Source organism: Mobula hypostoma, chromosome 4 (genome assembly GCF_963921235.1).
Source record: "Mobula hypostoma chromosome 4, sMobHyp1.1, whole genome shotgun sequence".
In the NCBI taxonomy this organism is placed as follows: domain Eukaryota; kingdom Metazoa; phylum Chordata; class Chondrichthyes; order Myliobatiformes; family Myliobatidae; genus Mobula; species Mobula hypostoma.
The window spans coordinates 9,704,142-9,817,968 of record NC_086100.1 but is presented as its reverse complement, the minus strand read 5'-3'; the positions used below and the strand labels follow the sequence as shown (position 1 = coordinate 9,817,968).

The 113,827-nt window shown below is 42.8% G+C and overlaps 1 protein-coding gene across 1 annotated transcript; it reads right to left on the bottom strand.

The window, feature by feature from the left end:
• Nucleotides 1-17,860: 17,860 nt before the first annotated feature.
• LOC134345120 (AP-2 complex subunit mu) lies at nt 17,861-110,424 on the bottom strand. The gene is made up of 11 exons (XM_063045300.1): nt 110,319-110,424; nt 81,032-81,148; nt 66,461-66,726; nt 65,513-65,595; nt 59,457-59,592; nt 46,915-47,056; nt 46,313-46,432; nt 42,452-42,587; nt 24,764-24,861; nt 20,337-20,448; nt 17,861-19,120 (listed from the first exon to the last, which is right to left on the bottom strand). Exons 2-11 carry the CDS (start codon nt 81,103-81,105, stop codon nt 18,986-18,988), a joined length of 1,302 nt encoding a protein of 433 aa, XP_062901370.1. The 5' UTR covers nt 81,106-81,148; nt 110,319-110,424; the 3' UTR covers nt 17,861-18,985.
• Between the last annotated feature and the right edge of the window lie 3,403 nt (nt 110,425-113,827).

Sequence of the window (113,827 nt, the reverse complement as noted above, 5' to 3'; positions counted from 1 at the left end):
CCTGGGAAACACTGTGTACATACATCTACTGATGCTTCTGGACACATCTTCAGTGATGCTCCCTGTCTACTCTATCTATGCCTCTCATAATCTTACAAACCTCTGTCAGATCTCCCCTCAGCTTTTGACACTCCAGAGAAAACAACCCAGGTTTATCCAGCCTCTCATGATAGCACATGCCCTCTAAGCCAGGCAGCATCCCGGTAAACCTCTTCTGCACCCTCTCCAAAGCCACAACATCCTTCCTATAGTGGGACAAGCAGAACTGTATGCAATACTCCAGGTGTGGCCTAACCAGAGTTTTATAAAGTTGCAATATAACCTCCTGACTTTTGAACTCAATGCCACAACTAATAAAAAACGAGCATTCCATAAGCCTTTTTAACTACCTTATGACCTGCGTGGCCACTTTCAAGGAGCTATGAACTTCAATCCCAGGATCTCTGCTCAGCAACACTGGTAAGGATCTTGCCTTTAACACTGTACTGTCTCCTTGCATTTGCCCGACTGAGGCGCAACACCTCACATTTATCTGGATTAAACTGCACTTGCCATTTCTCTGCCATATCTGTAACTGGTTTATATCATGCTATATCATTTGCCTACTTCTACACTATCGACAACTCCACCAATCTTAGTATCATCCGCAAACTTACTAACCCACCCATCTACATTTTCATCCAGGTCATTTATATACATAAAATAATCTGCAGATGCTGTTGTCAAAGGAACACTCACAATGCGCTGGAGGAACTCAGCAGGTCAGTCAGCATCAGTTGAAAAGATTAGTCGAAGGGTTTCGGCCCTTCATAATCTTATGAACCTCTAACCTCTTTCAACTGATGCTGACTGACCTGCTGAGTTCTGCCAGCGCATTGTGAGTATTCATTTATATACATCACAAACATCAGAGGTCCCAGCACAGATGCCTGCAGAACACTGCCGCTATTAAGTCCCTTCAACCACTAGCCTTTGTCTTCTTTGCGCAAGCCAGTTCTGAATTGAAACAGCCCACTCACCAAGGACCCCATGCATCTTAATCTTCTTGGTTAGCCTCCTATGCGGAAATTAGTCAAACGCCTTTCTAAATTCCATAGTAGACAACATCCACTGCCCTACCCTCATCAATCTCTCTCGTCACCTTATCAAAAATCTCAATCGATTTGGTAAGACACGACCTGCCCTGCACAAGGCAAGGCTGGCTCGCCCTAATTAAGCCATGTGTTTCCAAATGCTCATATATTCTATGCCTAAGAATTTCCTGAAGCAATTTCCCTACAAATGACATGAGACTCATCAGTCTATAGTTCTGAGGATTTTCTCTTGTTCCCTTCATAAATAGAGGGACAACATCAACTACTCGCCAGTCCTCTGGGACCTCGCCCTGTGGCTAGAGAGGATAAGAAGATACTGGTCAGGACCCCAGCAATCTCATCTCTTGCCTCCATCAATAATTTAAGGTAAACCCATCAGGCCTTGGGGATTTATCAAACTAAACACTCAATAGGAGGCCCAACACATCTTCCTCCTTGACCTCTAAATGCCCTAATGTATTTATACACTCAGAACTGATCTCCTGGTCCTCCATATCCTTTTCCTTGGTAAATAGTGAAGCAAAGAACTCATTAACTACCTCACTCAATTTTTCTCAGTATCCGAGCAAATGTTATTATACCTCTCAACCTCGTTCTCCTGCTTTCTCCCCATAACCCTTAATGCTCTTATTAATCAAGAACCTATCAGGCTCTGCTTTAAATGACTTGGCCTTCACAGTCATCTGTAGCAATGAATTCCACAGACTCACCACCCTCTGGCTAAAGAAATTCCTCCTCATCTTGTTTGAAAGGGAACAAAAAATATGAGAGGATAAGAGAGATTACCAAAGGACATAAACTTAAGGTGATTGGAGGAACGTACAGGGGAAGATGTCAGAGGTAAGCATTTTACTCAGAGAGTGGAATGTGCTGCTGGGGGGGGGGGGTTGGTGGATAGGAGGTACATGAGGGACATTTAAATGGCATTGATAGACACATAGATGAAAGAAAAATGGAGAGCTATGAGGGAAGGGGTTAGATTGATCTTGGTATCAACATGCCACGACATGATGAGCTGTAAGGCCTCTATTGATCCATGTTTTATGAAATGCTTAACTAAACTAATCCCTTCAGCCAAGGGGTATGGCAGGGTCCACATCCCTCCATTCCCCGCACTAACATATTTCTACCTAAGAGCCTCTGAAGCACCTCGACTACCACCTGTGGTAAACTATTCCAGGTACCCTTCACCTCTTGATGATGGACCCTTTATCTCATGGTCTACCTTGTTATGACCTTGAAACTCATTATCTGACACTTCTTGCTTCTGTGCTGTACCTTTCCACGACTGTATGACTACAACCATTATAGAATCAATGAAAGACCGCACCAGCCCGGGCATTCCACCAGAGGATTGGAGCACAGCCAATATTGTTCCGCTGTTTGAAAAAAAGGGTCTAAACATAAACCAGGAAATTATAGTCTAGTGAGTCTGACATTGTTTGTGGGAAAATTATTGGAAGGTATTCTAAGGGACCTGATATATAAGTACTTGGATAGACATGAACTGATTGAGGATAGTCGGCAGGGCTTCATGCATAGTTGGTCATGTATAATCAATCTTAGGGAGTCTTTCGAGGAAGTCGCCAGGAAAGTGGATGAAGGCAAGGCAGTGGATGTTGTCATCATGGACTTCAGTAAGGCATTTGACAAGGTCCTGCATAGAAGGCTGGTGAAGAAGGTTCACTCGCTCGGCATTCAGGATGAGGTAGTAAATTGGATTAGACTTTAGCCTGACAGTGGTAGTAGAGAGTTGTCTCTTTGAATGGAGGCCTGTCACATGGTGTGTCGCATAGATCGGTGCTGGGTCCTTTGTTATTTGTCATCTGCGTCTCTGCGTCAATGATAATATGGTAAACTGGATCAGCAAATTTGCAGATGACACTAAGATTGGGGGTGTAGTGGACAGTGAGGAAGGCTATCATGGCTTGCTGAGGGATCTGCATCAGCTGGAAAAATGGGCCAAAAATTGGCAGATGGAATTTAATGCACCCAAGGGAGAGGTTTTGTACTTTAGAGTAGGTTTTACACAATGAACAGCAGGGCACTGAGGAGTGTGGTAGAACAGTGGGATCAGGAAATACAGGTCCATAATTCATTGAAAGTAGGGTCATAGGTAGATAGGGTTGTAAGCAAGCTTTTGTCACATTGGCATTCATAGATCAATGTACTGAGTATGGTAGATGGGATGTTATGTTGAAGTTGTATAAGACATTGATGAGGCCTAATTTAGAGTACAGTGTGCAGCTTTGGTCACCTGCCTACAGGAAAGAGTAAATAAGGCTGAAAGAATGCAAAGAAATATTACAAGAATGATGCCGGGTCTGGAGGAGCCGAGTTATAAGGAAAGATTGAATAGGTTAGGACTGTATTCTTAGGAACGCAGAAGATTGAGAGGAGATTTGATAGAGGCACAGTATATAAAATTACGAAGGGTGTAGATAGGGTAAATGAAAGCAGGCTTTTTCCACTGAGGTTTGGTGGGACTACAACCAGAGATCATGGCTAAGGATGAAAGGTGAAAAGTTTAAGATGAACATGAGGGGAAACTTCTTCACTCAGAGGGTGGTGAGAGTGTGGAATGAACTGCTGGTACAAGTGGTGCATGCGAGCTTGATCTCAATGTTCAAGAGAAGTTTAGATAGGTACATGGATAGTAGGGGTATGGAGGTCAGTGGGAGTAGGCAGTTTAAATTGTTTTGTCCTGGAATAGATGGACTAAAGGATTTGTTTCTATGCTGTTCTTCTCCATGACTCTATGACTCTAACCATAATAGAATCAATGAAAGACCACACCAGCCTGAGCAAAAGACAACAAACTGTGTAAATGTAAAAAGAAAGAAACAATAATAATAAATAAATAAGCAATGAATATTGAGAACATGAGATGAAGAGTCCTTGAAAGTGAGTCCATAGGCTGTAGGAACATTTCACTGATGGGGCAAGTGAAGTTGAGTGAAGTTATCCTCTTTGTTTCAGGAGCCTGATTGTTGAGGGGTAATGGCTGTTGCTGAACCAGGTGGTGTGAGTCCTGAGGCTCCTGTACCTCCCTCCTGATGGCACCAGTGAGACGGAGGTTGCTTTCCTGCAACAATGCTTCGTGTTGACGTGCTCAATGGAGGGGAGGGCTCTACCCATGAGGTATCGGGCTGCATCCACTGCTTTTTGTAGGATATTACGTTCAAGGACATTGGTGCTTCCATACCAGGCTGTGACGCAGCAAGTCAATATACTCTTCACCACACTGTTATCGAAGTTTGCTGAAGTTTTAGATGTCATGCTGAATCTTCACAAACTTCGAAGGGAGTAGAAGAAGCACTGCTGTACTTTCTTACGTGCTGGCCCAGGGCAGGTCCTCTGAAATGTTAACACAAAGGAATTAAAAGTGACTGACCCTTTGATCTCCTGATGAGGACAGACTCATGAACCTCTGGTTTCCTCCGACTGAAGTCTCTAATCAGCCGACATTGGGTCCAGAGGTTGTCACTGCAGCACCACCACCCAGCCAGGTTTTCAATTGCCCTCCTATCTGCTGATTCTTCACCACCTTTGACCTGGCCAGCAACAGTGGTGTTGTCAGCAAACTGAAATAGATAGATAGATAGATAGACATACTTTATTGATCCTGAGGGAAATTGGGTTTCGTTACAGTTGCACCAACCAAGAATAGAGTATAAATATAACAATATAAAACCATAAATAATTAAATAGTAATATGTAAATTATGCCAGATGTTAATAAGTCCAGGATCAGTCTATTGGCTCAGGGTGTCTGACCCTCCAAGGGAGGAGTTGTAAAGTTTGATGGCCACAGGCAGGAATGATTTCCTATGACGCTCTGTGCTGCATCTCGGTGGAATGAGTCTCTGGCTGAATGTACTCCTGTGCCCAATCAGTACATTATGTAGTGGATGGGAGACATTGTCCAAGATGGCATGCAACTTGGACAGCATCCTCTTTTCAGACACCACCGTCAGAGAGTCCAGTTCCATCCCCACAATATCACTGGCCTTACGAATGGGTTTGTTGATTCTGGCATGGCATTGGAGTCACACAGTCATAAGTGTAAAGTGAATAGAGCAGGAGGGTAGGAACGCAGCCCTGTGTGTCTTCCCTAAATGCACTGTGTGATGAATTGATACAGATAGACAGCATGCAAAACAGGGTTTTCACTGTGCTTCTGTACATGTAACAATAACAAACTGATTCACCAGTTAATCTGCATCTACCAAGTTTATATTCTTTGTAACTGGAACATTCCATTCTGCAGTCTGTAATTGTTTCCCCTGTATGACCTCAATGCACTGTTGTGGTGATCTGTATGGATGGCATGCAGATCAAAGTTTTTTACTCCACGTTGGTACATGTAACAATAGTAAACCAATGTACTCGTACTCTCTGTGCAAAACATCTACCCCACAAGTCACTTTTGAACCTACCCTCTTCACATTATATGCCCTCTGATATTAGATTTTTCAACATTGGGTAAAAGATACTGCTGTCCATTCCTCTCATAATTTTATAAACTGCCATTGGGTGTCCCCCTCAGCCTTCAGCACTCAAAAAGAAAGCAGCCAAAGATGGAATTACTATTAACGAGTATCACATGTATCAAGATACAATGCAAAACTCGTCCTGCAAACTTTTCATACAGATCAAATTATTACACAGTGCATTGAGGTAGAACAATACTACCGCAGGGTGTCACAGAGGAAGTGCAGTGCAGGTAAACAAGGTGCAAGGTGGATTGTGAGGTCTATAATCCATTTTATCGTTTAAGAGTCTGATAACAGCAGGGTAGAAGCTGTACTTATGCCTGATGGTTCGAGCTTTCAGCTTTTTGTATCTTCTTCCCAATTCCCGAGAACAAATGCCCGGGGTGGGTGGGATCTTTGATTATGCTGGCTGTTTTATTGAGGCAGCAAGAAGTGCAGACAGAGTCCAGAGAGGGGAGGGCGTTGTGTTCACAACTCTCCGCAGTTTCTTGTGGTCATGAGCAAGCTTCTGAAATTTTGAATAGTGTAATTTTTCAGAACATAAAACGTAGAACAGCACAGAAGAGTACAGGCCCTTTGGCCCACGATGATATGCCGATCTTTTAACCTATCTAAAACTAATCTAACCCACTTAGCCTTCTATTTTTTTCACCCATGTACCTATCTAAGAGTCTCTTTAAATCTTCCTAATGTGTCCGCCTCTCCCACCACCCCAGCAGTGCATTTCTCACTCTTCGTTTAAATTACCTCTCTGACATCTTTCCCTATACTTCTCTCTCTCACCTTAAAATTATGCCCCCTTGTATTAGCCAATTCCACCCTTGGAAAAAGACTCTGGCTGTCTATGCTCTTGTCATCTTGTACACCTCTATCATCACCTCTCATCCTCCTTCACTCCAAAGAGAAAAACTCCAGCTCACTTTACCTACTCTTGAAAGGTATGCTCTCTAATCCAGGCAGCATCCTTGTAAATCTCCTCAGCACCCTCTCTAAAGCTTCCCATAATGCAGTGACCAGAACTGAATGCAATACTCTGAGTAATTTCTACACCACAGATACTAAAAGTGGAACAATTGCAAGGGCCACATTGCACCTGATTCTGTGGTAAATATCGTGGGTGATAACTGTGATCTCTCTTTATATCACAGACATTTCCTCTGTTTGTTCTGCCCCTCCCTCTCTCTGCAACTTAAACTATGTTTGATTTCTCACTTTTCCCAGGTTGATGACGGTTCTTTGACCGATAGGGTTAATCCTCAGATGGTTATCTGAGGATAACCAGCACATAATTTTTAATGTGGAGAAACAACACAACTTCTCTTTTCAAGATTCCAGATTATTTTACATCATTCCACACGTATAAGGAGAACAAAATAATTATTACTCTGGATCCAGTGCAGCATTAATCAGGCCTCTGACTTCCCGAGTCAGGTGGAGGAACCCCAAGGGGTCATCTGGTTTATTCTTGTTAGTGGTTCCTTTCAAGAGGACTGGGGAAAGTATTCCATTCGCTGGGGCTTTAACAGTGGAGAATACAGCTGATAAATGAAGAGCAACTAAATCTCCATTTTGAGCTTGCATCTTCATGTATAAAAGGTGAAATATAAATGAAGCTATTATTATTGTTACCAATGTACCTGTAGAGGTGTGTATAATTATAATTGCATACACCTCTGCTACTTCTTCTAAAGCTTCTTCAGTTTACTATTATTCTGCATTCTATAATGTGTTTCCTTGTACCACCTCAGTGTACTGGATAATGAATTGATCTGTATGGACGGTATTTATACAAGGCAAGTTTTTCACTCGGGAAGTGACAATGGAGTCTTAGACCACTACAGCACAGAAACAGGCCATTCATCCCATCTAGTCCATGCAAAACAATTGACCTGCCCAGTCCCATTGATCAGCACCCAGACCAGAGTCCTCAATACCCAACCCATCCACGCACCTATCCAAATTTCTCTTAAATGTTGAAAACGACCCCACGTGCACCACTTGCGCTGCTTGTTCCACAGTCTCGTCATCCTCTGAGTGAAGAAGATCCCCCTCATGATCCCCTTAAGCATTTCATCTTTCACCCTTAACCCCTGACCCCTAGTTCTTGTCTCACCGACCTCAAAGGGAAAAGCCTGCTGGTATTTACCCTATACATACCTTCAATTTTGTATACCTCCATGAAATCTTTCCTCAATCTTCTACATTCTAGGGAATAAAGTCTTAACCTATTCAGCCTTTCCCTATAACTCAGATCCTCAAGTCCTGGCAATAACCTTGAAATAAACAAACTTAGCACACGTTTCTTAAAACTTCTTCAAAATTCACATTAGCTTTCCATATACTACATTCTCCAAGTTTTGAATCAAAAATTGTCATTTGTAATGGTAGTTGAGTATGATGTTCTCCAAAGAGGTTGTGGATTCCCTTTATGGAGAACACCTGCACGTGACTTTATGGGGAGGCTGACGCATGGGCAGCCACCACACAGTTCTTGACAGATTGGGGTCATGGTAGAGTGGCGTGAAATGCAGATGACTGCGGGGCCCTTCACTGCTGCAGTTTCTTCCGCTTTCGCTGCTGATGTCATATGTCACCACCTTCCTATCAGGGCGCAGCAGCCAAGCCAGGTGGCACTGTGGCCAGCTTCGAGGCTCAGCCGGGAAGGGTAAAGACAGACAGAGTGGTAGCCATAGTTAGAGGGACGGACAGGAGATTCTGTTGCCACAAATACACAACGGGCTGGTGTGTTGCCTCCCAGGTGCTAGGGTCCAGGATGTCTCAGAGCAGCTGCAGAAGATTCTCAAGAGGGAGGGTGAGCAGGCAGAAGTCCTGCACAGTGAGATAAGGAAGGAAGAGACCAAATAGCAGGACCTTCAGGGTAGTAATCTCTGGATTACTCCCAGTGCCATTTGCTAGTTGGGGCAGGAATAGGATGATAGTACAGATGAATGAGAGGCTGAGGATGGGGTAGTTGGTATACAAGTGGATGCATTGTGTAGTGAGCCTGTGAGAAAGGACAGGCAGATGATGGGGCATAATTGCAGTCAGTGGGATAAGTTGAAGTGTAACATGGGGCAAAATTGAAAAGGGTGAAGAATACAGGACTGAAGGTGTTATAGTTGAATGCACGCAGTATATGGAATAGGTTAGGTCAGGGGAAATCTTGCCCAACAAGTCTGTTGGAATTATTTGAGGAAATAACTGGAAGGATAGACAAAGGAGAATCAGTGATTATGTTCACTTGGATTTTCAGAAGGCCTTTTTCAAGGTGACATACCATAAGATGAACAATATAGGAGCAGATACAAGCCATTTGGCCCATCGAGTCTGCTCTGTCATTGCATTGTGGCTGATCCAATTTTCCTTTTGGCCCCAGTCTCCTCCCTTCTCCCTGTATCCCTTCATGCCCTGATCAATCAAGAATCTATCAACCTCTGCCTTAAATATATTGTACTTGAAGACTTGACCTCCACAGCTGCCTGTAGCAATTAATTCCATAGATTCACCATTCTCTGGCTAAAAACTGCTCCTCACCTCCATTCCAAAAGGATACCCTTCTATTCTGACGCTGTGCTCTCCCACCATAGGGAACATCTACTCCACATCCACTCTGTCAAGGCCTTTCACCATTCAATAGATTTCAATGAGGTCACCCCCCATTATTCTGAATTCTAGTGAATATAGACCTAGAGCCATTAAATGCTCTTCATATGACAAGCCGATCAATCCCGCAATCATTTTTGTGAGCCTCTTTTGAACCCTCTCCAGTTTCAGCACATTGTTTCTAAGATAAGAGCCCAAGACTGCTCACAATACTCCAAGTGAGGCCTCAACAGTGTTTTATAAAGGCTCAATATTACATCCTTGCTTTTAAATTGTCTTCTTGAAATAGTCATAGTCATACTTTATTGATCCCGGGGGAAATTGGTTTTTGTTACAGTTGCACCATAAACAATTAAATAGTAATAAAACCATAAATAGTTAAATAGTAATATGTAAATTATGCCAGGAAATAAGTCCAGGACCAGCCTATTGGCTCAGGGTGTCTGACCCTCCAAGGGAGAAGTTGTAAAGTTTGATGGCCACAGGCAGGAATGACTTCCTATGACGCTCTGTGTTGCATCTCGATGGAATGAGTCTCTGGATGAATGTACTCCTGTGCCCACCCAGTACATTATGTAGTAGATGGGAGACATTGACCAAGATGGCATGCAACTTAGACAGCATCCTCTTTTCAGACACCACCGTCAGAGAGTCCAGTTCCATCCCCACAACATCACTGGCCTTACGAATGAGTTTGTTGATTCTGTTGGTGTCTGCTACCCTCAGCCTGCTGCCCCAGCACACAACAGCCAATGAATGCTAACATTGCATTTGCCTTACACAACAGCCTCAAACTGAAAATTAACCTTTAGGGAATCCTGCACAAGAACTCTCAAGTCCCTTCGTGCCTCAGTTTTTACATTTTCTCTCCAGTTAGAAAATAGTCAATCCTTTCATTTCTTCTACCAAAGTGCATGACCACACACTTCCTGACACTGTATACCATCTGCCCATTCCCATAATTTAAGTCCTTTTGTAGCGCCTCTACTTCTTCAAAACTACCTGCCCCTCTGCCTACCTTCATATCATCTGCAAACTTTGCAACAAAGCCATTAATTCCAAATCATTGACATATAACATAAAAAGAATCGGTCCCAACACAGACCCCTGTGGAACAGCACTATCACCAGCAGCCAACCAGAAAAGTCTCACTTTGTTCCTACTCTTTGCCTCCTGCCAGTCAGCCACTGCTTTATCCATGCTAGGATCTTTCCTGTAATACCATAGGCTTGTAGTTTGTTGTTAAGCAGCCTCATGTGTGGCACCTCGTCAAAATCCTTCTGAAAATCCAAACAGATGACATCAACTGATTCTCCTTTGTCTATACTGCTTCTTACTTCTTCAAATAATTTCAGAGAATTTGTCAGAGATTTTCACTTGAAGAAACCATGCTGACTACTTATCTAGCTTCAGACCTTTCAGATTCCCAAGAACCTTCTCTCTAGTTATGGTAACTTCAGACACTTCATGACTCCTGACACCTGGAACTTCCACCATACTGCTGATGTCTTTCATAGTGAAAACTGATGCAAAATGCTTACTCAGTTTGTCCGCCATATTCTTGTCTCCCCCCGCCCTCCCCCACCATTACTACCTCTCCAACAGTCGATTTCCAGCAGTCCAATGTCTGCTCTTGCCTCTGTTTTACACTTTATCTGAGGATAAAGTGGGATATATGGTATCCTCATATATTATTGGTTAGCTTACTTTTGTATTCCATCTTTACCTTCTTAATGACTTTGTTAGTTGCCTTCTGTTGGTTTTAAAAGCTTTTGAATCCTCTAACTTCCCGCTATCTTTTTGTTCTATTATATGCCTTCTCATTGGCTTTACTTCTCATGGTTGTGTCATCTTTTCTTTAGAATACTTTTTACTCTTTGGGATGTATGTATCCCTTACCTTCCAAGTTGCTTCCAGAAATTCCAGCTATTGCTGCTCTGCTGTCATTCTTTTCAAATCAATTCTGGCCACTCCCCTCTCATACCCCTGTATATCCTTTACTGTTATACTGATACATCTGACTTTAGCTGCTCCATCTCAAATTTCAGGGTGAATTCGATCATACTATGATCACCTTCCCCAAGTGTTCTTTTATCTTAAGCTCTCTAATCAGTTCTGGTTCATTGCACAACACCCAGTCCAGAACAGCTGATCCTCGAGTGGGCTCAATCATGAACCAGCTCATAGGAACTCTAGAAATTCCCCTTCCTGGTATATATGTCTGCTTAACAAGTTAAGATCCTGTGGTATTACAGGAAAGATACAAGCATGGATAGAACATTGGCTGACTGGCAGGAGGCAAAGAGTTGAAACACAGAGAGCATTTTCTAGTTGGCTGCTGGTGACAGTTGATGTTCCACAGTGGTTGGATTGGGATTTCTTTTCAATAACTTGGATGGCTTTTTGGCCAAGTTTGCAGATATGAAGATGGGTGGAGGGAGAGTTAGTGTTGGGGAAACAGTCTGCAGGACCAAAATGGATTTGGAAAATGGGCAAATGGCAGGAATATAGAGTAGGGAAATATATGGTCATGCACTCTGGTAGAAAGAATAAAGGCGTACACTATTTTCTAAATGGGGAGAAAATTCAAAAATCCAGGGTGGTAAGGGACTTGGGAGTCCTTGGACATGATTTGCTAAAGGTTATCTGGTAAGCTGTGTCAGTGATGAAGGAATGGCAAATGAGATATTAGCAACACACATCAAAGTTGCTGGTGAACGCAGCAGGCCAGGCAGCATCTCTAGGAAGAGGTGCAGTCGACGTTTCAGGCCGAGACCCTTCGTCAGGACTAACTGAAGGAAGAGTGAGTAAGGGATTTGGAAGTTGGAGGGGGAGGGGGAGATGCAAAATGATAGGAGAAGACAGGAGGGGGAGGGATAGAGCCGAGAGCTGGACAGGTGATTGGCAAAAGGGGATACGAGAGGATCATGGGACAGGAGGCCCAGGGAGAAAGACAAGGGGGGGCGGGACCCTGAGGATGGGCAAGAGGTATATTCAGAGGGACAGAGGGAGAAAAAGGAGAGTGAGAGAAAGAATGTGTGCATAAAAATAAGTAACAGATGGGGTACGAGGGGGAGGTGGGACATTAGCGGAAGTTTGAGAAGTCGATGTTCATGCTATCAGGTTGGAGGCTACCCAGACGGAATATAAGGTGTTGTTCCTCCAACCTGAGTGTGGCTTCATCTTTACAGTAGAGGAGGCCATGGATAGACATATCGGAATGGGAATGGGATGTGGAATTAAAATGTGTGGCCACTGGGAGATCCTGCTTTCTCTGGCGGACAGAGCGCAGATGTTCAGCAAAACGATCTCCCAGTCTGCGTCGGGTCTCGTATATAAAAGGCCACATCCGGAGCACCGCACGCAGTATATCACACCAGTCGACTCACAGGTGAAGTGTTGCCTCACCTGGAAGGACTGTTTGGGGCCCTGAATGGTGGTAAGGGAGGAAGTGTAAGGGCATATGTAGCACTTGTTCCGCTTACACGGATAAGTGCCAGGAGGGAGATCAGTGGGGAGGGATGGGGGGGGGGGGGGGACGAATGGACAAGGGAGTTGCGTAGGGAGCGATCCCTGCGGAATGCGGGGGGCGGGGAGGGAAAGATGTGCTTAGTGGTGGGATCCCGTTGGAGGTGGCGGAAGTTACGGAGAATAATATGTTGGACCCGGAGGCTGGTGGGGTGGTAGGTGAGGACCAGGGGAACCCTATTCCTAGTGGGGTGGCGGGAGGATGGAGTGAGAGCAGATGTACGTGAAATGGGGGAGATGCGTTTAAGAGCAGAGTTGATAGTGGAGGAAGGGAAGCCCCTTTCTTTAAAAAAGGAAGACATCTCCCTCTTCCTAGAATGAAAAGCCTCATCCTGAAACCAGATGCGGCGGAGACGGAGGAATTGCGAGAAGGGGATGGCATTTTTGCAAGAGACAGGGTGAGAAGAGGAATAGTCCAGATAGCTGTGAGAGTCAGTAGGCTTATAGTAGACATCAGTGGATAAGCTGTCTCCAGAGACAGAGACAGAAAGGGGAGGGAGGTGTCGGAAATGGACCAGGTAAACTTGAGGGCAGGGTGAAAGTTGGAGGCAAAGTTAATAAAGTCAACGAGTTCTGCATGCGTGCAGGAAGCAGCGACAATGCAGTCGTCGATGTAGCGAAGGAAAAGTGGGGGACAGATACCAGAATAGGCAGGGAACATAGATTGTTCCACAAACCCAACAAAAAGGCAGGCATAGCAAGGACCCATACGGGTGCCCATAGCTACACCTTTAGTTTGGAGGAAGTGGGAGGAGCCAAAGGAGAAATTATTAAGAGTAAGGACTAATTCTGCTAGACGGAGCAGAGTGGTGGTACAGGGGAACTAATTAGGTCTGGAATCCAAAAAGAAGCGTAGAGCTTTGAGACCTTCCTGATGGGGGATGGAAGTATATAAGGACTGGACATCCATGGTGAAAATAAAGCGGTGGGGGCCAGGGAACTTAAAATCATCGAAAAGTTTAAGAGCGTGAGAAGTGTCACGAATAGGTCGGAAGGGATTGAACAAGGGGTGATAAAACAGTGTCGAGGTATGCAGAAACGAGTTCGGTGGGGCAGGAGCAAGCTGAGACAATAGGTCGGCCAGGACAGGCAGGTTTGTGGATCTTGGGTAGGAGGTAGAAACGGGAAGTGTGGGGTGTGGGAACTATAAGATTGGTAGCAGTGGATGGGAGATCCCCTGAGCGGATAAAGTCGGTGGTGGTGTGGGAGACAATGGCCTGGTGCTCCTTAGTGGGGTCACGATCGAGGGGTAAATAAGAAGAGGTATCCGCGAGTTGTCGCTGTGCCTCGGCAAGGTAGAGGTCAGTACGCCAGACTACAACAGCACCCCCCTTATCAGTGGGTTTAATAATAAGGTTAGGATTAGTGCGGAGGGAGTGGAGAGCAGAGCGTTCCGAAGGAGTGAGGTTGGAATGGGGACAAGGTGCGGTGAAGTCGAGACGGTTGATGTCCCGTCGGTAGTTGGCAATAAAGAGATCCAGAGCAGGCAGAAGACCAGAGCGGGGTGTCCATGAAGAAGAGGAGGGTTGAAGACGGGAGAAGGGGTCATCGGTGGGGGTGGAAGAGTCCTTGCCGAAGAAGTAGGCTCGGAGACAGAGACGGCGGAAGAAAAGTTCAGCATCGTGGCGAACACGGAACTCGCTGAGGTGTGGGCGAAGGGGGACAAACGTGAGGCCCTTACTGAGAACAGAGCGCTCTGCCTCCGACAGTTGAAGGTCGGAGGGGATGGTAAAGACCCGGCACGGATGAGAGCTGGGATCAGAGGGATGAGGGGGGAGGCTGGGGGTGTCAGTGGAGAGGGGAGGGTGGGGGTGAGAGGAAGATGGAGCCTCTGAGGACCCAGGAGCTGACGATGGGATCTGAAGGAGACGGGGTTGCAGAGTATTGGTGGGGGAAGGGGAGACGGGAGTCGGGAGTCACAATAGCAGCACATAAAGACCCGGCCTGGAGTTCAAGGCTGGAGTCGCAGTTGGTGGTTGCGCAATCGCTGTGAAGGTGTCCATGGTCGTTGCTGGAGTCCGGGTTTTGAATATGTCCTGAGGTGTTGCAGCCGGCGAGATCAATGGCAGGTCCCGCAATCTGAAGTTCATGCCTGCTAGTTTCAGAACCAGCAGGCTCTGGAGTCCGTAGATGTAGGATCTTGCGATCTTTGCCTAACATGACAAAGTAAAAAAAACGGCGATTGCAGGCGTGAATCCGACGGAGGATGAAATAACGGGTAGGACCATTACAGACGGCGAAGAAAGTGTCCCGAAGGTGTGGAAGGGTCTGGGATAGGGACACCAAGTACCTCCTTATGGCGGAGAGAGTCGCCTTCAGAGCTTGACGGGAGAAGCGGCGAGAGGCAAAGTCAATAAAATGTGAGTACCTGGGATAAATAACGGGTAGGACCATTACAGACGGCGAAGAAAGTGTCCCGAAGGTGTGGTTTCAAGAGTACTGGAATACAGGAGCAAAGACATAATACTGAGATTTTATCCGGTATTGGTCAGACCACATTTGGTACGCTGTGAACAGTTTTGGACTCCCTACCTAAGATCTGCTGGCATTGGAGATGGTCCAGACGAGGTTCTTGAGAATGATTCTGGGAATGAATGGGTTAATATGAGGAATGTTTGATGGCTATGGGCCTGTACTCACTGGAGTTTAGAGGAATGCGGTGGCGGGGGGCGGGGGAAGAGAATCTCATTGAAAGGCCTTGAGTGGATGTTTCCAATAATAGGTGTATCTAAGAACAGAGGCCACAGCCTCAGAATTAAGGGATATCCATTTAGAACAGAGATGAGGAGGAAATTCTTAGCCAGTTGTGAAACTTGTGGAATTCATTGCTACAGATAGCTGTGGAGACCAAGTCGTTATACCAAGGCACACGTTGATAGGTTCTTGATTAGTTTGGGTGTCAAAAGTTATGGGAAGAAGGCAGGATAATGGCGTATCAGACTCAGCCAAATGGCCTACTTCTGCTCATATGTCATTATGGTTTTATGGTCACCTGCAAGCTCCACTGTTGAGGTCTTGGTTGGATGTCTCTGTCTGGAACCTCCTCTTGACCTTATCGCTATGGGTGATCCTAACAAGAGCTAAGCTCTTCAGCTGAACGAGCCTCTTCAGCAAAACAAGGTGACAATCCTCAGAAAATTAATTGTAATAGTAAAATATTTGAGCATTAATCTAACTAATACGCTAAAAGAGCATTTAGGACAACTGAAAAGATGTAGCGAAGAAACATTATACACAACAGAGGCAAAAATCTGACACTTTTAAATGAATGGTATTTTACCCCACTCTACCCACTCCCCAGAAAAGTCATCTGTATTTATTCGCAAACATGAAGAAATCTGCAGATGCTGGAAATTCAAGCAACACACACAAAAAATTCTGGTGAACGCAGCAGACCAGGCATCATCTATAGGAAGAGGAGACATTGACTGTACCTCTTCCTATAGATGCTGCCTGGCCTGCTGCATTCACCATCATTTTTTGTGTGTGTAATCTGTATTCCTTGCAGATTTGAAATTTTTCAGTTGGAGGGGAAGATCAAGTCCTGGTCATATTGCAACCCATAATTAGCTCAACACAAGGAAATCTGCAGATGCTGGAATTTCAAGCAACACACATAAAAGTTGCTGGTGCTGCGTTCACCAGCAACTTTTATGTGTGTTCCATAATTAGCTCAACAGCATCTGGTGTCATGTTCCCACACAAGAATGACAGTATCAAACAGGAGGAGCTTCAAGAGTGCAGGCTATGAGCCTTCAGATGATGTGAAAGGGGGAAAAGTAGTCCATATTTATAAAAGGAGGCACAAGAGACAGCAGATTCTGGGATCTGGAATGAATAACAATCTTCTGGAGGAACGCAGTGTGTCAGGCAGCATCTCTGGAGGGAAATGAACAGTGGCTGTTTTAGATTGAGACCCTTCATCAGGACTGGGAAGAGGTGAGGGGGTGGATCCAGGTGAGGTAGGGAGTGGGAACAGCAGATGCTGGGAGGTGATAAAAAAGTGGAAGATAATGGAATCTTCTGAGACAGGAAGGTGGAACATGGATTAGGGAGAGCAGATGGTGGTAGTAGTAATGGAGGGGAGCCAGTTGGAAGAGTCGGGAGGTGAAGGGCAGATTTCATAATGGGGGATGTGAATGACAGGAGGCAAGGCTTCTCCCTCTCAAACTGTAGGGTGAATTCCTTCATATTATGATGACTGTCTCCTAAGCATACCTTTACCTTAAGCTTTCTCAGAAAATCTAGTTGAGTACATAACACCCAATCCTGAATTACCTTTTCCTAGTGGGCTCAAACACAAGCTGCTCTAAAAATCCATCTCATAGGCGTTCCATATTTAATGCAATTATAATCGCTGGCCAGCAGGTTCCAGCTGGCACAGTGGACGGAGTGGAGGTGTTTTTCAGCTATCTGTTGTAAGAACTCAGAAGATTCAGCATTTGTGTGGAGGAGAAGGAAACAGTCGACTTTGTGTTTACAAAACATTGACAACTCCACCCCCACCCCCACCCAGCAGATGCTATTCAGTCGAGTTTCTAGTTCCTCCGCCAGATTGCTTGTTCTGCTTTCAAATCTCCCCACAGGGAGTCACTGAAGGAGTTTGTATGTTCTCCCCATGCCCACATGGGTTTCCTCCAGGTGCTCCAGTTTCCTTCCACTTTCCAAAGACATACAGTAAGTTGTGGACATGTGATGTTGGCACCAGAAGTTTTGCGACTTTGCGACACTTGCGGGCTTCCTCCAGCACATCCTCAGACTGCTGGTCGCTTATACAAGTGATGCATTTCACTGTATGTTTCAATGCACACGTGACAAATAAATCTGACCTTTAATTAGATATAATCCTTTATTATCTTGTTCAGGTCACCAGGACGGAAGACCAAAGAAATTGGTGAGTGCATTGAAATCCGTGCCAAGGGTTATGGTAGAGGCAGAGGCAGAGACATTAGGGATATTGAAGAAACTCATAGATAGGTACAAAAACATGGGCCGAAGGGCCTGCATTGTGTTCTTTGAAATGCCACCTATGGTAACTTCAACGATTAGGCACGACAGATCTTAAGTGTTTGTGCTGAGAAGCAAAGGAAAATTTCAAAGACTAATTTCCCCACTTCATAAGTTAAATAAAGTGCCACAATCTGATTCTGTATGGTTTATTAAGATTAACTGGACAATCACAAAAAGTTGCTCAAGAAGAATCACACCATCAAGCAAAAGGATTTACAGATGAGCACCTTCAGCATTCGTCCCTTCTCTGAAAATGGTGCAGGTTTCGGTCACCGACTAACCAAAGTAGCCATGATCTGACACACATACACAGTGTTAACAGAAATGCACAGGGATATGCAACTCTTGTGCTGTAATGCAAGGTTGTCTGCACCAACCAGCTCCATGGAGACAGGTCCAATGCCAGTGTGAGCAGAGAGAAAAGGGATCTCCATGGCAAGAAGGGACCTGAAATTACCTTCCATCACTCTGGTTCTAGGTCTGTCTTGCCCCTCCTTCCAAAGGTCCTGGTCATTAGACCTGGGATTAATCGAGATGTGTTTTATCTTTCATAAATGTTAGGCACATGTTCCTCCCTTTTGAGCAGTAAATACATACTGATACACCCTTGTCGTTCCTGATGTGGTGCCTTCTATCCCTCCCTCAGCGGCAAAGCTCGAAATTTCACAGAGACAAGTGTCAGCCAGTGAACTTACACTCCACTGCACGAATCAAAGACAGACAAGGAACATTTCTGGCAAAGCATCTCAGTCACAGGGATTAATAATTCGAAACAAAAAGACACTGCAGCAACTGGACCTCAGCTTGATGGAAGGACTAGCGGTGCCTGTCGATTGCACAGAACATTCATTACAACACTTTATCAGTTGAAGTTCAGTGTCTACCAAGTATGTCCTGTTACATTATCTAATCTATTGAACTACTATATGCTTACATTGTTGGGAAATACACTGCATGAGCTGAATGTCAAGTGGACATGAAATGGGATCTGCTTTTGGATACGGTTTGAGGGGAACAGGACAGGTCAGGTGGAGGAATTAGAATATATATATTTTTAAAAAAGATCAAAGGAGGCAGAAGCAGGATTGTTTGTCGACTGGGTCTCCATTGTTGGTCGTGCAGTCACAACATTACAGATGTAGCTGCTGCTATCTCCTGCGCAACATCAAGTGCACGGTGTACTGGCCAACAAGGAGAGTCCGATGGATTTCAGTGGGTGCCGTGGAGGGGCAGGGCAGCTGGATTAGCCCTGCTCTCAGCATCTGGTCTCATAGATCCCGCTTCGTCCAATATACCGGACCCATTTTATCACATCGTGATCGCTGTAGTTCAACTTTGGCTCGAACACTTTCAGGTAACGCACCTTCAACCCAGAAGGAGCGAATGGAACCTGCAGAAGGCAATGTGAAGAGGTTGGTTATGTGTAGTGGGCAGCAAAAATGCACCTCAGCCTGCCAGTCAGAGACTTTTACAGCAATCAACAGAACAGCAGAAAGACTCAGTGGGTCAAGGCAGCATCCGCGGAGGGAAATAGACAGTTGATATTTCAGGTCAACACCTTGCATTTGGGCTGGAGCAGGTTTTTTACCTCCTTACCAATCAAGAACTTATCAATCTCTGCTTTCATTACATTCAGTGACAGACTCCACAGCCCTCTGTGGCAATGATTTATCATACTCTGGCTGAAGTTTCTCCTCATTTAGTTTTAAAGAGATGCCACTTTTTTCTGAGGTTGTGCCTTTAGATCCTAGACTCTAGCAATGAAAAGAACATCTGTATCCACTTTACAGTAGAAATGTCATTAGAATTTTTGGCGTGTTAAGGAAAGCAAGTGAAAATCAAGGGACAATAAAACAACAAAGTTTAATGAAGGTACTGAAAGAAGAATTTTAAACGAATACAGTATTTCCTCCAAGACCTTGTCATGGTTAGAAGGCTTGCGTGTGCCAATGACCCAGAGAGCTCTGCTGGCTGGAGTCAGGGCTTTATGCTTTGGCTCCTGGTAGGGTGTCTCCTGCCAAACAAGTCAAAGGGTAGAGGCCAGACTAAGAGCGGTCCACTGCTCCTCCAGATTTGAAGGTTCAGGTCAGGACTAACAACCCTGATTGGTCAAACAAAACTGCTATGAAAACAGCAATGAAGCATCCTTCTACATCTGAGTGGCCAAGGACAGACAGAGATATAGGACCTTTGTTGCTACCCTAAATGCCAGCAGCGTAACAGGCAGTAAGTAATATGGGTAAATTTAGGGACGAGTCCAAAATGAGGAGATAAATATGCTACATGGGCTATACAGGATGGGGTCAAGAAGCACCCTGCACAAAGGGGCACTTGCTCAAAAAACTAAGGAGGTACAAGAGTTTAACGCAGGTAAGTTAGGCATTGCATTTTGGGAAGTCAAAGGAGAAAGTATGCAGTTAATGGTAGCCCTCTTAGTAGCACTGAAACCATCCTTTGGTCAGTATCAACCATCGATATTGTGCCCCAGCTGTCTACATGATACGCAAGCCAGGGTAATACAACGTGGAGAGTAAGCTGTTGCCCACAAACTGTGAAAATGCAAAAACATAATCATACAGTAGTGCCCTTTAGGCTATCATACTTGCCTCAAAGTTCATGGAAATGGGTGGCCGAGCCCATTTCTTTTTATCATTAGTGGGTAGAAGCTCAATCTCTGCACTGATCTGCGATTCCTTCATTCCTGCCATTCGCTTTATCCTGAGGGGACAGGTAACAATTAATGAAGGTGGGTAAACTTACAGACACAAAAATGATAAATGAAGATGGGTAAATCTACAGACACAAAAGTCTGTAGATGCTGGAATCTGGAGCAACAATCTGCTGGGGGAACTCAGCAGGTTAAGCAGTGTCTGTGTGGGGAGAAAGGAACTGTTGATGCTTTGATGGAAACCTTGCATCAGTACTTACCAACATTTTCCTTGGAACCCAGCATTATGACCATCCCTTCCTGCCCCACAGACGCTGCTCAACCTGCCAAGTTCCTCCAGCAGATTGTTCCTACCTCACTATTTAATTCTTACTCACTTATCCCTTACTCACTCTTCCTTCAGTTAGTCCTGACGAAGGGTCTCGGCCTGAAACGTCGACTGTACCTCTTCCTAGAGATGCTGCCTGGCCTGCTGCGTTCACCAGCAACTTTGATGTATGTTGCTTGAATTTCCAGCATCTGCAGAATTCCTGTTGTTTTCACTATTTAATTGCCCATTTCTATAGTACAATAGAATATTCTGTAGAATATAGTCAAATATCTTACAAACATATCTTTTTAGTTTTCTATGATAAATAGTGGGGCTGATTGACCATTATTCTTGGCAAATATTTCTACAGAAGTAGTTTGCCATTGCCGCCTTCCGAGCAATGTCTTTATAAGACAGTTGACCCCAGCTATTATCAACACCTCTCAGAGACTGCCTGGCATGAGTGGTTAAATGACCAGTACTTGTGATATACACCTGTTACCTGCACTCATGGCTCCTCATAACCCTGCTACAACTTGCTCAAGGGTAACCTGCAGGCTAACAAGAGGGATGGAGTGCCTTATACCTTCTTTGCTAAAAACATATCCCCACACCTCCACCCACACCAATAGATCAGATGAGCCAAATACTGTCATTTTGAATTAAATATTGTTTTATGACTCCAAACCATCAGGCACACACTTCGAAAGCAATGACAACCAGGGACAAAAGAGCACTAATATTACCTTCAATTTAACAGAATACCTAATTCAAGGGCATAGGTTCAGCAGATGCTGGAAACCCAGAGCAATACACACAAAATGTTTGAGGAAATCAGCATCCATGGAAGTGAATAAACTGTCAACATTTCAGGCTGAGACCCTTCATCAGGACATTAACTTCCAGGAAATGTCTTTAGGTCATGGATTTATACTCATTCTTCCATTTTAAAATTTCACCATCGAACAGCGCAGCAAAACACCCCCTCATTATTTTAAACACCGATCCATTACACTGCAATCCTATGATATTTCCAACTCTCTCCATATCTTCCACTCACTACATACATAAGGTGCAATGTGGTCAATTAACCTACAAATCCAGACACTTTTGCCATCCCAGATAAAGTTGTTCCTTCGGACATGAAGGTGTTGAGTGGTCCTTTTTCAAAGTAGAAGTTACTACAAAAGGTATAAAGTATTGTAATATTCTTAAAGAAAGACATCTATGGCCTGTTTGATATGCTGGTTACAGTGTTTCCTTGGTTGAATTAATTTGAAAGTTTGACAAAAGCATTTTATGTAATTCAAATACAATTAGCCCAAATAAAAGGCCTCAAATTGGAAGTACAATCTGAGCTGTTTTTCTCTAAACGATTTAGTAGGTAGATCTTGCCTTTCACTAAGGCCGAGGTAGGGGATCTTGGGCTTAAAAAAGTTGGCGACCACTATACTAGAGGCTTCCACAGTGAAGACTGTTGCAAAGTACTTATTCATTTCGTCCATTATTTCATTGTCTCCCATAAACTACCTCTCCAGCATAATTTCCTTTACACTTTTATGTATCTGAAAAAACTTTTGGTATCCTCTTTAATATTACTGGCTAACTTACTTTTGTATTCCATCCTTACCATCTTAATGATCTTTAAGACCATAATTATAGATCTGCGTTCCCAGATCACTCTGTCCTACCGCACTTTATTTCCCTACCACTTACTGTGTAGGTCCTACTCTGGCTTTCCCTCCCAAAGTGCAACACCTCTGATTTATCGATATTGAATCTCATTTGCTATTTTCAGCCCACTTTTACAGCTGGTCCAGATCCCACTACAAGCTTTGATATATCCCCAATCTTCCAAGTCGCCTGAAAATTTGCTGATATAGTTTACCACATTATCATCCAGATTGTTGATACAGATGGCAAACAACAACAGACCCAGCAATGATCCCTGCAGCATTCCCCTGGTTAAAGACCTCCAATCAGATGCAACCATCTATTACCACTCTCCGGTTTCTCCCAGAAAGACAATGTCTAATCCAATTTACTACCTCATCTTAAATGCCAAGCAATTGAACCTTCTCGACCAACTTCCCATTCGGGACCTTGTGAAATGCTTTGTTAAAATCTATGTAGACAACATCCACTGCCTTGCTTTCATCAACTTTCCTGGTAACTTCCTGAAATACTGTAAGATTGGTTAGACATGACCTATCATGCATGAAGCCATGCTGAATATCCTTGATCAGTCCACGTCTATCTAAAAACTTACAATGCCTACAAAGAGTATTGTACCCCATAAAAGTTTTCATGTTTTATTGTTTTATAACATTGAATCACAGTGGATTTAATTTGGCTTTTTTTGACACTGATCAATAGAAAATATAAGATGCAAAATAATTGATTGCACAAGTATTCACCCCTTTAAATATGACACACCAAATCATCACTGGTGCAGCCAACTGGTTTTAGAAGTCCTATAATTAGTTAAATGGAGATCTGTTTTTGCAGACTTGTGTGCAGTCAAAGTGTTCCAACTGATTGTAGTAAAAATATACCTGTATCTGGAAGGTCCAACTACAGGTGAGTCAATATCCTGGCAAAAATTACACAATGAGGACAAAAGAACACTTCAAGCAACTCCACAAAAAGCTTATTGAAAAACACAAGCTAGGAGATGGATACAAGAAAATTTCAAGCCACGGTATATCCCTTGGAGTACAGTTAAGTAAATCCTCAAAAAAATGGGAGAATATGACACAGCTGTAAATCTGCCTAGAGCAGGCTATCCTCAAAAACTGAGTGACCATGCAAGAAGGAAACTAGTGTGGGAAGCTACCAAGAAACCTATGACAACTCTGGAGCTTCAGTGGCCGAGATGGGAGAGAATGCTCCCAGGTGCTTCACCAGTCGCAACTTTATGGGAGAGGGGCAAAGAGAAAGCCACTGTTGAAAAAGGAAACTACATGAAACCTCGGCTAGAGTTTGCCTGAAGGCACATGGAAGACTCTGACATGAGCTGGAAGAAGGTTCTATGGTCTGATGAAACTAAAATTGGGCTTTTTGGCCATCAGACTATGCGCTATGTTTGGCATAGGTCATACATCGCACATTATCAAAAACACACCACCCCTACCATGAAGTATGCTGTGGGGATGCTCCACTGCAGCAGGTTCTGGAAGGCTGGTGAAGGCAGAGGGTAAAATGAATGCTGGAAATCCTGGAGGAAAACCTGATGCATTCTGCAAGGGAACTGCGCCTTGGGAGAAGACATGTTTTCCAGCAAGACAATGACTCCAAGCATAACAAGCATAAAGTCAAAGCTACACAGGAATGGCTTAAAAACATTTGTCCTGGAGTGGCCAAATCAGAGACCAGACCTCAATTCAATTGAGAGTTTGTGGCTGGACTTGAAAAGGGCTGTTCACTCACAATCTCCATGCAATCTGACAGAACTTAACCAGTTTTGTAAAGAAGAATGGAGGAAAATTGAAGTGTCCCAATGTGCAAAGCTGAAAGAGACCTATCCACACAAGACTCAAAACTGTTATTGCTGCCAAAGGTGCATCTACTCAATACTGACTTGAAGGGCGTGAGTAATTATGCAATCAATTATTTTGTGCTCAGTGACTATAATAAATTTGTAAAATTTGTTTTCACTATGAAATGCATGCCTTTTCTGTTGATCACTATCAAAAAAGCCAAATTAAATCCATTGTGATTCAATGTTATAAAACAATAAAACATGAAAACTTCCAGGGGGGAGGGGGGAATACTTTTTAGAGGCACTGTATACATCACAAATCTTAGTGTCACCACAAATCTGCTGGTCCACATTACCACATTATCTTCCAGATTGTTGATATAGATGACAAACAACGACAGACTCAACACTAATCCTGTGGCACAACCAACAGAGGAAACACAGGAGGTCAAGATTAAACTGGAGCTGAGGCAGCAGCTTGAACTAGCTGTGTCTCCACTAATTTTGTTGCGGGTATCCGGTAGCACAACTATAATAGAGCAAAGTTTAAATAATAAAATTTAAGGCTACCTACTTCCACACAATTGCATTCTCACTAGCCTTGTACTTGGCTTTTCCTTTCATACAGATGACTTGCACTCCACTGGTGTTGAGTGGGGTTGGAATACGCACCTGCAAAATACAGCAGAAACAAATTAGTAATGAAATCAGTTGTGACTGATATCTAGGTCACTGCAGAGACTCTGAGACTGATGATACAGTAGCCTTCATCACAACAAATAGGCAATCTTCTGGAGACTCTCTCAGTATGGTTCCCCAAACTCATAGCACATCACGTTCTTATTAAGATCAAAGGCACAAAAGGTAATTCAATACAATGACATGTCTACTTCAGTATTTTGTATCTGACAAATGGCTCCTTTTTGAGGTACAGTGGACATATTGTTATTGATAAGATACCTCTAAAGTTTCAAACCTTTGCTGGGATACATTAATTCACACATAGTCTAAATACCTCTGAGGACAGACAGCCAGACTCCAAAGATTAGTATTGTGAGAGCTGACTCACCAGGTATACATATCACCCAACTATTGATAGATCAGTTATCTGATGTGCTAAGTGACAATTCGAGTCTGGTTGGCAACCTTCCTTGAACTTGTTTAGAATGGTGCAAATTCCTTAAACCCACAGTTACCTGGTCTGATGCAGGCCAATTAACACAACCCCATTGTCTAACATTTGGTAGGATTTATATGACAATATCTCACAGTCACTTCAATTTGTAAACCATAACTTTTAGCAGCCAGCCCTCCTGCAGGGAGGGCCATCCTGTGCACCACAGACAATACTGCAAAGATGTCCTAGTAAATTCAAACTAATGACGGCATATAAGGCGGTGATTCCCAGCGGGGTTGGTTACGTGTCCCAAGGGGGAATTTGGGGAAATAGAAACCATTGGGGGGTGTTCAAGATTACCGGGGGGGGGGGGTTAGGGCCATCCTGACTTGGGCATGAGACCTGGCCGACCTTTAGTAGAGCAGGCACTTACAAAACAAAGAGGATGAAGCACTGGAACACAGGAAGAACCACAGCTCTGCAGGCAGTGAGCACTCACCATCAGAACGCTTCTGAAACTCAGCAATCTCATCTGACCTTGACAACCAAACATACATCATTGGAGATGCATAAATTAGCAACCAGGGTGCTCAATAGTTCCCCTTGACTTGCGGCACGGAACAAGTTCATTCAATTTAACAGTTGATAAGTTAAGTACACCCTTTCAACTTTCTCTACAAATCTACGGAAAAGAGGTCACGCAGTGATGCAGCGTTGGCTCTATTTCACTGTATGGTTCTGGCCAATCAGTGAACCTGCTGACCCCAAGGATTCCTCCAGATGTTCAAAGCAACCTCGCTTCATATGTGTTGTCAAGAACCTTCTTTGAAGATTATAAGACCATAAGAAATAGGAGCAAAGTTAAGCCATTTGGCCCATCGAGACCATGTGAGACCTTACGTGATTGGTCAATCACACAAACTGGAACAGTATAAAGGTAGCTTGCCAAACACCTGCTCTATGGGGTGTCAGGGAGGGGTAGCACCTCTGGTGGTGGAACATGTCACGTCCTTTTCAGGGCGGTTAGTCCACCTTTGGCCCCCACCTGGCACTCAGCTCTCACCTGTGGCTCCCCGTAGCTGTTTGCATGCGACAGCGGCCACACCCCGGGCAACGGCTTCGACAAGCTGGGTAAACCAGGTGAGGGTAGCCGACGGGTCTCAAACCCTCGGTGAGATAGGGAGTTGTCTATCCCAGCATGTGAAGACAGACTCCGGCGGATTGAGCGGACGAGACCTATGGAAGGTCCAACGGTCAAGAAGGCGGTCTCTGCAAGCGTCGTGGAACGTGTAGAGCAGGACAAGACACAGAAGACGTCCTGGTCATCCACTGCGCCTAGTCCCATCTCCAGCCCTCTAGACTCTGTCTTGCCACTGGATCCAGATGGGAATTGGGAAGAGAGAGTGAGGCTGACGCTGCACAACTCTCCCTCACTTAAATCCAAATCACGCGCTAGTCCCGACACCATCATAATGGTGTCAAGGTCCTCATCGACGTCAATGATGGACGAACAACAACCAACCAGAGACCAACATTCAGATTCTAATCTGAATCCGTGTCAATGTAATTATCGCTGTTGCAACTGTCTTCTTCGCTCGCCATTCGTTTGCGTGCCGCGACCATCGTTCCATTCGTGTCAACTTGTTGCCATCATCAACATCTAACAGGTATTCCCAGTTTGTGTTAATTTTTTATTTTAATTTCGCCCCATTAATGATGGATAAATACATATGGCGTGATCTCTGAGTACGAGGGTAGTGAAGCCTTGAATTCTAATCCTAAAAAACAGCAACTACAGGAAGTGTGCCAGTACAATGTTATATCCCTACAGCAGGGGTCCCCAACCTTTTTTGCACTGCAGACCGGTTTAATATTGACAATATTCTTGCGGACTGGCCGACCTGGGGGTAGGGGGTAGGGTTGACAACGGACAAGAGTAGCAGTCAAATACGTTGTATTTACCTAGAGAAAGGCTACAATGACCATGAAGCCTTGCGCGGGCACCAGTGCGCATGGGTGTACCTGTCGATTTTTCTTCCCGCAAATCGTTTTTGGCCATTCTGTTCCGGGTTGGGGGGGGGGTGTTAATCACGACCGGAATATAGGGATAAGTGGCTAATACACTCATTTAATATTAAACACACAGCACATACTTTCCTCGCATGAATATAGTGATAAGTCAATTATCAGGGGAGCTTGAAGTAAGTGTTGAACGAACTTCCAGTAGAAGTGGTAGAGGCAGGTTCAATATTATCATTTAAAGAAAAATTGGATAGCTATATGGACAGAAAAGGAATGGAGGGTTATGGGCTGAGTGCGGGTCAGTGGGACTAGGTGAGAGTAGCGTTTGGCACGGGCTAGAAGGGCAGAGATTGCCTGTTTCCGTGCTGTAATTGTTATATGGTTATATAAGTCACTTATAAGTCAGTAGCATCATAACATTTTAAGTAACGTTTGGATATTAAACACACAGCACATATTTTCCCCGTATGAACATACAAAATCATTGCAACACACCAATATCGCTGAATCAGTGGGAGCCCTGGGCTTGTTTTCCTGCAACAAGACGGTCATCGAGGGGTGATGGGAGACAGCGATACTCGAAGGGGATTCCTTGTGTCCAGTCTATTCCTCAATTTAGTTTTCGTTGCATTCATTGCAGAGATATGTTGGAAATGGAAGCAACATTTTCAGTGCTTTCGTGGCTATCTCAGGATATTTAGCCTTGACTTTGATCCAGAATGCCGGCAGAGATGTTATGTCAAACATGGTTTTTAGCCCACCGTCATTTGCAAGCTCGAGGAGTTGATCTCCTTCCCGTGCTGACATGGATGACGTGCGGGTAATGACCTCGCATGCGTAATGGCTCAACAGTGGGCGTGACAGGGAATGAGGAAAGGTGCAGCTGACTCATATCACCAAATCACATCGTTTCCTCGCGACCCAGTAGCACATGCTTTGCGGCCCGGTGGTTGGGGATCGCTGCCCTACAGTATGGCTTTACTCCATGCCTATCAGGTCAGTGACGCCTCATTTAGCTTATTTGTAATACTGTACTGACTGATGAAGCCATAACACAAAATAGTCACTGAAAACCTCTGCCATTTCCTCATTACCCAATATCAATTCCCACCTCCCATCCTCCAAGGAACTTATATTCACTTTAGCCTCTTTTTCCACTTTATATAATTATAAAAACTTTTTCTATCCGTCTTTTATATTTTGTGCTAGTTTAGCTTCATAACCTCTCTTCCCTTTCTTTATTGTTTGCTTTGTGAATCTTTGTTGCTTTTTAAAACCTTCACAACTTTCTAGTTTCCCGCTACTCTTGGGGACTTTATACACACAAGTCTTAGTTTGATGCCTTCTTTTATTTCTTTAGTTACCCACAGCTGGCTCTCCCGCCCTTACTGCCCTTGTTTTTAACTGGAATATACTTTTGTTGAGCAGAATGAAAAATCTCTCTGGAAGTCTACCACTATTCCTCAACCATCCCACCATATAGCCTGTGTTCCCAGCCTCCCTCATCCCATTACAGTCTCCCTTGTTTAGGCATAATACATTGGTTTTCAACTTAACTATTGCACCCTCCATTTGTAGGAGAAACTCGATCATACTGTGATCACTCTTTCTAAGAGGATCCCTAACTACAAGATCACTAATTTTACCTGTCTCATTGCACAGGACCAAATCTAAGACAGCACATTCCCTTGTAGGTTCAGTAACATACTGTTCAAGGAAGCCATCATGGATGCATTCTATGAAGTCCTCCTCAAGACTGCCTCGACCAACTTGATTCACCCAATCTATGTGCAAGTTAAAGAGTTAAAGTCCCCCATGATAACTGCTGTTCCATTCTTACATGCCTCAGGTATTTCTCTGTTTATCACCTGTGCCACTGTAATGTTATTCCATGGCTGATAGACAATTCCCACCAGTGATTTTTTCCCCTTTACAATTCGTAATCTCTACCCAGATGGATTCAACATTCTGCTCCTTAGATCTTGTATTATCTCTATCACCCTGATGTTATCCTTAATTAACAGCACTATCCCACCTCCCTTACCTCCCTCAACTTCCACATGGAGATCTGTATGACAAAATGAACATTCTAAATATGAAACTGCAGACTGAGAATTTCAATTTAATCCAGGCAAAAAATGCAGTGTCCACTTTTATCGGAAAATTGTTAATGAATACACAAAACATTGAGAGAAGAACGTTTTCACAGTTTCCCTGCATTAAGGTCTTGGACCGAAGCATCAACTGTACTTTTTTCCATAAATGCTGCCTGACCTGCTGAGTTCCTCCAGCATTTTGTGTGTGCTGCTTGGATTTCCAGCAGGTTTTCACTTGTTTGTGATAGACAGACACTATCTTTTTTTCCTAGGTTGAAATGTCTAATACCAGACGGCATGGTTCTTTAAGGTTGTTATAGCCAGGGGTGGTAATGGGGACAAGCTCCCACCGCCTATTAAATGCTCCTAATGGCATGTGCCTCAAATAGCCTCTGACAACCAAGTACAGCTCCTGGCTTTCATGCATGACTTAGCTATTAAGCCTAGCGAACTGTTTCTACTAACAGGAGAAGGGGCAAAGGTGCGTTTACTGGTGCCTTAAAACCAGTTGCTTCAAGCAGATGGGGTTCATCAGCTCATCTAGAAGGAAAATTCTAATTTCAACTCTCCGCTGCCTTGTGGCTATACCCACTCATGGGAAAGACCTGTGGTGTTCAGTCCTTCAAGATTCAAGATTGTTTAATGTAATTTCCAGTACAAGGTAAAGGAAAACAAAATAATTGTTACTCTGGATCCAAAGCAGCATATATAAAAGCACAATAATAAAAAAAATAAACATACTGTATGTGTGTATACACACACACACACACATATATATATAGATAGATAGATAGATAGAGCTCGGGTACCAAGACCTTTGCACAGTACAGTATTTGTCGATGTGGAGTGAAGAGTGAGTCTGTAAAACCTGGCAGGAGCAAAGAATGTTGGGGACGACGAGGGTAGAGCACATGGGAGGAGCATGGGAGAGGTGGCAGAGGAAGTGCCGGGGGTGGGGGTGGCATGGGTGCAGGCACACCCAGCCCTGAGACACCAGGTAAGGTCATTTGATTTCAAACCATTAGTTTGTTGATCATTGCAGAATGTCTCTCTGGTGCTTCCTGTTCCCTCCCCTCTCCCTTCCCCAACCATGCCCCCTTCCCACTCTCAAGTCCACAACAGAGACCAGTATCAAAATTCAGGTTTATCATCACTCACAGGTCAGGAAATTTTTTTTTGCGGCAGCAGTACAACGTAATACATAAAATTACTACAGTACTGCGCAAAAGTCTTAGGCTCCTTATCTATACATAGGTGCTAAGACTTTTGCACAGTACTATTAATACATAAGATAGCTTATATACACAGACTGATTGCATGTACATAAAGTGATGCTAAGAGTATCTGTACATGGTGCTCAGTGACTCCTGGCTGGTGGCCAGTGAAACAAGGAATGCAAATACTTTGTTAATCACTCTTTTTCTGGTAAGCAATCATCAAAGCAATCATCTGCAACTTCCCTTTGGACTTGGAGGCAATTCAATGCAGCATAACCGAGGCAGAGCGAGGCAGCAGGCCCATCAGCAAGAGTGAGGAAGACTAGAGATTCAACTGATTTAAGTGCCGAGCTGAATTAGAAGGGCTGAGCTCGGGCTGAATCAGGGCCTGAGGACAGGCCAGTTCAGCTTGCTGCTCTGCGCCAAACTAAGGCTCTCTGTTCGGAACACTATTTGCTTGTACTTGTTTTTTGCATAATTTGCTTCTTTTTCGTCTGCACTTTGGGTGCTTCACAGTCTTTTTTTTAATGGATTCTTTTGGGTTTCTATGTTTCATAGCTGCCTGTTAGGAGATGTATTTCAAGGTCAATAAAAATGTGATTTGAACCTTCTTTGTACACAAGATGATTCTGACAGGAAATTTTACAGTTGTGGTAGCTGGAGGGTGTAGATCAGACTTGCTGCTTGGGGAAAGTAACTGTTTGAGCCTAGTGGTCCTGGGATGCATACTACATAGCCTCCTCCCCACTGGGATGGGGCAAACAGTCCATGAGCAGGGTGGGTGGGTGCCTGAGATATATTTTGTGTGTACTCCTAGCATTTTCTATTTTTATTTTACATTTGCACTGGATGGTGCTTTGTTAACACAAAGATAAATCATCACTGCCCAGTCCTCGTGTGGTGACATTACTTACCACATCAACCCATCTCACTTTGAGAGTTTTAGAAGGTTTGATCTCTGCTCCTGATATTATTTTTCACAATTCTCCCACAGCCTCTCCCTATCTACCTCTCAATTTTCCCCAGCTCAATAACCTCCTCCAACTTTGACCTCTTATGTAGCTTTCATTTCAAATTAGTCCCTCGTTAAGAGCCATGCTTTTAGCCGCTGAGACTTAGATCCAAAACCTCTCAGCATCCTCAGATCCTTTCACTCTGTAAAAACCCGTCTGCCTTGACTAAGCATTTGATTGTAAGTCCCAACTATTTACTTTTAAAATGTGATATCAAATTATTTCATAGCAGAACAGTGAAGCACTTTGAAACATTTTTTGATGTGAAATGAATTAGATCATAAGACATAGGAGTAGAATTAGGCTATTCAGCCCATCAGTCTGCTCCACGATTCCATCATGGCTGAGTTATTCTCCCTCTTGACTCCATTGTGTAGCCTTCTCCCCATTAACTTTTCACACCCTTACTAATTAACTATCATCTCCACTTTAAATGCACCCAATGAGTGGGTATAGTTGCAAGGCAGCAGAGGTTTGAGCTCAAGAGTTTTCCTTCTCTTAGATGAGCTGTCAACTACGGCTGACGAGCCCTATCTACTTGAAGTGACTGGTTTTAAGGCTCCAGTAACCTGCCTTTGCCCCTTCTCCCATCAACAGAAATAGTTCAACCAAGTTTAATAGCTAAGCCACACATAACAGCGAGGAGCTGGACTAGGTTGTCAGAGACTATTTGAGACACATGCCATTGGGAATATAGTGGGAGCTCCCACGTCATTGACGCCCTTAAAGAATTAGATGGCACATAACACACAACTATCTTCTCAAGACAAGAAAATGGAATGGAAGAGTAGATATAATAGAATTATAGATGTTGAAAATGTGATGGAAAATTTTAAATACTCAAAAGGTCAGTTTTAGGCCAGTCTAAGGATAGAAGATATTAAAGTATCAAGGAAGACAGAGAGGTTAAAAAGGTGTATGGTATGTTGGCCTTCATTAGTCAGGGGATTGAGCTCGAGAGCTGTAAAGAAATTCTGCAGTTCTATTAAACTTTGGTTAGAACACACAAGGAGTATTCTGTTCATTTCTGGTCGCTCATTGTAGAAGGATCTATCGAAAGGAATAAATAGTTGATGTTTCGGGCTGAGACCCTTCATCAGGACTGGAAAGGAAGGGGGAAGAAGCCAGAATAAGAAATTGGGAAGAGGGGAAAGAGTACAAGCTAGCGGGTGGAAAGGTGAGACCGGGTGAGGGGGAAGATGAGTCATGTGGGAATCTGGAAGCAGTAATCAATCCACATTAGTTGACGATAGCTAGAAAGCGATACGTGAAGCCAAGTGAGGAGGGAGGTAGATGGGTGAGGGAGGGGAGGTGAAATAATAAGCTGGGAGATGATAGGTAAAGGATTGCAGTGGAGAGTAAATCATGGGAGAAAGGGAAGGAGGAGGGGACCCAAGAGAGATGATAGTCAGGCGAGAAGAGATAGGAGGGGAGCTGGAGTGGGGAATGGATGGATGGGGGGGTGGGGGTGGAGAAATTACTGGATGTTAATTCCAGTAAAAAGTTAAAGGCATCAATTGAATAGACAGGCAGAGACTTTTTCCCCAGGGGCAGAAATAGCTAATACAAGAGGGTATAATTTAAGACAGTGGTCCCCGCAAAGATGTGCTACCCGGCCGCGAGGAAACGATATGATTTGGCAATATGAAACGATATGAGTCAGCTGCACCTTTCCTCATTCCCTGTCACGCACTGTTGAACTTTAACACCCCCCCACCCCCGTCGGCCGGTCCGCAAGAATATATATCATCAATATTAAACCAGCCTGCGGTGCAAAAAAGGTTGGGGACCCCTGATTTAAGGTGACTGGACAAAAAAACAGAGGGAGATATCAGAGGTAGGTTTTTAAACACAGAGTGGTGGCTGTGTGGAATGCATTACCAGCAGTTGGTAGTAGAGGCAGACACATTAGGAAGATTTAAGAGACTCTTAGATAGGCACATGAAAGAAAGAAAAATGGAGGGAAGAGTTAGATTAGTCTTGAAGTAGGTTCAAAGGTTCACACCACTTCACAAGGCAAAGGACTGCACTGTGCTGTACTGTTCTATTAGCAATTTATACACAAAAACTCTCATCCAACTGCTGTGTATTTTCATCTCTCTCTAAAGTGAGGAATGTAATCTCTCTCTAAAGTGAGGACTAGAGATCCCCTTTGCTGCCAGATGAATACAGAATCACCAAAAACACATCATTCAGCTCCCTGACACTTCACCCGGTTTAGAAGCAGCACATCCAAATGTGAGAATTCAAACAGAGCTTAGCATTGTTAATGTTGGCACTGGACAAACCACCTGGCTCCATGAAAAAAAAACATCAACTTTCTCTACGGTGGGAGCTCAAGGAAAATCCAATGCAGCAAGAAGCTCAATGCAGAAACTGAATTTTAATCTGAATTTTGATTGTGAAGAACTTTTCAGATCTGCCCAGATATCATGCTGTTTCATTCAAACTTGATGAAATATTTTCAACTGGGATTCGATCTCCTTTATTGCTAACCCATATTTTAATGCTTGGCCAGTTTCCCCTTCCTGCTTCCACCCAATACAGATGCTCTTTCGCAGCAAAGACTCTGCAGATGCTGGAACCTGGAACAAAGATGCTGAGTAGTGGTGGTGGGTGAAATAAGGGAATAGATTGAAATTAGTTTGATGGCAGAGGGTGGGAGAGGAAAAAGTAAAGTTACATACATGATTTGCAGTGGGTGCAACTTGCAAGTTTAAAATTAAGCCAAATTGTTCACCAGTGGATAAGGAAAACTATGATCTCAAACCTCCACTGCCATATGCTATACCCACTCGTGCAGGAGGTTTCGGGAGAGTAAACACCAAGGAAAATCCAGAGCTGGAATCCCTATGGCAGCTCTACGATGAGTTCAATGCTGACTGGCAATTCTTGCGACGCCGCTGGTGCAAACTGTATTGGTCTTTGCCTTTCCTTTGGATTCATCAGCTGTTTGGAGAGGGGGAGCCTGCTGCGTGGACAACAGCTTGCTCCCCATATCATACAACCATACCTTGCATATCACATAAATAGCAAGGACGCAATATCCAAGGTCAATCCCAACCAACGGAGGACCTCATTGCTCACCAGTAATCACAATGCTGAAAATTCCTGACAAATAGGTAATAAGTACAGGAGTACCTAGGTACTTGATGTAAATACAATTATCATATAGAAGCCATTAATATTTATTGTTTCTTTTATTATTGCGTTCTCATCGCATTGTGGTTATTTTTGTGCTGCACCAGATCCAAAGTAACTATTATTTTCTTCCCCATTGCACTCATGAACTGGAAATTACATTAAACCAATCCTGAAGCTTGAAAAAAGATGTTAATTGAAACAGGCATACTATTATTGGCACACACAAAGTGCTGAAGCATCTCAGCAGATCAGGCAGTATCTATGGAGGGGAATAAATAGTCAGTGTTTCAGGCTGAGACCTTTCATCAGAACTAGAAGGGAAGGGGGCTGAAGGCAGAATAAGAGGCTGGGGGAAGGGAAGAAGTACAAGCTAGCAGGTGATAGATGAGACTAGGTGAAGGGGAAGGCAGATTATGTGAGAAACTGGAAGTTGTTGACTTGCATTTAAAAATGTAATGAAATATTACATCCAAAATATTTTAGAATAAACAAATGATGGAGTTTGATTTACTGCTCTAAGCTTAAAACACTAATAGAGAAGAAACATAAAATTGTTCCCTACACTGCTGCTCATTTACAAAGATGAGATTTGTCACATATACATAACACAGTAAAAGGAGTCCTTTGTGTCAAAAACCAACACAGTCAAGGACTGCTTAAGGAAGCCTAGATGTACCACCATGTTTCCGATGCCAACATAGCATGTCCATACTCACTAACCCTAACCTGTATGTCTCTGAAACCTGACAGGAAACGGGAACACTTGGAGGAAACCCAGACAATCACAATGACAGCATACAGGCTTACAGATAGTGACGAAAATCAAACTCTGATCAATGACCACTGGCACTGTAAAGGTTACTATTGCTTTGCTACTGTGCTGGCCCTTTGTTTAGATTTCTCCAATTGTATGCCTCGCTTTCTCAGTGAATTCAACAACCATTTTGTTCTGAGGTTTTCAAAGTTTGCCAGGGTTGCTGCAGGTATGACTGGAACTCTATGACTATACCAAACTGCAGTCTCAGACAATACAAGCCATGGTCCCAGAGGAATTCAGGCTGATATCACAGAACCACAGAGCACAAATACCACCACCATCATTCATTCTGTTTGTACCAGCTCTGTAGATGTAGAACTCACACCGCTCCTTCCACCATTCCCACGCTCCCCCCACCATTCCCAGCTGACTTTTGGGTTATGACAGTCGGGTACTTGTAATCCACCACTAGAGAATTCACTAACCATTACCCCAAAGTTGAAGATATGGAATAAAATTCACCCTCATGGAATCTATGAAGTAAACAAGAACAGAATTTAAAAATACAAAAACGTTAATCTTTTATGTCCACAGGTGCTGTCTGACCTGCAAAACATTCCCAATTTTTTTGACACCATGAAATTCTGTAGATGCTGGAATGCTTAAGCAACACAAGCAAAAAATGCTGGAGGAACTCAGCAAATCAGGCAGCATCTATGGAGGGGGAATAAACAGTTGATGCTTGGGCTGAGACCCTGTAACGACAATTGTTTATTTCCATCCATAAATACTGCCTGACTTCCTCCAGCATTTTGTGTTGCTGAAGGACAGATTTTATCTCCTTCCCCAGCACCTCCCCCCATTGTTTCTCAAAGCACAAAAAGGTGGCAGGCCTTCATGTCACAGAAAATTGTAATGCGGGTCATTTTCTAGGAACACAACCACCTCCCCCTGAAGCGTGGGGTCATCCGTATTAATTTACAGCTGAGAATTAGATAACAGAATCTGCAGCCAGCATCCTTTCACTTAGCCCACTGGAAAGAGGAGCATTATATCCTCTTCAGTCATTTTCCCGTTACATTCAATCTATGATTTCTAGTTAACATTCATGAGTGTAAGCAGCTTCTTTTGATGTCTTCCATCCATTCCACAATGCTAAGGGACTCAAAACTCCCACTGAAAAGGATAACAAACCCAGCTACACCAGACTCCCCCATTCCTGGCACCTTTCCAGTAAGTGCTTTTTTTTTACTAGCTTTCCCTGCTTGGATTTCAAAGAGCTGGCGGTTTGGAACAATTTAGACTTCGACACTTCCTCAATGATGGATGTATCCTAAAACAAAACAGATCAGCAACTTGAGATGGAAAGTAAATGCCTCTTGGTTTCAACTCTGCCTGGAGCCCTGTGCATTCCATGGAATGTAGCCATATCCTCTCAAGGTCCAAAGAATGAACCCAATTATCTTACAGTCTAGATGTAATTTTGAATTTATTAACAAGGTCTTTGAATATTAGCGATGAACACAGATAGGGTGTCACATTCAAACAACTATAAACTGATCTTCAGTACTGTCAGTGAGATATTTCAACTGTTTAACTGAGAGAGTTGAACTGTTTTTGTATCATGCTACTTTATAAGTGTTAAGATTACTGCCTACATTACCAGATTATTAGTGGTGTTCCACAGAGGTCGATGCTGGGTCCACTACTTTTCACATTATATGTCAATGATATGAATGACTGAATTGATGGCTTTGCGGCCAAGTTTGCAAATCATGCATAAGTAAGTGGACAGGCAGGTAGTGTTGAGAAAGCAGGGTCTGCAGAAGAACTTGGACAGATTAAGAGAATGGGCAAAGAAGTGGCAGATGGAATACAGTGTAAGGAAGTGCACTTTAGGGAATCCTGCGCGAGGACTCACAATCACAAATGAGAAAATCTGCTGATGCTGGAAACTCAAGCAACACGCATAGAATACTGGAGGAATTCAGCAGACCAGGCAGCATCTATAGAAAAAAGCACAGTCGATCTTACATGCTGAAATCCTTTGGCAGGACCCTTTTTTTCTATAGATGCTGCTTGGCCTGCTGAGTTCCTCCAACATTTTGTGTGTTGTGAGGACTCACAAGTCAAGATTGCAAGATATTGCTGGTCATTAAGAACAGCAAGAATTGCACATCTATCCCATCAGCGAGCTGCTGGATAGCAATGGAGCTACACTTGTTGTGCACCGTGTTGCACCCTGCTTCAGCCATCCAGGGAAGAACAAGTCAGAGGTGGTGCACAGTCCAACAGATGCTGTGGGTAATTGTCTTGGGCACTTTTACTGTGATCCCAGGACAATATAGAATATAGAATACCAAGAGTCTGATTCACTGGTTTCATTGGTGAGACCAAATGTGAGGGATCTGTGTTGCGTCAGTTGTTGCATGGACAAGATCCACGTTCATTTCTCAGGGTGGCCACCGAGGAAGGAGACACAAAAGCCAGTCACGTACTACTGGATTCCATGCTGGGTTGGGGCTGGCCACACCCATTGGAGCTGCCCCCAGTGGTCACTCAGTGGAAGACAAGCCAGATTGTGTTTGTGGCTGCATTTGCATGAGACGGGGAAGTGCTGCTAGCTTGTTCTTGCAGAAATGCGGCTCGAGGACAATATCCATGCACCATCAATCTACAGTCCATGACACTATATTACTGGGCTATATTATTTTTACGTATTCTTTTAGACTGTATGTTCTTCTGCTATCATAAATGCATGTGCTAAATGTACTGTCTATGACTGCTGGTACTCTGTTTTGCACCTCGACACCAGGAAGAATGCTGTTTCACTTGGCTCTACTCATGTGTATGGTCAAATGACAATTAAACTTGAACCAGAACTTAAACTTGAGACAAATATTGAAAGGCTTAGATAGAGTGGGCATGGACGGTATGCTTACATTAACGGGAGAGTCTAGGACCAGAAGGCACAGCCTCAGAATAGGATACTCTTTCAGAAGAGAGATGAGGAGGAATTTCTTTTGCCAGAGTGGAATCTGTGGAATTCACTGCGACAGACAGCTGTGGAGGTCAAGTCATTGGGTTGACAGGTTTTTGATGAGTAAGAGCATCAAAGGCAGGAGGAAAATGGGGTTGAGAGGGCAAGTAAGTCAACCACGATTGAATAGTATTGCAGCCGCAATGGACTGAATGGCCTAATTCTGCTTATCTCTTTTATGGTATTGTTACAAACAGACAATACTGGAAACACTAAGCGGGTTGAACAGCATCTGCAGATAAACAGTTCATGCTTTAAGTCGGAGACTCTGCAACAGACTATTTGTTAAGGTTGCTTGGCTTCTGCAGGTGACCAAGATAACGTTGATTTTCTTCGTTACAATGGTTAGTAAGAAAAAAGACAATGTTCTTTGCTTCTTTATTCAGGAACTGCTGAGGCCCTACTGGCTGAGAAAACAGCAAGGATCATAGCATACTCATCCATCTTGAACCCCCTCAGATCTGATCACACATTCAGTAGGCTTCTTGTTAAATGGAGAGATAAGACTCATGCTAATCCAGCAGTAAATTCAAGACTTATTCAAAATGTCTTCAGCTAGGAGAGGTCAACTGCTAGAAGGTTAAGCGTTCATGAGTCAAGTCGTATTTTTGTGCCCACAATTCAACGAGCGAAGCTAACCACATATCGGCAAAAACAAAGAGCATTGTTCAGGACAGCTGTACTGGAGTTTGCAAAATCCATGCAACGTGTACACTCCCAGGAGTGCAGGTTCAATCTGTAATTCTGAGCTACTGCCAAGAAACACAAACTGTCTGCAGATGCCTCTCCCACCAGATGTTGAGTCCCTACTGACCATCAGCACATGGAACAAATCATTTTTATAGGGTGATGGAGACAAGAAAAATGTTGGGAGCCGCCAAATGCACTTGGCCTAGTGCTACATATTCAGGATAAAACAGCACAGCCAGTATCACCAACGGAATACTGCCCGCGCCCCCCCCCATGTACTTCTCAGAAAGTTAACTGTACCTGATAGACATAGGCATGACAACACTTGAAAAAGAATGGGACAGAATCAGAGCAGATGCAGAACAGATTTAGGCGGTTTATTACAATGTGAGCAGAGACCAACTTGGTTGTTTTCTTTGAAACAGGGGAGGCCAAGGGAGAGAGGCTGTAATTAGAAATGTAGGCTTCAGATAATAGGTATAACAATTAGGGGAGTGAAGAAATTGTCTTCTCACTGAGAGCAAGAATCTGAAAATTGCTGCTGCCGTGAAGCCCTCAACAAACCCTGAAGTACAAGGGAGATCTCAGAGGTGTTTTTACTCAGAATGGTAAGTGCCTGGAATGCACTCCTGGGGATGGTGGTAGAGGCAGATACATCAAGGGCATTCTTAGATAGGCACATGGATGAAAGAAAGATGGAGGGCTATGTGGGAGCGAGAGGCCAGATTGGAATACGTTAAAAGTTTGGCACAACATCGTGGACCGAATGATTTGTGCTGTACTGTTCTATGTACTATCACTAGAACAGGCAATTGGAGTATTGACTCTAGGCCACCTACAAAGAACTAAGTGAGCAATCTAATCAAAGTTCAAAAATACAAAGTAAATTTACGAGGGATGATTGATAAGTTCGTGGCCTCAGGTAGGAGTCGTCAATTTTAGAAAACCTAGCACATTTATTTTTCAAAATAGTCTCCTCCAACATTTACACACTTAGTCCAGCAGTTGTGAAGCATACAGATCCCTTCTTTGTAGAAGTCGGCATCTTGGACCTCCAGTAAGTGGTCCACAGCGGGGGTGATTGATAGGTTCGTGGGCTAAGGTAGAAGGAGATGAGTTATACAGCTCTCGTTATATGCACGTGCAGTTCAACTCTTTGAGTGATAATGCAGGAAGTCTGAAGTGAATAACTCATCTCCTTCTACCCTAGGCCACGAACTTATCAATCACCCCTGCTGTGGACCACTTTCTGGAGGTCCAAGACACTGACTTCTACAAAGAAGGGATCCGTATGCTCCACGACCGCTGGACTAAGTATGTAAATGCAGGAGGGGACTATGTTGAAAAATAAATGTTCAGGTTTTCTAAAATGGACTCCTTCTACTTTAGGCCACGAACTTATCAATCACCCCTCGTATTATTAAGTATGTATCTGTCAATGTAAACTTCCCTGAGATTCATTTTCTTGTAGGCATTCACAGTAGAACAAAGAAATACAATAGAATTAATGAAAAACTACACAAAAACTAATAAACAACCAATGTGCAAAAGACAATATGTGCAAATACAAAACAATAAACCTACTAATAATAAATAACAGTGAATATGAATTGTAGAGTTCAATGGTCAGCCTGTTCATGGGCTGGTTGCCCACCTGCTGCTCTGTATATTTGTTCATTCTCTATGAACTGCTCAGTACAAACACAATTACATTAGTTTTAATGAAAGTTTATTCTGCAGCATATTGGAATGTATCCAGCAGTTAATCTTTAGCGTAAATACTACTCAAGAAAATCAAAAAGAGAATCAGGCCAGGAATGGAGGGACAGAGACCAGAAGGGGCAGGCAGATGGGGTTAATTTAAACTGTCAGCATGGTCAACACAGACGGCTGAAGAGACTGCCCTGTTTCATTCCTAGGGCTATTTAATGATTTACCTACAGAACTCTCTGGGACAGATTCCAAGGAGTTTCAGACCCCGAAAACCAGAATCCTAGAGATTAACTACCCTCACAGAAGAAAGTTGGTACTGAGATATTACTGGACAAAACACCAGCAGAATGCAACACAAAGACATATCTTGTTCATTTAGCACTTTACTGTTCAAAAGCAGGCCAGAAGCAAATTCTCTTCAGTAACAGGGGCTGCTGTTCTGTACACAATTGCAGTTACCAATTTGAAACTACCAAGGTACATCAATTAGATTTTAAGTCACTGGGAGGAGACCAACACTTTGGTGACCCGCAAGGATTCAACTTCAAACATGTAACTGCTGGAACTGAGAATGCATTAGTGCTGAGGTAATTTCCTGCAGATGAGATGTTAAAAACTAAAGCAATGATACAAAAGTTAACTTGAGATAGCAAATGAGACAAACCCTCGCTTTAATATCTCCAATGCTCGGCGTTTTGTGACACAAAACTGCTATACTTTCATCAAATCAGATGTTGAACTCTGGCTATAAGCTGCAGCTAAAAACCTTAGCTTCCCTAGGAAAACTAGACAGTAAAAGCTCTGGGATTTTACACTCGCCGTCCACTTTAATAGCACATCTGCACATCTGCTCACTAATGCAAATATCTAATCAGACAACCATTTGGCAGCAACTCAGTGCATAAGAGCACGCAGACATGATCAAAAAGCTCAATTGTTGTTCAGACCAAACATCAGAATTGGAAAGAAATGTGATCAAAGTGACATTGTCCTTTGGTGTCAGACAAAGTGGCTTGAGTATCTTAGAAACTGCTGATCTCCTGTGACTTTAGTACACAACAGACTCTACAGCTTACAAACAAAAAAGTGCGAGAAATAAAAAACATCCAGTGAGCAGCAGCTCTGTGGGTGAAAACGTCTTTTTAATGGGAAAACTCAGACAAGAAAGGCCAGTCAGGTTCAAGCTAACAGGAAGGCAACAATAACTCAAATAAACATGCGTTACAACAGTGGTGTGCAGAAGAGCATCTCCGAACCCTGAAGCAGATAGGCTCAGCAATAGAAGACCATGAATGTACACTCAGTGGCCACTTTATTAGGTACAGGAGGAAGCTAGTAAAGTGGCCACTAGGTGCATATTGCACTTTTTGTTAAAACACCAACCCTTAGTTGCCCAGAGCTTATACAGAAGTGTTTAAAGCAAGCAGACATTAAAAGTTTGGAAATATTTTACCTCGATCTTCTGAGCCAGCAGAGATGGTTTGAAGTTTGATTTAATCACTACTTTCACTTCGAGTTTAGTGCGACCAACTTCTCTGACCAATGGAATCACACGGAATGGTAGGATGATGTCTTTAGTGGTTCGATACCTTAAGAAAAATAATTTCATCTATTACAGACGGGTGAAAGTAAACACATTTAGTAGTGCTTTGAAAGGTTTGTGATTTTACCCATCCACATAAACTTCTGCTTCACTTGCAAACATCTGTAATAGTAAACTATATTTGATGGCTATTCAGTGATACTGATGCAAGAGAAAAGGACCACTAACTATACATCTGGAGTATTGCATACAGTTCTGATTGCCCTGATGACAGGATGTCAAGGGCTTTCAAGAGGAAACATACAAAACAGGTTTACCAGGATGCTACCTGGATTAGAGGACAAGGGATTGGACAAACTTGGGTTGTCTTACCTAGAGAGGCAGAGGCTGAGGGTAGATCTGATAGAGTATTATAAGATTAAGGGAGGCATAGATGTAGACGGGCAACATGTTTTTCTCCCACGGTTGAAAAGTCTAATATCAGAGGGCATACATTATATGCGAGAAGGGGTAATTTCAAAGGAGATGCAAGGGATAAGTTTTTTATTTTATTTACTCAGATTGGGTGCCTGGAATGCATTGCCATGGTTGGTGGTAAAGGCAGATAGATTAGAGACTTTTAAGAGACATTTAGATAGGCACATGAATGTGAGGAAAATGGAAGGATATGGACATTGTGTAGACTGAAGAGATTAGTTGGCCAGTTGATTACTAATATGGTTGGTTTGGCAGAACTTTATGGGCCAAAGGGTCTACTCCTGTGTTGTACTATTGTAGGCTCAATTATACTCTTTACCACCAACGTTTCAAACATTTATAAAAGCATCAATAACCATACAAGGTTATATTAAAACTAGTTGGCTCTCTAGCATAGGTTCTAATGAAAGATCGAACGAAAATATGAACTTCTTTGGCTGGAATTGATGTGGTTCATATACCGACAGATGGAAAATTGGCTGTGATAGAAAACAGTAGGGGTCAATGTAAAAGACAGGAGATTGTAAGGGCTGGAATGTAAAGCAACAAAATCAGCTGGGCAAACTGGTCCTTCAGACCAAATATCTGAATGGGGAAGAAATGACTTTTACAGTGATAGTTGGTGCCAGATGGGGTGGCTTGAGAATCTCAGAAATCACTGATTTCCTGCGATTTTCATGCATCACCAGAATGTGGAAAAAAAACATTCAATTAGTGGTAGTTCTGTGGGTGAAACTGCCTTGTTAACGAGAGAAGTCCAAGGAGACTAGCCAGATTGGTTGAGGCTGACAAGCAGGTGACAGAAACTCAGATAATCATGGCGTTACAACAGTGGTGTGCGGAAGAGCATCTTTACACGCATAGCAGTTAAACCTTGAAGGGGATGGGCTATAGCAGTAAAAGACCACAAACACACACTCAGTGGCCACTGAGTGTATATAAAAAATACTGAGAGATTGGAAATGTATAAAAAAAGTGGGTGCAACAAGCAGAAAAAGGGAAATGGTAATGCAATCTTTCAATGCAGCAGGTGAGAATAGAGCAGCAAGGATGCTTCACTACAATTACTGTTTGAGACCACATTTGGAGTACCGTATGCAGCTTGGGTACCAAACCAAAGGTGCACTTGTAATAGAGGAAGTACAATGAAGGCAATAGGCTTTTCAACCTCAATTGGCTCAAGGACAAGAACAAGGTCTGCACCATCACTATCATGGAGCTTCAATATGAGGACAACAGCAGCATTGCAGCACACTCTGAAGACTGCCAAAGTATCTTGACTGCCTTTGCCAAAGCATATAGGGTCCTGGGTCTCATTTTGAATGTAATAAAAGACGCACATCCTATATCAGCCATGCCCAAGCAGTCATTTATCCACCCGTCCTTAAAAGTTGATGATACCGCACTAATGACAGCCAAGACTCACTCGTATCCACACTGCACCAGAATATGCGGATCCAGGATCAGCCTCTACAGCCACCTGAAGACCCACCAATGAACAACATCTAAGAACATCAGACTCAATGCAACTGATCGTACAACTACTGTCGCAATGGAGGCTCATGTGATTGACATGTAAGGGATTCGGTTGACTAGTCTATTGATCAAGGTTAGGAAATGGAGGATAATCTCATCAAAACAGTTCAGACGGAGCTTGACAGACTGGATACCTGCAGGATGCTTCCCTGGTTGGCAAGAAACAAAGGTTAGATGAGGACTATAAAGATAAATTTCTTCAGTGCCTGAATCAGGTGGTGGTGGAGGCCAAAACATTGAATATATTTGAGGTGTTCACTGAGGATCGCCACCTTGTTGTGGTGGAGAGGCTTGTGAGTTCCTGAGATGCCGACAGCGATGCCGTCCGGAGCTTAGCTCCTGGTAGGGCCATGGATGGCAATAAGGTCAAGGGGAAGACGCCAGACAAAACAATCTAACCCAGACTTCAGCAGTGGAGCTAACAGAAGGTGATGACACATCATGATGACAGTGAAGGCAGAAGGCGGCTGCAGCAGTGAGGGTCCCCGTTGTCTTGAATTCCATGCCACTGAGCCTTGATTCAGATCTGTCATGGACTGTGTGGTGGCTGACCACGCACCAGTGCAAAGTCAATCACAGGCATTTTCTATTACGGGAATAAGCTCTTGGGAGAACAACCTTCTTGATTTGAGTGATCGCACTACAACATTTGACATACAGTTGCAAGAATAAGTTTGTGATCCCTTTGCCTGGTTTTCTGCATTAATTACTCAAACTGCGGTCTGATCTTCATCTAAGTAACAATAGTAACAAACATAATCTACCTAAACTAATAACATACAAACAATTGTATTTGTCATGTCTTTATTGAACACACTGTTTAATCATTCACAGTCCAGGCTGGAAAAAGTCTGTGAACCCTTGTATTTAATAACAAGTGGAACCTCATGTAGCAGCAATGACCGCCACCAGACATGTCCTGTAGCTGCTTGATCAGACCTGCACAATGGCAAAGAGAAATTTTAGACCATTCCTCCATCCAAGAGGTTTACATACTTTTTGAATCTAGACTGTGATTGTTTAAATGGTGTACTCAGTATTGACGACAAATACAATTGTTTGGATGTTAACAGTTTTGGCAGATTATGTTTATTATTGTGACCAATGAAGATCAGACCATATTCTATGAGTAATTAATGCAGAAAAGCAGGTAATTGCAAAGGGTACACTAACTTTTTCTTGATTTCTAAATACCAAAGGAATCAAAACGTATGTGGAGTTGGCAGTAATAAGACAGAGGATTAGTAGTGATCACAATGAATGGTAAAACAGACTTGAAAGGATGAATGTTGTATTCCTGCAATAAATGTGGTATTTAATGTTTCCTCAAAAAGGAAAGTACCTAGTTTAGAGCAAGTAATATCAGTAGATGAAGGGATGGTTAACATCTGTAATTCGCTTAATCACTTGTTAATGCATTGGTATTTCACTTACTATTGAAGTTCATCAACTTTAATCTCAAATTTCAACCATCCAACATTGCAGTATTCAAGTTAAATTGAAGCATTTAGTCAGGTCTAACTGAAATATCTTAAATACTTGATCAAATCTCATGCAATACATCAAGGAAAAGATTCATAAGCCTTGCCAATGTTAATAACATACAGTAATTGGATTTCAAATTGAAAATTTTGAAGTAAAATAAATCTTATATAGTTCAAAGGTGAAATCAGATTCAAAAATCAACTTTGGCAACCTGAAGCCAGCTCCTATGTTTTCACTGGCCCCTTTGTTCCACACACATAGTTGAATATTTACCTCATGAGTTCATATTCTCCATCTGGTGGTATAAAGCTAATGCTCCTTTCAGATTCAAACTTGCTGAGCCTTACGCATTGGTGGAATGTGCAGTCATCAATTGCTATGGATTGCTTACCACTGCAAAAGTTAAAAGGAGGATGGCGTTACAATTTGGTTTGATACAACACATGCATGTTAACTATAGAGTTCACCCCACCCCCACCTCTTCATTTTACAGTAATGACAACCCCTCTACATAATATTGTCTGGACCACAGTGCAGACAGCAAAGCCACCCTTCAAAGGAAACACATCTGCTCAATCATACAGTAAAAATATGAAACACAGTTTCTTCCAGAGTCAAAACAGACAGTATCAGTGCAACTGGACTTTGAGTTATTTTTGAGGACAGAAAATATAATAATAACCAAAGCAAACGGATCTGTTATACAAACCAGCGATGTTTTAGACTTGAAAAGCAAAACTCTGCAGATGCCAGAAAGACCAGAAGACATGTGATCAGAATGCATCCACTATCTTGCCCTCACCCAATGAATCTACAGAGGCCAAACAACCCAGCAACTCAGTGCATCCTGGTAAAATTGATTCTTTACCTCTTACCTTTTTGTGGTCTCATCAGCTGTTCCTTTCCCTTGCTTCTCGATCACAATCTTGTCATTCATTCCAAACTTGCATTCTGGCATTCCACTCAAATAACTCTTCATTACCACCCTGCCCGAGACATGTGCACTTAGAACCTGACCTGCAAAAAAGGCAGAGAGGTTTGATGTTAACAAACAACACTCCCTTTACAACAAAAATGGGGTGCTGAATGGGATTCAGATCTTAAAGGGGTGCAAATCAATAAAAATATTCTGGAAATATACAAGCACTAAGAGGATGTTGAGATTTTAAAAACAGAACTGTAGAATGGCATGAGTATGGATGTGCAAAGTCCAGCTCTCTTCAGCCTCAGTTATAAAAAATAAAGAATAATATTTTTTAAAATGGTTAAAGTACAGACAGGGAATAAAATGTGCATAATATCTAAATACAAAAACTAGGTTCCACATGGTAGGCTTATTCAGAAAGTCAGAAGGCATGGAATCCAGGGAAGTTTGGCCAGGTGGATTCAGAATTGGCTTGCCTTGCAGAAGGTAGAGGGTCATGGTGGAGGAAGTACATTCAGATTGGAGGATTGTGACTAGTGGTGACCCACAAGGATCTGTTCTGGGACCTCTACTTTTCGTGATTTTTATTAATAACCTGGATGTGGGGGTAGAAGGGTGGGTTGGCGAGTTTGCAGAGGACTCAAAGCTTGGTGGTGTTATGGATAGTGTAGAGGATTGTCAAAAATTGCAGAGAGACATTGACAGGATGCAGAAGTGGGCTGAGAAGTGGCAGATGGAGTTCAACCTGGAGAAGTGTGAGGTGGTACACTTTGGAAGGACAAACTCCAAGGCAGAGTACAAAGTAAATGGCAGGATACTTGGTAGTGTGGAGGAGCAGAGGGATCTGGGGGTACATGTCCACAGATCCCTGAAAGTTGCCTCACAGGAGACTTCCGGTAGCGCTCATGGAGTGAAGTCGCGTTCTTGACTCGCTCCATTACCTCTGAGTTTTTTCTCTCTATGGTCAGCTATACTTTAATTAACTATTAAGGCATCAATTTTTACAATACTTTGAATTAAACTGAATTCTCTGACAATTGGATGATACTGAGATCGGCTATGTCTAAGAACGGGAAAGACGGCAAGGATGGTAAACCTCCGGTTAAACCGAAAGCTACGGATCTCCCTCCGACTGAATCACCGGTGACTTTGAAAGCGATATCGGAGTTAATTCAGAGGGAAATTTCAACCTCTGTTAGGGAGATGATTCGTACAGAAATTATGGGCTTTGTTAAAGACCTGATTCATACGGAAATCTCAACTAAGTTCCAGAAAATTGCCGATTTAATTGATAAGATGCAAACATGTATTGCGGAACATCAGTCGGCTATATCTGATCTTCAAAAATCCGCGCAACAAAGTGAGCTTAAGATGGGGAAAGTCGAAGAAACAATTAATGTAATGAAGAAGAAACTTGACTTTTTGACTTTTAAAAACTCTGACTTGGAATCTAGAATGCGACGGCAGAATTTACGAATGATTGGCGTCAGGGAAGCCGTGGAAGCTAACAACCCTATGAAATATTTCTCCCAACTTTTAAAAGATGCATTCCCTACTGTATTTCCTGACCAACCACCGCTACTGGATCGTGTTCACAGAATCCCATCATACTCGTCTAGGTCAGATAGACCGAGGCATGTTATCTTACGTTTTCATTACTTTCAAGACAAGGAGAGACTGTTTCGATTCGCTCGATCTAAAGGTTTCATTGATTTTTCGGATCTTAAGTTCCGATTCGTGGAAGATTTCAGTAAACCAATCTGGGACCAACGGGTCCGTTACAGATCCGTGATGTCGGAATTCTATAAGATGGATTTAAGACCAGCGCTGCTGTACCCTGCACGTCTAAGGATTCGCATGTTAGATGGAGCCCTTCGTTTTTTTGATTCTCCATCGGATGCCCAGAGTTATCTGGATCAACTTTCATCTTCAACATCTTAATTGCCTTTTTTTAAATTTTCTCCGTTGATCGGAGGCTGTGAATTGGTTGGTTTTAACTTTTCTGTGCCCTATTTGGGCAGAAAAGTTTACTTTCGATTTCTTAATATGGCTGCTAAACTTTCTTTTTAACTGCGTCATTTCTTTCTTTTCCCAGGGGATTCTGAGTGGTTACTTCCCTTTTGTCATCTTACGTATTTCCTGTGCGGCCTTAAATTTTGTAGTTTTTTTAAAATTTTATTCTGTTTTGCTTTTTATAATCATTTTATGTTAATAATCCTATTTTTTTTTGTTGCTGTGTCTATTCATGAGTTTGAGGTTTATTGTGGTTTTTTTTTAATATATACTTTCCGGCTTTTGTTCTGTTCTGTGTGTATTTTAATTGAGCTAACTTTTTTTTACTTATTTTTTTACTGTTTTACAATTAGCTGACCCTTTTCATATTTATACCTTTTTTTTAGGGAGCGTATACCGGAAGTCATGGGGGTAGTTTTAGCGCTTGCTTCTTTCTGGCGGGTCTGCTTTAGATTTCGCCTTGGGGTCTTGGGGTGGGGGGTGGTGGGAGGGGCTTCACGTTTTAGTTTGTTTCTCTTTGGGCTATATACATTATTGAAGTATTGGTTGCGTCCTTTTCCCCGGTATCTTTTGTATGTTCTGTTTCCTCTCCGGGTTTGTGGGTCGCGCCTATTGTCAATCCTCCTTGTTATGGGTTGACTTTAGGATTTATGGAGTCTATTATTAATTTTGTCTCCTGGAATACTAATGGTCTTAATCATCCTATTAAAAGGAAAAAAGTTTTTAAAGTGTTCCGGAGACTTAAAGCACAAATTTTATTTTTACAAGAGACCCATGTACGGAGGGGGGACAGACTACGTTTTTTCAAATTCTGGAAGGGACAACAATTTCATTCGAACTCCAATGCTAAGATTCGAGGCGTCTCTATTTTTATAGACTCCTCAGTTACTTTTATACAACAGGATATTATTTCTGATCCGAATGGTAGATTTTTACTGGTTAGTGGTTTACTATTTAATAAAAAAGTAGTTTTGGTTAATGTTTATGCTCCTAATATGGATTGTCCGGAATTTTATAAATCATTGTTTGATCAGTTTCCGAATTTGAACGAGTTTTCATTGATTTGGGGCGGAGATCTTAATACCTGTTTATCTCCAGCTTTGGACCGTTCGGCTCCTTTACGGACTTTACCTAATAAATCTGCAAATTTGATTAATTTTTTCCTTTCTGATTCTGGGTCGACGGACATTTGGCGTTTTCTGCATCCTCAGGAAAAAGATTTTTCCTTCTTTTCACATGTTCATCATTCCTATTCAAGAATTGATTATTTTTTCATTGATTCTCGTCTCATTCCTTCAGTGATTAAATGTGATTATGATTCTATAACCATTTCGGATCATGCTCCACTTAAGCTTTCTATTAAAATTATGGCCAATATACCAAACAATAGACAATGGCGTTTTAATTCGCTGTTGCTTCAGGACTCGGACTTTGTTAATTTTATGAATGAACAGATTGAGCTTTTTTTTACAATTAACCATACAGAAGATATTTCGGTTAACACTCTTTGGGACACTTTTAAAGCCTATATTCGGGGTCAGATTATTTCGTATTCCGTTGCTTTGAGGAAGAAACAGAAGCAGGAGGAGATGGCAATTGTGGACAAGATTAAAGAAATTGATAAGAAATATGTTATGGCTCCTTCTGAGGAGCTATACAAACAAAGAACTGAACTTCAAATGGAACACAGTTTACTACTCTCGTCCTCGATTGTAAACCAATTAAAGAAAACAAGAAGTGATTTTTATGTTCACAGTGATAAAATTGGCAAGCTGCTGGCTAATCAATTGAAATCTAATTATGTTAAATCTCAAATCAATCAGATTTATAACCAAAATGATCGATTGATATTGGATCATGTGGGGATTAATCAAACCTTTTGTGATTTTTATTCTTCTTTATATCAATCAGAGTCTCCTCGAGATTCTAAATATATGAATGATTTTTTAGATAAGTTAGACTTCCCTCAGATTTCACAGGATATGTCTTCTTTATTAGATACTTCCATTACAATGGATGAGATTAAGAATGTTATTTTTTCTATGAATCTGGGGAAAGCTCCTGGCCCTGATGGGTTTACCGTTGAATTTTATAAATGTTTTGCTTCTTTATTGATTCCTTGGCTCTATAAGGTTTTTGAGGCTTCTTTGAAACTTGGTAAACTTCCGGAATCTTTTAATAGAGCATCAATTTCTTTAATACTAAAGAAGGATAAAGACCCTGCTCAATGTGCATCTTATAGACCAATATCTTTATTAAATGTTGATTCTAAAGTTTTTTCTAAGTTATTAGCAAATAGACTAGAAAAAGTACTTCCTTCTATTATTTCGGAAGACCAAACGGGTTTTATTAAAGGTCGTTACTCTTTTTATAATATTCGTACATTGTTAAATATCGTTTATACTCCCTCACAAAATGTTCCTGAGTGTGTTATTTCTTTAGATGCCGAGAAAGCTTTTGATAGAGTAGAATGGCCTTATTTATTTAAGGTGCTTGAAATGTTTAATTTTAGCTTGAAATTTATATCCTGGATTAAACTGTTATATCATTCCCCTGTAGCCTCGGTTCGTACTAACTCCTTAAACTCACCTTTTTTTCCTCTCTTTCGTGGTACTCGACAAGGCTGTCCTCTTAGTCCCCTATTATTTGATATTGCATTAGAACCTCTTGCAATTGCTATTCGAGAATCTTCAAATATTACTGGGATAACTCGGGGATTAAAGTCCCATAAATTATCACTCTATGCTGATGATTTACTTTTATATATTTCTAATCCTGAGAGATCCATTCCTGCTGTTTTAGAGTTATTAGCACAATTTGGTCTTTTCTCAGGTTATAAATTAAATCTTAGTAAGAGTGAACTTTTTCCGATTAATAAACATCTTCCCTTATATTATAAATTTCCATTTAAATTGATTAATAATTACTTTTCATATCTTGGGATTAAAATTACTTGTAAACATAAAGATTTATTTAAGACTAACTTTTTACCATTAATAGACCATATTACTCAACTTTCATCTAAATGGTTTCCCTTATATTTAACTTTGATTGGTCGTATTAATGCAGTTAAGATGTTTTTTTTGCCAAAATTTTTATATGTGTTTCAGGCATTACCAATTTTCGTTCCTAAATCTTTTTTTGATAAAGTTGACTCTAAAATTTCTTCATTTATTTGGCAGAATAAGAATCCGAGACTGGGTAAAATACATTTACAGAAAGCTAAGAGAGATGGAGGTTTAGCATTACCTAACTTTAGATTTTATTATTGGGCTATTAATATTCGACATATGAAATTTTGGTTACTTGACCGGGACATACTATCTATTCCTAAATGGGTAGCATTGGAATTACAATCTGTTCAGGGTTATACACTTGGTTCTATTTTAGGTTCCTCTCTTCCTTTTGATTCGAAACGCCTTAAGCAGGTCTCTAACCCGATAGTTAAATATGCTTTGCGCATTTGGTTTCAATTCAGAAAATTTTTTGATCTTAATCAATTCGGGTTAGCGATTCCTATTTTAGGCAACATATTTTTTCCTCCCTCTTTTACGGATCGCGCTTTTCAAACTTGGAAGACTAAGGGTATTTTACGGTTTTTGGATTTATTTTTAGAATGGTTCCCTTATGTCTTTTGAACAATTATCTAATAAATATAACTTATCAAGAATACATTTTTTTAGATATTTACAAGTTAGAAATTTCCTAAGTACTATACTTTCTTCCTTTCCAATGCTTCCTCCTATATATATTTTAGATTCGATAATTAACCTTAATCCATGTCAGAAAGGTGCATCGGCTATGATTTATAATATTATTATGAAACTTAGGAAAGCTCCATTTGATAAGATTAGGGTAGATTGGGAACAGGAATTGGGGCTTACCATTTCTGTGGATGATTGGGGGCAGATTTTACAATTAGTTAATACTTCCTCTATTTGTGCTAAACATTCCCTAATTCAATTTAAAGTGGTTCATAGAGCACATATGTCCAAAGATAAGTTAGCGCGTTTTTACTCGCATATTAATCCTTTCTGTGATAGATGTTCGGGGCAGATAGCCTCTTTAACTCATATGTTTTGGTCTTGCCCTACTTTGGAAACTTTTTGGAGAGATATTTTCAATATTATTTCTAAGGTATTAAATATAGATATCTCTCCTCACCCTATTACTGCTATCTTTGGACTACCTAAAATTTCTAGTAATCTTTCCCCTTCAGCCCGTAGAATGATTGCATTTCTTACTTTAATGGCGAAAAGATGTATTTTACAACATTGGAAAGAGCTTAATGCTCCAACTACCTTTTTTTGGTTTTCTCAGACGATTTTATGTTTGAATCTGGAGAAAATTAGAAGTAACCTTTATGATTCTTCATTTAAATTTGAACAGATTTGGGGACCTTTTATTCGATATTTTCATTTAATGTAATATTTACCCTTCTTGTTTTTTTTTCACTGTTTTAATGGAGGTCGGGATTGAGGACGTGATTTTAAGTTTAACTCTGTTTGGTTTCAAGTTAGCCCATTGCTTTGCTTTGCTTTTAGGTAGTTGCACGGTGGGTTTTTTTTGGGGGGGTTTTTTTTTCTTTTTTTTTTCCATTGATATATATAAAATCTAGTATACTATTATGTTATCTTGGTTTCTTATGCTTAAATTACATTGTTTGTAGTATTTTCTTTTTGGTATTGTTATCTTTTGGAATTTTATTGTACTTTAACATTGTATTAATGTTTATATGGCTTACCTTTTTTGTATACTTACTCAATAAAAAGATTTAAAAAGAAAGAAAGTTGCCTCACAGGTAGATAGGGTAGTTAAGAAAGCTTATGGGGTGTTAGCTTTCATAAGTCGAGAGATAGAGTTTAAGAGTTGCAATGTAATGATGCAGCTCTATAAAACTCTGGTTAGGCCACACTTGGAGTACTGTGTCCAGTTCTGGTCATCTCACTATAGGAAGGATGTGGAAGCATTGGAAAGGGTACAGAGGAGATTTATCAAGATGCTGCCTGGTTTAGAGAGTATGCATTATAATCAGAGATTAAGGGAGCTAGGGCTTTACTGTTTGGAGAGGAGGAGGATGAGAGGAGACACAATAGAGATGTACAAGATAAAAAGAGGAATAGATAGAGTGGATAGCCAGCGCCTCTTCCCCAGGGCACCACTGCTCAATACAAGAGGACATGGCTTTAAGGTAAGGGGTGGGAAGTTCAAGGGGGATATTAGAGGAAGGTTTTTTACTCAGAGAGTGGTTGGTGCGTGGAATGTACTGCCTGAGTCAGTGGTGAAGGCAGATACACTAGTGAAGTTTAAGAGACTACTAGAAAGGTATATGGAGGAATTTAAGGTGGGGGCTTATATGGGAGGCAGGGTTTGAGGGTCGGCACAACATTGTGGGTCGAAGGGCCTGTACTGTGCTGTACTATTCTATGAACTACATCTGGTGAAAATAAACTGAACGTTTTTCAGGTGAAGATACATGCGTTCCCCTTTAGTGCTACCTAGAGACCAGTGGTATGTTATGGTATTCCTGATACTGCAGTGTGAGCAGGTAAATGCACCATTCCGTACCTTAGAATGAACTTGCCCTCAAGGTCTGCAAAAAACTGTTAAGAAACGTAATGTTGAACTGTGGGGCAGTTGGCCTGGTGCTACAGGATCCAGAGTGCCAGATCCTAGACTCTCATGTCATTTCCTATTGGATATGTGTTGGATGCACTTCTCTTTGTCTGGCTTCAGAGATCTGTTAATCCAGAGAGTTCTCTATGGTAACAAGTGGGCAGGGAAAATCATTGTGGACTCTACTCACCCAGCAAACTGTCTCTTCCAAAAGCTCCCTTCAGAAAAGTGCTATAGAGCTATATAACAAAAACTTTATGCCATCTTAAAAGTTTCTTCCCCCAGGTAGTTAATCTGATCAATCATTTCAGCTAGCCACACCACCCCCTCTATCTATTACTCCTGTCACTGCACTGCAGACACTTTTAAATCACTTTTTATAATGCTGTTTACATTGTAAATAGTTTTTGTATTCAGATATTATGTACATATTATTCCCTATCCGTACTTTAACCATTTTAAAAAATATTATTCTTTATTTTTTATAATTGAGGCTGAAGAGAGCTGGACTTTGTATATCCATACTCATGCCATTCTACAGATACACAGTATCCTTACAAGCTGCTTGGTACAGAAGCTGTACCAGGCAGTATATGCCTATATATATTATTTTTCCTTAACCTTCTAACATCTTTACATCAGTGCCACAGCAGTGAAAACACAAGTTTCAAACTCCTGGGACTGCACATCTCACATTGACCCAGAACAGATGCCACACAACCAGGACAGCTCACCAACGCCTCTCCTTTCTAAGAAGGCTGAAGAGAGTTGGACTTTGCACATCTATACTCATGTCATTCTACACATATGCAACAAGGCATCCTAACAAGCTGCATCACTACATGGTACAGAAACTGCACTGGGGCAGACAGGAAGGCTCTACAAGGGACAGTTAGAATTGCCTATGGACCGCGGAGACTAGCCTACCCATCATTAAGGACATATACACAGAAAGGTGCCGGAAAAGGGTAACATCATTAAAGATCCCACACAGCCTACTCGAAGACTTGCCACCTGGAAACCCTCAATTTAACCCTAACCTAATCATCAGACAATCTACAATGACCAATTAACCTACCAACTAGTTTGTCTTTGGATTGTGGGAGGAAACTGGAGCACCTGGATGAAACCCACGTGGTCACAGCAAGAAGGTACAAACTCCTTATAGACAGCAGCAGGAAACAAACACAGGTCACTGCTACTGTAAAACGTCGTGCTGACTACTACCCTACCGTGTCACCCCAATTTCTATGGTGTATTTTTTTCAGTATTATTATTGTGCTCTTTATCTTTTGTGTTTTTATTTTGTGCTGCTTCTGATTTGGAATAACAGTTACTTCAATCTCTACACTTATGTTTAGTGTAGGAGATTGTTTAGAGTATGGATGCTTATGTGAGAATGCTGTTATCGGACTACAGTTCAGCATTCAACACCGTAATTCCACAGGAATTCGACAGGAAGCCTATAGACCTCGGCCTTGACCCTGCCTCGTGCAGCTGGTTCCTGCACTTCCTGTCAGATTGCCGGCAGGTGATAAAGAGTGGGCTCCCTCACCTTAACCCCACTGACTCTCAACACAGGAGCCCCTCAAGGCTGTATACTAAGTCCCCTCCTTTACTCCCTGTATACCCATGACTGTGTCGCTACCCATGGCTCTAATCTGCTAATTAAATTTGCCGATGACACCACATTGATTGGCCTAATCTCAAACAATAACGAGGCAGCCTACAGGGAAGAAGTCATCTCTCTGACATAGTGGTGTCAAGAAAACAACCTCTCCCTGAATGTTGCAAAAGCAGATGGTTGTGGATTACAGGAGGAATAACCCCTATTGACATCAATGGATCTTGGGTTGAGAGGGTAAACAGCATTAAATTCCTCAGCATCCACATCACCGAGGACCCCACGTGGTCTGTACACACCAGCTGTGTGGTGAAGACACAACAGTGCTCTTTCACCTCAGACAGTTAAGGAAGTTTGGTATGGGCACCCAAATCCTAAAAACTTGCTACAGGTGCACAACTGAGAGCATCCTGACTGGCTGCATCACTGCCGGGTATGGGAACTGTACCTCCTTTAATCGCAGGATTCTGCAGAGAGTGGTGTGGACAGCCCCCAGCTCATCTGTAGTTGTGAGCTTCACATGATTCAGGACGTTTACAAAGACAGATATGATAAAAGGGCCCGTAGGATCAATGGGGACCCGAGTCACCCCAACCACAATCTATCCCAGCTGCGACCATCCGGGAAACAGTATCACAGCATAAAAGCCAGGACCAACAGGCTCTGGGACAGCTTCTTCTACCAGACCATCAGAATGATTAACTCGCGCTGATTTGAGTGTATTTCTATGTTACATTGACTGTTCTATTTAATATAAATTATAAGTCAGTATGATTGCACATTTTGACGGAGACATAACGTAAAGAGTTTTACTCCTCATGTATGTGAAGGATGTAAGAAATAAAGTCAATTCAATTCAATTCACTTGTGAACAGGAAATGACATTAAACACCTTGAATCCAGAAATAACTCGGAAGACGTGTAGCTCGAACCCTGAATCTTGGTGAATGACCTTTTTTTTTATTGCCTGTCACGCCAATGCACCACAGCAAATAGTTAATACATGTATATGTATATGGCAAGTAAAGTTGATCCTTGATAAAGATAATTCATGACCTTAATGGCCACTGGTTCTACAACAAATGGGGAGGGGAAGGAGCGAGTGGATTCCATCCTAACCAACACAAGGACCTGTGTAGTCTGTTGACACAGGGCAAACAGATTCCAACAATGATCTGTATGAGCTGGGACATTTGCAAGGCTAACAAATCTAGCGCTGGATTGCTTACGGCACAGGCCCAGATGAAATAAATACAATGTGACGGAATGGAGGGAAAAGGAAATAATGTTGTAGAGTGACCATAAGACATAGAAGCAGAATTAGGCCATTCGGCCATTGAGTCTGCTCCAACATCCGATGATGTCTGATCTACTTCCCCTCTCAATTCCATTCTCCTACAACCTCCACTTTAAATATACCCAATGACTTGGCCTCAATGAATTCCACAGATTCACTTTCCTCAGGTTAAAGGAATTCTTTTTAATCTCTGTTCTATTCTGAGTTTGCTGACTACACTCCCACTACTGGAAACATCCTTTACATGACCACTCTATCTAGGCCTTTTCAATATTCAGTAGGTTTCAATGAGATGCCACCTCATTCTTCTCAACTACAGTGAGTACAGATCTAGAGCCATCAAGCGTTCAACAAATATTACCCCTTTCACTGCAGGGATCATCCTCCTGAACTTCTGGACCTTCTCCAATGCCAACACATCCCAAAAATACTCTCAACACTAGAAGAAGAATGTCCATGATGAACCAAATGTTCAAGTCAAACTCTCTACATCTCAGCATAGAGGTCATACTATTTTGCCACTTACAGGGAAAAATGAGGTTGAGGTGGATAATAAATCAGCCATGATTTGAATGGCCTAATTAAGCTCCTATGTTTTATAGTCTAGTCCTGCTTATTAAACCCTAGTCTTCATTGGAGGTCTTTCCATGAGCAACCACATTTATTTTCTGCATGATCATCAGGGGAGGACAGGCCTATTTTGCAGTACAGTTCAAGGATTTGCATCAAGTCACTGCCACAGAAATTAAACTCTCATGTAATCACAATCACTTTTACTACTGATCCCATTAATGCTTGTTCTTGGAAGCACATCCTGAATACAAAGCAAAATATCAGTGGAGATAATTCAATTTTAGAAACCTTTCCTCTGGTTCATGTATTATCTGCTGACAAAAATCATGTAACTGCAGATGCTGGAAATCTGCCCAGTGTTTCCAGCTTTCTGTTTTTTTTAAATGTTACCTAATCTTCCTCATCAAGCCCCCTCCACCATTGAGCACATTTACAAGGATCCATCATCAAGGACCCCCACCATCCAGGCTATGCTCCCTTCTCTCTACTACATTGGGCAGGAGGAGGTCCAGCAGCATCAGATTCCACACCACCAGGATCAGCAACAGTTATTACCCTACAGCCAATAGACTCCTGAACCAGCATGGATAGCTCAGTTTACCTCAACTCTGAACTGACTCCACAACCTATGGACTCACTTTTAAGGGCGTTGCCACTCAGGCTCTCAGTGTTACTTACATTTTTTATTATTTGCATTATTTGTCTTCATTTGCACATTGGTTGTTTGTCAGTCATTGTTATTTACATTTTTTTATAAATTCTGTTGTATTTATTTTCCTGTAAATGCCCTCATGAAAATGAATCTCAAGATTGTATATGGCAACATATATTTGCAGATTTAATTTAATCCTTAACTTGAACTGAACTTTGCTTCAACCACTTCATTGTTTGCTCCTCTCTCCACCTCCCTCACGTCACCACTGTTTCATCTTCTCAGACCAATTATGTACCAGTTAGTAGGTTAATTGGTCATTGTAAATTGTCCGGTATTAGGCTAGGGTTAAATCAGTGGGTTGCTGGGCAGTATCACTCGTTGGGCCGGAAGGGCCTGTTCCGCACTTTATCTCTGAAATTTATTTAGAGTTCAAATAAATAAAAGACTCGTTGAGTATTTTTTCCAACCTCCAAGTACACATTAAATTTTGTCAAATTGTCTTCACAGGATGTACCATTGACCATATGCTGCGCTGCACTGCCTCCAAGACCCGTACACTCTTCCTTGCAGACTCAAAATCTGCTGCACAGCCTGTCTACGATAATGAAGTACAAAGATGTGCATACAAAATTTGTCACAGGACAGTGAAAAATGGCAGAGATCAAAATGAGAGCAAGAACCTTCAACTGACAGCAGCACTTTAATATCTTATACCTTGAGGTGACATTAACAGGTTGACACTCTCCAGAACATCCAGGAAAAGTTCATTCCGTCGATACTTGATCCCTTCACGCCTCCATCCAATCTGTCCAGTTACCTGGCTTGTGATCTGTGACTGTTCCTCCTTGGTCTGGAATAAGGAATGTTCCTATTAGAACCAAACTCAAAACACTTTTTTTTAAAGGAGTGCTGGATTACAAACACAGTCAATCGTCATTAGCTGGAGTATCCACAATACTTTACACCACAGCAGATCTCCGCAATGACTTCCTCTTATGTCAAGGACAAGATTCAGGCCAATGATTCCAAGGCATTTCAGTCAGTAGTTCGAAGTACCCTTCCCCCATCACCAGTAAGTAATGCAGAAGCAGGCAGATTCTCCTACCTGGTGCTATAAGTCAGGTCGCCAGTCACAGGTGGAGAAAGAGAAAGCAGGAGAGCAGGATTAGAACCAGGAGCACCATACACACGGTTAACAGGCAAGCAGTCAGTAAACAGAGATGATAAAAAAAAGGAGAGAACAAGTTAGCAATAAGGGCAAGTGTAACAATAATAAGATATGACATGTGTTGATATAGCTATCATGCTGCTTCATCCTTTTTTAGCAGTTTGTATGCAATCAATTTTGTAATCTAGCGATTATGATGATGCTGACATTATAAAAAAGGTTAATTACAATCCTTTGATACGTAAGATCATGAAAATCAAAATACAAAGTAATAAACTACATCAATTACTCAGGAAATAAGATGATATTGCTTCTTCACTCAGAGGGTGGTGAGAGTGTGAATGAGCCACCAGCAGAAATGTTCGATTTGGGTTCGATTTCAACATTCAAGAGAAGGTACATGGATGGGTGGGGTATGGAGAGCTATGGTCCAGGTGCAGGTCGATGGCACAGGGCAGATTAATAGTTCAGCATTCAATAAATGGGCCTGTTTCTGTGCTGTACTGTCCTATGACTCTATTCTATGTCTAGCATTATTGTATATTTTACTTTCTTTGAATACTACACGGCAATAGGCCCTCTGGCTCAACGAGCCCATGCTACCCAGTTACACCCATGCATCCTACTCCCCTGGACATCTTTGGAATGTGGGAGGAAACTGAACACATGGAGAAAACCCACTCAGTCACAGGGAGAACGTACAAACTCCTTATAGACAGCAGTTGGAATTGAACCCAGGTTGCTAGCACTGTCATGGCATTACGCTAACGCCCCACGTTCTTTAATTCCATAGCATTCTTTAACAGAATATCCATTTAGCAAATCTGGCCTATGTTGAAATGGTATACTATCAGAATGAAACAGGAATCGATTAGATAATGCTATCACCTTTCTTATTCTTATTCATCAGCAATAAATAAAATGATTTTCTGTTACTTGTCTGAAGTGTGTGCTCATGTGGGTAGTTTCACTGCAATGGAAACCCAAGAGACAGTTTCCACTTGCCTGGAGAGGGAGGGAGATTGTTCACTAAAACAAATCCATTGTTATTTGCAGGGAGAAAGAAATATATCTCCAGTGTTAACACGATAAATTCAATTTTTCGTTCAACTAATTCATCACCTGCTTGGTGAAGAGTAAAACCAACCTTCATGACCGGACTTTTTCATTCCCAGTATGGATGGTCACGCCAAGTTACTAACTACCTGAGCTTGGGGAATTTAATTTTTCATATTATAACTATCTAACAGGTTCAGACAGCCTGCCCTGGGGATCACAGTAGAAAATCGCCTTGGACAAAGCTCATTTCAAATGTTCTACGTAAACAGAGGAATTATTAATGAAAAAAACCCTGTCCAGCTGGTTCACCTACTACTTCACTATATTTTTCTCTCTTTTTGCATTACATATTTAAATTTTATGGATATAGCTCTCATTCCTATTCACGTATTGCACTGTACCATTGTCACAAAACAATAAATTTCATGATATATGTCACTGACATTAAACGTGATTCAGATTCACATACGCAGCCATTTACTAATAATTACTCTGTTTCCCCTTTTGGAGATAAACTACACTTTTCCAGAATATTTCAAATTATGCACAAGCTGCGTTTCAAACTGTAATTTTAAGCAAATCTATAGTTTGTATTTGAATATTAGCTCTTGCATTTCTTCAAAAGGTTATCAAATGGACTGACTGCCGAGTTCTCCGTTGTAATACACAATTTGATGTCTAAGATTAAACTATTAGACTGACAGGAAATTTGCTGTTCCACAGGCTGACCAAGTTTATTTGGCTTCATCTCAGGCACCTCTGGCCTGAAGACAGATAACAAAACTTCCAACTTATCATCCTATTTATCCCTCTCCTCATTATCTTTCTTTGTATCAATATATTTTCCACTTCTTTAAATATATAACTGATAAAACCTCAATTTGCCAAGCATCAAAACTCCCATTCCCAGATAGCATTTGCAGCATTCAATTATCACATCACAGTAGCATAGCAGTTAGCGCAACGGTACTGCAGCATTTGGGAGTTTGGAGTTCAATTCCAGCACCGTCTGTGTGCTCTCTCCGTGACGTTGTGGGTTTCCTCCGGGTGCTCCAGTTTCCTCTCTCAGTCCAAAGACATACTGGCTGGTAGGTTAATTGGTCATTATAAACAATCTGTGATTAGGTTAGTGTTAAATAGGAAGGTTGCTGGGCAGTCCTTCTCGTTAGGACAGAAGGGCCTGTTCCGCACTATGTAAATAAGTACATAACTCATTTCAAATCCTTACTCCTGGAATAAATTGCATCAAAATGGTGTATTTCTGCTCCTATTTCATATAGTCTTAAAGTTAACTGACAAGCAACCTAAAAAATTATATTGTTTTCAGCTGATTAAAAATGCTGAAAACGTAATTCTGTTAAATCCCAGATGTGATGCACACGAGAAAAAAAAACTAGTGTACTGAAGTAACTTTTAATCCAAAAAACACACACACTTCCACACTAAGCCACTAGATCCATCCCTAACTCAAAAATAATTCAAAACATAAAAAGCTGCACCAAGTTCAGAGTGCTTCTAATCTTTGTGTATATATAAGGCCTTCAACTAACACCTCTTTTTCATGAAGGCACACTCCTTCCAGATAAACAAAAAGGTGTTTCATATTGCTACACACCCAGTGGCCACTTCACTAGATACACCTGTACAATAATACATACCTCTAATCAGCCAATCATGTGACAGCAACTAAATGTATAAAAGCATGCAGACATGGTCAAAAGGATCAATTGGTGTTCAGACCAAACATCAGAATGGAGGAGAAATGTGATCTAAGTGACTTTGACCGTGGAATGTTTGTTGGCACCAGGCTGAGTGGTTTGAGCATCTCGGGAACGGCTGATCCCCTGGGATTTTCATGCAAACCAGTCTCTAGAGTATATAGAGAATGGTGTGGAAAACAAAGAAAACATCCAGTGAGCGGTAGCTCTGTGGGTGAAAATGCCTTGTTAATGAGAGGTCGGAGGAGAGTGGCCAGACTAGTTCAAGCTGACAGGAACTCAAACAACACATTACAACAGTGGTGTGTAGAACAGCATCTCTGAATGCACAACATGTCAAACCCTGGGCTACAGCAGCAGAAGACCCTGAACATACACTCAGTGGTCACTTCATTAGGTACAGGAGATTTAATAAAGTGGGCACTGAATGTATAGTGCTTTTTTGGGGGGAAAAAGGAATGATCCTGTAATTACTGTCACATTTGATATGAAGCCCAAACCCCCAATCAGGGGTGTTAGGATACAAAAAAAGCCTTAAAGCTCTCAATGTTACACTGAGTGCCTTCCTGCTGAGTCAGGCTGTGTAATACATTTCAATGGCAGCAAATTCGGGCCACGTGCTGAATCATAGTCTGCCAGAACAAAAGAACAAATAACACTATCTGTGCCTGCCAGCTTTTACAAACAGGAAATGTTATTAGAAGGTTGGCACCAGTCCTGCCTCAGGAAGCTGACATCGCTATGCTCGTAACAGCAAAATGGAGTATCTGGCTGTCAGACGTTCCTCAGGAGAAAGTGCTGACTGCACAAAGAAAGAATATCAACATAATACTTGTTACTCACAGCACTCACTTTCATTCAACACTCTTTAATTGAAGAGGGAATAAAAATTACAGGATTTAAAGGAAGCTGTTAAAATTTCTGAACTTGTGGGAAGGGAGAGTTTAGGGTGGGTGCAAGGATCATCCAGAGATCCTGTTGTGAAGACACCAACTTGATGTGGACAGATGATGATGGACACCCATGGTTGTCCCAGGTCGGTGGTTTCCAGAAGCAGATGTCCGTGAGAGCAGAAGCACAAGGGCCGGTGACTGAGCAAGCCTAGAGTTTGAAGCCTGGAGTTCAGGGTCCCATCATCGGCTAGTCTGTTGTCCGATACAGAAGGTCAAAGTGTGAATACAACCAGAAGTCTGGATGTCAAAGCCTGATGACCAAGGCCCAGAGACCCGGAGGCCTGTTCTGGGGTTGCAGGAATACCATATGGGAATGTCAGTGCTAGGGAGGAAAGGGGCTTGTTTTATTGCTTGTTATATTCTGCCTTGTTGTGTTCCATGTTGTTCTGCCAAGCATCGTGGGCATGCCATGTTGGCAACACAAGTGTGTGGTGTCACTTATGGGCTACCTAAAGCACATCCTTAGGCTGCTTTAATTGTTAATGCAAACAATGTATTTCACTGCACGTTTCTCTGTATATGTGATAAATATGAATCTGAATCCCACTGTACAGTATGCAAACAAATGTATGGAAACCATAGCACAGCAACAGGTGACTCCAGCCATTATCAATACTCTTCAGAGATTGTCTGCCTGACATCATAACCACGACTTGTGCAGCACCAGCTGCTCACACGACCACCCACCACCTGCTCCCATGGCTTTACTTGACACTGATCAGAGGGTTAAACAGATGCTACACCTTGCCCAAGACTGAACTGCAGGGTAGCAGAGAGAAGGAACACCTCTCACCTCCTTCGATAGCAGTGTATCTCCATACCACCACCCAAATGTTCTTATGCTATCCCCAAATCTCTTCAATATCCAGAACCCTAACAATCACTATTTTGAATGAGCTCAATGACTGAGCCTTCACTATTGCTCAAGATAGAAAACTTGCAAGAAAATATATACTGAGTCAAGTATTGTCTCTATTAGTTTGGCCAAAAGAATTTGCAATTGCGATTAAAGGCCTCAAAAGATTCACTGCCCTAAGGAATGTCTAAATTTCAGTCTAAATAATCCACTTTATTTTAAAATGACAGCCACTGCCCATTCCTTAAGGTTGTCATAGCCAGGGGAAGGAAGTGGAGAGTTGGTGAGGATAAGCTCCCACTACCTCTTACATGCTCCCAATGGTGTGCGTCTCAAATACCCTTTGTCAACCAAGTCCACCTCCTGTCCTTCACACGTGGCTGAGCCAGTGGAACCATTTCTACTGACAGGAAAAGGAGCATAAGTGGGTTATTGCAGCCTTAAAACCAGTTGCTTAGGGTGTAATGGGGCTTGTATTTGGGGTGTAATGGTTGACAGCTCATCTAGAAGGAAAACTCTGATCTCAAACCTCCACTGCCTTGGGGCTATACCCACTAATGAGGAAGGCTTCAGGAGTAAAACTACATTGAGTTCAACACTGACTGGCAACTCCTGTGATGCTGCTGGTGCCAAACTGTATCAGTCTCTGCCTTTCCTTTGGATTCATCAGCTGTGTCGCAAGGTGGTGCCTGCTGCAAGGACAACAGCTTGCTCTCTGTATCATCCTGCCCCGATCTGTATTGGCTTGCGTATAGACACTTAGATAACGAGGACCATACTTCCATGGTCAATCCCCGACCAACAGATGACCTCCAGCCAGTGCCATGTTCTATGGGTGGTGGCTGAAAGACATTGGTAGAACATGTACTTAAAGCTATCTTTTAGTTAAAACTATTTTAGATATAGCCACCAATTATCCTGGCAAATGCATTATATCTTGAGAGCAAATGTACAAATAACTCTTTGCTGTTCCCTACAACAATGCAGCTTTCTTCAGACCACTTAGTATTGCTTACCTGACTTTTGATTCCTTGTTGGGTAATGAATGTTTTCAAGGCTCCAGTCTCAGAATTTTGCGGGTAACCGAAATCCAAGATTTCTGTGTGTGGGGGGGGGGGGGGTAGGGAGTTGGGGGGGCAGGGAGGAGGAAAAAAAAACTTTCAACCGGAGGGCTCTGGATAAATGATTGATCTTTGGCAAGTTTGAATGTCCAAACACGGAAGCAAAAGCATATTGACTCATACATATATAGTCCTTATTGTCACAGTCAAAAAATTTGCAGTTGTGATCAATGATCTTAAATTACTGTTACAGTGCACCCCCTATTGACTCCTGCTCCACATCCAGTAATTTTCCCTGATTTCCTTATTTTCAAATCTGTGTATCCTTAAAGTATATTAGTTAGCTTAATGCTACTAGAGCACCAGCGACCTGGGTTCAATTCCTGCTGCTGGCTGTAAGGAATTTGTACCTTCTCCCTGTGACGCCGTGGGTTTCCTCTGGGTGCTCATTTCCTCCCACATTCCAAAAATGTACTGGTTTCACGGGTATAATTGGGCAGTGCAGGCTTGTTTAATTTTATTGAGATACAGCTCTTTGAGCCACGCTACTCAGCAATCTCCTGATTTAACTCTAGCCTAATCATACGACTACTTACAATGACCAATTAACCTGAGAATTGGTAGGTTTCTGGACCATGAGAGGAAACCAGAGCACCCAGAGGAAACCCATGTAGTCACAAGGAGAACGTACAAACTCTTCAGCTGGAAGGGCCTGTTAGCTCTAAATAAAATAAATAAACTTTCCCATCGTTAATTTTTTTTTTAAATTTTGCTGTATTTTCACTATGGATCTAAATTTTTAATAATTTCTGTTCAACTCCCTCCAGATTAGAACTTGAGGATTCCCAAACTCTTCAGCTCAGACAGACACACGTTGTCATCATTATGGTAGACTGTACTTACCATCCAGTAGTTCATAGATGAGGACAAAGTTGTTCTTGATATTTTCTTCACTGATCTTTCCAAAGTACGAAGTCATAACATCACACATTTTGTACAGAAACTCAAAAACCATGGCTGCATTAACATTCTGCTTAGTGACGGCAGCCAGCCAGATATTCGAACGCTTAACATGGAAGAAGCTGGTACGTGCAATGTTGGTGACTGGTGAACGCACTTGCTGCCTGGCATGGATGACGTTGACACGGAAAGCATCCACTGCATTCCGTCTGAAATAGAAATCCAAAAAAATTCAGCCAGGGTCCACCAAATATTCATGTCACTTAAATAGTGCATACAATTTCATCATTAGAGATAAAAAACCCATTTTAACAGAAAATGCTGGTAACACAGGTCAGGTAACTGTAAAGCAACATTTACTGTTTCAAAATTAAGTCCCTTTAAAAATATTGGGAAAGAGGTTTCTCACTTTCCCAGTTCTGAACTGAAGATTCACCATGGTTTCACTTCTCACAGATTCTGCCCAACCTGCTGTGTAGTTCCACCATTTTGTGTTTTAGTTCTAATTTTCAGTATCCGCGGTTTTTGCTTAAATGCAAAGATATTAAAAATTACTGTCATTCAGCTTGTATACAATAGACCAAGTGCTTAATATTTAAGATGAGATCCCTCTGTGAATTTCACGATCACTTCACACTGTTCTGACTTAAATGTTGGGTTGATAGCTAGGACCTAGATCAACAGCTCCAGACAAGACTTTGCACGGTCACTAGCCATGGGACATTGCTAGTTCAGCTGCAGAATACTCAACTTCAAAGAGTGTATTTTGATTTTAAAAAAAGGTCATGCAATAGAAAGAAAAAACATGTTGCACTTTTAAAAGAATCTCTTGACTTATGAAACTATGTGGTTATATTGACCTGTTGTGACACCTGTAACCTGGTAGTTAGATTAATAGAACTAGAGGGGAAAAATAGCTTTGGCAAGGAAACAACTTAACAAAAGTTGCCTTTGAACAGATGAAAATCCTTTTCTGAATCTGATAATCCCTCTTTACACAGGATGTAGAGACAGATGGACAAATAAGACTTCAAACTGATCCTTCAAAAGAATACTGATCCAAAAGGCCATATTTCGCTGCTGCTGATCCATACTGGTACATACTCCCAGTCACGGAAGGCTTGAGGGAATGTGTTATTAAAGGGATTCAGAAGGAACCATTATTAATCTACAATGTCCAAACCTGGGTGGACAAAGAAGACAAGCTAGAGTTAAAATCTATTAAGATTGGAGCGTAGGAGAATTAGGGAAGATTTGAGTGATATACAAAATTATAAAGGGTACAGATAGGCTAAACGCAAGCAGGCTTTTTCCATTGAGGTTGAGTGAGATGGTGGTTGAGTATTTGATTTCGACATTCGAGAAAAATCTGGCTAGCTACATGAATGGGAGAGGTATAAAGGGATATGGTCTGGGTGCAGGTTGATAGTACCAGGGAGAATAAAAGCTCAGCATGAATTAGATGGGCCGAAGGACCTTCTTCCATGCTGTAGAGTTCTATGACTCTATTTGTAAAGTGGGATCAGGATTAAGTCAACACATACATGGTTACCTTTCACATCATTACCCATCATTATAGCGAACCATGTCAGCTCCACTCACATCACTCATCCCCTTGCCTACCACCAGATTTCACTCATTTACATCCTTCCAATTTTATCTGAAGGGTTTTCTAAGCCCTGGCAGGAACCCAACGATGGCAGAAATGCACTTCCTGCAGCTGCAACATGTTGCTAAGTCTTACACCAAAGTTCACAGGATGGCAAATAGTCACAGACAGTCTGTGTTTGCACAATGCACAAATTCTCGAACACTGACAGGAACATAATTGGCTCATTTTCCTGAGATATAATCCACAACATGACTGGGCTCCAGGAAGCACAGAGTGAAAAATACTGTACTGTAATCAATCAATGTCTAGTCAAATGCCAAAGTTGGTAGGAATGATAATATTACCAACAAGAGAGAATCTGCAGATGCTGAAAATCCAAGCAACACACACAACATGCCAGAGGAACTCAGCAGGCCAGGCAGCATCTACGGACAAAAGTACAATCAACATTTCGGGCCAAGACTTCCTGCTGAAGGGTCTCGACCCGAAATGTTGACGATAAATTTTTCCCATCGGTGCTGTCTGGCCTGCTGGGTTCCTCCAGCATTTTGCGTTAGGAATGATAAAGTACTCCTTCCCTTCCCCCACCACCTTATTCTGCCTTCTTCCTCCTTTCTTTCCAGTCTTGATGAAACGACCAGTTTATTCCCGTCCATAGATGTTGCCTGACCTGCTGAGTTCCTCCAGCATTGTATGTGTTACTCTGATGCTCCAGCATCTGCAGAATCTTGCTTTATGAAAATATACTGATTATTAAGCTCAGCCCAACTACACTGGCCCTGCCCCACAGAACACCAATTCCTAACATCATCTTCAGTTCTCCAGTTTAAACACGTGGTCACATAACTGCCGGTACTTTAAAAAAGCCATCTGTTTTGGGCTATGTACTGCTGTGCCAGGAACCTGGGAGACCATCTGCTTCTCACCCCACCCCTACAGCTGTGCAGGAAACCAAGAATAAATGTGCACCCTCCACTGAAATGACAGTGAAAACACCCCATGGGTGGGTGAGAAGGTGTGCAAGCCATCACAGGGCAGGGAAGGCATATGTTGAAACCTACTCCATACATGGAGCAGGATATGCCTGCTGTTACTCCCCAGAAATGATCCGTGCTCACTGTGCTACGCAGGGTGCAGTCCCAGGCACATTGCAGTACAGCAGCCACACCACCCAACCAGCATCAACTCTCACATTTAGATCTTCCACTATAAACTGTGAGGAAATTCCTGGCACAATCACTCCAGGTTCCTGACAGCAGCAAATGGGAGCTTTAGAGGATGTAGACAAGAATTACAAGGATGCTGTTTGGAACAGACTGCATGTGTTTTGAGAATAGGTTCAGCAAGCTACGGCTTTTCTCTTTGGAATAAAGGAGGACGAGAGGTGATGTGATTGAGGTGTATAAGATGATAAGGGGCACAGAGTGGATAGCCGGAGACGAAATGGGTAGTATGAAAGAGCATAACTCTAAGGTGACTGGAAGAAAGTATAAGGGCATTGTCAGAGGTAGTGCTCATGGAAATCCCTGCCAGGAGTGGTGGCAGTAGCAGGTACATTACGGACACTTAAGAGACTCCCAAGTAGGCAGATGGATGAAAGAAAAATGGAGCACTATGTGGGAGGGAAGGGTTAGATTCATCTTAAGGGTAGCTTAAAGAGTTGGCACAACATTGGGAGCTGAAGATCCTGTACTGTATTGTTCTATGTTCTAAAATAGCAACATCTCTTGTACTTACCCCCATATGTAATATTAACAGTGCTGACTTTTAATATTGATTCTATTAATGCTCCCACTCCCAAAAGCACACCCTGAATTTTAAGTAAGGTAAAAGTATAGCCTGTGCTGGTGTGGAAGCTCTACATATGCCTCCCTCATAAACTCACACTTCCTCATTCACACTCAAGAGTTTCCCTTAAAATATCATATTAATCTTTGAAGCTAAATCTTATGGTAACTACTCTGAATTCACTGCCAACTGGTGCTGCTCAAACACTTTTATCAACCCACCCTCCACGTTAATAGATTCAACCATATGAAAACTTCCAACATGCCAAAGAGAGCCCAAATAGATCAAAACACTAGTTAAATAGTACAAGGTGACAAAGGACTCTTACCTATTCCTAGTGCAGCCAATGAGCACATGATGAGATGAGGAAAAATGAGACGTCAGCAAGGAAGGGGAAATGACAGATCAACGAGAGAGAGGGTTAGAACGGACAAAGCCCAGAAAGGAAAAAAAACACACACACACACACACAGATGAGAAACACAAAGATATCTAAAGGAGAACAATGGACAACCGTGAGGTGCAAATCACCAAGATGTACGATAGCATTACAGTTCATAAATTAACATATTACATCCCTCATCCAGACAGTTGTAAATCCATGCATGGTGGAATTGGATTTGATAACTCATGTTGTTCTCATACCAATATATCTTTGGAACTTCTTAAGTTTCAGCTGAGCACTGATCTTGTGCTTGTGTCTACGTTGTAGAAATCAACTCCATTGATCTAACATAGAACTTGTACACCCATAAAATGCTGGAGGAACTCAGGACTGATGAAGGGTGTTGGCCCGAAACATTGACTTCTTAATTCTTCTCCATAGATGGTCTGACCCGCTGAATTACTCCAGCACTTTGTGTGTGACATTCTGAATTTGCAGCATCTGCAGAGTCTCATGTTTATTACTTGTTTAAGATTCTGCTACTTTCAAGTTTCAACCTTCATGCCAGCATGCCAAAACTTATGCTCAGAAACAACTCTGAGCTGAAACTACAAGTGGCTTCAAATCAAAGGGCCATAGAAAAAGTCCTTGACATGGACATCACATCACAACAGCAACCATCAGACAAGGGCAAAGTACTGAAAGACTGTGCCTCATGCTGATATTGTAATGTTTTCCTGATCCATATCAGAGAATTAACATTTTATATAAATTAGAAATCTATTTGAGGATTGGAGCCATATGAACAGGTTCCATTAGATGGCCTACCTGTAGGACATTGCCCCCCACCCAATGCCAATTATTCCACAGTAACTCTAACATCAAAAAAAAATCTCTTTTCCTCATCACTTGAGTTAAAGTTAGCAAAGAACATATGCAGCATGGAATTCACTGCTGCAACCTGAGGCAGAATACCAATTTTAAAAATTGTGACTAGAAGCAGAATCCATTAGTTTAAAGGATTAATTTCCAATCATTAGATTTGAAAATGGTACTGAGACAAGACAAAACGTGATTCATTGTTACCCATTGGAGAAGAATAGACCAAAACAAGATTAATTTATATAATGCTTCTAATACCATAAAACATCCCACTGTGGTTCACATCAAATATGGGGTTCCCAACCTTTTTAATGCCATGGGCCTTCAACCAAAGGGTTTGTAAACCACAGGTTGGAAACCCCTGAATCAAATAAAATTTGACATTAAGTCACACAAGGAGATGTCAGGGTAGATATCCATAGTTTAAAAGTCTGGTTTTAAGCTGCATCTGAAAGGAAGAAGTGAAGGAGATGGGGAAGTTTGAGGAGAGAAGTTCTGATTATAGCAAAGAAATTAATTTTTTTTATTCATTCCCAAGTTTAAGGATTATTGAGCTGGGGAAGATGAAAGATTTGAAGGATGAGAATTTAAAAACTAGGTGCTCCTTTAACGATTCAGGACATTGTTTAACATATAATATAGGTCAGCAAGCACAGGGAGGTGTTGAAAAGTTGCAATGCAAAATAGGACCAGGTAGGAAAGCTACAAAGCTTACAAGAAGTAGAATAGTCAAGGCTATTGTTCAAAAAAGGAACTGAATTTTCAGAAGATGAGGTAGAGAGAGGAGTTGTGGGGATTGGATTCAATCGTCAATTTAGCTTTGGCCACAAATCAGACTCAAAAATGTAAAACTACTTCACCTAGTGACACTTGGTTACCTGTGCAGAGCAATATCGATGCACAGATGGAGCCAAATGTGGATGAGATTTTGACTTAATTACAACCAATTGCTGTCATCACCATTTGAAAATCTGCAGAATAGTGAGTATCGAGTATTTCTGGTAAGGTAAAAATATTCAGAAATAAGCTGAAGAGTAAGTGGTTGAACATGACGACGGCACTGAAAATTCAAAATACTGCCGATGTTGGAAATAAGAAATAGAAAAAAGAAAATGAAAATATTCAGCAGATTGGGCAGCATCTGTAGAGAATCACTTAAATTTTGAGACTGGTGATGTCTCATCTCAACCATGATATCACCGCAAACATGCAAAAGCTGCGGAGGTGGTGTGGAGAAAAAGGATCCTTTGCAACGAATAAATCTTCACCACAACTATCAGCCACATCATCCTCTCAGTTTCCACCTATCACTGATATTCTCTGTTCTCTCCACCTTTCTCCTTCTCTGCAATGTGCTTGTTTTCTAATGTTGCTAGTTCTATTGAAAGTACACTCGGTGGCCACTTTATTAGATACACCGGCTCATTAATGCAAATAACTAATCAACCAATCATGTGGCAGTATATCAATGCATAAAAGCATGCAGACATGGTCAAGGGGTCTAGTTGTTATTCAAACCAAACATCAGAATGGGGAAGAAATGTGATTTTAGTGACATTGACCATGGAATGATTGTTGGTGTCAGACAGGGTGGTATGAGTATCTCTGAAACTGCTGATCTCCTGGAATTTTCATGCACATATCTAAAGTTTACACAGAATTGTGTGGTAAGACAAAAATAATCCACTGGCCGGTAGTTTTGTGGGTGAAAACACCCTATTAAAGCGAGGTCAGAGGAGAATGGCCAGACTGATTCAAGGTGACAGAAAGGCACAGTAACTCAAATAACTACGCATTACAACAGTCGTGTGCAAAAGAGCATCTCTGAACGCACAACACACCAAACCTTGAAGTGGATGAGCTAGAGCAACAGAGGACCACACTGGTTCCACTCCTGCAACTAATAAAATGGCCATTGAGTGTATATTGATCAAAACCAACAGATTTCTCTCTCCATAGCTGGGAACTAATCTGTTATTTTCAGTATCTTTAGCTGTGATTATTGAGAGGGGCTAGTCAACGGCCATAACTATCCTGATGTAGATGCTAACAATACGCCTGAAACAGACAGTATTCAGTTTCTCTGTGGCAACATCTCTCACTCTGAGAAACACAAAATGCCCAGAACGTTATTTATCATCATTTCATTATTTAGAGATGCAGCGCAGAACTGACTCTTCTGGCCCAACAAGCCACACCACCCAGCAACCCACCTATTTAGCACTAGCTTAATCACAGGACGATTTACAATGACCAATTAACCTACTACAGGTACATCTTTTGACAGTGGCAGGAAACTGGAATGCCTGGAGGAACTCGATGGTTCACAGGAGTAACATACCAAACTCCTTCTAGATGGCACCGGAACTTAACAGCAAATTCCAAAATGCCCCGAGCTGTAATGGCATTGTGTTAATCGCTATGCTACCATGGCACTCATTAATAAATTGTCTACTTATTAATCTTACAGCAGTTCTCACCCATGAGAGGAATGGCTATTGACTCACCCCACCATTGTTCAAATGCATTATATATTATTCAGTGGATGATGTTAGTATTTCTAAACATTCCATTTACAAAATTAAATATTAATTTGTCCCACTTGTCTGCACCGAGTAAATATCCAATACCCTTTTGAAATACTAACGAATTTCATTCTGCATCTCTTAAGGCAGTGCATCCCAAAGCATAGAAATGAAGTGAATTCACTCTCTCCCAGTATCTCCTTCCTCAGTGCAACCTGATCGTAGCCTTAGAAGGTAAAGTGGCTACTTTTTGAGAGGCCACACAAGACAAAGGCCAAATGATTTTATTAAGTAATAGAAGTTGCATTTAAGTTCATTAGCCAAAATATAGGTAGCACTTCTTCTATATACATGGATGGGAGGGGTATGGAGGGATATGGTCCAGGTAAGGGTTGATGGGACTAAGCAGAGTAAGTTAGGACAGACTTGATGGGCCAAAGGACCTGATTTTGTGCTCTATGATTATGACACTTTGTGGCATAGCAGTGTTCACTTTATAAAGTTTCAAAAAGACCCAAGAAATTAGAAGAGGAATTTGATGGACGTAAGAGGTTGAGTGTTGGTACAGTCCTATGCTGAGAATAATGTACTACCCAGGCCGATCAGTTACTAAAACTGCCTGAGATGAATACTTCTTGTAAATAATTCAATTTACAATGATGAATTAACCTACCAACCGGTACGTCTTTGAACTGTGAGAGGAAACCATGTAACATGTCCTGTGATTACACTAGGGTTAAATAGTTGGGTTGCTGAGTAGTACAGCTCATTGGGTGGGAAGGGAGCTTTAGTACTACAAAAAATGCAGAGAGTGGCAGTGTTCCTGATCATGATAAAAGGATGATTGCTGGTAAGTACATAAGGATAATCTTATATAGTACAATAACTCAAGACTTCTCCATTTTCCCTTACTCTATAGTGCCAAGTCGATTATCAGCACTTGAAAACTAGATTTACAAGGGTAGCAACTGTGACATGGTAGAAAATTGCTAACAATAGTGTCCATGCAATTGAAAGGAAATAAAAGTTGTTTAATGGTTTAAAGCTGGGGTGGCCAACCTTTGACATTCCATGTGTCAATTTTTTCACACACAAGTTCAGATGCGCCATACAACTCTTGTACCCACATTCAATTCGTGTAAAAAATGTTAATATAGAACTCGTGTGTGAAAAAAATCGCATCTGAGCTCGTGCGTGAAAAAATTGACACATGGAATGTCAAAGGTTGGCCACCCCTGGTTTAAAGCGTCTTCCAATGATTTGTATTTTCAAAGAAATGAGTCTCACAGAAAGGAAAGAATTCTCATGTCAGAGAAAGATTTATACAGTCCTTCAACCAGCAAAGATTAGAAATTTTATTTAAGTCACAATATGAAAAGTTGTGTCCATGGTAAAGACAGTAGGAATGATCTAATTGGGGGGGGGGGGAGAGAGTTAAAAGTGATAGGAGATCTAAACAGAGAAAGGTTGCTTCCACTCATTGGCTTGAAAGGCAAGAGCAGGAAGGATGGGAGATGGAAATTATTTTATTACTGTACAAGTAGGGGGAGGGAACAGAGAGAGAGAGAGAGATAGAACTGAGAAAAAAGAATGTAAGGAAAAAGCTACGTTTAAATTTATAGACTACATTTATTAAAGTTTATATACAACTTCTTCCCCTTTTCTGAGTATACAATGAACCCATGAACACTACCCCCTCTTTTTTCACTACTTAATTATTCTTTATTAAATATGCTTCCTTTGTAATTTATAGTTTTTTATTATTAAATATTGCAATGTACTGACTGGGCCACAAGACCTACTTGCAACCAAGGGTGCAAACAACACCCTGTGCATATGTTACAAACAACAGTATTTTGTACAAAGCAAAATTCTTCAGTTAGTCAGATATGTCCTCTTTTCTCCCACTGAAGATGTCTAATCAATGGGCACCACAGTAGCATAAAGGTTAGCATGCCGCTATTACAACTCAGTGCATTCCAGAGTTCAATTCCAGAAACATCCAGGAATTTGTATGTTCCCCCTGTGAACCGTGTGGAATTTCCTCTGGGTGTTCCGGTTTCCTCCCACAGTCCAAAGATGTACCAATTAATTGGTTATTGTAAATTATGCTGTGATTAGGCTAGTGTTACATGGGGGGGGGGGAGGGGTTGCTGGGTGGCACGGCTCATTGGGCCAGAAGTGTGTGTTCCATGCTGTAACTAAACGAATAAAAAAATTCTTCTCGGGCTTCCAGCTAAGTACAGGCATCGATTATAACTGACATTTCAATGACAAAATCTGCCATCTTCATCAGGGATGATGCCTGGGCATGTCTTGACCAGCGGTATTTATACCCCCCATAGTCCATCATGAATGGATGTGGACTAACCAATCGGGGGGATGGACTACGGGGGTATAAATACCAGGCACCAGCCCTGATGAGGATGACACCGGCTGGAAGCCCAAGAAGAGTGTATTCGTCATATATGCCGGGAAAGCACTAGATCCTTGTTGAATAAAATAACTTTTTTTAAAAAGCAAGTACTTGTTTTTTTTGCTCCAGCCTCTTTCCTTGTGCATTTGTGCCTATCTCGATGCAGAGTACCCATGAATTCACTGGTGAAGATGGCCTTGCCTTCACCTGATTCCATACTTCAACCTGTGGCCGATTTTCTCCTATCCACCGAAGCAGAAGTTCTTGACAGTGCACACGTTAATTTACCTGCAGCTTAGCATAGCATCAAGAATTAAATCCTAGCTCAAGTAAGGATCTTATTACAGAACGATGTTCAGTCAATGTACTTTCAATTTGCACAGCTCAAGGGGCCACTTGCCATATTATGCTTGTGTATTCAAAATCCCACTCTCCTTCCATAGTGCTGAATATCACTGACGTTACTTTTGAGAGTTACTGATAAATTCCATCTTACCACCCTTTCTGGCAATACATTCCAGATTACAACTACTCAGTAAGGATTTATTTTCAAAAATTACTAAATCTGCTTCCCACTAGTTACTAACTACTGAAGGCATCCGTTAGTCTTGCGAGACCATGGATCTGCACCTGGAAAGTCTTCACTCTCCAGGGCGCAGGCCTGGGCAAGGTTGTACGGAAGACCAGCAGTTGCCCATGCTGCAAGTCTCCCCTCTCCACGACACCAATGTTGTCCAAGGGAAGGACATTAGGACCCATACAGCTTGGCACCAGTGTCGTCGCAGAGCAATGTGTGGTTAAGTGCCTTGCTCAAGGACACAACACGTTCCCTCGGCTGGGGCTCGAACTCACAATCTTCAGGTCGCTAGTCGAATGCCTTAACCACTTAGCCACATGCCCAATACTAGTAAATAAGTAGCTCCATAGTCATAGAACACTACAGCACAGAAATAGGCCCTTCGGCCCATCGTCCCAAACTATTAATCTACCTAGTCCCATTGACCTGCACCCAGACCATAGCTCTCCATACCCCTCCCCATCCATGTACCTATCCAAATTTCTCTTCAAATTGAACCTGCATTATTCCACTCTCACCAGCCTCTGAGTGAATAAGTTCCCCCCTCATGTCCCCCTTAAACATTTTACCTTTCAACCTTAACCCATGATCTCCAGTTCTAGTCTCCCTCAACCTCAGTGGAAAAAGTCTACTTCTGCTTAGCCCATCTATACTGTTCATAATTTTGCATACTATCTTTCAAATCTCTCCTACGTTCTACGGAAGAATGTCCTAACCAATTCAACTTTTCCCTGTAACTGAGAAGCTTCAATTTTTGTTTTTAATCACCTCTTAAATCTGTTCTTGAACAGCAATTTTTATTACCTTTGTACTCAATCTCAGCAACACACCCATGAATCTATAACCCATCCTCTACACATTTATCTTACATGCAGTTTAATTTCTGAATATGCAAACAGTTTGAATTTTCAACTTTCTTTAGTGCAGCTGCAAAATCATTCATCCAAAGCTTACATTTATGTAACAACAGTTTTAGTTTGTGGCAACCTGAAAACCCATTTCAAAATACTAAAAACCACAGTGGTAGAAACCAAAGCAACAGCACTTAGTGGCGGAAAGAGAAAGCAATGTTCAGAAAAGGCCATTTGAAGCAGCTCCATTTTATCTTCATAGCTTATAAACCTTACTGCTGTCAAGAGTTTTACTTATTTTTTATTTTATTTAGAGTTGCAGCACAAAACAGGCCCAGCCTAATCACAGGACAATTTACAATGACCAATTTACCTTCTAACCATTTCATCTCGTGGACCGTGGGAGGAAACTGGAGCATCCAGAAGAAACCCATGCATTCACTGGAAGAACGTACAAACTCCTCACAGACAGCATCGGAATTTAATTCCAAACTCTGGTTCCCCAAGCTGTAAAACCATCGTGCTAACCAACACACTACCATGGCACCCTATTTCTTTTAATTTATTTTAAATTTCACACACAAGTTTACATGATGCAAGTCATTATCTGAGAACAGAACATATTGGATGAATATCTCAACGATAACTAGGATGGATAATAGAAGTTACATACAGGTGTCCCCCGCTTTTCAAACGTTCGCTTTACGACACCCTACTGTTACGAAAGACTTACATTAGTTACCTGTTTTTGCTAACAGAAGATGTCTTCACTGTTATGAAAAAAGGCAGCGCACGCCCCGAGCAGCCAAGCTCTCCCCGGAACTGCATTCTAGGCGGCATTGCTTAAACATGTGCCTGTGAGCATCTGTGCTTTATGTCAATTTATTTTGAGCATCCATTAGCAAGATGAGTTCTAAGGTATTGGAAAAGCCTAAAAGAGCTTGTAAGAGTGTTACACTTAGCGTAAAACTAGACATAATTAAGCGTTTCAATTGTGGTGAACAAAGTAAGGACAAAGTGAGTCTGGCTTGTGGAAGTTGACAAAAATGATGTTGAAGAGGTTTTGGCATCCCATGACCAAGAACTGATAGATGAAGAGCAGATGCAATTGGAAGAAGAAAGGATAACAATGGAAACTGAATGCAGTAGTGAATGGACCGAAAGTGAAGTTGCCCAGGAACTGAACATGAAGCAACTGCGTGAGATTTTCGCAGCAATTGACAATGGTGCAATGATTGCAGAAAAGTACAACTTTAATTTTGAAAGGGTACATAGGTTTAGGGCATATTTGCAGGATGGTTTGAGTGCTTACAAAGAACTGCATGATAGAAAAATCTACATCAGCCATAGCAGACAACGAACCTTGACCTTCGACATCGAGGCAGGCAGACATAGAAGAAGATGACCTGCCTGCCCTGATGGAAACAGACGATGATGAGATGACATCCCAGTGTCCCACCACCCCAACCTCCGACAACTCAGCCTAACACACCATCATCAGTGTGCTCGCTGTCTTCCCAATTCCGGTAAGTGATATGACACTGTACATACATTATTTCTACTTTATATAGGCTGCGTATTTTTATGTGTTATTTGGTATGATTTGGCAGCTTCATAGCTTAAAGGTTACTGGACAGAGTGCTTCTGCCGAGAGCGTTTGCGCCGTGTTTCAGCCGAGAGCGCTTGCGTGAGATTTTCGCTACGGTGGACAGTGCAATGATTGCAGAAAAGAATTTCTACTTTATATGGGCTGTGTATTTATCATCTCATTCCTGCTTTTACTATATGTTACTGTTATTTTAGGTTTTATGTGTTATTTGGCATGATTCGGTAGGTTATTTTTTGGATCTGCGAACGCTCACGAATTTTTCCCATATAAATAAATGGTAATTGCTTCTTCACTTTACGACACTCCGGCTTACGAACCCGTTTCATAGGAACGCTCTACCTTCGGATGGTGGGGGAAACCTGTAATTTCATTTTATTTTGTAGTTTCTATTATGGCTGAACAGCACGAGATGAGAATTATTTTACCTTATTTAGAAATAGAGCGTGGGACAGGCCTTCCAGCCCAAGGAGCCACACAGCCCAGCCACCTATTTTAACACACAGGACAACTTACAATGACCAATTAACCTACTAACCAGTACGTCTTTTGGATTGTGGGAGGAAACCTACATGGTCACAGGGAGTACACACAATCTCCTTACAGGCAGCAGCAGAACTGACCCTCGTTGCCCTGAACTGCAATAGTGTTGCTACTAAATGCTACGATACCGATTTCTTCTAGACAAATTTAACACACAAGTTTGCATGCTGCCGGGAACTGAACGGATTTGTATGCCTCAATGATAACTAGAGTCGATAATAAAATTGAGCAGTTGCATAATTTTGTGCTATTTTGTAATTTCTATTACAACTGAACAGCATGAGATGAGAATTATTTTAAGTTTACACCAGATATCTACTGCGCTTAAGTTTTTGGGATACGGTCAAAATCATTCCATTCCATTTACACTGTGGCTCACAACTGCTTTCAAACTACACTCAGTGGCCACTTTATTAGCTATACCTGTACACCTGCTCGTTAATGCACATAGCTCATTGTCCAATCATGCAGCAGCAACTCAGTGCATAACCGCATGGAGACACAGTCAAGAGGTTCAGTGCTGTTCAGACCAAACATCAGAATGGGGAAGAAATTTGATCTAAGTGACTGTGACCATGGAGTGATTGTTGATTGCAGATGGGGTGGTTTGAGAAGCTCAGAAATTGCTGATCTCCTGGGATTTTCACATACAACAGTCTCTAGAGTTTACAGAGAATAGTTATAAAAACAAAACATCAAGTGAGGGGCACTTCTGTGGGAAAAATGGCTTGTTAATGAGAGAGGTCAAAAAAGAATGGCCAGACTGGTTCGAGCTGACAGGAAGGTGACAGTAGCTCAAATAACCACGTTACAACAGTGGTGTGCAGAACAGAATCTCTGAACGCACATGTCGAACCTTGATGTTGATGGGCTACAGCAGCAGATGATCACGAACATACACACGGTTGCTATTTTCTAAGGTACAGGAGGTACCTAATAAAGGAGCCACTGAGAGTAAGATGCTGCATATCTCTCACTATGGACCTTCAATAAAGGATCAAAACCATCCCTGGTGATAAGTAGAAAATTATTTTGTTAATTTTATTCACAAGCCCACTGCCAAGGACCTAATCAATGGTGGTATGTGTTTCTTCCATTCAATACACAGAGAACATGATCAGTTTTAGAGATTATTTTTGGTTGAGTTACTGTCACCTTCCTGTCAGCTCGAACCAGTCTGGCCATTCTCTTTTGACCTCTCTCATTAACAAGGCATTTTTCCCAATGGCTCAAGGCAACATCATCCCATTAACAATTCAATACTAAAATATCTTGACGGTAAAATAGTTACTACAAAGAAAAGTCTGTCTCAATGGCAATAGTACTTACCCAATATCATCTCTGTAGACTCTGGAGATGAGAACTTCTCCCTTGTGATTATAAATGAATAAGCCTCCAATCATGGTAGAATCGTGGTTAGTCCTCCCTTCCCATAATGATTAAGACCTAAAGCAAAATAAAGAAAATATCACTGCAGGTACAAATTTTGATTACAGCCATGTTTTTCTTCTTTTTGTTCCAATATTCCAGTTATTCAAGGTTACCTTAGACCAGGGATTCCCAACTCTTTTCATGCCATGGATCCTTAGCATTAATCAAGAGCTCCGTGAATCTCAGGATCAGAACCCGCCTTGGAATATGGCCACTCCTCACTCCTGCACATCAACAATTCAACCTTGACCTCAAATTTTATAACTTTTTCCACAAATATAAACTTCTTAGGCACAAAGGACATTTAGCTAGGCAAAAAAGTTTAGATCATAACACAAAGGAGCAGAATTAGGCCATTCAGCCCATCGAGTCTGCTACACTATTTCATCATGACTTTCATTATCCCAACCCCAATCTCCTGCCAAATAAAGAACCCCATCAAACTCCGCTTTAAATATACCCAATGACTTGGCCTCCACAGCCATCTGTGGCAATGAATTCCACAGATTTATCACCCTCTGGCTAAAGGAATCTCTGTTCTAAAAGGATGTTCTTGTATTCTGATTCCGGAGGCCCGATCAGCAGCAGGAGCAGAGCACTTCAAAGTAAATAAAAGTACAGAAGGGACAAGCGGGGCTGCAATCATTGGGAGTGGGTCAGCAGTGAGAGTGGAAGCGCCAGGCTTTGACTCAAGAGGCTTCAACGAGGAAAGGCTGAGGCCAAAAACACAGGTTAGAAGATTTGATCTTGGTTGCCCATTGCACAGTGCAAGCAAGATGGTAGATATGGCAGTGGAATGCTCCTCCTGTAGGATGTGGGAATTCATGGAACCTGATAGTCTCCCTGATGACTACACCTGCGGGAAGTGTAGCCAACTCCAGCTTATGAAAGACTGCATTAAGGAGATGGACATGGATGAACCTCTGGCAGGGAGCATTTGATAGACACAACTTTTGAGCAGCTGGTTATGCCCAAAGTGCAGAATTCGGGGAGTAGATGGGTGAACAAAGAGGTAAAGATAGGAAGAAGTCCGTGCAGGGTCAGCAACAGGTATACCACCTTTGGATACTGCTGAGGGTGATGAACTACCTGGACAAGGCGGCAGCAGCCAGACCAATAGCACTGTGGTCAGCTCTGGGCCTCAGAAAGGTAGGGTGAAGTCAGGCGGAGCAACAGTCATAGGGGACTTGAGAGTTAAGGGGACAGATAGGAGATTCTGCGGCAGCAAAAGAGATACCAAGGTAGCGTGTTGCCTCCTGGGTGCTAGATGTTTGAGTGGTTGCAGAATATTCTTGAAGGGGAGGGTGCGCAGCTGGAGGTCATGGTACATGTTGGTACCAATGACATAGGCTGGAGTGGGGTTGAGGTCCTGCGCTGTAAGTTTAGGGAGTTAGGAAGAAGGTTGAAGAGCAGGATGTCCAAGGTGATAATCTCAGGACCACTCCCAGTGCTACGAGATGGCGAAGGTCAAAATAGGAAGATAGCGCAGATAAATGAGTGGCTAAGGAGATAGTGCAGGGGGCAGGGTTTCAAGCTTTTCTGGGGAAGGAGTGAACTGTACAAGTGGGACGGGTTGCACCTGAACTGGACGGGAACCAGCATCTTGGGAGAGAGGTTTGCTAATGTTATTAGGGAGGGTTTAAACTAGATTTACAGGGGTGTGAGAATGGAAGTGAAGAGGCAGAGGATGGGGCGGTTGGTGCACAAGTAGTGTCAGCTTGTAGAGAGTTGGTGAGGAAGAATAAGCAGAAAATAGAGCAAAAATGCACTCAATCAGATGGTTTGAGATGTGTCTACTTTAATGCAAGGAGTATAATAAACAAGGTGATGAACTTAAGAGTGTGGATCAATACGTGGAACTATAACATTGTAAGTAGTAAGTCACGGAGGGATTGTCTACTCAGTCATTGTGGGCAAAAGTCAGAAACAGAAAGGGATCAATAACTCCACTGTGTGCTTTTATAGACCCGCCCCCCCATTCTGAAAGAGACATCAAGGAGCAGATAGGGAGGCAGATTCTGGAACAGTGCAATAATAATAAGGTTGTTGTGATGGGTGATTTTAACTTTCCTAATATTGACTGGCATCTCCTTAGAGCATGGGGTTTAGATGGGGTAGAGTTTGTCAGGTGTGTTCAGGAAGGTTTCCAGACGCAATATGTAGATAAGCCAACTAGAGGAGAGTTTGCACTTGGTCTGGTATTGGGAAGTTAACCTGGTCAGGTATCAGATCTCTGCATGGGAGAGCATTTTGGAGGTTTGATCACAACTCTACCATAGCACTGTAGAGGGAGAGGAGCAGACAATTTGGAAAAACATTTAAATGGGGTGGGGGAAATATGATGCTATTAGGCAGGAACTTGAGAACATAAATTGGTAGATGTTCTTAGGGAGATGTACTGCAGAAATGTGGCAAATGTTCAGGGAACATTTGCATGGCGTTCTGCATTGGTATGTTCCATTGAGGCAGGGAAAGGATGGCAGGGTAAAAGAACCATGGTATACAAAGGATGTAGAAAATCTAGTTAAAAAGAAAAGCTTACAAAAGGTTCAAGAAACTAGGTACTGTTAGAGCTCTAGAAAATTACAAGGTTGCTAGGAAGAAGCTTAAGAATGGAATTAGGAGAGCCAGAAGGGGCCATGAGAAGACCTTGGTGAGCAGGATTAAGGAAAACCCCAAGACATTCTACAAATATGTGAAGAGCAAGAGGATGAGCCATGTAAGAATCAGACCAATCGGGTGCAATAGTGGAAACGTGCATGAAGCAGAGGAGGTAGCAGAGGTACTTAATGAATACTTTGCTTCAGTGTTCACAGGCGCTCTGTGAACTGTATGGGGCTATTAGCGAACTGCAGAACGCACACCCTGATGGACTGTTTACTGTCGTCGGAGATTTTAACCACGCAAACCTTAAGTCAGTGCTCCCCAGATTCCATCAGAATGTGGACTTTGCAACAAGAGGGGAGAATGCGTTGGACCCTGTTTACACAAACATTCCCGACGCTTACCAGGCGGAGTCCTGTCCCCACCTCGGTTACTCAGACCACATCTCTGTTATGCTAATCCCAGCATACAGACCACTCGTTAGGCGCTCTGGACCAGTTCAGAAGCAGGTGAAAACCTGGCCAGCAGGAGCCATCTCTGCTCTTCAAGACTGCTTTGAGCACACTGACTGGCACGTGTTCAGGGAGGCTACAACTGATGGCGACTCTACCAACTTAGGGGAGTACACGGCATCAGTGACCAGCTACATCAGCAAGTGCATCGATGACGTCACTATGGCCAAGACCAGGGGTCCCCAAACTTTTTTGCAGTGCGGACCGGTTTCATACTGACAATATTCTTGCGGATGGGCCAACCAGGGGGTGGGGGCGGGGGGGGGGGTGGTTGCCAACGGACGAGAGTACAGTAGCAGTCAAATACATTGTGTTTACCCAAAAGACTACAACGACCATGAAGCCTTACGCGGGCACCAGTGCACATGCATGACTTGCGTAAGCGTGCACGTGCTGTTTTTTGCTATAAATCGTTTTTGGCAATTTTGTTCGGGAGCGGGGTGCTGTTAATCACGACCGGAATATCGGTGATAAGTGGCTAATACACTCAATTTTGTTTCTAAAAGGGTTTATCTAACGAATATAATATTAAACACACAGTGCATATTTTCCTCGCATGAATATAGCGATAAGTCAATTCTCAGGGGAGGACAGGGGGGCTTGAAATACGTGTTGAACGAACTCCCAGTAGAAGTGGCGGAAGCAGGTTCGATATTATGATTTAAAGTTAAATTGGATAGGTATATGGACAGGAAAGGAATGGGGGGGTTATGGGGTGAGTGCAGATCGGTGGGACGAGGTGAGAGTAGCGTTCAGCACGGACTAGAAGAGCAGAGATGGCCTGTTTCCGTGCTGTAATTATTATATGGTTATATAAGTAAGTCAATAGCATCATAACATTTTAAGTAACGTTTGGGTATTAAACACACAGTGCATATTTTCCCCGTATGAACATATAAAATCATTGCAACGCACCAATATCGCTGAATCAGTGGGAGCCCTGGGCTTGTTTTGCTGCAACAAGACGGCCCCATCGAGGGGTGATGGGAGACAGCGATACTCGAAGGGGGTTCCTTATGTCCAGTCTATTCCTCAATTTAGTTTTTGTTACTTTCATCGCAGAGATAAGTTGGAAATGGAAGCAACGTTTTTCATGCTTCCGTGGCTATCTCAGGATATTCGCCCTTGACTTTGATCCAGAATGCTGGCAGAGATGTTATGGCAAACATAATTTTCAGTCCGCCGTCATTTGCAAACACGAGGAGTTGATCTCCTTCCCGCGCTGACATGGACGACGCGCAGGTAATGACCTCGCGTGCGTTCAAGCTCAACAGTGCGCGTGACAGGGAATGAGGAAAGGTGCAGCTGACTCGTATCGCCAAATCATATTGTTTCCTCGTGGCCCGGTAGCGCTTACCTTGCGGCCCGGTACCGGTCCGCAGCCCGGTGGTTGGGGACCGCTGGCCAAGACCATCACTACACACGCTAACCAGAAGCCATGGATGACCGCGGAGGTGCATGCGCTGCTGAGGACCCATGACTCCGCCTTCAGAGCAGGCGACAAGGCAGCCCGAACAACAGCGAGGGCAACTGTCCCGAGCCATCAGAGAGGCAAACCGTGCACACGCCCAGTGAATCTACAGCCACTTCCAGGACAGCAGTGACATGCGGCGCATGTGGAAGGGCATTCAGGATATCACCAACTACAAGACAACACCACCTGCCTGTGCTGGTGATGCCTCCCTCCCAGATGCGTTGAACAACTTCTACGCATGTTTTGAGGCAGAAAATGACGTGGTGGCAAGGAAGACCACCCCTCCTCCAAATGACCAGGTGCTGTGCCTTACCGTGGCCGATGTGAGGAGAACCCTGTGCAGGGTCAACCCATGGAAGGCTGCTGGACCAGACAATATTCCTGGCAGAGTGCTTAGAGGATGTGCAGACCAGCTAGCAGAGATACTCACTGACATCTTCAACATCTCCCTGAGCAGCGCCGTCGTTCCTACATGTTTCAAGGCCGCCATCATCGTCTCCATACCGAAGAAGACTTCAGTGTCTTGCCTCAACAATTACCGTCCCATTGCACTCACATCCATCATCATGAAGTGTTGAGAGGCTCGTCATGAGGCACATCAAGACCCTGCTGCCTCCCTCACTGAACCCCCTGCAGTTCACGTACCGTCCCAACCTTTTAACAGACGACGCCATTGCTATCACCCTCCACCTGGCCCTAACCCACTTTGACAAAAAAAGACACCTACGTTCAAATGCTGTTCAGAGACTTCAGTTCAGCATTCAACACAATCATTCCTCAGAAACTGATTGGAAAGCTGAGCCTACTGGGCCTGAACACCTCCCTCTGCAACTGGATCCTAGACTTCCTGACTGGGAACCTCAGTCAGTCCGGATTGGAAGCAGCATCTCCAACACCATCACACTGAGCACGAGCTCCCCCCGCCCCCCCCCCCACCCCCGGCCAGGGCTGTGTGCTCAGTCCACTGCTGTTCACTCTGCTGACCCACGACTGTGCAGCAATACACAGATCAATTCACATCAAGTTCGCTGATGACACGACTGTGGTGGGTCTCATCAGTAAGAACAATGAGTCAGCATACAGAGAGGATGTGCAGCAGCTAACAGACTGATGCAGAGTCAACAACCTGTCTCTGAATGTCAACAAAAGAGATGGTTGTTGACTTCAGAAGGACACGGAACGACCACTCTCCACTGAACATCGACGACTCGTCCGTAGAGATCGTTAAGAGCACCAAATGGTGTAGATCAATGGTGTAGCACCAAATGGTGTTGCATGCCACCTTGGACAATGTCTCCCATCCACTACACAATGTACTGGTTGGGCACGGGAGTACATTCAGCCAGAGACTCATTCCACCAAGATGCAACACTGAGCGTCATAGGAAGTCATTCCTGCCTGTGGCCATCAAACTTTACAACTCCTCCCTGGGAGGTCAGACACCCTGGGCCAATAGGCTGGTCCTGGACTTATTTCCTGGCATAATTTACATATGACTATTCCCAGCAAGGCCACCCGTGAAGCACTCCAGAACAAGGGGTCACAGTTTGAGGATAAAGGGGAAGCCTTTTAGGACTGAGATTAGGAAAAACTTCTTCACACAGAGAGTGGTGAATCTGTGGAATTCTCTGCCACAGGAAACAGTTGAGACCAGTTCATTGGCTATACTTAAGAGGGAGTTAGATATGGCCCTTGTGGCTATGGGGATCAGGGGGTATGGAGGGAAGGCTGGGGCGGGGTTCTGAGTTGGATGATCAGCCATGATCATAGTAAATGGCGGTGCAGGCTCGAAGGGCTGAATGGCCTACTCCTGCACCTATTTTCTATGTTTCTATTAACATGCAAAGAGGCAAAAATTCTGAAGAGAAACAGTTACCTATATTTTTAAAAACCTTCATAGCACATTTATATGGGCTTTCTAAATATGTCAAGATAAGCAATACTGATCACGTTGCAGAAGTATTCAATGATAAAACAATTTGGGAAATAGTGTATAGTGCTATGCAAATACAAACCTTTACTTTTTAAAACACAGGCTGCCCTCCTTCCTGAAGCCACAATTTGCTGAAATTAAATGCAGTGTTGAGTTCCCATTCACTCTCTTCTGGAACGTTAGATCAATAATTTCCTTTCCCATCCCACTCTTTCCCTTTAGCCATATAATCAATGGACTATCAAAATCTACCCAAACACCATTCATCTGTCACGTAATAGGGTGATCAGTGACTATCCTGAAAACTAAAATTCAAAATTAAACATCTCACAGGGACCACTGGATGACTTTCTGACGGACATCTTTCACAATCCTACTTCCTGAAGATATCCTGTGCACTCCAGAGTCATAAAGCACTACAGCAGAGAAAGAAGCCTTCAGTCCATCTAGTCCATTCTAAACTATTAATCTGCCTAATCCCATGAATTTGCACCCAGCCCAAGGCCCTCCCACCCACAAAACTATCTAAATTTCTCTTAAATGTTGAAATAAAAAAAAACATGCATCACTTCTGCTGGCAGCTCGCTCACACCATCATCAGCCTATGAGCTAAGAGCTCACCTTAAATATTTAACTTTTCACCTTTAACCTTTGACATATAGTCGTAGTCTCACCCAAGCTCTGTGGAAAAAGCCTGCTTGCATTTATCAATGCACTTAAATATCAATGCACTTATCAATACCCCTCAAACGTGTATACCTGTCAAATCTCCTCTCATTCTCCTAGACCAGGGAATAAAGTCCAAACCCATTCAACTCTTCCCTAAACTCAGGTCCACAAGTGCCACCTTGTTTTAGGGCATACTGCCCAGTTTCAGATCACCAGTACACCACATCATTCATTAGGTAACAAAATCAAATTTAAACAAAATAGAATTCCAGTGGTTATCAGGGCTAAAATATAAGAAACACATAAACATTAGAAAATACATAAACGGAACCATAGGCAAACTAAACTTACAAGATCCCTTATCGCAAGTGGGCTCTTATCCTTCAGAAAATACAAACACTTTTCACAAATACCCTGTCAATACTCAGGCCAGATCAATGCTGAGCTAAGGCACCACATTAACCAACTCAAACACGAGGAATTCTGCAACTTTGATGTGTGTTACATTAACCAACTCTCTCCTTGTTACACATGGACTGAAGGGAAAACAAACAGCACTAGATGCCGCATTGTACTTTCATTTCTGCGTTCTAATGCACCATTTTCTCTAAAAGCAGCTTGCTCGAAAAATACAGACGCATTATTTCAAAAAGAAAAGCTATTCCATCCTCACTAGAACGCCCAAACACTCGCTGGCCAAGTCATCAACTATCTTAACAGAGCCGACAGTTAGAGGGGCGGTGGCTTAATTTGAATATAGTAGGATTAGCAGTCGGGTACGACAGCAGTGTGCTGACTTTCCACAGCTGATAAAGAGACTGAAATAACTGATTTGCAAAGGGCTCGTTTCAAATTAATTGTGGAGAGTTCCCTGTCCGCTATGGAGTTTTGTTTTAATGCAAAGTTCGGGCGTGGCGGCGTCCGGGGAAAAAAATATCCGATTGGCAGCTCCGGGAAACTGAAGTCTGCAATGCGACAAAGCAGACCTACCCACATTCAGCTGCAACAAGTCGGCGAACCAAACGCAGCAATATCACATAAACTGCTGCATCGCAAGCCCGCAACAGGGGAATAAATTTAAACACCTCACCAAAAGAAATGTGTCTACATAAAGTCCTGCCTCACTTCATCCCACCCCAAAAAAAACGAGAATTAAGAAAACACGAGAGACTGGAAACACAGGGATCCGGAGAGAGAGAAAAAATCTGCTGGAGGAGCTCAGCGGATCGAGCAGCAAGTGAAGGGAAAGGAATTGTTGACGTTTTGAGTCGACACTCTGCATCAGGACTGGCTGATTATTATTTCAGATACTGATTTTTTCTCTCTTTGATATATGAGGACTTGAGTTATAAGGGAAAGGTTAAATAGGTTAGAACTTTATTCTCTGGAATGTATGATATTAATCTGATAGAGGTAGAAACAAATTATGACGGGTATGGATAGGGTAGGTGCAATCAGACCTTTTCCACTGAAGCTGGGTGAAACTAGAACTAGAGGTCATGGGTTAAGGGTGAAAGGTAAAATGTTTAAGGGGAACTAAGGGGACTTCACTCAAGGTGGTGAGACTAGAATAAGCTGTCACTGGAAGTGGCAGATGTGGGGTTAATTTGAAGAGAAATTTCGTTAAGTATATGGATGGGAGGGGCATGGAGGCCTATAGCCCAGGAACAGGTCAATAGGACTAAGCAGATGAATAACTTGACACAGAATAGATGGGACCAAAGGACCTGGTTCTGTGCTGTAGTGCTCTATGACCCTATACTGTAATGGTGCAACCATCACTTGTTAAATTGCAGAACAAGCTGATTCTGCCCAATTAAGGGTCAATGATGGGTTAATGTTTCCCCTGGGCAAGGAAACAAAAAGGGCCAACCAAGCCCGTACAGAGATGAGAAGTTTCTGCACCTTGGGAGTGAATCTTTGGAATTCACTAGCCAAGAAGGCTGTAGAGGCTCAAACGTAATGTATTCACCATAGCAGTTAATGAGGCGATAGGAGTCTACATCCCTCATGACCCATTGGACCCCCATGTTTACAGAATTTTGTTTTCCCACTGGATTGAAAAAAGCCACAGAAAGTTGCAAGTTCTGCCAGTTCCATCACAGGCACCAGCCTCCCCAGCATTAGGGACACCTTCAAAGAGTGATGCCTCAAAAAGGCATCACCCATCCTTAGGGACCCCCCATCACCAAAGACATCAGGGAAGAGATGCAGGAGCCCGAAGACACTCACTAACATTTTCAGAACAGCTTCTTCCCCACCCCCATCAAATTTCTGAATGGACAATGAACTCACGTACACTAGCTCACTTTTTTAATATGCCAGTGATCAAACCCGATTCTGATTCCTGGGGTAGTTCACCAATATACGAGGAAACTGACACAAACACGGGCCAGAAACCTGGCCTCGTCCCTGTGCCGAAGACGCCGTGCCCCAGCAGCTTCAATGACTACAGACCGGTGGCATTGACCTCCCACATCATGAAGACCCTGGAGAGACTTGTTCTGGAGCTGCTCCAGCCTATGGTCAGGCCACACTTAGATCCCCTCCGGTTCGCCTACCAGCCCCAACTCGGAGTTGAGGATGCCATCGTCTACCTGCTGAACCATGTCTACGCCCACATGGACAAGCCAGCGAGCACTGTGAGGGTCTTGTTTTTTGACTTCTCCAGTACGTTCAACACCATCCGCCCTGCTCTGCTGGGGGAGAAGCTGACAGTGATGCAGGTGGATGCTTCCCTGGTATCATGGATTCTTGATTACCTGACTGGCAGACCACAGTACATGTGCTTGCAACACTGTGTGTCCGACAGAGTGATCAGCAGCACTGGGGCTCCACAGGGAACTGTCTTGTCTCCCATTCTCTTCACCATTTACACCTCGGATTTCAACTACTGCACAGGGTCTTGTCATCTTCAGAAGTTTTCTGATGACTCTGCCATAGTTGGATGCATCAGCAAGGAGATGAGGCTGAGTACAGGGCTACGGTAGGAAACTTTGTCACATGGTGTGAGCAGAATTATCTGCAGCTTAATGTGAAAAAGACTAAGGAGCTGGTGGTAGACCTGAGGAGAGCTAAGGTACCGGTGACACCTGTTTCCATCCAGGGGGTCAGTGTGGACATGGTGGAGGATTACAAATACCTGGGGATACGAACTGACAATAAACTGGACTGGTCTAAGAACACTGAGGCTGTCTACAAGAAGGGTCAGAGTCGTCTCTTTTTCCTGAGGAGACTGAGGTCCTTCGAGGATGAGTCTGTGGTGGCCAGTGCGATCATGTTTGCTGTTGTGTGCCGGGGCAGCAGGCTGAGGGTAGCAGACACCAACAGAATCAACAAACTCATTCGTAAGGCCAGTGATGTTGTGGGGATGGAACTGGACTCTCTCACTGTGGTGTCTGAAAAGAGGATGCTGTCTAAGTTGCATGCCATCTTGGTCAATGTCCCCCATCCACTACATAATGTACTGGGTGGGCACAGGAGTACATTCAGCCAGAGACTCATTCCTCCAAGATGCAGCACAGAGCGTCATAGGAAGTCATTCCTGCCTGTGGCCATCAAACTTTACAACTCCTCCCTTGGAGGGTCAGACACCCTGAGCCAATAGGCTGGTCCTGGACTTATTTCATAATTTACTGGCATAATTTACATATTACTATTTAACTATTTATGATTATTACTATTTATTATTTATGGTGCAACTGTAACGAAAACCAATTTCCCCCGGGATCAATAAAGTATGACTATACAAGATAGGGTATGGGGGTCTTTTGATCAGCAGAGAGGGAAAAGCTCCAGCCCAGAATTTTAGATCCTCTGAGATCTCACTCTGGCATACAATCAATCCTCTTTGCCACAACTGAAGTGAAATTTAGTGTTGCTTAATCTTGGTACTTTATATGCCAGTGTCCTCTAACACTCCCAAGCATCTATGAATTCTAGTATATACAGGGTGTCTGTGAATAATGAACAAGTTGTGTTTTCACAGACATCTACAAGTTATGGTTTTATCAGCCTCAGAACAGAGGGGTGCCCTATTAGAACGTTGATGATGAGGAATTTCTATAGCCAGAGGGTGGTGAATCTGTGGAATTTGTTGCCGTAGGTGGCTGTGGAGGCCAAGTAGGTGGGAATAGTTAAGGCAGACGTGATGGATTCTTGAATAATCAGGGCATAAATGGATATGGGGAGCAGGCAGGATACTGGGACCGAGAGGGAAAATGGATTAGCCATGGTGAAATGGCGGAGCAGACTCGATGGGCCAAATAGCCTAATTCTGCTCCTATATCTAAATTGATTTTGTCCACGTTGGAAAATACATAAAAATCATTTAATGGAATAACAGTATTTCCAGTACTGTACAGTGTGAACAGCGTAGCCGTTAGTGTAATGCTGTACAACACTACATTCGGGATTCAATTCTCACCGCTGTCTGTAAGGAGTTTGTATATTCTCCCCACAACCATGTGGGTTTCCTTCCAGGTGCTCTGGTTTCTTCCCACATTCTAAAGAGGTGGGCTATGTTGGCGCTGGAATCGTGGTAACACTAATGCACTGCACCCTAGCACACCCTCGGGCAATGCTGGTCATTGGCACAAACAACGCACTTCACATTTCACTGTACCTGTGACACATCTATATACTACTAAAATTCTCATGCTCCGTTTGTTTGTGACCTCCAATTAGCCCAAACGGTGCATTACAGTGGCACTTTTTTTTTGACTAAATCGACTTAAAATGCGCTAACTTACAGAATGCATGCAAAGTTCAGGGTTATATATTTGTATAAAATTGCTCACTCATCAATCAACAGGCCCTGCTTTCCACAACCCGAGCCGATTCCAGCTTTAATGGAAACCGCTCCGCGACACCACGACACATACCCACGGCCAGCCTCAGCTTCACCTCACGATGTTCACAGCAGCGACAGCAACCGCAGCAAAAGGGCAGGGCTATCTCGTCCATTTAGGAGAGCGTCAAACCACATCGTCAAGAAAAATCAGCATCCTGGAAGTTTGCTGCTTCGTATCCTCTATCAAGCATTAGGGTAAAAAAAAATATGGACAGCCTAATTATGCTGTGTGGAAAGAGAAGGGTGACATTATGGTCAAGACTGCACTACCTTTCTCTGAAAGGGTGCCCCAACAGGTCAGCGGGTTGTCTAGTAATCTAATATAATGAATGGCATTAAAAGCACACAAGAATGATAAGAACAATCATGACTTGGGCGGGGGGGGGGGGGCAGCAGTGGTTGAAACTAGTTCCTGCCTTTCATAGGAACAAGCATGCTGAACTTTTGAATTTAATATAAATACATGTTAGTAGGGAAGTGGTGTTAGGTAAATTGAAGGGATTGAAGGCAGATAAATCCCCAGGGCCAGATGGTCTACATCCTAGAGTGCTTAAGGAGTAGCCCAAGAAATAGTGGATGCATTAGTGATAATTTTTCAAAACTCATTAGATTCTGGACTAGTTCCTGAGGATTGGAGGGTGGCTAATGTAACCCCACTTTTTAAAAAAGGAGGGAGAGAGAAACCGGGGAATTATAGACCGGTTAGCCTGACGACGGTGGAGGGGAAACTGCTGGAGTCAGTTATCAAAGATGTGATAACAGCACATTTGGAAAGCGGTGAAATCATCGGACAAAGTCAGCATGGATTTGTGAAAGGAAAATCATGTCTGACGAATCTCATAGAATTTTTTGAGGATGTAACTAGTAGAGTGGATAGGGGAGAACCAGTGGATGTGGTATATTTGGATTTTCAAAAGGCTTTTGACAAGGTCCCACACAGGAGATTAGTGTGCAAACTTAAAGCACACGGTATTGGGGGTAAGGTATTGATGTGGATGGAGAATTGGTTAGCAGACAGGAAGCAAAGAGTGGGAATAAACGGGACCTTTTCAGAATGGCAGGCGGTGACTAGTGGGGTACCGCAAGGCTCAGTGCTGGGACCCCAGTTGTTTACAATATATATCAATGACTTGGATGAGGGAATTAAATGCAGCATCTCCAAGTTTGCGGATGACACGAAGCTGGGTGGCAGTGTTAGCTGTGAGGAGGATGCTAAGAGGATGCAGAGTGACTTGGATAGGTTGGGTGAGTGGGCAAATTCACGGCAGATGCAATTTAATGTGGATAAATGTGAAGTTATCCACTTTGGTGGCAAAAATAGGAAAACAGATTATTATCTGAATGGTGGCCGATTAGGAAAAGGGGAGGTGCAACGAGACCTGGGTGTCATTATACACCAGTCATTGAAAGTGGGCATGCAGGTACAGCAGGCGGTGAAAAAGGCGAATGTTATGCTGGCATTTATAGCAAGAGGATTCGAGTACAGGAGCAGGGAGGTACTACTGCAGTTGTACAAGACCTTGGTGAGACCACACCTGGAGTATTGTGTGCAGTTTTGGTCCCCTAATCTGAGGAAAGACATCCTTGCCATAGAGGGAGTACAAAGAAGGTTCACCAGATTGATTCCTGGGATGGCAGGACTTTCACATGAAGAAAGACTGGATGAACTGGGCTTGTACTCGTTGGAATTTGGAAGATTGAGGGGGGATCTGATTGAAATGTATAAAATCCTAAAGGGATTGGACAGGCTAGATGCAGGAAGATTGTTCCCGATGTTGGGGAAGTCCAGAACAAGGGGCCACAGTTTGAGGATAAAGGGGAAGCCTTTTAGGACCGAGATTAGGAAAAACTTCTTCACACAGAGAGTGGTGAATCTGTGGAATTCTCTGCCACAGGAAACAGTTGAGGCCAGTTCATTGGCTATATTTAAGAGGGAGTTAGATATGGCCCTTGTGGCTATGGGGATCAGGGGGTGTGGAGGGAAGGCTGGGGTGGGGTTCTGAGTTGGATTATCAGCCATGATCATAATAAATGGCGGTGCAGGCTCGAAGGGCTGAATGGCCTACTCCTGCACCTATTTTCTATGTTTCTATGTAATATGATGGGGGTTTGTTTATATGTGGGGGGGGGGATTTCATAAGATCGGCGCTCATAAACTGGGGACATAAATAATTCCCTGCTCTACTTCAAAGTTACACAAAATTACCTCAGGGAAACTAGATGGGTAATTCATCTCCAAACACTCTCTTCAACTTTCACACATACTTCAGGTCCCAACTGTATCTCTTCGACACATGATAAGCAGATAAATCCACAGTTCGAACCTAAGACTTAAACCCCAATGATTTTCATGGGAACACACATCAAAAATGTGGCCTGGCTAAAAACCCACACAAAATATGCAATGGGTGTAGCCTCAGCGCAATGATTAATGTACAAGAATATGCACATCTCGTATTTGGAATAAAACTGTGGGAACCACACTTAATGACTTATTTTGAAAGTTATTTTGAGAGTGGTTGAAATACTAGGATGAGAAAGAAGAGGGGAAGAAATAAAGGTAATTTAGCCCCTGCAAAAAAGCAAGACCAATCTTTCAACCCTGCAGCCAGTTGGAGAATGCAGCTGCATAAATTGTTAATTGGGGCACTGATTGTGGCAGTGTTGTGAGCAGTCTGAAGTAAAGGAAATTCACACATAAACAGCACGTCATATAGTGGTTAAAAGTGAGGAGACAGTTAGGCTATTTGCCCTACCAAGTCTGCTGTGCCATTCCACCACAGCCATTTATATTCACTTTCAACCCATTCTCCTGCCACTCTTGCTAACCAAGAATCTATCAATCTCCGTTTTAAATATACCCAATGACTTGGCCTCCACATCCCCCTGTGGCAATGAATTCCACAGATTCCCCACCTTCTGGGAAAAGAAATTCCTCATCTCTGCTCTAAAGGGACGTCCTTGTGCCTTCTGGTCCTAGATATCCCCACTGTAGAATACATCCTCTTCACATCCACTCTGTCCAGGCTTTTCGGCATTTGATAGATGTCAATCAGATCCCACCTCGATCTTTTTCCCCATGAGTTACCCTTAAACAGTAACAAACCAGGAATATTTACATTTCAGAATCAGATCTATTATCACTAACATTGATGATGTGAAATGATTTTTTGCAATTTATATTTATGCCTTTGCACTGCACAAAATAAAGTTGACATATGCCAGTGATAATAAATCTGATTCATTATCATTCATAATAATAATTAATTAATAATGCAAAAGGAGGTAATGCTCATGGGCTCTTGGATCATTGGAAACAGTTTGCACTACTGCCAGTCTTCAGATAAGTATAACCAAATAAAACCTCTTTCAGTGACAATGAAAGATAGTCAAATAGCTTAATTAGAACAAGCACCAATTAAAGTCCGGTTGTTCTCTAGCAAATGGGCACAATACAAGGGATATTTTAGCCGATACAAACTCTCATGGCAAACATCTTACCTCAAAAAGCCATAGCACATTCTCAAGTGAAGCTAGTCTAGTTTCAGAAACATCAGGAAAATCATTATAAAATATCTAAAATCAAGTATTTCAGGCTCAAACACGACTGAATTAGGATCTGAAGACCATCGCTGAAGCCGTCAGCGCAGGAGTTGAGTGGGCGAAGTGGTCCCGACCCTCCAAGCAGACCATTGCCTTTGTCAGAGCTGGAGAGCAGCCAATACCTGCCAAAAGAACATCTGCAGGCAATCTGATCTCTGCAAGGGACTGGCAGCTGTTGGTAGACCTTGAAGGGCAGCCGAAGTTCCCCAACCATATTGCGGCCACCACCCTGAGACCAGACATTGACCTAGTGTCTGAGTCTACTAAGCAAATGGTGCTACTGGAGCTGACAGTCCCATGGGAAGACAGCTTGGAAGAGGCCTTTGAAAGGAAGCTCTCCAACTACGCAGGACTGGTCAGCAACTGTCAGCAGGCTGGATAGAGAGCGAGATGTCTCCCAGTGGAGGTTGGTTGTAAGGGATTCATAGCCCATTCTTTAGTTACAGCCTTCAGCATTTTGGGCATCGAGGGAGAGAGGAAGAGGAGAGCCATCCGCAGTACCACCGATGCGGCAGAGAGGGCCTCAAGATGGCTGTGGCTCAAAAGAGGGGAGCTATGGAGTCATAAGTAGCTAGCCATCTGGACACAAGCTGGGGTCTGAAGAGCCCGGGCTGGGTTACCTGGAGGAAGTTGTATGATGTTGAAAGACCTGAAACACCCGATGATTCCAGGAACATCACTGAAGATGTGTCCAGAAGCATCAATAGATGTATGTACACAGGCTCAAACATGACTGAATCTGTTGTGATGACCACAGGACGCAGATCCAAAGGGCAGTAATGAAAGGAATGCTAACTGTCTTTGGTGATATGCAGTTAGTAGTATACTAGCCAGTACCTTGGGAGAACGCAAACAACAGGAATTCTGCAGATGCTGGAAATTCAAGCAACACACATCAAAGTTGCTGGTGAACGCAGCAGGCCAGGCAGCATCTCTAGGAAGAGGTGCAGTCGACGTTTCAGGCCGAGACCCTTCGTCAGGACTAACTGAAGGAAGAGTGAGTGAGGGATTTGAAAGTTGGAGGGGGAGGGGGAGATCCAAAATGATAGAAGACAGAGGGGGAGGGATGGAGCCAAGAGCTGGACAGGTGATAGGCAAAAGGGATACGAGAGGATCATGGTACAGGAGGTCCGGGAAGAAAGACGGGGGGGGGGGTACCAGAGGATGGGCAAGGGGTATATTCAGAGGGACAGAGGGAGAAAAAGGAGAGTGAGAGAAAGAATGTGTGTATAAAAATAAGTAACAGATGGGGTACGAGGGGGAGATGGGGCATTAGCGGAGTTAGAGAAGTCGATGTTCATGCCATCAGGTTGGAGGCTACCCAGACGGAATATAAGGTGTTGTTCCTCCAACCTGAGTGTGGCTTCATCTTTACAGTAGAGGAGGCTGTGGATAGACATGTCAGAATGGGAATGGGATGTGGAATTAAAATGTGTGGCCACTGGGAGATCCTGCTTTCTCTGGCGGACAGAGTGTAGGTGTTCAGCAAAGCGGTCTCAATAGCTGGTGAACACAGCAGGCCAGGCAGCATCTCTAGGAAGAGGTGCAGTCGACGTTTCCGGCTTATACCACAGAATCTTTAATATTAGTCTCATGTTAATGACAGTGCCACCAACAATACTGCAGTCTCCTCTATGCACTGAAATAGAAGCCAAGATGGTATCCTGAAGGTTACCTATACCAGTGGGACTTACTAATTGTTCCTGACATATGCTTCTAATTCTTGATGTGAAATCCAGGAAAATCAGGAAAAGAGCAAGAAAATCTGGGGGAAAAGGAGCATTTATCTAGAGTTGCAGACCTACCTGTAACTGAAAAATGTTTTGCAGTAATACCATTGTTTAAAAACTAAGTATTAGCAGGTTGTAGTCATTTTCTTTTTTAGTTTCCCTGCTCATTCATTACTTTCTCTATTCAACTCCTTTTTTGTCTGCTCTGCCCCACCTCTTCATCATTCACTGTTTGACTTGAAGATATCCAATGAGTTATCTTGGACAAATACAGAATTCAAACCAAAAGCAAGGTCATCACACAGAGTTATCAGGATCAAATACAGCCGTTTTCTACTGGTATCATAACACTGCAGAGCCCTTTGGACAATGATATCTGAGAGTCCAATGGTTTTAATCATCTCAAACTGTTCTACAAACATGTGCAGACTACTGTATTGACAGAGCACTGTGTTTTACCCCAGTATTATGCAGCTTTTAAAGCAGCACCCCAACAAGAGCAACCAGGCAGAGGCAAGATTTTTTTCTTACTGCAGCCTTCATTTCCCAAGAAAAACTTCAGTTATCTTTCCCATCTAAGGTTTACAATTACAAAGGAACAACAGCAGCTATATTACATTAGGAGTTTGAGGAGACTTGCTATGTCACCAAAGACTCTCACGAATGTCTACAGATGTACCGTGAAGAACATTCTAAGAGTCTGCATCACCATCTGGAATGGAGGGACTACTGCACAGGATCTGTGCTGCAGAAAATTGTAAACTTAGCCAGCTCCATCACGAGCACTAACCTCCTCAGCATTGACAACACCTTCAAAAAGTGATGACTCAAAAAGACAGCATCCATTATTATGGATGCCCAACACCAAGGACATGTCCTCTTCCCAGTGTCGTCATCAAGACGGTACAGGAGCCTGAAGAATCATACTCAACTTGTCAGAAATAGCTTCTTCTCCACCACCTTCATATTTCCAAATAAACAATGAACCCAAGTACACTACCTCACTATTGTTTCTTTCTTATCACACTGCTTATTTTATTTAATTTATACTTTTTGTAAATAATGTTTATTTTATTATGTACTGCAGTATACTACTGCCACAACAAATTTTAAGACATATGCCAGTGATATTAAATGTTTCTGAAAACAAAACTTATTTTGAGGCTGAAATGCTCAAAGCAATAAAAATTGATCAAGGCAGCAAATTTAGTATGCAGAATTCAGTGATCAAAGTTACATATCGAAAAAAAGACAAATTCCTCATGAGATACCAGAATACAATGGAGCAATTCACCCAGGAATGAAAAGAATCTATCATTTCTCAACACTTCCAAAAAAGTATAAAAAGCCAAACACAAAAAGTATCTATTGCACTTATAACAACTGAATTTCAAACATGAGAGCCACTGTCCCAGGCCTCAAAGTAAACATCACTTCATGACGACGAGATTACATATCAATAGTCACATTGTACAATCCTCTTAACTAGATATTAATCAGGACCAATTTAAACAGAACTATAACAAAAATATTTCGCATGAATATTGACAAAAATCGACACTAAACCTTAAACAAATTAGATGCGATTAAAAGTTTGAATGAGAATGAAGTCTTCGTTGGTCATGGATATTGTGTCCTAGTTGTCTAGATATGCAAGCCTGGGCAGTATGATATGGAGATCAAGTTGATATCCATGTAGCAAGATCACCCTCTCCATGCATCTGATAAACCAGAAGGAACTACAGAGACCGATACAGTTTGACACCAGCAGCATTGCATAAAATGTCAGTCGGTGTTGAACCCAAAGTAGGACTGCCTTAGGGACTTCGGCTCTGGAAATGTTCCCTCGGAGTTTACTCCCGAAGCCTTCTCCATGAGTGGATATAGCCACAAGGCAGCAGAGGCTTAAGATCAGAGTTTTTCTTCTTCTGGATGAGCTGCCAACCACAGCTGATGACCCCATTTCTTCAAATAAGTTTGACAGAAAAGGTATAAAAGAACATCTTTTTCCCAGAGGTTGGGTGAGACCAGAACTCAAGGTCATGGGTTAAGGGTGAAAGGTGAAATGTTTAAGGGGAGCACAAGGGTGATGAGAGTGGTGAATGGGCTGCCAGCGGAGGTGGTGGATGTGGGGTCGATTTCAACGTTTAAGAGAAACTAGGATAGGTAAATGGATGGGAGGGGTACAGAGGGCTATGGTCCTGGTGAAGGTTGATGGGGCTAGGTAGCACAATAGGTCAGCATAGATTAGACGAGCCTGTTTCTGTTCCATAGAGTTCTATGACACCGTGACACCATCTTGAAAACAGGGGACCATATGGATGAGCGGAAGTACAGATAGGGTCTTTGATGCTGTTGACACTAGATGACAAGAGCCACCATAAATCAATAAATCAAATTTGGGGAAGAGGAGGAGGCCAGGATCAGAGAAACAGAGATGGATTATACAGTTGGAGGAGGGTGGTGGGAAAGGTACTATTAGAGAAATATAGGATTATGACATAAATAGACTGGAAAACAAGCATGAACGTTTTAAAATTGTAGCATTTCCTAATCAAAAGTCCTGGCATTGGAGAGGGCCCAGAGCTGAATCATGAGAATGATCCTGGGAACCAAAGGGTTAACACAAGTAGTGTTCGATGGCGCTGGGCCTGTACTCGCTAGTTTAGGTTTGTGTGGGGTGGATCTTATGGAAACCTACTGAATATTGAAAGGACTAGATAAAGTAGATGTGGAGAGGATGTTTCCTACAGGAGAAACTTGGACCAGAGAACACAGCCTCAGAATATAAGGATGTCCCTTTAGAACAGAGATGGGGAGGAATTTCTTGAGCCAGAGGGGTGGTGAATCTGTGGAATTCATTGTCACAGTTGGCTAAGGAGGCCAAGTCATTGGGTATATTTAATGTGGAGGTTGATATGTTCCTAATTAGTCAAGGCATCGAAGGTCACGGTGAGAATGCAGAATGGGGTTGACAGTGATAGTAAATCTGAGGTGCAAAGGGACTTGGGAGTCCTTGTGCAGAACACCCTAAAGATTAACTCACAGGTTGAATTGGTAGTGAGGAACGCAAATGCAATGTTAGCATTCATTTCAAGAGGTCTAAAAGACAAGAGCAGGGATGAGATGCTGATGCTTTATAAAGCACTGGTGAGGCCTCACCTTGAGTACTGCGAACAGTTTTGAGTACCGGGAACAGTTTTGAGTACCATGAACAAGATGTGCTGGCATTGGAGAGGGTTCAGAGGAGATTCACAAGGATGATTCCAGGATGAAAGGGTTATCATATGAGGTGCTTTTGATGGCTCTGGGCCTGTACTCACTGGAATTTAGGGTGATGGAGGATCTCACTGAAACCTTAGGAATGTTGGAAGGCCTAGACAGAGTAGATGTGGACAGGATGTTTCCTTTGCTGGGGGAGTCTAGGACAAGAGGGCACAGCCTCAGGATAGAAGAACTTCCACTTAAAGCAGAGATGTGGAGAAATTTCTTAAGCCAGAGGGTGGTGAATTTGTGGAATTTGTTACCACAGGCAGTGGCGGAGGCCAGGTATTTAAGGTGGAGATTGACAGGTTCTTCATTGGTCACTGCATGAAAGATTACGGGGAGAAGGCCGGGGAGTGGGGCTGAAGAGGGAGAAAGAAAAGGAACAGCCATGATTGAATGGCAGAACAGACTCCATGGGTCAAATGGCCTAATTCTGCTCCAATGACTGATGGTCTAAACAAGCATAATGGAATGGCTCGATGGACTGAATGGCCTAATTCTGCTTTTCATTTTATATGGTTTAAAAAGCAATGTTCAATAACAAACACACATAGTAACAGCAGCAGGTGCATGGCAGACCTTGGCAGAGTTTGGACAATCTCATTTAGTAAGAGAATGAAGGAAGTTGATGAGATTACTGGGATACAGTGATGAGTAGAGATGAATAAAGTTTTTTTCCAAGTACTTCAGGAGTAAACTTGAGTGGAAAAGCAGCACAGCTATGAGATGGAAGAACTCCAGTGAGCTCGGTTCAATCTTGCCCTGCCATGCTATCTGTGTAGAGTTTATAATTCCTCTGTGACTGTGTGGGTGCTCCAGCTCGGTTCCACATCCCAAAGACATCTAGGCTGCAAGGGTAATTAGCCAGTGTAAATTAAGTAGGTGCAGAAAGAATTGATGATATGTGGCCAGAATAGACTATAGGGAAAATATATGGCATAAAAGGAATACTGTGAGCCAGCATAGGCTTGAAGGTTACACGCAAAAACTGATCAGTTCAGGCATAATCTATGGAAAGCAATAGAGTCGACATTTCAGGCCAAGACCCTTCCTAACGAAGGGTCAGCCCAAAATCTCAACTATTTATTCCTTTATATAGATGCTGGTTGACCTACCGAGTTCCCTTGGCATTTTGTGTTACTCTGAATGTCCAGCATCTGCAGAATCTCTTGTGTTTAAAGACTTCATGGGCCTCCTTCCAAGTCGGAATTAAATGCAAAATCGACTGAGGGTTGAAATCGATAGATATAATAGAAGTGAAAACAGATTACCTTACTGATGGCAGGGAAATGCATTCTGAAGCTCACTGTGGGATTAAAATGACACCGAAGTAGTGAAGTTCAAGTTAGTAGTCAAGCAGTGGGACATGTTGGAAAATGCATGGTCATGCACTTTGGTAGTAGAAATAAATGAGCAGACTATTTTCTAAACAGGGAAAAAATCCAAAAATCTGAGATGCAAAGGGATTCGGGAGTCCTTGTACAGAACACCCTAACGGTTAACTTGCAGGTCAAGTCAGTGGTGAGGAAGGCAAATGCCATGTTAGCATTCCTTTTAAGAGGTCTAGAATACAAGAGCAATAATGCGATGCTGAGGCTTTATAAGGCACTGGTGAGGCCTCACCTTGAGTATTATGAGGTTTTGGGCCCCTCATCTTAGAAAAGATGTGCTGGCATTGGACAGGGTCCAGAGGAAGTTCACAAGGATGACTCCAAGAATGAAAGGGGAACGTGGAATCTCATTGAAATCTTTTGAATGTTGAAAGGCCTCGAAAGAGTAGATGTGGAAAGGATGTTTCCCATGGTGGGAGAGTCTAGGAAAAGAGGGCACAGCCTCAGGATAGAGGGGCGCCCTTTCAAAACAGAGATGCGAAGAAATTTCTTTAGCCAAATGGTGGTGAATTTGTGGAATTTGTTGCCACATGCTGCTGTAGAGGCCAGGTCACTCGGTGTATTTAAGCCAGAGATTGATAGGACATGGCATCAAAGGTTACGGGGAGGGCGGGAACTGTTGTTGAGGAGAGAAAAAAAGGACCAGCCATGATTGAATGGCAGAGCACACTCGATGGGCCAGATGGCCTAATTCTGCTACAATGTCTTAGAGAGTCAGAGACTCGAGAACAGAGATGGTGCCTGAAAAAAATGTTTCTGGAGGAAATGTGTACCCATTGAGTAACTGGGTAGCAAATAAACATTTTGAGATTTAGAGATGGTTGAGAGATAAAAACATAGGTGGAAATCAATGCTGTTTTTGAATAATGTTGTCAAAGATCAGCATGCAGTTGAGAAAAAGTGTGCCGGCTTACTTTACGCCAATAATCACTTTGCCTTTTACACAAAGATTTGAGGACAAAGCCACCACCTGTAGCAGTAAAGCCTTGTTTTGACCAGATGACCCTGTACCTTTATTTAATTCTATCTTCCGGCAGACTAAATTTAAAATGCAGAGTCAAATCTCCCTCAAAGCTAAACCAAGATTTTAAACATACTAGGCAACTAGAAAGCCATATACCTCAAAGTTTAAAGTAAATTCATTATCAGAGTACATGTATGTCACCATATACTACCGAGATTCATTTTCATGCAGCCATTCACATAAAACAATCAATGTGCAAAAGACAATAAACTGTGCAAATTTTTTAAAGGAAAAATAAATAAATAATAGAATGCAAGTTGTGGTGTTCTTGAAAGTGAGTCTATAGATTGTGGAATCCAGTCAGTGGTGGGGTTAGTGAAGATATCGCCTCTGGTTCGAGAAGCTGATGCCTGAGGGAAAATAACTGTTCCTGAACCCGATGGTATATTTTAAGTGGAAGTTAATAGGTTCTTTATTAGTAAGGGTGTCAAAGGTTACAAACAGTAGACAGGAGAATGGGTTGAGGAAGAAGATAAATCTGCAATGATGGAATAACAAGGTAGACTTGATGGGCTGAATGGCCTAATTCTGCTCCTATGGCTTGTGGTCTTAAACCATAGGCAGTAATGGTTCTTGCAACAACCTTAAATTGTTGGAAGCATCGAAAATGCATTGAACAGCTTAAAAAAAAATCTCAGTATCCCTTTTACACCATTAAGAAATTCACCAACATTAAAAAGGATTGTCATTAAGTTTGCTGAGTTTGTACATTCTTTCCATCTTGGCAAGTGTTTCCCCACCGCACACCCCCTCCCCACCCCCAGAGTTCCAGTTTCCTCCTGCATCCTAAAGACATGATAGTTGGTAGGTACGTGTCTTAATGTACACGTACACACCTCCAAGAGGATCACAGCCTTGTCGTAGGGTTTGGAGGCTTCCATGCCTCAAAGACCAGAGAGCTGTGTTGCCTGGGGCCAGGGCTTCATGCTTTGGCTCTTGGTAGGGGGCACCCATGCCGACCAGATCAAAGGGCAGAGGCCAGACTAAAAGTTGGCCACCTGTCCTCAGGGGTTCAGCTCAGGACTAACAATTTTGTTTTATCCGTCAGGGTTGTTATGGAAACAGCAATGAAGAATCCTTCTGCATCTGAGTGTGACAGTATTCCTGTGTCTCCAAGCTGGGTCTTGCATGACTGACAAAGTGAAAACTGAGAGGAAGCTACTGATACGATGAGCGAAACCCTGAACACTGCCAGAAATAAAGGACCTACGCTACTGTCCGAAATGTCAGTGGAATAATAGGCAGTAAGTACATGTAGATGGCTGTTAGGAAAGTCAGCTTGTAAAGCACACAGACTAAATGTAGGAGAAACTCAGCAGGCTAGGCAGCATCTATGGGCTGCAGAGTTCCTCCTGCATTTTGTGTGTATAGCTTTAGATTTCCAGCATCTGCAGATTTTCTTGAGAGTGTTGAAAGGATGTCATGTTTGAATGGCTATCAGTGGAAAGGAAACAGGATTGCTCGAAGAGCAGGCCTCAATGAGTTGCTACATCAAAAGGAGATAAGAGGTCAAGTTAAAGAAGCTATTTAGCTCTTTGGGAGATATTGTACCATTAAAGGCAACGCATCAAACAAGTTAAAACCAGACCAATCCACCAGCATCATTGTCATTTAATTAGCCAACATAATCAAAGCCATCACTCACCCAGATATTCTCTCTTCCCCTCCCATCAGGCAGAAGACATAAAAGCCTCAAAGCAGAGACCACCAGGCTCAAGGACAACTTCTACCCCACTGGTATCAGGCTATTGATCCCTCTGTATGATAAAATAGACTCTTGACCACCCGGTTATGGCTCTGCACTTACTCGGTAACTGTAACACTTCATCCTGCATCTGTTATCGTTTTACCCTTGTACCTACCTCAATCCACTGCAGTGGTGAAATGATTGCATAGATAGCATGCAAAACAAGGTTTTTCGCTGTAACTTGGTACATGACCAGAATAAGCCAAACCATAGACACAAAAAAATGCAGCCTAAAGGTAAATACTAAAATATAAATACTACTTCATCAAATGTATTTATACATTTGTATTCTATCTGCACTCTGCCAAGAAATGAAAATGAAGTACAGAGGAAAGCTAATACATCACATGCCCATCCCCAAGCCTTTATGCTATTCAATAAGACCTGCAGAAAGTGCTTCCAAACTTCTACCATCTTCTGCAGGTAAAACTGTTCTAACTTCATCCTAAATGGCTGGCTATAATATTTTATTTATTTTATTCAGGGATACAGCACAGAACAGGCCCTTCCAGCCCAGCAAGCTGCACCATCCAGCAACCAACCTCTAACTCTAGCCTAATCAAAGGACAATTTACAATGATTAATTAACCTTTTAACCATACATCATTTGGATTGTGGGAGGAAACCAGAACACGTGGAGGAAACCCACATGGTTCACAGGGAGAATGTACTCCTTTGTACATTCTCCCTGTATGAGAATGAGAGACATTGGCAGAATTGAACTTGGAATGCCCCAAGCTGTAATAGCCTCGCATTAATTGTTACGCTATTGTTAGACCCTACTTTCCACGCTCCCTGATCAGAGAAAAATACTCCTCACTACCTAATCCATCATTTCCTCCTAGTTTGACTAAATCAACCACTAGAATAATTTCCAAGATCTACAACACTTATGCTATCTTAACAGTTGAACACCAAGTATCACGTAGAATTCATTCATGACATGAATAAGTTACATGGTTGGCATGTTACAAAGGGCCTGTAATGCGCAGTAAATTTCTTGACATGCTACAAGATGTTCAAACGCTATTAGGATAAATTGACAATGGGCATGGATTGGGACAGCAAAATGCTATATAGCTAGCCTCTACTCATCTCTGGGACAGAGAATTCCAGATATTCAGCTCCCTTAGGCACAACTAATGGTAGCCATCTCTCCAGAGTTGGTTCAGGTTCCACACCATGAACTGCAGCACACAAAAATCAGGTTAACATTCTAACTCCAGTCCATTTACACTCACAGCCAGATTGCTACACAGCTGCCAAGATATGTTAGCTTGACTACGTCTAGCGGTATCGAGGGGGGAATGCCACCCAGTTAGTCCCCTCATTGAAAGGTAGCAATGAACCTTGGCATTCAATGCAGCTGGCAGAGGGAAGGAAACAAGTACATGACTCACTGTCTCATTTCAGAAGGAGCTTCTCTGGCATTGCACCCTCTCAGTGCAGCACTGGCGATTAATACGTGGGGCCCAATGGGCTCATGACGAGCATAATACCTGCATCGACGGGATGTCAGTCATACAGCACAGGAACAAGCCCTTCAGCCCAACTGGCCCATGACGATCAAGATTCCTATCTAAACAGGTTCCATTTCCACATATTTGGCCCATATCCTACTCAAATCTTTCCTATCCATGTACCTGTCCAAGTTTCCTTTCAGTGTTGTTACCTCAACCACTTCCTCCTGCTGTCAATTCCACATACTGATCACCTTGTCTTGGTGTAAAAGTTGCCTGTCAGTTTCCTATTCAATCCTTCCCCTCACATCCTGAACCTATATCGTCAAGTGAAGATACACAAGACTGCAGATGCACGAAGTGCTGGAGGCTCAGTGTTGGAGACAATTATTAAAGATAAAGTCTCTGGGTACTTGGAGGCACATTATAAAATAGGTTGTAGTCAGCATGGTTTCCTCAAGGGAAAATATTGCTTGACAAATCTGTTGGAATTCTTTGAAGAAATAACAAGCAGGATACTAGAGTGGAAAGGAGAATTGGAAGACATACCTTATGAGAATAGGTTGAGTGTACTTGGCCTTTTCTCCTTGGAGCGACGGAGGATGAGGGGGGACCTGATAGAGGTGTTCAAGATAATGAGGGACATTGCATGGATAGTGGGAGGCTTTTTCCCCAATTAACATGAGGGGGCAGAGTTTTAAGGTATTTGGAAATAGGTACTGAGGGAATGTCAGGGGTACATTTTTCACAGAGTGGTGGGTGCATGGAATGCGTTGCCGGTGGTAGAAGCAGATACTATAGGGTCTTTTAAGAGCCTCAGATAGGTACATGGAGTGTAGAAAAATAGAGGACTATGTGCTAGGGAAATTCTAGGCAGTTTCTAGAGTAAGTTACATGGTTGGCATGTTACAAAGGGCCTGTAATGCGCTGTAAATTTCTATGTTCTATGAACTCAGCGGGTCGAGCCGCAACTATGGCATCACAAAAATGTTGCACTCAACATCAGCAAGGCGAAAGAACTGATTGTGGACCTCAGGAAGGGAAAGTCAGGAGAACTAACACTAGCCTTCATTGAGGGTCAGCTGGGTGAGCAACCTCAAGTTCTAGGTAGAAACATAGAAAACCTACAGCACAATACAGGCCCTTTGGCCCACAATGCTGTGGCAAACATGTACTTACTTAGAAATTACCTAAGGTTACCCATAGCCTTCCAGTTTCCTAAGCTCCATGCCCTAACACTTTGAAGCAATTACAAATAAAGCACGTCAACAGTTCCACTTTGTTAGGAGTTTGAGATTTGACATGTCACTAAAAACATTTTCACCAGATGCATGGTGGAGAGCATTCTGACTGATTGCATCACTGCGTGATACAAGAGCTTCCAATGCACCGTGGAAGAAGGTACAGAGGGTTGTAGACTCATCACAGTGAAAAGCTTCCCCATCAAGGTCATCTTCAAGAGATACTGTGTCAAGAAGGCAATATCCATCAATAAGGCAGGACATACTCTCTTCTCGTTACTACTATCGAAAGATAGAGGGGCCTGAATACCAACCATCAACAACACAGGAGCAGCTTCTAATCCTCTGCCATCAAATAACTGAATGGTCCACAAACACCATCTCATTACTCCTTTGCACTCTTTATTTCAGCAATTTATAGATTTTGTTTTGCAATGTGGTGCTTCCATGAAACTATAAATTTCATTAACACCTCAGAATCAGGTTAAATGTCACCGGCATATGTTGTGAAATTGTTGTTCTGCAGTGCAATTCATAAACAATACTACATATGATAATAAGAAATATATGCATGTAAAAATTAAATTAAAGTTGGGCAAAAGATAGCAAGGTGGTATTCTTGGATTGGTTTACTGTCTGTTGAGAAATCTGATGGTGGAGGGAAAGAACTGCTCCGAAACATTCAGTGTGTCTTCAGGCTCCTGTAACTCCAACTCAATGGTAAGGTACTGTAATAACCTGATTCCAAGGGAAATCTAAATTGGTATTTCATTGTCAAGACCCTTTACCTGGACTGGATAGCAGTCCAGATGAAGGCTGACGACATAAAATGTCAACTATTCATTTTCATCTGCAGATGCTGCCTGACCCAGAGTTCCTCCAGTATTTTGTGTGTGGCAATATGCCTTATAGTTTCTCACTCCCCGACTCTGTCTTTACACTATGCCCCTGATTACCTTACTAAAAGATCACCCCTCATTCTCCTACAAGTTCCAGCCTGCCCAAATTCTGAGTCCCTGCAACAAAGTGGTAATGAAAGACCTCATCCCCTTCCCTTCACAGACGCTGCCTGATCTGCTCCACAGAAGCTCCTCCAACATGTTGTGCGTTTTGCTCCAGTTTTCCAGCATCTGCACTGCCTCGCCAATCAGATTCATCCATGCAACCTTACCAGCTGAATTGCACCTCTCCTGTATATTCGGGCAGGGTGAAGCTGGACAGAATATTTGCGGGTGCAGGCTCGCCGTTGGCGACAAGCACCTAAAGGATAGAGGCGCACCCTGAACTCGCAGCAGCAGCAGCGAGGCCGGCCTGTTGGAATCTCCTCACCACCAGCCCCGGGTCCGAAAGCAAGGATAGGGGGTCTACCAACTACAGAGTCGGAAGCTATTGAAGTACCCCGCTTCCTCCAACACCTCAAACCCTACCCCAAAGTGCAAAGACAAGTACAGACGCCCACCAGCCGCCAAGCAGGGGAGTTGATGCCCTCTCGTCCCCACCATCACCCCACCCCCTGGGACCACCCTCCACAAAATGTCCGCTCTCGGCCTTGCCGGGGGCAGCAGCGCTCTCCAGCGGCAAAGGCCACGGGGAGTGTCCGAGCGCCCGAGTGTGGCGGAGGCCACCGAGCGCAAAGCCGCCGCAGTGAGCAAAAACCCCAGCTTCCCCCGTCTCTCACCTGCCGGTGCTTCCGGCTGCTCCTCACAAAATGTCCGCCGCCGCCCTCCTGCCCGGGCTCAGCTGGCGCGCCGGTCACGTGACGGCAACACGCACCAGACGTCAAGACGCCGCCGAGGAGGTGGTCATGTGACTTCGCCCTTGCCGGCTCTCCCACCCGAAACCCGCAATGTCACCTTCCTTCTGAGTGGGCAAATGCGCTCCGAGGAGGTTTTCCTGCTGGAGTGCAGAAACGTCGATTATTTTTTATTTTCAATGATATTTCCATGGCGATTACAATTCAAACGTATTTATGAACGCCCAGTTCAAAACAATTCATGGTTTCCCAACGTCATTCAGCTATAACGTTCATGTTTATTGTCATAGGCAAAAACACCATGACCCACACCCAGGATATAAACACAAAGGTAAATACCCGAGAAAGGACACCAAGGCACATACCCCATGGTACAAACACCAGTTTCAAGTTCCTGGGTGTCAAGATCTCTGAGGATCTAACCTGGTCCCAACATATTGATGTGGTCATAAAGAAGGCAAGACAGTGGCTATACTTTCTCGGGAGTTTGAAGAGATCTGGCATGTCAACAGATGCACTCAAAAACTTCTATAGTTGTACCGTGGAGAGCATTCTGACAGGCTGCATCACTGTCTGGTATGGAGGGGCTACTACACAGAGCCGAAAGAAGCTGCTGAGGGTTGTAAATCTAGTCAGCTCCATCTTGGGTACTAGCCTACAAAGTACTTCTTCAGGGAGCGGAGTCTCAGAAAGGCCGCGTCCATTATTAAGGACCTCCAGCACCCAGGGCCTGCCCTTTTCTCACTGTTACCATCAGGTAGGAGATACAGAAGCCTGAAGGCACACACTCAGCGATTCAGGAACAGCTTCTTCCCCTCTGCCCTCCGATTCCTAAATGGACATTGAAGCTTTGGACACTGCCTCACTTTTTAAAAAATACAATATTTCTGTTTTTGCATATTTAAAAAAATCTATTCAATATACGTAAGTGATTTACTTTGCAAACACAGGAAATCTGCAGATGCTGGAAATTCAAGCAACACACACACAAAATGCTGGTGAACGCAGCAGGCCAGGCAGCATCAATAGGAAGACATACAGTCGACGTTTCGGGCCGGGACCCTTCGTCAGGACTAACTGAAAGAAGAGATATTAAGAGATTTGAAAGTGGGAGGGGAGGGGGAGATCCGAAATGATAGGAGAAGACAGGAGGGGGAGGAATGGAGCCAAGAGCTGGACAGTTGATTGGCAAAAGGGATACGAGGCTGGAGAAGGGAGAGGATCATGGGACGGGAGGCCTAGGGAGAAAGAAAGGGGGAGGGAGGCCCAGAGGATGGGCAAGGAGTTATAGTAAGAGGGACGGAGGGAGAAAAAAAAAAGAGAAAATAAATAAATACGGATGGGGTACGAGGGGGTGTTGGGGCATTAACAGAAGTTAGAGAAGTCAATGTTCATGCCATCAGGTTGGAGGCTACCCAGACAGAATATAAGGTGTTGTTCCTCCAACCTGAGTGTGGCTTCATCTTGACAGTAGAGGAGGCCGTGGATAGACATATCAGAATGGGAATGGGACGTGGAATTAAAATGTGTGGCCACTGGGAGATCCTGCTTTATCTGGTGGACAGAACTCCCAATGCTGCCTTCCATATGTTGTCGAGACCGGATGCAGGCTTGGAGATTGTTTCGCTGAACACCCATCTCTTCCTATAGATGCTGCCTGGCCTGCTGCATTCACCAGCATTTTTTGTGTGTTAAGTGATTTACTTGTTTATTTGTTATGTTTTATTTATTTATTTATTATTATTATTATTATTTTCTCTCTCTGCTAGATTATGTATTGCATTGAACTGCTGCTGCTAAGTTAACAAATTTCATGTCACATGCCGGTGATAATAAACCTGATTCTGATTCTGATGAATACAAAGCAGTAAACACACCCAACGCCAAAACACGTACACACCCAGTGTGTAAACACTGTGAAACACACCCAGGGGATAAACACCATCATGCACACTCAGTGTGTAAACCCTGTGATACACACCCAGAGTGTAAACACCAATATACACAACCAGTGTGTAAACACAGGGATACACACCAGGGTGTACACACAATTATATGCAACCAGTGTGTAAACAGCATGATACACACCCAGGGTATAAACACTTTGAATCACAGCCAGGTGTGCCAACTCATTGATATGCATCCAGGGTGTAAACACCGTCATACACACCCAGGGTGTACACACCAGAATACACAGCCAGTGTGTAAACAGCATGATAGACACTCAGTGTGTAAACACCATGATTCACACCATGACACATATCCAGGGTGTAAGTAAAGGCATCCGTTAGTCTTGGAAAGTCTTCACTCTCCAGGGCACAGGCCTGGGCAAGGTTGTATGGAATACCGGCAGTTGCCCATGCTGCAAGTCTCCTCTCTCCATGACATCAATGTTGTCCAAGGGAAGGGCATTAGGACCCATACAGCTTGGCACCAGTGTCGTTGCAGAGCAAGGTGTGATTAAGTGCCTTGCTCAAGGACACAACACGTTCCCTCGGCTGGGGCTCGAACTGATGAATTTCGGGTAGCTAGTCCAATGCCTTAACCACTTGGCCACATGCCCACACCCAGGGTATAAACACTATGAATGACACCCAGGTGTGTAAACACCCTGATACACACCCAAGGTGTAGACAACATAATACACACCCAGTGTTTAAACACCATGGTTCACACCCAGGATGTAAACACCATGATACACACCCAGGGTATAAACACTATGATACATCCCCAGGGTATAAACACTTTCATACACACCCAGGGTATAAACACTATGATACATCCCCAGGGTATAAACACTTTCATACACACCCAGGGTATAAACACTATGATACACCCCCAGGGTATAAACACTTTCATACACACCCAGTGTGTAAACACCATGATTCACATCCACATTGTAAACACTATGATACACACTCAGTGTGTAAACACAGTCCTACAGACCCAGGGTATAACACCGAGATAAGCACCCAGTGTGTAAACACCATGATACACAACAAGGGTGTAAACACCATGATGCAAACCGAGTGTGTGAACACCACAATTCACACCCATTGTGAAAACAGCATGATACACACCAGGGTATAAACACTATGATACACACCCAGTGTGTAAACACCATGACACATACCCGGGGTATAAACACTATGAATCACACCCAGGTGCGTAAACGCCCTGATACACACCCAGGGTGTAAACTCCATGATACACCCCCAGGGTATAAACACTGTCATACACACCCAGGCTATAAACACCATGATTCACGCTCAGGGTGTACATAGCACAATACAAACCAGTGTGTAAACACCATGATACACACCCAGTGTGTAACACCACAATACACACCCAATGTGTAAGCACCACAGTGCACACCCAGGGTGTAAACACCACAATACACCCCCAGAGTGTAAACACCATGATTCACACCCAGG

What these genes read in the sequence shown, in the direction of transcription:
- LOC134345120 (XM_063045300.1), bottom strand. Translation starts at nt 81,105, where the DNA reads ATGATTGGAGGCTTATTCATTTATAATCACAAGGGAGAAGTTCTCATC. An exon ending in GTCTACAGAGATGATATTGG is followed by an intron (nt 66,727 to 81,031) that starts GTAAGTACTATT and finishes TTTCTATTTCAG; the next exon opens with ACGGAATGCAGTGGATGCTT. An exon ending in AACAAGGAATCAAAAGTCAG is followed by an intron (nt 59,593 to 65,512) that starts GTAAGCAATACT and finishes TCCTTATTCCAG; the next exon opens with ACCAAGGAGGAACAGTCACA.